At 39.2% G+C, this 127,039-nt stretch overlaps 1 protein-coding gene across 3 annotated transcripts; it reads left to right on the forward strand.

Annotated features, from left to right (window-relative positions):
• The first annotated feature begins 2,803 nt into the window (after positions 1-2,803).
• DNAJC15 (DnaJ heat shock protein family (Hsp40) member C15) lies at positions 2,804-88,046 on the forward strand. 3 transcript variants are annotated; one of them, XR_005056938.2, is made up of 7 exons: positions 2,804-2,983; positions 41,172-41,223; positions 43,827-43,900; positions 56,283-56,359; positions 62,213-62,283; positions 83,690-83,825; positions 86,344-88,046. XR_005056938.2 is itself a non-coding variant. In XM_037002102.2 (6 exons), exons 1-6 carry the CDS (start codon positions 2,873-2,875, stop codon positions 86,412-86,414), a joined length of 456 nt encoding a protein of 151 aa, XP_036857997.1. In that variant the 5' UTR covers positions 2,805-2,872; the 3' UTR covers positions 86,415-88,046. The 3 variants fall into 3 exon arrangements, 2 of the variants coding, with proteins under 2 accessions (XP_036857997.1, XP_036857998.1); XM_037002102.2 differs by lacking the exon at positions 83,690-83,825 and having other exon boundaries at positions 2,805-2,983; XM_037002103.2 differs by lacking the exons at positions 2,804-2,983; positions 83,690-83,825 and adding an exon at positions 3,284-3,432.
• Positions 88,047-127,039: the final 38,993 nt, after the last annotated feature.

The following is a 127,039-nucleotide window of genomic DNA, read 5'->3' on the forward strand; positions in this document are numbered from 1 at the left end:
TAGTATTTGCTTGATCTACTTTCTTTGCTATGGTTTTGTTTTCTCTGGTGACATCTACTTAGCCTTAGGAGCACTTCCATATACAGCAGTCCCTTGAAAATACACTGTAGAGATGGTTTGTGGGAGGTAAATTCCCTCAGCTTGTGTTTACTTGGGAATTGTTTAATCCTTCCTTCAAATTTGAATGATAATCTTGCTGGATACAGTGTTCTTCATTTGAGGCCCTTCTGTTTCATTGCATTGAATATATCAAGCCATTCTCTTCTGGCCTGTAAGGTTTGTGCTGAGATGTCTGCTGATAGCCTGATGTGTTTTCCTTTGTAGATGATTTTTTTTCTCTTTCTGTCTGCTTTTAATACTGTGTCCTTGTCTTTGATCTTTACTATTTTAATTATTATATATCTTGGTGTTGTCCTCTTTGGCTGCCTTGTGTTGGGAGATCTGTGGAGTTCCTTGGTCTGAGAGACTATTTCCTTCCCCAGATTGGGGACATTTTCAGCAATTATTTCTTCAAAGACACTTTCTATCACTTTTCCTCTCTTCTTCTTCTGGTACCCCTGTAATGAGAATATTGTTGTGTTTGGATTGGTCACACATTTGTCTTAATATTCCTTCATTCCTAGAGATCCTTTTATCTCTGCTTCAGCTTCTCAGTATTCCTGTTCTTTGATTTCTATTCCATTAATAGTCTCTTGCACCTCCTTCAGTCTGCTCTTAAATCCTTCCACTGTTTCGTTTCTGTTATTCCCCTCCAGAATTCATCCTTTAGCTCTTGCATATTTCTCTGTGGCTACATCAGCATGTTTATTACTTTTATTTTGAATTCTCTTTCAGGAAGTTTGGTCATTTCTGTCTCATAAGGCCCTTTCTCTGGTGTTTGAGGGATTTTGGAGTGAACAAGTTTCTTCTGCCTTTTCATGGTAATGAAAGTGTTTGCCCCCAAGTGGTTCATGCGTCAGCTTGGAGCAAAGTCCCTTCCTGTTTGCTGTTCGCCTTCCCCATCTCTGCTGCCTATGCCAGTCAATCACACTTAGGGAGCAGCATCTGGGTTACTCCCTTGAGCTGCCATGGGCAGGGCCACCCTTGGAATGGCTTTTGGCACTAGCAGGGGTCACAGGTGAGCATCATGTGTTCTCCCTGGAGAACAGTGCCGCTTTGGGCTTTCTGGACTCTACATTGGTCTCCGCTGCCTGTGCAGGGCAACCACACACAGGGAGCAGCCTCTGAGTTGATCCTGCCTCAAATTTTTTTGCTGTTTTCTGGAAGTTTTCCTCCAGTCCTTGAGTAGGGGCAGCAGCTGCCTTAAGAGAAGTTGTGGCTGATCTGGGTCTTTCTCCAATTGCTCATATGCTCCAGGCTGGCAGGCTATAACTGGGAGGGCTCGATTGCTAGGGGGACACCATAAATCTCCCATAGTCTGTAAACTCCAAGGAATCAGATATCTCATTTGTTTGCTTGACACTGTAGGTCCAATGCCCAGTAGAGTGCCTGATAACTAAAAATGCTCAACATTTATTAAATAAATGAATGGATGAGTGAATGAATGATCTGTGGGCCCCAATCCAGTCCACTTGCTTCATTTACCAGTGTTCTTGATAGTTGTGGATCGGTCTAATGAAAAAATTAATTTCTGTAATAAGGTCTTGCCTCTGAAGATCATGAAGATCAGCATTTTTTTTTATCCAGTTCTACATGCCACCCTTTTTTAATTTCTTTGAATTTGTTTTTAGGTGAAAACCCTTCTGTTCTTCCATCTAAAAAAGTCTTACCCACTCTTTACTGAGCATCTCAATGGCTAAGCTGACCAATTCTTGTTTAATGACCCCAGTTAAAAGTGGCCATTAGCACTGTGGTGGCAATTCTCTTTGTAAGTGTGTTGCACATATTGCTTCCACATCTTTTTCTTTTTCTCCTTACAATTACCTTGAGTCAGAATGTTGGGCAGTTGTTACTCCTCTTCCACAGAGGAGTGATTTGGAGAGGTTAATGGACATGTTCAGGGATACAAGTCTATAAAATGATAGAATATGTACTAGAACTTGGATCTCTTCTATCCTGGTCCTTTTCTCTTTATACTGCTGTACAATGTGTGGTCTCATGTTCTGGCATGTGTTATTATCACTCTGTGTCAGTGTTATATTCCCACTAGTTTGTAAATTCTTCTAGGCTCTAACCTCTTGGGCTTGCTAATATTAACTAAATCAATAAGTTAATAGACCCTCAAAACTTTTAATTCAGGAACAGAGAAAAACAAAATGGGTCTTTCTATATACAAGTCAGTACAAAACTATTCGTGGAGAGATAGGTTTATTTACTTTCTTACAGGTTTCTTCTTTGCTATTTTATGTTAAATATAGCCATCATATGAAGGGAAGAGGTGGAGTAATCATATTGCCACTTTTGTTGCCTTTATGGTTGGGAGAGTTGTAGCATTAAGCAGAGGTATGATCAGTAGTTGGGGGTGAGAAGAAAGGTGAGGTGTGGTGGGGGGCCGCAGGCACTACAGCTGGACTCTGTAGAGATCAACATCAAACCCAACATCTGAGCACAGAAATTAAACCCTGGTCCTCAGGAGGGCCAGGGACAGGGGCCAGGGCCCATCACTCAGTGCCCCAAGAGGCCCAGCATTGGCTTTGGGCCTGCGAATCTGAAAGAATATTCCACACCCTAGGGCCCTCCGCTCCTATTGGGACCCTTGGGTTTGATGGGCCTGGACTTAGTGAGAACCTGATCTCCCGAGGCCCCGCCCCCGAACAAGTCCACGGTGTGGCGTTGGCTAAACCCGCGAACGGGCCCGCCCGAACTAGTTTGTCCCTGCGGTCCTCTCGTAGGCGGCGCCGCGGAGCTCCGAGTCTTCCGGCGCCGCATTGCCATGGTGGCCGACGGCGGCGGCGGCTTAGCCCCAGCCGGCGAGGGACTGCGCTACGCCGAGTACTCGCCGCCCTCCACCAAACGGCCGGACGCGGACATCGACCGGGGCCTGGTGAGTTCTATCGCCGGCGCCCACCTCCTCCGGCTCCAAGCGCCCCGGGCTTGCCCTCTGCACCCCAGGAATCCCCTCCTTGCCGCTCCCTCACCCCAGTGTACCCCGTACCCCTCGAACCGTGGTGATGCCGGGGCTCATTTCCCGTGCCTTTTGTCCCGCCCCTCACTCGGTCTGCGGAGCCTCTTCTCGGTGCCAGGCATTGAGTAGTAGGCGTGTCCGCAGAGCCTCTGTTACCTCAAGGGGCTTCCAGTCTCGTCGCCGAGACAGAGCGGAGAGGCAGTTGCAGATACAGTAAGATAAGTGCTCGAGGGCCCTGCACTACCTCACCGCAGGAGCCCCAGTCTGCCTTGCGGGGGTCGGGGCTGAAGGCAGGGGAGGCTTCCTGGAGAAAGCGATGGTTAAAAACTAAGGTCTGAAGAATGAGGACCAGTTGGCCAAAGGAAGAGGTAAAAGTGTTTCCGGCACCAATAGTATCGACAAAGCCGTGGGCCAGAGAGGCAGGTCCCGGTCGGAAATAGCAAGCGGTTTATTCAGGCTTGGGAATAGGGAAGTACCCAAAGTTGGGAAAAGGAAGTGCCCAGCGTAAACACACTGCGAGCCACAGAGGTGTTCGTTAAGTTTAATGTAGCTATATTGAAAAAGTGAAAAAAACGGGATTTAACTTCTATAATAATTTTTTATTTAACCCAGTATATTCACAGTAATATTTTGACATGTAATCAGTAGAAAACTTATTAATGAGATTTTTTTTCTTAATAAATCTTTGAAATCCAGTGTGTATTTTACACCACAGCACATCTCAATTCAGAATAGCCACAGTTCAGGTGTTCAGTAGCCAGTGCAAAACCTTATTGATGGGTGCAGTTCTCAGAGACAAATGGGGCTAGAACATAGGAATCATCTGGTAACGATGTGAATGAGTTAGATATCTTGAGGTGGTGGTACAATTTTGATGAGTTTTAAGCAAAGTTGTGGTAGGCTGGGCTATTGTAAATTTGTCTCAGGCTTTGTGTACTATGAATAGATTAGTTGGAGAAGGTCTGGAAACGTGGCTGTTTTATTCTTTTCACACCACATTCCATGTTACTCCAACTCATAGTGATATATCCTGCCTTTGGATTAATAGCACTTATTGTCCATATCATTTACTGACAAGTTATACACTGTCTTGTGACCTCTTTTTTGTTGGCTGTCATTTTCCAGCGTTTTTCTAAGTTTCCTAAGAGCAGAGACTGGGTATTTATACTAATAATAAGCACTCGGCTTGTGAGCACTCAATACTACTTAACTGGTACATTTCTGGAACAGAGTCAGATGGCCTTGCCTGGGAAGTTTTCAGAAAGCAATGTATTTTCACCGATCTTAATTTTTGGAGCACTGCTAGGTGTCATATACCATCCTAGAGCCTTGGCATAAGTAAATGAACAAAGCAGATAAAAGTTTGAAACTCTTGAGCTCCTACTATGTCTCATTCATTTCTTAGCACAACCCTGTTAGGGAAGTCTTTTAATTCTCACTTAAGAGATGAGGAGATGGAGACTCAGAAAGTGGTAACTTACTTACCCAAGATCACCCTTTTAATAAGTGGCAGACTTAGAATTCCAAATTCTGTACTCTGAACTATGACTTGCTGACTCCTTAGACATAGGCTTTCTGAATGCAGTGTTCAATCTATAATACAGACTGGATAAGATACTAGGTTAGGTAGAAGGAAACTCATTGTTGTAAAAATCTCAGTACTGGACTGATTTGCAAGGCAGGTAGAAGCACTGTGGTATTTTGAATATAGAAGTAATAATGGTGATTTTTTACATCTGTAGGTACTTTTATTGGGAAGAGGGAATGTATGGAATCCAGGTTATCTGTGAGGAGACATCTTTAGTACTCTAGGCACATGAAGGCCGATGTGTATGCCAGTGATTCTAAACCTGTCCAGCCCAGTGTCCCCTTTTCATAACAAATATTCTGTAAAGTCTCCTGTAATATTCTAAAATAAGATTCATAGGCAGTAAAATCTACCCATAAACATAATTTTTAAAAAATCAATATAATGCTCTAATTGAAACATAAAGGTAAAAAAAAGTATTTTATTAGGAAGTAACATGACTACTGTTGAAATATGTAATGCTCAGGCCTGATTATATTAGAAGATGTAGTGAAGTTATGAGTTGCTGGCATAATGAACCAATTGTGAAGAGTCACCGTGAGTAGGACAGCTCTAAGTGCAGACTGATTTTACATATATTACATTCATTTCAAATACTGTAAGGACCATTGTCTTGGGCAAACTGATTTTTCCTATATTGTGAGCAGTTTTTGATAAAATTCTGAACCAAACAAGTGGAATCATCTCTCAATTTACATGGTAGTTGCACTTCTGGAAAATTCAGTCTTCACTGAAACAGTGCAGAAATAATATATCTTATGAAATAAAGCTCTAGACTAAGATGATCATAAACATTACTTTTTTCACTTACTTAATGCCTAGTAGAGTCATGCATTCTTAAGGGTTGCAGACATTTCTTTGTTGTATAGGGTTGTCTCATACATTTTAGGCCTTCTTGGATCACATCTACCAAATTCCCTCTCTCCTACTGAAATTATTGTGACAGCCAAAAAGATCGTCACAGATTTTCAAAACGTCCATAAGGGCTTGTTCTGCCTCTGTGGGATCATTGGTCCAGGCAGACCGTTCGTTGATGAGGTAGAAGTTAAGAGAGTCAAAAATAACTTTGGGGGAACTTGGGAATACTGAAAGTGATGGGAAGCTGACAAAGGGTGTTAGGAAAGAATAAATGTTCTAGGTGTAGGACATACTTAGTAATCTTCTTGACAATAGTAGAAAATAAAATGATTGTCAAGGAGTTGAAGAAGAAATGTTTCATACTGTTTTTTAAAAAGGTGCAGTGCATTTTAAAGTATATGTCTGTAGTTGTAGATGTTTAAGTCTCTGGTAAGCTTCCCTCTAGGGACAAGACTTAGTGTTCACTAGCCTGTTTAGGGGATTAAAGAGATAAAAATATGGGCAGAAAGCCCTGTGTAGTACCTTGAATAAAACAGTGTCTTATGTGGTCAAACTTTGCTTTGCAAAGCTGGTTCTCATGGAAAAGTAGAAAAGAAACTTGAAAGTTAAGAAGAGAATATCATTAACTTTTAAAACAGTTTGAACAAAACTCAATTTGACTGAAGTGGTAACCTTTTAGTTCCCAGTACTTTCCTAAAAAGTTTAACTCCTAGTGTTATTATGGTAGTGTAATTAATATGCAAGAAAATTAGCTGCATACATATTTCGGTATAAGCAAACCTGAAAATGAAAACTAAAACCTATCAGACATGGAAATTATCAAGTATTTATTCATTACCAAAAAAAAAAGACTACTTCCAGTATTTTTCTATTGCAGTTTTGATTTTAAATGTTTACCTTGAAGCTTCCCTTTGAAGATATGAATTATGATGTATTTAATTTCGATTCTTTCCTCACTGTTTTTTATATCATAAGAGGCGGCTAAGATGCCTGGACAAGGACTTGGTTTGCTGTCTGTGTATTTTCTGCATTTATAATTGTGCCTGAGAATCATTCCAAAAAGAAATGGTTGAGTGAATAGATGTTATTCTGGAATGGGAAGGAATGAGAACTGTTATCTCAGTGAATGGAGTTAATAAGAATTTCTAGTTGTCTACTACTAATCAGTCCTATAAACAGAAATACAAAATTTAGCTATCTAAAATGTAGCACATTACATCCTTCCCCCATATGTACTGATTCTCCTCTTCCCATGTCTTCAAAAATGCCATCATCAACCCGCTTTCTCCTTTACCCATCATTCAGTCCATGAGTCACTTGCCCTGATATCTGTAATTTCTTTTTCCTCTCCCTTGCTACTGCTACTCTGTTAGTGTTTATCATTTCTCCTCTGGCTTATTATATTGTAATAGCCTTTAAAAATAGGTGTCTTTGCTTCTGGTACTTAGCCCTTTTTAAACTTCACACTGCCGTTAGTTATTTTTCTACACAACAGACCTAATTACAGTACCATCCACTTTTATGCATTTACCATGGTCCAAGCTCTCCTCGGGGTGGTGCATAGGTCTCTTCATGAACTGACCGCCATCTTACCCAGCTCCATTTCCTGTCCCCTACCCAGTACTGTACCCTGCACTGTGGCTTGACTTATATAATTTTCTCCTCTGTCTGAAAGTCTTTGCCTGGCAAACTCCTAATCATTTTTTAAGACTCAGGTACTGATGTGAAGCGCCTGACTCAAGTTCCCCTTCCCTAGTAGAATAGTGTTCTTTCATCCTATGTACTTCCTTAGTCATACAGGTGTTTATTAATGTACTTCTGATAATGTATCAGAGTTATTTATATTTGTGTAAACACCTAGGTTGTGAAGTCTTCAGGGCAATAACTTTTATATGCTTTGTGATTTGCATAGTAATTGACACATAATAGTCCCTTAATCATTTATTAAATAGCTATTTACTTTTAATACCATTGAGTGACTTAATAAACATGGATGTTTGGTTCTAACATACTGATGCATGTATTTTTCTGTAGGGTTTCTCCTTTATGTTAGCCTCTAAGGAAGAATAAGAGTCTGTCTGTCTTGCTCACTACTCTTTCCCAGAGCTTAGCACTAAGGCCTCGTATAGGCTAAGTAAATGTTTGTATGTTTTTATGCTAAATGCTAAATAAATGTTTGTTGTGTGAGGGAATCATCTCCATCTTTCCTCTTCCCATCACAACAATTTTTTTGAAGCAGAATAGTTTTTTTTCCATCTTAATTTTCCCACTGGTACAACTGTTGTCTGTCTTGAAGTTAAATGTTTGCAGTTTCAGGATAGAAGTTTTAGCATTTTATAACACTTTCAGGCAATTTATAGTTCTCTGGATGGTTATTTACTGCTTATGCTGTTTTGGAAGAATAAAATGCCTTAGGGAATTTGTAAACAATTTTGAAGCTTTTTTCCCCCCTCACAGTGGCAGTTATGAGAGAGTGGGCTGTTTTTCCAGTTTTCAGAGATTCTTTGATTCATAGTAGTGGAACATTTAAAGTAATGTGTGTGTGTGTGTGTGTGTGTGTGTGTGTTGCTGGTAGATATTGCAAACTAGGTGATGGTAACAGATACCTGACTTGGTCCACTTGTTGATTTGCTGGCATTATTTAAATAGTACTTCTCCTTTTTGAAAAAAGTTTTAAATTGAAATTAGATAGTCTTTATTGGGAGCATGTTTTAAGGATCCTTATTCTCTCAGTTACCAACATGGTACCAGGTACATGTTATTGCTCCACCCATTTTTGTTGGATGATTAACAAGTGAATGAAACAACTAGATGGGAGAAAAACAGAGGATTAGAGAAATTTTTTCATAATTATGAACTGACAGTGTGAAGGAATTAAAAAGGAGTAAGATAAATGAGATTGTCTCTCTTCTGTGACTTTTTTAGTGGTAAAGGCCTCAAATATAACCATCTATAAATGTTATGTGCAGTCAGTATGTATAATACTCTGACTTCTGGCATGCTGTTCAAGTTTTGGTCATTTTGTTGCTTAATACCTCCAATAACATAGGTAGTCTTCAACCAACTCTGTTCCTGAAGTTTGTCAATTCAGTTCAGTTCAATAGATTTTTTTTTTGAACAGCAAATAGATGGAAGGCTCTATACTACGTGTGTGAGGGGAGGATATGGATGAATAAACCAGGATTGCCACCTTTAAGGGCAGGGGTCGGCAAATTTATTTTGTAAAGGGCTAAATAGTATTTTAAGCTTTGCAGGTGATAGGACCTTGCCACACTAGTACACTCTGCAGTTGTAAAGCTAAAGCAACTATATAGACAATGCATAAATGTGGCTGTGTTCCAGTAAAATTTTATTTACAAAAACAGTTGGAGGGCCAGATTAAGCTGTAGGCTGTAAGTTTGCCAACCCCTGCTCTAGAAGGCAGAGTGATCAAATTTAAATACCCAATTCAAGATTGGTTCTACTAAGTACTGCCACTTACTTGTTCATTCAACACTTACTATGGAGTCCAGCTTTATTAGGTGAGGTACTGGGGCTCAGTGCTGTAGTGAATACAAAGGTGAATCAAACACAGAGTTTGTCCACAACGGACTTGAAAAATATCTGATTTTTTAAGAGAAGCCAGGAAGAAAGAAAAATGGTTTTTTCTAAAATGTAGGTTATATCAAGGGAAAAAATAAGGACAGATAGGTTGGGATAAGATTGTGGACAGCCCTGGGTGGCATATTAAGGAGTGTGGACTGTATGTTTAGGCAGTTGAGGTTTTGTAGGAGCTGTGTGGGCAGTGGAGGGCTTCAGGAAGATTAAGCAATGTTTAAGTGAGGGCAGAGGATAGAGAAGCAGAAGAAGGCAAGACCAGTTAAGAATGTATCGCAGTGTGCAGTACTCTGGGAATCTAGAGATGATGGCAGCAATAATAGTGATGGTAACTAAATTGTTTTGTGCCAGGCATTAGGCTAATGCTTTAAGTGTGTGAACTCATTTAGTCCATACAGTAACCCTGGGAGGTATAGATACTATTATAATCACCCACTTACGTATGAATAAATAGGGGCTTACGGCAATGAAATAATTTGCCCAGGTTTACACAGTTGGTGTGTTGTTTGCCTCTGTACTTTTACTTAGAATATGTTCTCTCTGTATCCTCTTTCCCCTTCAACTGTTCTAACTGTCAACGTCTAATCAGGCAAACAGACATTTAAATTACATAAATAAAGGAAATGTGATGCAGAGATTTGGTAGAGGTGACGGAATTATTGAGAAGCCAAATAGTGGATTTTGAGGCAGATCAGAGGTTGAGAACAGCAGGAAACCACTAGCACTCCTAGGGCTGAAGGGCCAGAGGGGAGAGTTGATCTTTTCAAAACTACTCCTTGTTAAGTGGACCGTGGGGGTCTGTGCAGGGGACCTGGAGCCACAGAGACCCTGCTGCCGCAGAGAGGAAGCAGGAGAAGTATCCTGGTCTCTCTTCCATCCTCCTTTCTCCCATGACGGCATCCCACTGGTCCTACTCAACTGGGGCCAGCTGACACAGGAGCCAGCAGGACTTGATTCTCCTTTATACAGGGCAGAGCAGGGAAAAGCCAGGTTGGTGAGTACAGACAGGTCTGAGACCACACACTGTTTTCAGCTGTAAGGTAATTTGAATTCCACAGATGTTGAGAAATTTGAAAGCATATTCCACTACAAGTGGTGTGTTTTGTATACTCTTTTGTAAATGGTGAGTGAGTATTCCCTTAGCCCACAAAAGTCTTATTTATTGTGAGGGAAAGAGTATTTAATGAAATTCCATTTTCACTGTCTTAGGCTCTCTGAATATTATGTCAGTGCTCTTAGGGATTAAATAAGCATGTTAGCGCTCATGAAAATCTAATCACCATGTGTCACATTTTTTCCCCTTTAAAACAGGCTTTTTAAAAATAGTTTTAGATTTACAGAAGTCCCCATATACTGCACACTCAGTTTCCCCTGTTAACATTTGTGTTAGTGTGGTATGTTTTCATATTTCTTTTGGTTTCTCTTGGCTGTGACAGTTTCTCAGACTTGCCTTATTTTTGATGGCCCTAACAGATTTGAGGAATACCAGTCAGGTATTTTTTGGAGTGCCCCTCTATGGAATTTGTCATCTATTTTTCTCATGGTTAGATGGATGATGGATATTTTTGGGGAAGACCAAAGAAGAAGGTGCCAAATTTCATCACATCATGAAGGGTACATACTATAAATATGATTTATCACTATTTATGTTAACCTTGATCCACTCAGATGAAGTAGTATATGCCCAGTTTCTCCACTGTAAAGTTCTGTTTTTCCTCTTTCCATATTATACTTTTTAAAAGGAAGTCAGTCACTCTGTGAGGCCAGCATTTAAGGTGTGGGGAGTTACAGTTCCCTTCCCTGAGGGTGTAGTCTATGAAATTATTTGGAATTCTTCTGCATGGGAGGTTTGTCTCTTTCCCCCATTTATTTATTCACTCAGTCACTTACATCAGGCTGGATTCATGGACATTTATCTTACACTTTGGGTTATATTCCAGTATTACTATTTTGTTGCTCAAAATATTCCAGCTTTTGCCTTTGGTACCTCTTTCAGTTGTCTCCTCTGCCTCTTTGACATTCCCCCACTGGGTTTTTTTTTGAGCATCTCTTCACTTTTGGCCCTGCAAAGTGTGCTGAGCTCATTTTGTACATTTCTTGCCCCAGTCCTAGAATCAGCAATTTCTCTGAGAAGCCTTGTGTGTATAATATTTTATGTCATGGAAGACTGCATTCTGGTCACACCTGTGGATCCTAATAGTCTTAAATACTTTTACTCATCTCTCCCCCAGTTTCTTTATCTTCCCACTGTATAGCTGATGAGGTTGCCTTTGGAGTAAGTGGCTGCTGCTTTCAGTCCACCAAAAGTGAAACTTCATTCCAAAAAGTGGTTGGTTTGGGCTTTATATTTGTTTTTCCATATCTAGTGTTAGGGACTGCTAATGGGTGATGTCAGGAGATTTTAAAGTGGAGAGAGACTCATCAGTCTTTCTGTATTTATCATTATATTTCAGATTTGTTGTAGAATCTTAACATGAGTCAGTGAACAGAAGAGCCTGTCTCTAGGTATAAGGTGAAATATTACTGCATATTACTCTAAATGATTAAATATCTTCCAGGGAATAATTTTCTTTTCCACTTGGAATACCTAGAATTTCCAACCACTACCACCCCTGCAGCTAATAAGAGAGTCTTGGATAGCAGGTATGTAGAAATGAAGGAAGAGAAGTCAACAGTGAAAGCCAGTTGCAGAATGGTACTGCAAACAGCACATTTTCTCCCAAATACTGATTCTGCAATGATGTCAAAGTTTTACTCACCAAGAACTTTATTACCATATAGTACTTATAATATTTCTTGATTTATTATATGAATTTTTTAAAGAATTTTAAAAAGAGGTTTTAATAAATGCCATGAATTGATACCCGATTTGTATATTCCCTTTAACTGGCTTGGGGTAACCCATTTCAGCCTTTCCTTCTATTCTAGAAAACTTGTGATATTCTGCTATTTAGGAACTGCTGGAATATTACATAGTTTAGAATTGTTGACTCGTTCTCATTTTTAAGTGTCAGTGGGTCTATTTCTAACACTGAGGTTATTGTCTCTGTCAGTATGATAAGGTTTTTTTCACTGAAATTTTGTAGAGAATTGTTTAGGTCCTTGTAGTATGTAAGTTCACTTTTGGCCAGTACAAGGTTATTTATTTATTTATTTGTTTGCCCTAAAATAGTGCTTCCCAATGATTTCAAATATAAGGTCTTTTATAAGGGGAAAAATTTCATGCCTGACTCCTACCACCATAATATTAGTATTATTTTAAATTTTTTCCATGAAATACATAAAAATAAGGTAAAAATGAATGATCTGCATGAACGTAGTGAATTCATGATGTGCAAGCAAGTAGTTAAAGTAGGATGTAAACTATAATATTTACTGAATTATACCAGGCACTGTGATTATATTTTTCCATTTATTATAATAACCCTGTAAAGTTAGACGTTATATTTCATCATTTTACGTATAAGAAAACTGAAGATCAAAGAGGTTACTTTAGTTCCCATGGTTTTATAGTTAGTAAGTGGCAGGACTAGGATATGAAACCAATTCTGACTAAAACATCCTTGACCTTTTAATTTTTTTTATTTTTATTTTATTTTATTTTATTTTATTTTATTTTATTTTATTTTATTTTATTTTATTTTATTTTATTTTATTTTATTTTATTTTATTTTATTTTATTTTATTTTTTTATTGAAGGGTAGTTGACACACAGTATTACATTAGTTTCAGGTGTACAACATAGTGATTCAACATTTATATACATGGTAATTCTAGCTACCAGCTATCACCATACAAAGTTCTTACAATATTTTGACTGTATTTCTTATGCTATACATTACATCCCAGTTACTTATTTATTTTACAATTGGAAGTCTGTAATTTTTTTGTTTGTTTGTTTTTTGAGAGAGCATCTCTCATATTTATTGATCAAATGGTTGTTAACAACAATAAAATTCTGTATGGGGGGTTCAGTGCTCAATGCACAATCATTAATCCACCCCAAGCCTAATTTTCGTCAGTCTCCAATCTTCTGAAGCAAAACGAACAAGTTCTTACATGGAGAACAAATTCTTACATAGTGAATAAGTTACATGGTGAACAGTATAAGGGCAGTCATCACAGAAACTTTGGGTTTTGATCATGCATTATAAACTATGAACAATCAGTTCAAATATAAATATTCGTTTGATTTTTATACTTGATTTATATGTGGATACCCCATTTCTCTCTTTATTATTATTATTTTTAATAAAATGCTGAAGTGGTAGGTAGATGCAAGATAAAGGTAGAAAACATAGTTTAGTGTTGTAAGAGAGCAAATGTAGATGATCCGGTGTGTGCCTGTAGACTAAGTGTTAATCCAAGCTAGACAAGGGTAATGAAACATCCACAGATGCAGAAGATTTCTCTCAAAACAGGGGGGGTGAGGTTCTAAGCCTCACCTAGGTTGATCCCCAATTTCTCACCTGATGGCTCTGAAGGGCCCCCACCAGTAAGATGGCAAACTTCCGGCTTCTCTTCGGGGGTCCTCGGTTCCTGCCGGCGCCACCTGAAGCCCAATCACCTCTCGCCCCCCTCCCAATCCCAGCACCTAGCCAACAGCCACCAGCCCCGTAGAAGTGACACCTCAATCAATTCATGCCCCTTCCTATATAACCCAGCACCTTTCCCTAATAAAGCGGAACTCTCCGGTGAATTGCTGCTGTGTGTTCCTCCTTTCCTTTCATTGGTGCCGAAACCCGGGAGACGGGACACCCCAACTGGGCCCCGTCTTCCCCCCGACACCAGCAGCAGCTTGCCCTTGTCCTCTTTTTCCGGCGCTGGCTCATCACACTCACCACTCCTCTCTGGCCTTTAGTTAAGTTTTCCCCCTGGAGTGGGCCACTCTTCCCCGAGCTATCGCAGTGCCATTGACCGTGATCGTCCGGCAAGGCCCTGACGCTCGGGGATGAGGAGGGAACTCTCCCCGCCTCAGGCCTTCATGGCTGCGGTGGACCCTCAGGCCCCTCCTCCAACAGCCATAAATCCCCACCTCAAGCCTTTATGGCTGCGGCGGACGCTCAGGCCCCTCCTCCGACAGTCATAAACGTATTCACCGTCCCTTCCATCAGTGCTGAAACTTTTTAAGCAAAATTTCCCTGGGGTGGGCCACTTTTCTCCGAGCTATCGCAGTGCCATTGACCGTGATCATCCGGCAAGGCCCTGACGCTCGGGGATGAGGAGGGAACTCTCCCCGCCTCAGGCCTTCACGGCTGCGGCAGACCCTCAGGCCCCTCCCCTGACAGCCATAAATCCCCGCCTCAGGCCTTCACGGCTGCGGCAGACCCTCAGGCCCCTCCCTCCAACAGCCATAAATGAGGTGACTCCTTTGCGGATGAGAACGCTCCCTTTCCCTGCCCCCTCCTCCTTCTGTTCCATCTGCCGAAATCTGTTCTGTCTGCCGAAAACGCCTAGCGCTAGGTACCTCATGACTCTGGCACTCTGCCTTCTTAGGGAAGTCTGGGTGACGACCCACACTTCCTAAGAAATTCCGACTCGTATACGAGTTTCCGCAGACCACCAAGGATCATCGGGGACGCCCTTTGTCTCCTTGCGGTCTGTTTCCAGTCCAAGGATCTCCGTTCGTCTTCCCCTGTTTGTCTCCTTTTCTGTCCTTTAGCCATGGGAGCCTCCTCATCCCTCCCTGGAAGTTCACCTCTTGAATGCCTGCTTAAGCATCTGGCTACCCTCTCCCTGACGCCTGATATAAAACCAAAACTTCTCCGTAAATATTGCTCCCAAGATTGGCTGACATACCCCCTAGACAATAACAACCAATGGCCCGCAGGGGGAACTCTTGATCCTAACATCACTCGCGATCTTTTTAACTACTGCCAGCGCCTGAAAAAATGGAAGGAGAGATTCCCTATATCAAAGCTTCCCCGCCACCACCCCCGCAGAAGCCTCCCGTTCACTCCCTTCCCCTTCTTCTCCTACAACAGCCCTTCTCCCTTCCTTCCCCACCATCTCCTCCCCCATCTCACCTCCTCCGCCTTCGTCCCCGGCAGATTAAGCCTGAGCCTTTCAGCCCCCCCTTTAACTAGGTCCCAAGGGCCTCCTCCGTCTTTGCCCTCATCACCTGTTTCTCCCCTGTTAGGGACTGCCTTTGTCTTCTTACGTGTTTGTAGAGAGAATGGGAAAGCACCTTCCCCCATGTCTGAACGCAGCATGGGAAAGCACAAGCTAAAGAACAACCGGTGCAGTCCTTAGAAGTTATCTGTCCACAAAAACATGTGCAGTCCTTAGAAGTTATCTGTCCATAAAAACATATCTTGCCAAGACTCCTCACTCTGAAAATAGGGAGACCTTGAACATGTGTAGAAACACCGCCCCTGCTTCTAAATATGCCCTTCCCCCACTTGCGGATGTGGCAGGAATGGAGAACAAAGAACATTCTGTTTACGCATTCCATAAGCAATTAACTGGAGCCCTGCTGTAGCTCAATTAGTAGAGCATGGGACTCTTAACCTCAGAGTCATGAGTTCAAGCCCAACTAAAGCAGCAGAGGCAAGCAGCTGGGCTGCAGGCTGGCAACACGTGGGTCCGATTCTATCTTTCTTTATTTTCTTTGCCCCCCTTCCGCACTTCAGGACCTGCTCGACTAGGCACGGCTAGACCGCGTCACTCCCCCACAGACTGAGCCAGAACCCTTTAGTCCCCCTCAGACTCAGTCCTGAGAGCCTCCCAAAATTATCGCCCCCCTCCGGGAGGTAGCAGGATCCGAAGACATCGTGTGCGTTCACGTCCCTTTCTCCTTAGGAGATTTAGCCCAACTAGAGAAATGCCTAGGTTCCTTTTCCACTGATCCCACGACATACATCAGGGAGTTTCAATGGACCCTCCAGTCTTACAGCCTCATGCATCATGACATTTTCATGCTCCTGGCCAATACTCTCCTCCCTGAAGAGCGTAGACGAGTTTGGGACTTCGCCCAAATGCACGCTACCGAAACCCACAGGACTGACCCCACCTATCCCCCTGGCCCCACTGCTGTCCCCGAAAAGACCCACACTGAGATTATAACACCGCCATGAGTCTCCGCTCTCGAGATATTTTTGCCTCCTGCTTAATAGCAGGTCTGAAAAAGGCAGCTTGTAAAGTAGTCAATTTTCAAAAGCTCCAAGACATAATTCAAAAGAGAGACGAAATCCCCTCCGAGTTCTTAGACAGACTCACTCAAGCCCTATTACAGTATACCAGCCTGGACCCAGAAACACCTGAAGGAAGACATGTCCTTATGACATACTTCCTAGCTCAAGGCTACCCCGACATTAAAGCTAAACTCAAAAAGTTAGAACAGGGCCCCACTACCCCACAGACTGAGATCCTAACAGTGGCCTTTAAAGTCTTCCATAACCGGGAGGAGGAGAAAGAACGCCGTAAACAAAAGGCTGATCAGGCCAATTTCCAGATGTTAGCCCAGCTGATAAAACCACAACCTGGGCGCCCCTCTACAAACAACCCCCCCCCCCCAGGAGCTTGTTTCAAGTGCGGAAAAGAGGGACATTAGTCAAGGGCATGCCTCTCCCCCAGATCTCCTACCACCCCATGCCCCAGATGCCACAGAAAGGGCCACTGGGGGTCTGATTGCCCAACCACCCGAAGGCGAGGCTGGACGAACAACCCCCATCCTAAGCCCGCCGTAGTGGGGCTGGCAGAAGAAGATTTACGGGGCCTGGGGGCTTCTCGCCCGACCATTTCCATCACCAAACAGGAGCCCAGGGTTACTTTAACAGTAGACGGTCGCCCCATCTCCTTCCTCCTAGACACAGGAGCCACCTTCTCAGTCTTGTGAGAATACCGGGGCCCTACCATGCCTGCCATTACTCCTATAGTCAGGGTAAGAGGTAAACAGATTTTCCCATTAAACCCCCCCCCCTTTATGCACAATCTAAGACAATCCCATACCTTTCTCCCACTCCTTCCTGGTTATGCCCCAGTGTCCCATCCCTTTACTAAGATGGGACATCCTTTCCCTCCTCCATGTTTCCATAACTATATCCACTCCCATAGCCCCCAGTACTCCCTTTCTGATGGCCCTTATAGCCGACAAACCCCCTCTACCCAATGAAAGCTGCAGTTCCGCCCTCATACACCCTGTAAATCCCAAAGTTTGGGACATTACAAGCCCCTCCGTGGCCCTATGTCCCCCTGCCTTATCAAATTACGTGACCCCTCTCAGTATATCTGTCAGGCCCAATACCCCCTAACCACTTCAGCCCTCATAGGCCTCCAACCCATCATTCAAGATCTCTCTACAAAAATTACCTCAGACCCACTCACTCCCCATTTAATACCCCCATATTAGCTGTTAAAAAAACCAACAGATCTTTCCGCCTTGTCCAAGACCTTCGCCTCATCAACATAGCCGTTGTCCCTATCCATCCATTAGTTCCAAATCCATACAGCCTTTTATCAGAGATCCCTGCCTCGGCATCCCACTTCTCAGTCCCAGATCTCAAAGACCCATTTTTCTATCCCTCTAGACCCCTGCTCCCAAGATTTTTTCATCTTCACCTGGACGGACCCATACACAAGACATTCTGAACAACTCACTTAGACAGTTTTGCCACAAAGCTTCCGAGATAGTCCCCATATTTTTAGACAGGTCCTACCTCAGGACCTCAAACAGTTTCATCATGATCACTCCAAGTCCACCTTATAATACATAGACAATCTTCTACTCTGCAGTCTCTCGTGGGAACAGTCTCAACTTGACACTGCCTCCCTACTTAACCTTCTAGCTTCCAGAAGTTACCGGGTATCCCCCATCAAAGCTCAAATATCTTCCCCTTCTGTCACTTACCTCAGATTCCTTCTATCTCAACAAAGAAAGCCCATTACCTTAGACAGAAAATAGCTCCTCTCTGACCTGCCCATTCCCAAAACCAAGACAGAAATCCTTTCCTTTCTAAGCCTAGCTAGATATTTTAGAGCATAGATCCCTAACTTCTCCCTGCTCCCTGTTGGCAAGACCCCTATACGACCTCAGCAAGAGCCCCCCTAAAAAACCATTATCCTCCTCACCCCGACACTCCTTCATTAAGCTCTGTCAAGCCCTTGTAGAAGCCCCAGCTCTCCATCTTCCTGATTTGTTGAAGCCCTTCTCATTATACATTCATGAGAGGTCCAGTCAAGCTCTAAGAGTCCTAGGCCAATATTATGGCCCATCCTTTGCCCCAGTAGCTTATCTCTCCAAGCAATTAGACCCCACAGTTCAGGGATGGGCCCCCTGCCTACGAGCATCTAGACAGCCTCTAGACAGCTCTTGCAGATAGAAGCTCATAAACTGACATTCAGGGCGCCCCTTACCATTCTGTCCCCACATCACCTAAAAGATCTCTTAACCTACAAAGTTTACAGACTCTCCCTCCCTCCAGACTCCTCACCTTACTGTCCTCTTTCCTCCAAAATCCCATTCACCCCCTTTGCCATCCATACCCGAATCATGACTTTTTCCTCCTTTACTGCTCTCTCGCTTTTTTTCCTCATTCCTATTGTCTTCCCCACCACCCCAGCCTCCTTTGTATGGCGATTCAAAGTCAGACAGACTTACACACAGCATCAAACAAAAGTTACTGCCCTCATTGCCACACCAGACTGCCCTCTGAAAAGCTGCTCTGAGCCTTTATACCTCCACTTTCCTCCCTCCACTGAAGTGTTCACTAGCAGCTACCCTTATTCTCCCTACCTCTGCTTACTCTATGAGCAAAAACAAGCCTATTGCAGGCGATAGCCAGACACCTTCAAGAGATGTCCCTACTGGTCTTGCGCCATTCACTACATGAGTAACTTCCAGTACCCACAGTATTACTCCTCCAACCGTTTCATGAAATATCCCAACGGCTCATTCTCCTTATCAATCCCAGATCCCTGGGACTCTCGATGGGCTGCCAGAGTCACAGCCTCAGTTTACTACAGGGGGTCCTCAACCCCCCACGGTACCCTTCATATCTCTCAAAAGTATGTTCCCTCTCATTCCCAGATCTCTCAAGTTGCATCAGATAGCAGACATTCTGAAAAAGTCATTATCCAAACTCTTGACGGCGCCTCTTCATCTTCTTATCCCCATCCCTCTTCCCATTTCTCCTACTCTTGGTTACAGCTCATTCAAGACACCACCATCTTTTCAACCACACCCTTAACACAGCCAATTGTTTCTTGTGTGCATCACTACAGTGCCCACTGTTGGCCGCTGTGCCCCTTAATATTTCCAACTACTCCTTCCATGCAGAAAGACAACCCCTCTGCCCCCTGGCAGACATACCCCTATGGGAACCAGAATACGCAGATAATCTCACCATCCACCACTGTGTAGGCCCAATTCCACCCCCCTCCAGCACACTTCACTGCCTCTCTATCTACACCCCTACCTCCGACTCTAAGACTTTCACACAACTGGGACACTTCTTTTAGTGTAATGGCAGTCTTTTCAACTCACTGCCTCTCAACTCTGATACACCCTGCATTCTCGTCACCCTAATCCCACAGTTAACACTTTACAGCATGGCAGAATTTCTTCAGCTCCAACCTCCCTTGCCCTCACGCACAAAAAGAGCTGCTTTCCTTTCCATCATGGTCGGTATCTCTTTGATCACCTCAGCCACTGGGGCACAGTTTTCGGGAGAAGCCTTAGGTCTCTCTCTATGGGCAGTTAGAGATCTCAACACCAAACTTGAGGGAGCCCTGACATCCACTGCCAATTCCCTAGCCTCTCTCCAAGGATAGGTCACTTCGCTAGCTAAAGTCACCCTTCAAAACCGGTGGGCCCTAGATCTGCTTACAGCCGAGACGGGCGGCACCTGCGTCTTCTTCCGGGAAGAGTGCTGCTATTACATCAACGAATCCGGCATTGTAGAAACTGACATTATCAAACTCACTGACCTTGCCTCCAGTCTCCACTCTGCTTCCAATTCCAACCCATTCTCGTCAATACTAACAAACCCCCTCCTCACCTGGCTCTGGCCCATCGCAGGCCCCATAATAATCATTCTTCTCGCCTGTCTCTTCTTACCCTGTATAATAAAGTTCATCAAATGCCAAGTCGGAAAAATCTCTAATCAAGCTTTCAACCAGCTTTTACTCAGGAACTACCACTTCTGGCCACGAAGATCCCTCACCCTCACGTGACCTTCTCGCCACACACTGAGATGGACCCCTCTCTCCACTAGAAACTGTTCCTGGAAACAATGGCTGCAGACGCCTGGCTCCTGACACCCATATCCTCTTGGCACCATTGGAATCAACAGGTCCTCGACCTATGGTTACAGGGAACCTTCAGTGATTTCCAAACCTGAAGAAGTCCACATCTACTCATCCTTACTGTGGGGAGTCCTATCAACCCTTTCCTCCCAATTCTCAAGCCCTCACTCCCTTCTCCACCCCTGTTCAGCAGGAAGCAGGCAGAGAGAAAGCAATGTCCACAACCCCATAGAGGAGAAAGGGGGGAATGAAGGGCCCCCACCAGTAAGATGGCAAACTTTCGGCTTCTCTTCGGGGGTCCTCGGTTCCTGCTGGCACCACCTGAAGCCCAATCACCTCTCGCCCCCCTCCCAATCCCAGCACCTAGCCAACAGCCACCAATCCCATAGAAGTGACACCTCAATCAATTCATGCCCCTTCCTATATAACCCAGCACCTTTCCCTAATAAAGCAGAACTCTCTGGTGAATTGCTGCTGTGTGTCGCTCCTTTCCTTTCAGGCTCCCCTGTGACTGTGCCTGTCTTAGGTTGTTCCTCCCTTGAGGAATCTTACCCGTCTCTGGCTAACCAGTCATCTTCCGGGGCCATACAGGGAAATGTAAAGTTGGTAAGTGAGAGAGAAGCCTTATTGTTTGAAAAGGTTAGCTTTTTACTTCTTTGCATATTTATGCCCTGTGGCTTCTATGCCCAGCATTTGTCTTGAGGTATCTTTACCGCTTGGAAGAATTATGATACTTGGTAAATTCGATATGAGGCACGAATTCTATTGAAGGGTTGTAATTAGGAAGGAAGAAGAAAAGCTATAGAAGTAGTAGGCGGAAGAAAACATGGGAAGATTGATTATTTCTTTGACATATCTTCTTGTAGAGTAACTTAAGCATGTATAGGTTTTAAACTACTAATTAAATTGCGCACACACATTGACATAATAGGAGTACAGTTACATAACCAAAGCAGACCTATAATTACCAGCCATCTCCAGTGAAACCAAGAAAACCAGTTAGGCACCTTAGGCATTTGTGAAAACTTATCTATCGTATGGTGGGTATTGTCCAACTGAACTTGATCAGTCTGAGAGAAATCAGACAAATTAAAACAACCCATTCCTGGGGACTGTTCACATCCCATATGTTCTTTTAACAGTAGATAGTCTGTAGTTGTAAGATTTTGGAGCGCTACAACTTGCACTTCTCCTAATTCTTGGTTGAGTTCCCACAGTATAGATCCAGTCAAATTTGTTGTTTTACTGTATGCACAGGCCAGCTTAGATATCTCCTTCTTCATTCCCATGGCAAGTCCAGGAACTGGTGGGATGAGTGCATCTACAGCTATAGCAGTGTGTGGATCTTTGTTGGGGTTTTTTGATGATCATCTTCTGGTATGAGTCTGCTGATGTTGGAAGTTCTTTTTCATATTGTATCTTAGTTCATTTTCTGGGTAGCCAAATTAGGCTTTGATCCTCTGTATAAACACAAACAGACCCTTTGCCTACACTTTTGTATGCCCTTTATACTATGGTGTAGAACTCATTGGAGGTCATCACACAGGAACTGCTTTTTTTTTTAAGAGAAAGGAATATTATCAGAAAAATGTACCTCCATAGCCGATCATCTGACACCCTTTAAGTGGTCAAAATTAAGGATATTTAAAGCATGCATTAATCGTTGATTTACAGTTAGTTTTATCCTATCAGGGAGTAATCCCCCTTTTCTTTCTTTTTTTTTGTTTTTTTTTTGTTATCATTAATCTACACTTACATGACGAATATTATGTTTAGTAGGCTCTCCCCTATACCAGATCCCCCCTATAAACTCCTTCACAGTCACTGTCCTTCAGCATAGCAAAATGTTGTAGAATCACTACTTCTCTGTGTTGTACAGGACCTTTTTATTTTTATACAACATATTGCTGCTGTGTCATTTCGATATCAGAAACTGATGAAATTCAGCTCTAAGAAATGATACAGTCCTGGTTTTTGTGGTAATTTTCAGAGCCTTGAGATGCTTCAGGATATGCTTAAAAATTCTTGAACTTCAAAACAGAGTTAATTTTATTTCAGCTTAACTCAAAAAGGAAACAAAGAATACTGTGTAATGAGATTTAAGCTTACACGCATTACCACTGTAAGAAACTATTGCCTTAAAGTAAAATAGGGTATTGTGGGGGAGTAAAATTAGCTTTCAGAAAATGGGATGATTTCCCAAGTAAGAAGAATAAGCAGAGCTATAAAGTGTTGCAGGGTAAGGTGTACATCAAATGTATGCCAAGAGAGAGTTTAAAGAGTACTTCCAAGGACTTCAAAATCAGTATTTAAAAAAAAGCTCATAGGAGAACATGATAGAGAGGAGGCCACCTAGAGACATAGTGAGATTGTTTTACAATCAGGGTACAAAGATAAAAAGGAAGATATCAATGATCAGTGCCTTTGTTTTTACTGAAGAGTGCTAGGAAGAATTTGTTTTTAAAATTTTAAGTAGACAGATTGGGGGGTTTTCTGACTTAAGTTAAAAGTTATTAAACCTTTCTGAGATTTTCCTTTCTTAATAATCTTTATTTCTTCTTCTGACTTGAAAATAAAAAAAAGCTGTATAATAATAAGTAATATTATTGGTAATAGCTTATTAAAAGCTATTCATATTGATATTAATAGCTATATCAATAAATGGAAATAGGTACTATTTACTGAATGTTCACACATGTGAAATATTAAGTAATGTATATGATGTTCCAATTTATAAAAATTCAAACTGACCTCAGAAAGTAGGTACAATTATTATCCTCATTTTACGATGAGGAAACACTGGTATAGAGGTTAAGAAACTTAGCAAAAGGTCATGGAACTGACACATAGAGGCCAGAATTCAAATCCTATTTCTTTGCTTCCAAAGTCTGTGATCCTAGGACTTGAATTATAAAAGGTGGGTACTAAGACTATATAGCTGCTAACATTTTGATTTATGTCATTCAGGTTTTTTCCCCCTGTATGTGTACATGCTGTACATTCTGCTTTATAACTTTTATTCTCTTTTTAATATATCATTTGTAAATATTTTTCAATATATTGTCAATGCATATTTCAGTAGGCCCTAATTTAATTATTCTCCTATTGTAGAGTATTCAGTTTGTTTCCAGTATTATATATTATAAATAATGCATTGAGAATATTCTCATATGTAAGTTTTTATGCACCTCTCTGATTATTTTCTTAGGATGATTTTTAAAAAATTATAGTTATTGAGCCTAATGACTTGAATATACTAAAAGCTGTTGATTCCTATGATGAAATTACCCTTAAGACAGATTGTTGCAATTTGAATTCCCAGCATTAGCTCATGAGATTGTTTCTTGCATGGCCCCACACAGAAGAAAAGGTGAAGGAGGTATGAGTAATTCCACTTCCATACTTACCAGACTGGTTGATTTTATCCACTTCCACACTTAACAAAGAGATGATTTTATATTTAATGTAGGAGTGTTGAAAATACAACTTCTTGGAGCGGGTGGGAAGATAAAATTTTGTGGAAAAAATAGGGAATTATAATTAGTGAGGACAAGGGCCAGTTCTAGGATCCAGTTTGACATCAGATAATTAAATAACATTGTTCTTGAGGTAATTTTAAAAACTACTTAATGAGAGTGTAAGACTTTCTAAGGCTTTTTAAAATGGGTGTTAAAGTGAGATAAGGATGTTTCATTGAATATGAACTTGCATTGGAAAAGATGAATGATTTTTATAATCTATTACGAGAGTGTTGGAGTAATTTTAAATGGGTGCTTGAAGACATAGGCTCTGATCTGAAATTAGGATACCTGTGTTTTAATCCCATTGTTACAATTTGAACAAGGCATGTGACTTCTCAGACCTCAGTGTCTTCCTCCATAAAATGTGGATTTTGACTAGATGTTTTCTACCATTTCTTTGAGGTCTTTGATTCTGTGACATTGTCTTAATGTATTGCAGTCAGAAATGCCAACAAAACATTAGCTATCCTTTGGGAACTATTGAAAATAAGACAAACATATCTTTTTGTGTAAGAGTAGACTGTGATCCAGTTTGACATCAGATAATTAAATAACATTGTTCTTGAGGTAATTTTAAAAACTACTTAATGAGAGTGTAAGACTTTCTAAGGCTTTTTAAAATGGGTGTTAAAGTGAGATAAGGATGTTTCATTGAATATGAACTTGCATTGGAAAAGATGAATGATTTTTATAATCTATTACGAGAGTGTTGGAGTAATTTTAAATGGGTGCTTGAAGACATAGGCTCTGATCTGAAATTAGGATACCTGTGTTTTAATCCCATTGTTACAATTTGAACAAGGCATGTGACTTCTCAGACCTCATTGTCTTCCTCCATAAAATGTGGATTTTGACTAGATGTTTTCTACCATTTCTTTGAGGTCTTTGATTCTGTGACATTGTCTTAATGTATTGCAGTCAGAAATGCCAACAAAACATTAGCTATCCTTTGGGAACTATTGAAAATAAGACAAACATATCTTTTTGTGTAAGAGTAGACTGTCTCTGTACTTAAAATACTGTGTTACTTCTGCATGCATGACTTTACAAAACTATCAAATATGAATAGAAAATTTCCAGAAAAAGATAACAAATAAATATATTGATGGGAGAAGTCATTGAATGTGTGTGGGGGGCTCCATAAAATGTGGATTTTGACTAGATGTTTTCTACCATTTCTTTGAGGTCTTTGATTCTGTGACATTGTCTTAATGTATTGCAGTCAGAAATGCCAACAAAACATTAGCTATCCTTTGGGAACTATTGAAAATAAGACAAACATATCTTTTTGTGTAAGAGTAGACTGTCTCTGTACTTAAAATACTGTGTTACTTCTGCATGCATGACTTTACAAAACTATCAAATATGAATAGAAAATTTCCAGAAAAAGATAACAAATAAATATATTGATGGGAGAAGTCATTGAATGTGTGTGGGGGGCGGGGGTGAAAGGCATGCAGGAGAGAAGGTTCATTTGAAGATAGGTTTAACATTTTAGTATTTAATTCAGGGATAGTTTAGTACTCTTAATTTAGGAAGTCATTGGAAAATAATTTAATAAATTCAGTACAATAGTAAAATGGTAAAGGATGTCCATTGGGTAAATAGGTCCTGTCCTCCAAATTTTAGAACACAGAAGTAAGGATATCCCTTAAACTTGCAGGAGAAAATTTAGGGCCAGTGAATCAAATACCAGTGATAAAGAGGTTAAAGAAACTAACTCCTAGACCCTTATGAACCTTGAAGTGCCTAGAAGAGCCAGCTTTTAAGAGCAGATATACCTGAGCCTTTAGACCATAGGACAGATCTTAGAAATTACATCTATAGACTTGACATGTTTAGTATGAACAGCCACAATGCAAGGATGCAGAATCTAACATTCTTACTTCCTAACAAATATTTTCTAAATCCTGTAGTCATTTTTTAGTATCATTCTGACTTAAATTTTATAATTAGAGTTTGGCTTTGAAGATCACGTTCCCTTTTGGTCTGCCTGCTTAGTGTTATTATCCTGAGATGATTTCATATTGTTAAGTAGATGGAAGTTGACTTGTACTTTTTATAAATGTTGTAGTCTAATCTGTGTTTAAATATTCCCCAGGTAACTGGTCTAATCTGTAACATATCTGTAGATATTTCACATATTCTGTAGATGGCCCCTCCCCCCAATATATACCTATAGGCAATTACAGTGACCTAAGGTCACAGTGATTCCCTGTCCCTTCCCTTTTTCCTCTTTGGCTGTCGATGACCCTATCCTTCAGTTTTAAATGAACTCTTTTCAGAAGCTGTCTATGACCCAGAAACAGAGTACTCAGCCAGCTGGCCTTATCTAACCATCTATCCACATCCATCTAGTCAATTAACTATGAACTTTTATATAGCCCATACTATATTCTGGGAAAACAAAGGTGAATAAAGCCTACCTCTTGCTCTCTAGAGGTTCGTCTTTAGTAGGAGAGACAAGTTATGAGTTGTGGTCTGGGATCACAATAGAAAAATAAATAGAGAGAGGTGTGAATAGGGGAGAGGATACCTCTGGCATTGATTTCTTTCATATTTCTAAGTTTACTTGACCTCTGAAAGTAGTTTTGTTTTTCTTCTTTCCTATTCAGTAGCTGAGTTAGAGGTAGGGATCAATCAGTCATGTCATCTTTACCTGATGGGTGTGAAACAGATCTGAGGGTCATGGGTATATGGTGGGGACTTGATAATGGGGGGAATCCAGTAACAACAATGTTGCTCATGTAATTGTATATTAATGATACCAAAATAAATAAATAAATAAATTAATTAATTTTAAAAAAGAAAGAATATCTGAGGGTCATGGAGATGTGACTCAGACACCTCGGCTCCCTTACCCAGAGGCAGCAGCTTCAGAGGCGAGCTCATTTTGAGAAAAAGTGTTATGGCCCAGCTCTAGGGTAGAGACGAGCTTGAAGGGAAGATGTATAGGAGTAGTACAAGCTCCTTATTGGTGGCCTCTGATCAAATATCTGTTGAGATCGTCTTTCAGCCTCTCCCACTGCTGTCTACTAGGCCTGACTGACTAATAAGTCATAATGAAAATGTAAAACTAGAATCTTCACCTCTCAAGTTAAACCTAGTTAAAGTGAAAGCTTTTTTATAAAATTTTTTAAATTTCCTATTACTAAATCATAATAATTGTATACAATTAGAATAGACAGTTTTTATTAGTGCATCCTTGTTCCAAATTTGACTGACTGTGTTAACACTAAGTAGCGAAATCTGTGCACTTTATTATTCTCAGCACAGTGGTTATCTCAGTATAATTGTGTAAGGCAATGAGTGCACCTTAACTCTGATATCACTACGCATCGATGCAGTAACGAGGGATGGGGTTGAAAGGGCATCTTGTCGCAACCCTCGTTACCCAGAAGGACTCAGGAGACACGGGCCCACGCAGGAGACTTTATTATCTGAAAGAGAGAGTGGCTGCCCCAGAGGGTGGGGGGAAGAGAGGGAGAGAGGGAGAGAGAGCAGGGGGACAGAGAGACAGAGAGAGAGCAGCGTGGTGCAGAGCATTGTGCCTTTTATTGTGGTGGATCCGTGGGGCCTGTTGCCTTGGGGGAGGGTTGGGATGTTTAGGGATAAGGTGGGGCAAGCCCAGGCATAATTCTCACTGGCTTATGTGCTTGGGACCATGGGGCAAATGGAAGATGAATTACTATATTCTTACAGGGGTTACAACCATGTGCCTTTGCAAATAACCTAGAGAAAATTTTATCTATGGTCCATAATCTGATTTAAAATCTGGGCCTATGAATGGAAGTGTCATATGTGTCAACTTCTGAGAAACTTTGATGAATAGTATTACCCTGCCTTTATTATCCCAATAAATATTTCTGGCTAAAAGTCTAGTTAAAGTCTTAAAAGGAATTAGGTAAATTTATGGAGAAATAAAATAGTAAAAGCAAGCTAATTTTAAGGAGATATGTTTTTTATGAGATTGTGAATCATTTTGTAACCTTTGTGAGGTCATCCTGTTGATCTGTATCTCCACCCTAGTATAGTGCCTCGCACTACACTGTAGTGTGCTCTCTGCATAGACACCCAGATTAAATGTTTAAATATTGAATTGGTGCATAATGAATGAATCAAGGGAATATGCCAAAAAGCATTATTTCCTGGTCCTGAAACCCAGCAGAAATCTGGATCAGTCAGAGTTCTCCAGAGAAACAGAACCAAGTAGTGAGTGTGTATTATTTATCCATGTATTTATTTCAAGGAATTGGCTTACACAGTGCTGGCAAGTCTAAAATTTGTAGGGCAGGCATGTAGGCTGGAAACTTTCAGGCTGTAGCTGATTCTTAAGGTAGAATTTCTACTTTCTCAGGGAAACCTTTGTTTTTTTTCTTGAGGTCTTTCAACTAATAAGATGAGGCTCACCTACATTATTAAATATATATTCCTTTACTTAAAGTAAACTGATGGTAGATGTTAGCCACATGTACAAAATACCTGCACAGTATTAGTGTTTAATTGACTGACCTAGTCAAACTGACACATAAAATGGACCATCACTTCGGTTTAAGAACTTGAAACTAAGTCTGCGGCCTGGGTGGGGAGACCTCTGATGATCCCAGGGGCTCCTAGTTCTCTCGGGGGCATCCAGGGCTGCGCTGATGTTGGGGCAGGGCTTTTAGACCAGTCTTGTTTAATGTGTATAAGGAAAGCTGCTTATGTTATTAGAAGAAGTAGAGACAAGGTTTACTTCAGTCACTAGATAAATGCAAAACAGTACTTCAAAGATTATTCCTAGGATAATCTTTACATACAATAAGTATTAAATAGGGAAATTTTTGTTAATTATATTAGAGAGTTGGAGAAGTACACATTGGATATAAACCTGAGAGTCTTGTTTCTGTTATTATGTTTGGCTTTTGGTTTTTATTGTTTTGCTTCGGTTTTGTTTTGCCCTTTTATTTACTCTCTAGTCTTGCTGTAGAAATAATGCTTGCCTGAGGTTTAAAATAAATTAAATGGCTTTAAAATAGAGCAAACACAGATGTAGTTAGCTTTGCCTTTCCTTTTTACTTAATTAAAGATTTTCATGGGAATTGGTGTTTTGAGAGAAGTTCAAATTTGTTTTTGGCAATGAAACAATAATGGTGAGAGCCAGGTAGACTAACACAGATTGGTCCAATTTTGATATGGGAATCTGTGGAATTCATGCTCTCTTGAAGATTTTAGGGAAGGATAATTGTAAAAATTCTCTTCCTTATGTCATTTTATCATGTCTGACACTTATTCTTGAATATAAATTCCCTTCCCCTCTTTTGTTCTGAATGTGCAAATACCTTCTTTCCCAAGTTCTGTTGATTTGGCAGCAGTCTTCCTGTGTCCTTTCTTTTTTCTCCCTTCCACTTGCTGTTGTTTAAATTCAGAGCTTTCTTTGTAGAAACTGAACCAAGTGATAAAAGACAGCATAAAACACTGAGTTCAGCAGAAACTGATTTGCTTGTGATTAACCCTTGAGAATTGAGTCACAAAGAATGTTTTTTGAGACAATTTGCTCATTCTTCTATTCATTAACAGATGATGCCCATTTTTCCCCCCAGGTGTTGTGAATTCACATACTGCTCTGCTTGGGTTTTATTTATCATACTCATCATGGCATGGTTTTAGAAAAAGTGGTCCAAAAAAAGGAGCTTATGACATCCCTTCCCTCTGCCCCAGTACTCTTCACAAAAGGCAAGTTTGTTCTCCCAATTATTTAAGGCAATACCTTGACATCCTTTTTATCCCCCAAACTTTATTGAAGTATAGTTGACAAATAAAAAATTGTATATATTTAAGATGTAGGATGTGATGATTTGATATACATACACATTGTGAGATGATTCCTCCAATCAAGTTAACACATTTATCACCTCCATAGTTACCTTGTGTGTGTGTGTGTGTGTGTGTGTGTGTGTGTGTGTGTGTGTGTGTGTGTTGGGAGAACATTCAAGATCTCTTCTGTTTGCAAATTTCAAGTCTAAAACTTATTTCTCTGATAACTGAAAGTTTGACCAATGACAGCCATTTCTCCCACCCCCAGCTCCTGGCAGCCACTATTCTATTCTCTGCTTCTGTGAGTTCGGCTTTTTTAGATTCCACATATATGTGAGATCATACAATACTTGCCTTCCTGTGTCTGGCTTATTTCATTTTGCATAACATCTTCGAAGTTTGTCCACATTGTAAATGCTAGAATTTCCTTTTTTATAGGTTAATAATTGTGGGTAAAATAACAATAGTTCCAGAACCTCTCGCCTGGCTTTAGTGCATCTCCATACAATGGGTGTTTCCAGGGTGTGAAGAGAAGTAGTCCATCCCCATAGCAATAATTACACAGGCGCAAGAGAGGCTTATCTGGACCACAGAGCTTGGGTGGGGGCTTCTGCAGCCTGGTTGTGAGAGACACTGGGGAGCAGAAGTGGGTGACTGCTTGTAAGAAATAAACTTTATTTCTCCCTTTGACTGATTTTGGTTTCAGAGGTATTTGCCCAGAATTTTCTCTCCCTGAGTTAAAATAATATTCCATTAAATATACACACTACATTTTCTCTATCCATTCATCAATTGATGGATATTGATTCCTCTGTTTCTCTAATACCTCATCACATCCATTTTTCTCAACAAATCTTGTTGGCTTTATCTTCAAAATTGATCCTGAGTTTGACCACTTTTTCTCATCTCCATCACTAACCACTTTGATCCAAGCTACCATTATCTCTTTCTTGGATTATTTCAGTATATTTCTAACTCATTTCCATGTCTCTGACTTTGACATGTCTGTTGTCAGCATAGCAACCAGTGATCATTTTAGAATTCTAAAGATAATCTCAGGCCTCTGTTCAAAATAATCATGCCTCATACCACTCAAAGCTAAAGTACTTAGGTTGACTCCTACAGCCCGATATGATTAGCTGTCCCCTGTTGCCTCTGACCTGATGCCTATTTCTCCCCACCCCCTGCCCCAGCACACACACCTTCTGTTTTGTGCACAGTGCCCTCCTGGCTGTTCTCTAAGCACAACAGCCATACCCCTGTAGTGCCTTCACGCTTGTTTCCTTTGCCGGCAGTGATCTTTCCTTAGATACTGACATGGATTTGTCACTTTCTTCAGTTTTTTCCCCCTAAAGCTACCTTTTCAGTGAAGCTTTCCCTGCTCACTCTATCTAAATTTGCTGCGCTCAGCATACTAACACACACCTACTTCTTTACCTGTTTTATTTTCTCCATAGCACATACCACTTTCTGTTGTATATTTTCCCAATTTATTTCGTTTATTTTCTGTCTATCATGCTAAAATGTGGCTTCACAAGAGTGAGTTTTGTCTATATCCCCAGGACTTAGAATTTTGACTGGCACATAGTAGGCACTTACTGAGCATTTATGGAAACCAACCAGCCAATCAGAGGTGGGGAATATCCTCCAAATGGCTACTTGAAAAATTACCTCTTTAAATGGGCATTTCTTTACTTTTCTTTATGTTTGTTTAATAACTCAGGTATTCCTTCCACATTTTCCTACATGGACCTGTGGATTATCTTCATTTCATTTTTGTAATGAAATTTATCTGACACAAGATCCTTAACTTCATTTTCTTTGTCTTCCGTGAGACTCTTGGATGTATTTACCTGGTCCAGAATATTTTGAGACATGATTATATGTTAGTTTCTTCATTAAATTTGACTACCATTCCATTATATTTTCTTATTTCAAATATAATTCCATTCAGTAGCAGACATCAATACAGTATACAAATAATACAGGCTCCAAAAGGCATCTGGATGGTGAGGAAGTTTCTTAAGATCATTTTCATCTCATTATACAAACTTTTGAAAACCTACTTCGTACTAGGTACTTTGTTAGATTCTGGAAAATCCAGAGATGAACAGTATCTATGTCCAGAAGCTCACGTTTTAAAAGACATTTGAAATAGACCGGTAAACTATTACTAAATAATGCGTAAATATTATGATAGATCTGCTGAGTAGTATTTGGGCATTAAAGAGTTTTACATGGGTGAGGAGGTGACAGGGAAAGCTTCACTGGGAGATGACCTTGAAACTATTTGTTGTTGAATAAGTAGAAATTTTCCGGGAAGACTGAGCAGAAAGGAAGAGAAAGGAGTGAAAGATGTTGGCGTGAAGAAAGGACTGACATCTGCCACATTTAAACAGTGTGCTGATCATTTTTCGTAATCTTATCTCATAAATCATTTTGAGCATCTTGTGACATCGGTATTCACATTCCCATTTTGTAAATGAGGAAATGGGCCTAAAGAGATCAGCTTAGGGCCACAGAGCTGGTAAATGTTGAGATGGAATGGGAGCCTGGGCCTGATTAACTTTCAAGCCCGTGGATTATCCATACATCCAGGAATGGAAGATTGATGGAGTTAATGCTGCTGCATGGATGGAAAACACGAAGGATTGTGAAAAGAGTAAAAATTTAGAATAGTAAGAGCAAAGAGGAATGGGGAATGGTACGAATTAAGCATGAGGAAGATGATGATAGCAGATTTGAATATGCAGCACACATCAGAAACCATAATTTTGTAATGATGTTACTTAGTGTGTACATTACATTTTCTTCAGCTAGATTTAGCAGTCTAAGCAGGTGATTCTCTATGGTAACTCTCCAACCACTTGAAACCAATCAGTGATTTCATTGAGAATTAGGTATTTGTTGATTTCTGCACTGCTGTTGTGCATATGCTTGGACATTTTTAAGTCTAAAATATTCTTATGTTGTATATGGTCAAAGGGAATGCAGTGAAAACTGCTTTTGGCGTTTTTGACAAATATAATCTCAAGTTATCATGAATTTTTAAAAATTGAATTCCATTGGCTAGTATCACATAAACTTACTGTGTGTATACATATCATCTTTATTTTCCTTGATGACCATGATGAGATTGTTAAAATATTGAATTTCTTAATTTGGTGGAAATAGAATGTTTTCTTTGTCTTTTTTGTGGCTAGATAGGGGCCAACTTGTGCCTGCCATTTATACCATGCTCTTTCTCTGCAAGCCAGAGATGGGCTTTAACCTGGGCAGTGGCATGGTTGAATCTGCCCCAGGGAAGCTTGCCTCCGGCAGTGAGGTGACAGTGGCCCAGAGAAAGGCCAGTTTGTGCTCAGAGGTCTGTCAGGATGTTGTTCCTATAATCCAGGGGAAGAGTGACATGGCCTCAAGTCGGGCAGGAGCAGGGGAAATGGAGAGAGACTGTGGGCTTCAAGAGACATTTAAGAGGCCAAATCATCAGAACATGGTAATCAACTTGATGTAGGGGAGGAGACAGGCTAAGAAATCTAGACGGACTCTTGGGCGTCCGACTCTGATGGCTGGTGGCTGGCTAGTGGGCTGTTCCCCAAGCCAGACTCTTGTGCTTCACGTGCCTGTTTTGATCAGTTGGTACCCAGCGTGGATGTCTATTCTGCTGTCTGTCCCCTACCACACCTTCACACCCCCAGCGCTCTGAACTTCTCTAGAATGCTTTCTGTTTTCCTTACATAGACCACTATTCCCAAATACCAGTCTGGACATTTGTAAAAGAATTAGTGGGTGGAGCTTTAAACTGATTTTTAACTGATTTAGTTTTTAGGTATGTATGTGTGCATTTTTATAGAAAGATCAGCTTGTTTTAAGTATGTGCTAGCCTAATCTTGAACAGAAAAGAAAAATACATCCAAGAATTTATTTAGATCTTCTGTAGGCCTAGCTATTTTTCTAATCCATACATATCTGAATCTTCAAAGAATATGTTTCAAATTGTTTACCCAAGGCAGCCATGTGGATATTAAAAAAAAAATCATAAACAAAATAACGCCATGTATGGCACCCATGTTTACTATTTACTGTTTCCTATATGTATATGACACCTGTGGCAGTTTTAGCTTAGGCCAGAGTACAAGGTAAATATATATATCTTTTTAAATCACAGTACCTGATGTATTTTCAACACATATTCTAATTTTTCCTAAGTCAGAGAAATAGCGACATTTCTCTAGTTTCTGTAAAATCACAGGTGTACCATGATGTCGATCTAGTTGCATGAACAATTTCAGACATTTAACCTAGTGATTACCTAGTTGGTAGAAAATGACTGTGCCTGTGGTACTAACACTATTCCTGATTCACCATTTTGCTTTTAAGTGGTCTTTTCAATGTCATTTTTGTCATTCTGTTACTGGCAATTTAGTTTTAAAGCATCATTGTTTAAAAACATTCAAAATAAAAATTGAAGTACATCATGTCCCTGACACTGGATCAAATACGGTGTTGTATATAAAATAAATAAATAGATCCTGTTAGCCTGAGGATACAATGCTGAAATTTAAGTAAATGTGAAATAGCGTGGTGATAAAGCACATATGAAATTTTTCTCAACAGTGGTAAAATAAAGATGATGTTGATGGAATTCTCTGATATTCATACAGTTACGCCAAATGAACCGTAGACTATTTAAAATCCCCAGTAGGTTTTAGATGTTATTTTGCTTTTAAAAATTAAGGTCAAATACAGGTATGGTCAGGAGTTCTATGGGAACTTCTAGCTCAGATTTCAGATTGACTCTCCTGTACTTTGTATTTTCTATATTTGCAATTAGATAGTTTATTTTCCCCTTTGGGTCATTCATGTATGTGTAGAGCTGGGGAAATTTGTTATTTCAGAGATCTCTAAATTTGTCTGAAAAAAAAATAATTTTAGTGAATAAACAACTGGTAGTAGATTATATATTTTTCTGGGAAACCAATCATTATTTTTCTGGACCAGTTTTAAGGTTAGAGTTTTAGCTTACTTGCTTATATCTAAGACTCTTAGTATGTCCATAGAAAACTTTATGAAATACACTTCTATTGTTTTTTTTATTTATTAAGGTATCATTGATTTACACTCTTATGAAGGTTTCACATGAAAAACATTGTGATTACTATATTCACCCATATTATCAAGTCCTCCCCACACCCCATTGCAGTCATTGTCCATCAGTGTAGTAAGATGCCACAGAGTCACTACTTGTCTTCTCTGTGCTACACTGTCTTCCTCATGACCACCCTACATTATATGTGCCAATCATAATGCCCCTCAATCCCCTTCTTCCTCCTTCCCCATCCACCCTCCCTCATCTCTCCCCTTTGGTAACTGCCAGTTCTTTCTTGGACTCTGAGTCTGCTGCTGTTTTGTTCTTTCAGTTCTGCTTCGTTGTTATATTCCACAATTGAGGGAAATCATTTGGTCTTCTCTTTCTCCACCTGACTTATTTCACTGAGCATAATACCCTCTAGCTCCATCCATGTTGTTGCAAATGGTAGGATTTGTTTTCTTCTTATGGATGAATAATATTCCATTGTGTATATGTACCACATCTTCTTTATCCATTCATCTGATGGACACTTAGGTTGCTTCTATAATATCTTGGCTATTGTAAATAGTGCTGCGATAAACATAGGGGTGCATATGTCTTTTTGAATCTGGGATCTCATTTTCTTTGGGTAAATTCCTAGGAGTGGAATTCCTGGGTCAAATGGTATGTCTGTTTTTAGTTTTTTGAGGAACCTCCGTACTGCTTCCCACAATGGTTGAACTAATTTACATTCCCACCAGCAGTGCAGTAGGGTTCCCCTTTCTCCACATCCTCACCAACATTTGTTGTTCCTTGTCTTTTGGACGTTGGCCATCCTAACTTGTGTGAGGTGATATCTCATGTGGTTTTAACTTGCATTTCCCTGATGACTGGCGATGTGGAGCATCTTTTCATGTGCCTGTTGGCCATCTGAATTTCTTCTTTGGAGAACTGTCTGTTCAGCTCCTCTGCCCATTTTTTAATTGGGTTATTTGCTTTTTGGGTGTTGAGGCATGTGAGTTCTTTATTTATTTTGGATGTTAACCCCTTGTCAGATGTGTCGTTTATAAATACATTCTCCCATACTGTAGGATGCCTTTTTGTTCTACTGATGGTGTCCTTTGCTGTACAGAAGCTTCTTAGTTTGATGTAGTCCCATTTGTTCATTTTTGCTTTTGTTTCCCTTGCCCAAGGAGATGTGTTCAGGGAAAAGTTGCTCTTGTTTATATTCAATACATTTTTATATGTATTCTTCTAAGAGTTTTATGGTTTCATGACTTACATTCAGGTCTTTTGTCTATTTTGAATTTACTTTTGTGCATGGAGTTAGACAGTAATCCAGTTTTATTCTGTTACATGTAGTTGTCCAATTTTGCCAACCCCAGTTGTTAAAGAGGCTGTCATTTCCCCATTGTATATCCATGGCTCCTTTATCATATATTAATTGTCCATATATATGTGGGTTTATATCTGGGCTTTTAATTCTGTTCCATTGATCTGTGGGTCTTTTCTTGTGCCCAACCTTTATTGTTATTTTAGAGTATAGAAGCTGGTTGTCTAAGATACATTAATTTAAAAAAAAGTTTTTTTTTATTTCAAGTTGAGTTCAACTTCCAAATAATGTATTTTTGTTTTCAGTTGTTAATGCTCCAAAGTATAAACTGTTCTATTAAATTAATTAAAAATACAATTAAAGAGATAAATCAGATAAAACCTCCTTCCAATGAGGGGTTTTAATTACAATAAGGAAATGAGGTTTTGGTTAGCTGTGCTGTACTTCTTCCATTCAGTGTGGATAAATAAGATTTGTATGCACAGTTTTTGGTCATTTATTGAACATCCTTTATTTACTCAAATGATCTACCTAATTTGGGTTTGTTTTTGTTGTCTTTTTAAGGTTACACAATGTTATTCTTTAGAAATAGAGTATAATTTTGGAATCAAAATTCTTTTTCTTACTGTATTGTTGAATGAATGAAAAATGAAGTATATGTGGCAGGTCATCTGATGTTGTCTAGGAGCTCAAACGTAAATGAGACACTTTTCTTGACTTCAGTGAGCTTATTTATTTATTTGTTTTTTACAGAAGTTCTTATGTTGGGGTTTGTGTTCTGATAGGCTTCATGGAAACCCATAGATCCTCTTAAATTATATACAAAAATTTTGTGATGTATATATATATATATTTTATGTGTGTGGTTTTCTGGGGTGATAACCCATAGATTTCATCAGGTTTTTAGAAGGCTCCTGGTATATAGGAAAACGAAAGGAGACACATCTAACTGTAAATTAGTACAATAAATGTTGTAACAAGGATAAAAATTAAGATTTTTGGAAGATGAATGTAAACATTGTAGGCCCACCATGTTAAGGTCCAATGGACTCAAGATAGGCTTTGTCTTTGTACATAGTATAGGGACTTGTATATAGTGATGTTTGTATCAGTGAGTGTCCTAGTACTAATTTTTTTTTTTGAAAGACCATTTAATAAAGGAATTATTTGCAGAGGTGTGGACATGGTTTAAGGAAACAAAAAGGGATAGTGAATCACCCTGAGATTAACCTCAGTTGGAGGCTCTTACCTACCCAGGCAAAGGGGCAAGGGTTGGGAACTGTGTTCCAGAACCCAGTTAGAGTTGTCGACATGGAAGAGGAGCCCTTCAACAGGAGCTGTGGCCAGAGCGGACACATAGCAGGGAATATTTCCATATCCTTTCATTCTTTTCTTTTCTGCTGATGCTTCCTGTTGGGAAAGACAGTTTCAAGTGCACAGCCTTCAACTTTGCTTAGTCACATAAGAATGGGCCTTGAGTTTGGAACACTTTTTTACCAAGAGTAGAGGAGCCTATGCAGCCTGTGCTAGATTTACCACCTTTGTGGGATTATCTTTCTTTTTGAGGCTACATGAGTGTTTCTTTGTTATGCTTAAGCAAAGTTACTGGCCCCCAGGCATACCCCTAGTATTTTAGACTCCAGAGATAGTGTGGGATGGAAAAGGAGAGGGGCCCTGCTGCAGCACAAGAAGGGTGCTTGTAGGCCAAATTCCTTTCATCAGCTGACTGCTGGAGGCACCTGTTACCCATAAGGGACTGATGTATACAATTGGAGCTAAGCTTACTCTGTTTCTTCTTTGTGAGTAAAGCATTGTTCTATTCAGTGCTTGACAGTGTTGTGTTTTCCTTGGCAACTTTCATAGCAAGATGCAATAGGCAAATTGTTTGGCATCATCCCCTGGGATTGGTGACTCGAGCATGGGTTCTGTTTGGCACTTGCTTTCACTGGTAAAACCCAACCAAAAAACTAGAGGGCAAGTGAGGATTGGATAATGTAATGTAATGTTTAGAGATAAGGAGAGACAAGTATAGAGCCAGGGAGAGAAGGGTGGAGAGTGAATCAGGAGAGACAAATGGCTAATACTCAGCAGAGTGCTCCATACTTATTTGTTAAACTAAATTGAATTTTACTGTTAAACACAATTTAGCCTTACATATTCTTAGATTAAAGTGAAAAACAATCTAATGTGTAGTGGTTTAACGTTTCAGATATAAATACCTTGAAATAAAAATCTCTGTGGAATTTGTAGAGGCAACTATTTATATTTTGAGTAGTTAAAATAGTAAAAATGATGCAATAATAATCTGTAAAAATGAAATTAAAATTATTCAACTCTTCAACTTATTATTTTTCAAATATGCATTTTTCAATTGTAAAAATTTGGACTATTTAATTTGGGGGAGACCAGTTCATTTTGTATAGCTTAATCAAAAAACCACTTCTCAAATTTAAGGGTTTATAAAACATTTTCATACTTTTTATACCATTTATATTCAGTAGTAGCTAGTTATTTGTATTGATAATATAAAGTGATTCACATTTACTGACTGTTTACCATGTGCCAGGCCACTATGTTAACATCTACATGCAAATTAGTACCTTTTTTCTTTACAATAACCCTAGGAAGTGTAGATACTGTTTTTTGGTGCGTAGGTTGCATCAGAGGACAAAACAAATTCCACACAGGCCAGAGATCTTTACTGATATTAATATTTGTATACCATTTTGTTTTTGTTATTGTTAGTATTCCCTAGTTACTCTTTATTTAGGTACCTTTTCATATGTTTATTAGCCATTTAGTTTTTTTCCTGTGAAGTCTCTGACCTAATCTTCTGCCCATGTTTCTGTTGGATTGTCCATCTTGTATTAATGTGGAGGAATTCTATACAGTTGACCTTTGAACAATATGGGCATTAGGGGCACTGATCCCCTATGTAGTCAAAAATCCACCAATAGTTTTTTGACACCTTTAAAACTTAACTGCTAATAGCCTCCTCTTGACTGGAACCCTTTCCAATAACATAAACAATTGATTAACACATATTCTATGCTCTGTGTATTACATGGTGTATTCTTACAATAAAGTAAGCTAGTGAAAATAGAATGTTTTTTCAACTTATTGCAAATCTCCAAAGAATTTTTCAATGTGTTTATTGAAAAAAGTCTGTGTATAGGTGGACCTGTGTGGTTCAAACCTGCATTATTTAAGGGTCAACTATATATATCTATATATAGATATAGATACAGATATCTACCATTCTGTGGTAAATTCAAGCTGAAATACTAAGAATAAGTCAGATCCAGATAGAGAAATATAAATATTTGTAGTAGATGAAAGAATAAGCAAGGTTATAAGGAAGGGAAAAAAATGCACACATGAAACAGTTGAGTAGTTTAGTTGAATTGAAGGTCCTTAAAGTGAACCAGTGGAAAATAAAATTGCAAAACTCAAAATACATAGCTCTAGGGAAGTTCTAGAAAATGGCAGAAATATACCAAAAAGGAGTATCTTTAAATCAGTAGTCACCTCCCTTCTGTTCAGGAACAGTTAAGTCTAGACACTTGAAAGGAACCTTGAAGACCATTTTGCCTCTTGGGATAGCTGGCTCTAACGTTTCCCTCCTCCTCCAGGAAAAGAATCTTCTAGTCACTGCCTGGTGAAAAGGTGTATCTTAGAACTGGAACTGAGAAAGAGAAGCCTTCTTGTTATTATGAAGAGTTCTAGATTTCTGAGAGAGCTACTGGAACTGAAATTAGAGCACCTTCATGTCACTGTCCTTTGGGTCTGTGATTATAGAGTCTTTCCTTGAAGATTTGAGGCTTTGGTGTCCTAAGATCTGTATGCCTTATAGAATTTGAAAACTGATGGCTATAGAGCTTTTTGGTTTTACCAACCCTCCAGTCTCAGCCTCCATTGTACCACATCTACACCAATGTGAAGTGAATCCATTCTGTTCCCTAGTGAGAGTATTTTAGCTTTTTTACTCTTTTCTAATTTTATGGATTTACCTCTCTCACCACTAATCAATCAAAAACCCTTCTATAGTGTCTCTCTTTAATTTTGTATCCATCAAAATTGATTTGGCTGCATGTACCTGAAAACTGAAAATAATGATGGCTTAGGAAGATAGAATTTTATTTTTATTTCCTGCAAATAGAGGCAGTCCAAGGGTGCCATGGCAGCTCTGTGATCATCCAGGTACACAGTGTCCTTTAATTTCATTGTTCCTCCTTCTTTATCCAAGATGGCTGCTCCAGGTATAATGGCTATATTATACTTGGAAGGAGGAATGGAAAAGGACATCCCTCGGTCTCCTGAAGGCCTCATTGGAAGTTGCACACATACTCTGCTTAACATAGCCATACCTAAGTCTAAGGGAAGCTTGGAAATACATGCCTTACTAAAAATAGGAATTTCTGATCCTATACAAGAAAGGGAACATGTATATAGGGGGGCAACCATTGGTCTCTGCTACATAGCATAGAGAAAAGCATAGAATAATATGGAGTGTATAGCCAATTTAAAATAAATTTTTACCAGAAAGAGTTCATGACTTTAAATTCTGAATTCTTGGCTCTTATTTTCAAATTTTTACTTTGGTCTAGAAAGGTAGAAATAACCTAGCTTTTAAATTATTCATCATTTTTTACTAATTTTGGCAGTTTGACTTCTCCACTAAACATGAATCTAGTGTTCTGTCAGATTTTTAAATATAGCAGATGCTCTTGAGTATCATGAATGTAATGGAGGAAGAAATATGTACTATTTATTTTTATAGATTATAAATACATTAAACCCACTAATAAGAATAGTTTGTAGAAAGCATTTTAGTAGTGGGTAACATAAAAGCTAATGGTTAGAATGAATTCAAATATATGGAAATTAAATGAAATCTAGAATTAGTTTAGTTCACTGAAAATGAGTTGACATAGTGCACAACAGAAATAATCCCTTAGACACTGCATTTAAAAAAAAATTTATTCACAGCAGAGTTTGAGAAAAATGTGATGTTTAGCATTATTATTCACATTATTTAAAATTATTTTCTTAAAAAACTCAGTGTGTAACACTAGAAATGATTATCATTTTTTCCTCCATAGGCAAGAAGTTTGATTGCTGTCGGACTGGGTGTTGCAGCTCTTGCATTTGCAGGTAAGACAAATAAAGGATCTTTTTCATCGATAAATAAAGGATATTTTTCATTGATAAATGTTGCAGAAGAAATCTTTCCAAATGGCTTCTATAGTGATTTATGAGGGAACTCTTAACATTCTGAGGTATTTGGTTTTGAAACTTTATTGGTCCCCATTCTGTCCACCATTTATATAGTCACTGAACATTTGTCGGTATAGCAAAATTTAGATAAGCTTCGTGGAGAAGAAAATTAATAATACAGAAGCTAGGACAACTAGCCCCAATAATAACTGATCTTCCTGACCTTTTTTTAGTTTCAGCTATAGTGTACTAGTTTTTAAAAATCTCTACTATGAAGCAGTATAAGTGATATGGGGTTCCTTTATTGGACCATATTTTTTTTTTTGCTGATAAGATTACATATTTCCTGAGCTGCAGTTTCTCTGATGAGCATAGTTGTTTCCCATAGTGTATTTATTACTTCATTTTTAACATATTGGTGGTGTACTTCTTTGAGAAACCCAGAAGAATTTCTTTTACTGCCAAAATCACCTTTTTAGAAAGAATAGTTATAAAGATTTAAAGCAAAATTGCTCTCTTCCAGTCATTAACTTAACTTATAGTTTTAAATTGTGTAGCTGTTTTCTAATTGTTAATCTGAGAGCATTTTCTTGTTGATAAAGGTTTACATTTTTTGTTATAGCATTTGTGTCTCTAAGTTCCTTGGATTTGATCTTGTTAATTGCATCTTTTAAGGCAAAGCTACAGTCCATTGTGATAATCTGGAGTTCAGTAAGATCTAAAAGAGAAATAAGACATATATACAAGATTTTTGTTTTGTTTTGTATGGTATTTAATTTCACATAACTTTCATTTAAAGCACCTTAACAGTAACTTTAAAATCAAGAAAACAGTGGCTCAGATTCTTTGGTCTTTATGCCATCAAGGTCTTGTGTCTCATTATACAACTTCAGTGTACTATTCACTAATAATAGTGAACTAATTATAAATAATAATTAAAAATAGTCACCTTAATGACTGACATTCATGAGAAAAACCTCATGTCAAAAAAGGAATTCTGACAAACTTGCCCATAAACATAAAACATTTTCAGTATTATTATAACAGAATTGTCATTATTTCAAATTTAAGTGTAAGATTTTATTTGAAATTAGAGAAAGATGTACTTTGCCAGGGACTTCTTAGTAAAATAAGAACTGTATATATTCTGTATATACCACACTGTTGCCAAATTCATATTACTAACTAGAATATTAAATAACAGATGTCTCTCTCTCCCAGAGCTAAATACAAATGAATAGTGGAATTTAGGAGAAAGTACACTTAGAGTGTTGGAACTAGCTTTTCTGGTTTATGGTTAATGTAAACCTCCAAATGTTACTTCTTGACGTCTTTAACTGCTTTTTTCACTCAGGCTCTGATGGTGAGTAGTTTGGGAGGAATTTTCAGGTAATTTAAAAGCTATATTTTATTCTATTGCTGAATCAAATAGAAGTTGACATCTATATGGTAGGAGATTTGGATGAGTTAGGGTTTCAGCCTTACTTTGTTTCACTTTATTTAATATTCTCCTTTATCTTAAGAGCTTCTTATCTCCTACAGATGGGCTACTTCACATCTCCCCATTTCTAGCATCCTGTTTTTCACTTTACTATGTTGTTTGCACAGAACCGACTAGTATTTTTTGCCAGCTAACATCTTTTAAAAGGTCTATGTTGTTGAACTTTCCCAGTGGAAATACTGCTTCTCAAATACGGTTATTGTTAGAAATCCAATTAAGGACCAGAACGTCCTAACTTGTTTTCTAGCAGGACATTTTGAACTGGTCTTTGTAGATATGCATTCTGGTTAGGATGCAGAAGGTGAGTTAGCCAGATAATATTTTATTCTTGTCTATGCTCTCAAAACAATTTAGAGCCTTTTTTACTCTGGAGTCTTAGCTGTCAGGAGTCATGGGAGTTTTGATTATTAGGATGCCTATGGAAAGAAAACACTAAAAAAAGTTTTTAAGAGAGTAGTTACCCTCAATGAGAAATTGATAATAAACATCCTTGGTAAATATTTCCTATGTAAATGCTTTTTGACTTTAGAGGTAACTCCATTAAACTCACTGTGATATTGTATAGATCATAAACTGTATTTTCTATATATTTAAAAGTGATTATCACTGTGAAAAGCAATATACATAATCATTTTAGATTAATGAGTATCTTTATATATAAAAGGACTTTACAGTTTATTTGGAAAGAATACTAAGATTATTTTTCTGACCTTATACATATATAATACATATATTTTTTTATATATATTATATATACATATATCACATAAATGTAAGATATTACAAAGATGGAGATTTTATAATTTTATCATGAACTACAACTTGATATATTTAATAGCTATGATAATAATATTAAAATGAAATTCCTCCAATAAAGTAGAAATTTGAAAAAATTGGACTTTCTGGTACAATTTAAAAATATTATTGAAATAACATATACAAAAGAAGCTACCAATAAATACTGTGATAAGCGTCTTGTAAATATTGATTTTAACTATAGAAAATATATTTATTTGCTTTTATTCCTGTTACCATTTAGGTCGCTATGCATTTCAAATTTGGAAACCTCTAGAACAAGTAATTACAGAAACTGTGAAGAATATTTCATCTCCTGTAAGTTGAAGATTTTTTTTTTGTTTGAAAGCTTTAGTTTGAAAGCTCATTTTGATTTTTGTTTATACACCCTAGTTCATACTCAGAAAATGTCTTGGATTTTTCAACATTTGCAGATGTTTCTTTTCTTTGTTATGCTGTCAGGTAGTTTGTCTAATTTGTTGTTTTAGTTTCTTACAAGTTTCTTGGTCATGCTATCTTTATATCTAACCTTATTCCTGCTTTTGAAAGCAAATTATCATTTCCTTTTAATAGTATTACATCAACTTTGAGTTAACTTATTTCCTTAAGTTATATTCATTTATAATTTTAGTGATTGTCCACCATATACCAATCCCTGTACCAGGAGGTGGGTATAGCTGATGATCAAAAGAGACATGGCTGCTGTCCTGATGGAACTTACCCAAGAGTTTCATTCATCTTGAAATAGTCCCCTTATATCACCACATCTCAAATATACAATTATAAGATTCCAACTCGAAAATCCTATAGGGTTTATAAATTTATGTACTAGCATTATCACATCTGAGCTGAGTATAAGGAAAGAATGAATGATAGCGTATTTCTAGAAAGCTATAGTGTGATGAACTGTGGTTTGGAGACAATGCAAAGAAGACTTACAGAAGCAGTGCAACATAAACACTGACTTCTGGGAAGAGAAGCAGATCTGGGTAGGTCAGGTTGGCTTGCAGCAATTTGAGAATGAATGACTTGTTTTAGCAAAGGCTTTATAAGGTTTAGTTAGCCATGAACAATGACCAACTTCCAAAGGATGACACACTGACAAATAATTAAACTCAGGTTCAAAAGAACTACAAGTGATTTTGCAGACCTATAAATGCATGCTTATGTGATTTTTTTGCTGTTCTCCAGTTTATACTTTATTAGGCTAAAGTATTAATAGGTATTTACTATTCATTCAGTAAATACTCATTAAGCACCTACTACTATATGAGCAATAGCCATTCTATTATTCAAGTTCATCCACTAATTTTTTACAACAGTAATATTTTAATATCTGAAAATTTTTGTTTTGTTTTCATAGCAACTTATTCTTTTATTAACTTAAGACACTAGTTGGGATTTTGTCAAGGTCTCTTCTTCTGGGTTTATCTCTTTCTTCCAGAGCCAATTTTATTTGTTCATCTTGGTTCTGTTTTCTGACTAAGTTGATTAATGTAAGTGACCTCATTCAGCAGTTTGGTAGGCTTGCTTCCATAATTTAATTGAATAAGAGGGTTGACAGTGGGCTGTGAATACGTAGTGGGTTATTTCAGCAGGCATATCTTCCCAAGCAAGGAGCCCAGAGGCAGGCTTGGGACTCCAGAGTCCAGAAGAGGTTGACTGCTGTTTATCTTTTATTCTTTAATGTAACTGCCCCCTCCCTGGCCTTCTGGGTTCTGAAATGTGATCTGCTGGGACTTCCCTTTGCTTCTGTTGGGACCTGTCACCTACAATAAGATGCATCTCAGGCATATAGTTTTTTTCTTTGGGCAAAAGTGGCAGGTTGCAGGAGCCTGATGCTCTGTATTAGTTGAGTTTGGAATGGTCATCTCCGCTGTTTTGGTTTAATTAATTGCTGTGATGTAATTTTTTGTCTGTTTGTTGACTGTGAATTTAGTGTTTTTTCTTGATTTCCTCAAAAGGTTTTCTTCTGGTATTAAGGCTTACTGTGATTTTTTTCTGTATGTGCAATGTTACCTGTTTTCAGTCCCTTCAAGTCAAAGGATTTCTTTACATGTCCTGGTTTGCTACTTGTCCCATTTCTTGTTTTCTAGGACTTCCATGGAGTTTTCTTTTTTTAAATGTCTCTTTTCTCATTTCAAAGGCACTTCAGAAAGCAAAAGACCCATTTTTTACTGAATGTTTTTTGAAACAGTACCCTTTTGCTTTTTTAATCTATTAATGTATACTATTAACTCAGCTAATGTTTAATTACCTCTAATTTATTTCCTGGGGGGAAAATCCAAGTTACTCATCTACATTCAGGGCTTTAACTTTTCTGTTTGTGAATGTATTCTTTTATTTAAATGTAATTTTTAAAATTGGACGTCTGTGCCTTCATAGTTAAGTGAAATTTATAGAAATGACACTAAAATTATCTCTGTGGCTTTATTAGTAAAATAGATTATTGTAAACAATGAAAGTTTATAGTAAATGTGTGTGGATAAAATGAGAGTTCCTGTGGCCAGGATTCTCACCTGTCCCTGGTTGACTAGCTCACTGCACACCTGTGGGCAATACATGGCTGTTGACTCTATATAAAGAGCTCTGCCAGTGCTCTGGGCACAACATGGTGGCATGGCTGCAGGAGAGCAGAGCGGAGGCTGGAGTGGTGGCACTGAGGACAGAGGCCCAGAGGACGGCTGTGTGGGACAGCTGTGCAGGCAGAGAGGCCCAGAGGACCGGTGTGCATGTGCAGACAGAGGGGCCCAGAGGCAGAGACTGGCTTGCTGCATGCAGACTCACTCTGAGTGAATGGGATTTAGTGACTGACCTGCCACCTGGAAATAAAGTTGGGTATAACCCTTTCACTCCAAGAACATTTTGCTGTCAAATTTCTTTGGTCACATTGAATCCATAACGAACTTGCCCGGGGCTGAAACCCATTGGCAAGACAATGTGTAATTTTTCTTTTCTTTTTTTTTTTTATTTTGGTAACATTAATGTACAGTTACATAATCAACATTATGGTTACTAGACTCCCCCCATTATCAAGTCCCCACCACATACCCCATTACAGTCACTATCCATCAGCATATTTAGATGCTATAGAATCACTACTTGTCTTCTCTGTAATGTACTGCCTTCCCCTTGCCTGTCCCCTAAATTATGTGTGCTAATTGTAATGCCCCTTTTTTCTCCCTTAACCATCCCTTCCCACCCATCCTCCCCAGTCCCTTTCCCTTGGCTGTTGTAAATAGTGCTGTGATAAACATAGGGGTGCATATGTCTTTTTCAAACTGGGCTCCTGCATTCTTAGGGTAAATTCCTAGAGGTAGAATTCCTGGGTCAAATGATATTTCTATTTTGGTAGCTGTTAGTCCATTCTTGGGTTTTGTGAGTGTGCTGCTGTTTTGTTCCTTTAATTTCCTCTTTGTTCTTATACTCCACAGATTAGTGAAATCATTTGGTACTTGTCTTTCTCCGCCTGGCTTATTTCACTGAGCATAATACCCTCTAGCTCCATCCATGCTGTTGCAAATGGTAGGATTTGTTTTCTTGTGGCTGAATAATCCATTGTGTATATGTACCACATCTTCTTCATTCATTCATCTACTGATAGACACTTAGGTTGCTTCCATTTCTTGGCTGTTGTAAATAGTGCTGTGATAAACATAGGGGTGCATATGTCGTTTTGAAACTGGGCTGCTGCATTGTTAGGGTAAATTCCTAGAAGTAGAATTCCTGGGTCAAATGATATTTCTATTTTTAGTTTTTTGAGGAACCTCCATACTGCTTTCCACAGTGGTTGAACTAATTTACATTCCCACCAGCAGTGTAGGAGGGTTCTCCTTTCTCCACATCCTCTTTTGGATGGTAGCCATTCTAATGGGTGTGAGGTGATATCTCATTGTGGTTTTATTTTGCATTTCTCTGATGATTAGCACTGTGAAGCATCTTTTCATGTGCCTGTTGACCATCTGAATTTCTTCTTTGGAGAACTATCTGTTCAGCTCCCCTGCCCATTTTTTAATTGGATTATTTGCTTTTTGTTTGTTGAGGTGCATGAGCTCTTTATGTATTTTGGATGTCAACCCTTTATCTGATATGTCATTTATGAATATATTCTCCCATACTGTAGGATGCCTTTTTGATCTGCTGATGGTGTCCTTTGCTGTACAGAAGCTTTTCAGCTTGATATAGTCCCACTTGTTCATTTTTGCTTTTTGTTCCCTTGCCTGGGGAGATACGTTCATGAAGAAGTCACTCATGTTTATGTCCAAGAGATTTTTGCCTATTTTTTTTCTAAGAGTTTTATGGTTTCATGACTTAAATTTAGGTTTTTGATCCATTTTGAATTACTTTTGTGTATGGGGTTAGACAGTGATCCAGTTTCATTCTCCTACATGTAGCTGTCCAGTTTTGCCAACACCAACTGTTGGAGAGGCTGTCATTTCCTCATTGTATATCCATGGCTCCTTTATCATATATTAATTGACCATATATGCTTGGGTTAATAACTGGACTGGTTCTGTTCCACTATTCTGTTCCACTGGTCTATGATCTGTTGTGCCAGTACCAAATGTCTTGATTACTGTGCCTTTGTAGTAGAGCTTGAAGTTGGGAAGTGAGTTCCCCCCTGCTTTATTCTTCTTTCTCAGGATAGCTTTGGCTTTTAGAACTATGAATTTTAGAACTATTTGTTCCAGTTCGTTGAAGAATGTTGTTGGTATTTTGATAGGAATTGGATTGAATCTATAGATTGCTTTAGGTAGGATGGCCATTTTGACAATATTAAGTCTTCCTACCCAAGAGCATAGGATGAATTTTCATTTGTTAGTGTCCTCTTTAATTTCTCTTAAGAGTGTCTTGTAGTTCTCAAGGTATAGGTCTTTCACTTCCTTGGTTAGGTTTGTTTCTAGGTATTTTATTCTTTTTGAGGCAATTGTGAATGGAATTGTTTCCTGATTTCTCTTTCTGGTAATTCTTCATCAGTGTATAGGAAGGCAACAGATTTCTGTGTATTAATTTTATATCCTGCAACTTTGCTGAATTCAGATATTAGTTCTAGTAGTTTTAGAATGGATTCTTTAGTGGTTTTTTATGTACATTATCATGTCATCTGCAAATAGGGACAGTTTGACTTCTTATCAATCTGGATGCATTCTATTTCTTTGTGTTGTCTCATTGCTGTGGCTAGGACCTCCAGTACTAGGTTGAATAACAGTGGGGAGAATGGGCATCTCTGTCTTGTTCCCAACCTTAGGTGAAAAGCTTTCAGCTTCTTGCTGTTAAGTATGATGTTGGCTGTGGGTTTGTTACATATGGCCTTTATTATGTTGAGTAACTTGCCTTCTATACCCATTTTGTTGAGACTTTTTATGGTGAGTAGATGTTGAATTTTGTTGAATGCTTTTTCAGCATCTATGGAGATGATCATGTGATTTTTGTCCTTCTTTTTGTTTATGTGGTGGATGATGTTGATGGATTATCAAATGTTGTACCATCCTTGCATCCCTGGGATGAATGCCACTTTATCATGGTGTATTATCCTCTTGATATATTTTTGAATTCGATTAGCTAATATTTTGTTGAGTATTTTTGCGTCTATGTTCATCAGGGATATTGTGCTGTAATTTTATTTTTTTGTGGGGTCTTTGCTTGGTTTTGGTATTAGAGTGATACTGGCTTCATAAAATGACTTTGGAAGTATTCCCTCCTCTTCTATTTTTTGGATAACTTTAAGGAGAATGGGTATTATGTCTTCTCTAAATGTATGATAAAATTCAGTGGTGAATCCATCTGGACCAGGGGTTTTGTTCTTGGGTAGATTTTGATTACTGCTTCAATTTCTTTGCTGGTAATTGGTCTATTTAGATTTTGTTTCTTCCTTGGTCAGTCTTGGAAGGTTGTAATTTTCTAGAAAGTTGTCCGTTTTTTCTAGGTTATCCAGCTTGTTAACATAAAGATTTTCATAGTATTCTCCAATATCCTTTGTATTTCTGTGGTTTCTGTCATGATTTTTCCTTTCTCATTTCTGATTCTGTTTTTGTGTATGGAGTCTCTTTTTCTCTTAATAACTCTGGCTAGCGGTTTATTTTATTTTCTCAAAGAACCTCCTCTTAGTTTCATTGATTTTTTTCTATTGTTTTATTCTTCTCAATTTTATTATTTCTTCTCTGATCTTTATTATGCCCTTCCTTCTGCTGACTTTGGGCCTCATTTGTTCTTCTTTTTCCAGTTTCAATAATTGTGACGTTGGACTATTCATTTGGGATTGCTCTTCCTTCTTTAAGTAGGCCTGGATTGCTGTATACTCGCCTCATAGAATTGCATTCGCTGAGTCCCACAGAAGTTGAGGTGTTGTGTTATTGTTGTCATTTGTCTCCATATATTCCTTGATCTTTGTTTTAATTTGGTCCTTGATCTGTTGATTATTTAGGAGCATGTTGTTAAGCATCCATGTGTTTGTGAGCCTTTTTTTTCTTTGTATAATTTATTTCTAATTTTATACCTTTGTGGTCTGAGAAGTTGGTTGGTAGGATTTCAATCTTTTTGAATTTACTGAGGGTCTTTTTGTGGCCTAGTATGTGATGTATTCTGGAGAATGTTCCATGTGCACTTGAGAAGAATGTGTATCCTGCTGCTTTTGGGTGGAATGTCCTATAGATGTCTGTTAGGTCCATGTTTTGTAGTGTGTTGTTCAGTGCCTCTGTGTCCTTACTTATTTTCTGTTTGGTTGATCTGTCCTTTGGAGTGAGTGGTGTGTTGAAGTCTCCTAAAATGTGTGCATTGCATTCTATTTTCCCTTTTAATTCTATTAGTATTTGTTTCACATATGTTGGTGCTCCTGTATTGGGTGCATATATATTTATAATGGTTATATCGTCTTGTTGGACTGCCCCCTTTATCATTATGTAATATCCTTCTTTATCTCTTGTTATTTTCATTGTTTTGAAGTCTATTTTGTCTGATACAAGTCCTGCAACACCTGCTTTTTTTCTCCCTATTGATTACATAAAATATCTTTTTCTGTCCCTCACTTTTAGTCTATGTATGTCTTTAGGTTTGAGGTGAGTCTCTTGTAAGCAGAATCTAGATGGGTCTTGCTTTTTTATCCATTCTAATTCTCTGTGTCTTTTGATTGGTGCATTCAGTCTGTTTACATTTAGGGTGATTATCGATAGATATGTACATATTGCCATTGCAGGCTTTGGATTCATTGTTACCAAGCTTCAAGGGTAGCTTCTTTACTATCTGAGCATCTAACTTTAACTCTCTTATTATGCTTTATTTCTCTCCCTTCTTATTCTTCCTCCTCCACTGTTTATATGTTGGTTGTTTTATTCTGTACTCTTTTGTGTTTCCTTTGAGTGCTTCTGTGGTTAACTGATTTTATTTTTTTGCCTTTAGTTAGTATCTGGTTGGTCTGCTTTCTTGTCTGTGATTTTATTTTCTCTGGTGACATCTGTTTAGCCTCAGGAGTACTTCCATCTAGAGCATTCCCTTTAAAATACCCTGCAGACATGGTTTTTGGGAGGTAAATTCCCTCAACTTTTGCTTATCTGGTAATTGTCTAGGTTCAAGGCCCTTCTGTTTCATTGCATTAAATATATCATGCCATTCTCTTCTGGCCTGTAAGGTTTCTGTTGAGAAGTCTGATGATAGCCTGATGGGTTTTCCTTTGTAGGTGATTTTTTTTCTCTCTCTGGCTTCTTTTAATATTCTTCTTGTCTTTGATCTTTGCCATTTTAATTATTATATTTCTTGGTGTTGTCCTCCTTGGGTCTCTTTTGTTGGGAGATCAGTGGGGTTCCATAGTCTGAGAGACTATTGCCTTCCCCAGCTTGGGAAAGTTTTCAGCAATTATTTCTTCAGAGACACTTTCTATCCCTTTTTCTCTCTCATCTTCTTCTGGTACCCCTATTATGGGAATATTTGTTCCGTTTGGATTGGTCACACAGTTCTCTTAATATTCTTTCATTCCTAGGGATCCTTTTATCTCTCTCTGCCTCAGCTTCTCTTTATCCCTGTTCTCTGATTTCTATTCCATAAACAGTCTCTTCCATCTCATCCAGTCTGCTCTTTAGTCCTTCTATTGATTGTTTCCTTTCTGTTATCTCCCTCCGGACTTCATCCCTTAGCTCTTGTATGTTTTTCTGCAGCTCCATTAGTATGGTTATGACTTTTATTTTGGATTCTTTTTCAGGAAGATTGCTTATGTCTATCTCACCAGTCCCTGTCTCTTGTGTTGTTTGAGTTATTTTGGACTGGACCAGGTCCTTCTGTCTTTTCATGGTGATAGAAGTGATCGTGGGCAGGTGGTGTGTGTGTCAGCTGGGAGAACAAACTCCCTTCCTGCTTGCTGGTCGCCTTGCCCTTCTCTGCTGCCTGTGCTGGTTACCTGCACACTGGGAGCAGTCTCTGGTTTAATTCCCTGAGCTGCTGTGGGTCAGGCAGTCCTCCAGATGGCCTATGGCATGGTGGGGGGTCGCAGGCATGCGGCATGTGTTCTGCGAGAACAGCCCCTCTTCGTGCCTTCTGGTCTTTGTGCCAACTTCCTCTGTCAGTGCGGGACAGCAGCATGCTGGCAGCAGCCTTTGAATCTGGCCTGATGAGCTGCGTGGTGGGAGAAGACTCTTTGTGGTTGCTGTGGTCAGGGCTGCTCCCTGGTTGGTCTGCAGCAGTGGTGGGTCAGCTGGCTTGCTTGCAGTGCCGGTGGGGGAGAATGAACGGCAGGCTGTTTATCGCCGTGAGGGGCTTCAGAGCTGTGTTGCCACCCAGGGGGTTAGGGAACCTGAAGTTCCTTAAGATTCCCAGCCTGCTGGGCTTGGGGTGCCAGGAGGATTTTGTCCACCTGTTAAGCCCTTGTCTCTTTAAGACTTTAAAGTGTCCGCTTTTCTTTTGTCCCATGGGATCTGGCTGTGGGGACCTGCTCGCAGTCTCCATCTCGGATTTTACTTTTCCATTTCTCTGATATCCAGTACACCATGCAATGTGTGTCTATGCTCCCGGTGCAGATTACTAGGGCTTGTTATTTAACAGTCCTGTTCTTCTACTCCCTCCCTACTCTGATTCTTTTCCTTCCACCGATGAGCTGGGGTTAGAGTGCTTGAGTCCTGCCAGGTCACTGCTTTGTATCTTACCCTTTTCATGAGGTGCTGAGTTCTCGCAGATGTAGATGTAGCTTGGCTGTTGTATTATATCTTCTGGTCTCTCTTTTAGGAATAGTTGTATTTGCTGTATTTTCAAAATACATATGGTTTTGGGAGGAGATTCCTGCTGCCCTACTCACAGCGCCATCTTTAAAACTCCTTTCTCTTTTCTTAAGACTATGGAATGATATACTTCTTTGGTTGTCTGGAGGACTTTTGTATTCAAGCTGAGTGGATTAGCTAATGATGACTTGTTTAACTTGGTTCATTTCATATCTTCTTTAATAATATCTGACACTACAGTATTTAATGTTAAATTTAGAAGGAAAATGATTTTGATTTCTGTTCTTTATATATATATACTTTATGAAAGAGTAATATAAAATAATTTGTAAGGTTCAGGGTGTATTTCAAATAGACAACAACATAAAAGTAGTAGCATTCCACCATTTATGTTCTTTGCAATTCTGATAGCCATTTACTCCATCTGTTTTGATGATACAGTTGTTCCTTATATATATGTACAGATTGACGTATTCATAAGCAGGTCAGTGTTTTAAGTTATGAGACTCATCCAGATGGTGGATTTTAAGTAGCCTTTTCTGAGTCTCCTTTTCCACCTGGGCAAAACTGAAAGTAACAAAATTGCTCAGATAAAATACCTGCTTTTAGGGTTAATTAGAGTTTTGTGACTGTAGTGGGAATGACATGAAACATCAATTTATCATGTTTATTATGCTGAAAAATGGAAATTTTGCAGCTCCCTAAGGTAAATGAATACTCATGGATATATCAGGGAGTAAAGTATGCTTCTAGTAAAAATTTTGGTCTCCTGAGAGAAGCCTTAAAACCAGCTGTTATTTCTTTATTAAATATCCTATTCCTTTGTTTATATTTTTCTGTTTATTTCTGATTCCTTTATGTATTCCCCTTTATATGTGTGTGTGTATATATATGTATTTTTTCTTTCTATATAAAATTTGACCATATTAGTATGTGTACTTTGAATACCTTGCTTCCCTCACAATGTGGAGGGAGGGTATTGTTTTTTTGTTTTTTTCACTAGATTGTAGATTACTTGAAACTTGGAAGAGTACATCATATTCCTCACAGCACAGGCACACTGATGGATTTGCATCTGTGTAATGAAGGTCAGAACTTGATCTGTCTCATTTGAAAATTTCCTGGCACATAGTACATGTTAATGTGTTTGTTGAATTAATTAATTGCCAGGGAATTATTACCAAGTGAAAATTTATAACAAGCTGTTTAAAGAGAACAACTTACATAAATGATCAGATCTGGCTCCTGAGGACTTATTTTAACTTCTGATAATTTCCTTGGTTTCCTTTATTTAGTCCTTCTTTTTCTTAATTGTACAAGTAGCCTGTGTTCATTATTGACAATTTAGAAAGTTAAAATAAACATAAAGAAGTAAAGAATTATCTGTAATTCCACCAACCAGAAATAGCATTTTGATAGATATACATTCAGGTTTTGTTTTATGCAAGCATACACTTATTTGTTTTTCCTTAGAAAAATAGGGTTTCATGTTTTAGAAACATGTATACATGTGATATATGTGTTTTCCCTTCCAAAAGTCAAGTTCATGCATCCTGTTTCTCTATTAAGAGTTCCCGAAAAGTTGGCTGCGTTACTTGCTATCTCCCGTTCCTTTCCTCCTGTTCTCTCTCAAACCCACTCTAATCAGACTCCTACTCCCACTCCCATCAGCTCTTGTCAAAATCTTTGACCTCCTCTTTGAGAAATCTAGCAATCAATTCTCAGCTCACATCTTACTTGATCTATCACAAGTGTTTGAAACTATTTTTCACTTCCTCACTTTTGGCATCTGCTCTTCCTCCTACCTCATTGCTGGGCCTTCTTAGTCTCCTTTACTGATTGCTTTTCATTTCTATGCCACCAAAGCATTAGTCTCTAGGGCTTAGTCTTTGGACTTCTTATCTGTGCCTACTCACTAAGTGATCTCATTCAATCTTAGGACTTTTAACACTGTCTGTATACTCATGACTCCCAAATGCTATCTCCAGGTTAGATTTCTCCACTTACTTCACAGACATTTCAAACTTAATATATATCTAGAACCAATTTTCTGATATCTGTTACCCACAGACAACTGCTCCTTTTCTAAATGGCAGTTAGGCATTTAGGCCAGAAACCTTGAAGCCATTTACAGCTTAAGTTCTCTAGAAAGCATACTGAGACACAGATTAGCAAGCTGTTAGTTTATTAGAGAGTGCTCTTATCAACAGCTCCAGAAGGAAGAGAAGGAAGAAGATGGAGTGACAATTTTGGCAGCAGTGCAGTCTCAACAGAGGCTTCAACCATCCCTATGGGGACCTCTGAAACTCAGGTAGCTCATGAGCCAAGAGACTAAATGAAATCACCTGGGGAGTGAATGGAGCTAAGAAGTCTAAGGGCAGAGCCCTAGAGAACTACAATGTTTATCCCCCATGTCAATCAATCGGTAAGTAGAGACTGCTCAGGGAAGGGGGCATGAGCTTGACTTCGTTCAGCCAAAGCAGTTTCTGAAGAGCTTGACAGCTGAGTGTTCTCTACCAGCAGCTGCCACAGCATTTGAAGAATAAGTCCTTTACTTCTGAAGCGGGGGTACTGCACAATATTTAATAATGTTTACATTACCTTTACTTCCTTTCTTTTTCTCATATCCTATACTCAGTCCACCAAGCAAATGTTAGTTCTCCTTTCAGAACACATCTGGAATCTGAGCACTTGGTACCCCTCCTTCACTACCACATTGGGCCCTGTCACCAATATCTTTTGACTGAATTATTAAATCCTCTTAACTAGTCTGCTTCTACTCTTCCACCTTTCTTTCTGTTCTCCATAAAGCATTTAGAGTAATCCTTTCAAAACCCAGTCAAATTATGTTACTCCAGTGCTCTGGCTTCTCTTACCACTAAGAATAAAATCCTAAATTACTTGCATTGTTTACAAAGCCCCTAATAAACTGGCCCCAGGACTCTCTTTACTGTTGCTCCCCTTGCTCACGCCTCTCCAGTGACACTGACCTTTCAGTCCAGTTTTCAGGACTCTCTTGGCTTGCCTGTCAGCCATACTGCTCTTCTCCCATTTTGTCAGTTCTTCCTCTTCTTTCTCTGTCAGCCAGTCTAGTAAATCAAAAAGCTGTCATATCAACATTAAATGACTTGCTCAAGGTTATACAATCAGAAATTACTTCAGAGCTTAGAAAAGTTCAGGCTTTTTGCTTCTACTCATCTCTTTTATTCCTTCATTGTATCTCATTGTACAAAATTTGATATATTTGAATTGTGATGTGTATGTGAAATTTCAAATTCAAATAATGCGTTTGAAAGTGAAAAATATTGTTAATGTTTTTTGAGTTCATCTTGGTAATGATTTTGTTGTTTAGTGCTTTCCTCTCCCTCCCCCCGCCACATGCAATTTCAAGTTGACTTCTAATAAAATACATTACTCTTACTGCAGCCATGTGATGGGATTGCGGTCATGCCACTGCACACGTGGGACTAATTATTTCATGCTCTTTCTTTCCTGTACAGAGCCTTTCATCCTACTATAAAGGAGGATTCGAACAGAAAATGAGTAGGAGAGAAGCTAGTCTTATTTTGGGTGTAAGGTAGGTGTGCTGCTTAAGTAGTATTTTGTTTTGTGGCCAAGTTTGTCTTGAAAAAAGGAGAAAATGTTACTGTAAAGTTGTCCTTAAATTTTAAATTATAAATAGAGGAGAAAATGACAGTTCTAAATATTTTAAAACCTCAAATCTAACAGAATATCCAATTCCTCCTACAAAAAATAGGCAAAGTTGTGATGTGTCTTTATCCCTTAACAGGGAGCTCTTATAGTTGAATACTAAAGTTTCAAAACAATTATCAAAATATCCCTTATTGTGACACTGAATTCTTTCTGGGTTTAGTTTTATAATTTGGTATGTGTCATATATTCAGTTATGAAATGTTTCACAATTCCTTTCTATTTCCACAGTTTGACATCTAGCATATTTTATTATAATTATTTCACCTAAGTATCCATGTATTGTCTAACTTTGGATAGTATAGTCGAAAGTTAATGATACTGTGTGATTGCTGTGTGATATCATCACTTAAAGTTAAGAATACAACTCCTGCCATAGATTTATCAATAACTATCTTCATTTGTTTATCTTATGTTTCCTTAGTATTCACATGTTTGTGGAGGCTGGTTACAGTATGTGATCTACAACAAATCTTCCGATAATTTAATCAACACAATTAAGCAGAATAGATGTTAAGTTCTGTATTGACATAATTTTTTGACCTATTGTAGATTAGAAGATGTTTAAGGCCAAACATTTTATTATTTACAACTTAGCAAGAAAAATGAAGAGGTGGGGAGGGAACAACTCAGTTTGGCTTGGTTGCTGTATTTAAATATATAAAGAGATAAGATCTCTCACTGAAAATACGAAAAAGTAAGTAATTTTTAGCAGGAGAACCAAATTAGGAAGTTATCAATATAGCTAACTATTCTTGCTTTACTCTTATTCAGAATGGCATTGTTATTTTTCCTGAGGTTTTGTTGGGCCCCCAAACATCCCATTCCTAGGCTTGAAATGTAAATATGAAACATATAGATTTTTGAGAATATCATTTAATATCATCCACGGCACATCTGTTGTTAGGACAGATATGTAGGAGTTGGCTTAAGACACATATTATACATTTTTATCCCATTGAACTAGAAGCTGTACAATATTGCTCAAGGAAAATTCAGTGATTAAGAGCACAGATGCTGATTAGCAAGTGAATTTGGGAATGAATAAATTTTACCATCTACTAACTGCATGACCTCAGTTCCATCAGTTGTAAAGTAGAGGTAATATTAGTTTGTACTTCACTGAGTTGTTTTGCAATTAACATACGAGGTTCTTAACATTAACATGGTACTTAGCAACTACACACTAAATATAACCTGAGCAAAACAGATCTTTATCCTTATTTTCTTGCCAAGGCACTTGCTGTTTTGTATATTCTTGGTCAAGTTATTTTTAGTTTCTTAGCACTTGAGTTTCTTCATTTTTGAATTGGAGTTAATAACATGTAGTCTTGTTGGAAAAACAAAATGATATGATGATATCTTTTTATAAAAGTGCCCACCAAATAACAGTGCTGAATAAATGTTGGCTCCTCTTCTTCCCATCTGTTATCACCAATGCAGAAGCTAAATATTTGCCCTTAACACATTAAATAGAAAGGTAAAACTTATTTGCTTTCCTTTAGGACTTTTCTTTCAATCAGGCAGTGTTGATTTTGAGAAGTTTCTTCAGGATATAAACACATTTCTGTGGCTACATTTTCTGTGATCAATGCATCTAAACTATTTAGACTATGTAACAGTAGATAAAGGCAAAATAGATCTGACTCTGTTGATAACGTATTAAAGAAATACTCTGTGTGCTCCTAAGTGATTTTATGTATTCTTACAGATAGCATAAAGCCTAAAATATTTTACTGAGCTGTCCAGGAAAACTATATTATACATGGTATTTTCTGAAGTGACGCACATCTGTGATTTTCAAGTTTTCTAAAAATTTCTGTGCAACTCTGTTTAGACTAAAGTATTATTAAAAAGATCAATAGTAAAAAAGATGAAGCCCAAACTGCTCCATTTGCCACAGAGTCAGTGAATACCACTCAGTTCCCCTCTGCCTACCCTTCCCCACTCTTAGTCAAGTGCGTGTACAGAACAACTAGAAAACATAACTGATAAAGGAAAGAGGTGCTCCAGAGCACCAAGAAAAGGGAATGGTAGGTACAGATTAGCCACAGGAAACCAAATCACATCGCAATTTTTCTAAGGAATGTGTTTTTTGTTTTTTAGTACGCAATTAAACAAGAAAGTGTTCATAGCCCTGGTATAATGTTTAATGACTTCTTTTTCACAATTCAGTAGTCTTTGTAATCAGACAATGTCTGATTGTCTATCTGGGAGGTATCTATGAACCAAAATCTAAGTTTGAAATGGTCCTCCAAAGACTTTTGTAAACAACTCAAAGGAATATCCTAAAGTCTTTGTACTAAAAGACTTAATTCATTTATTTTTTATTTAAAAATTAAAAAAAAAATTTCTGCCAGATTTACTGAGTTATAATTGACATATAAAATTGTTTATTAGTTTAAGGTGTACAACATAATGAGTTGATATAAGCACATATTACAAAATGATAACTACAATAGCTTAACATCCTTCACCTCACATAGTTACATTTTTTTCTTATGATGAGAACTTTGATGACTACTTTGTTAGAAGATTTGTATCTCTTAGATCTGCTTTCCCCAGGACTTACTTATCTTATAACTGGCAGTTTGTACCTTTTGACTGCCTTCGTTCATTTCTGCCAACTTCCTTGGCCCTCCACCTCTGGCAGACACCAATCTGTTCTCTGTTTTTATGAGTTTATTTTTAGGTTCCACTACAGTGTTAGTGAGGTCATGCAGGATTTATCTTTCTCTGTCTTATTTCACGTAGCATAATGCTCTCAAGGTCTATCCAAGTTGTCACAAACAGCAGTATTTTCTTCTTTTTATGACCAAATAGTATTCTCTGCACGTCTGTGAGAGTGTGTGTGTGTGTGTGTGTGTGTGTGTGTGTGCATGTGTGTGCGTGTGCATCACATTTTTTTTTATCTGTTCATTTGCCTATGGATATACAGGTCACATGTCTTGTCTACTGCAAATAATGCTGCAGTCAACATGAGGTTACAGGTATTTCTTTGAAATAGTTATTTTGTTTCCTTTGGGTATACACCCAGAAGTGGAATTGCTGGATCACAGTGGTAATTCTATTTTTTAATTTTCTGAGGAACCTTCATACTGTTTTCCATAGTGGCTGCCTCAGTTAACATTCCTGCCAACAGTGCATGAGGGTGCTTTTCTCCACATCCTCACCAGCACTCATTATTTCCTGTCTTGTTGATATTAGCCACTCTGACTGGTGTGATTTCAGTGTGCATTTCTCTGATGATTAGTGATGTTGAGTATCCTCATGTGTCTGTTGGCCATCTGTATGTCTTGTATGGAAAGATGTCTCTTCAGATCTTCTGCCTATTTTAAGATCAGTTTGTTTATTTTCTTTGTTTATTTTTAAATATTTTTGCTATTGAATTGTGTGAGTTCTTTATGTATTTTGGATATTAAGGCCTTATCAGATAAATGATTTGTAGATACTCCCATTCCATAGGTTACCTTTTCATTTTGATGATTTTCTTTTCTGTACAGAAACTTAGTAGTTTGATGTAGTTTCACTAGTTTAATTTTGCTTTTGTTGCCTTTACTTTTGATGTCAAAGCCAAAAAATAAATGTCAAGACTGATGCCCGAGAGTTTATCCCTTAGTTTTCTTCTAGGAGCTTTATGGTTTTGTTTTGTAAGTTCAAGTCTTTAATCTATTTTGAGATAGGGGTATAAGTCAGGGGTCCAGTTTCATTCCTTTGTGTGTGGCTGTCCAGATTTCCCAATACTATATGCTGAAGAGACTATCCTTTCCCCACCTTATATTTTTGGCTCCTTTGTTATAAAGTCATTAATCATATGTACATGGGGTTTTTTCTAGGCTCTCTGTTCTGTTCCATTGGTTTATGTATTCATTTTTATGCCAATACTGTACTGTTTTAATTACTATAGCTTTGTAATATAGTTTAAATTCAGGAAGTGTGATGCCTCCACCTTTGTTGTTCTTTCTCAAGATTGCTTTGTCTATTTATGATCATTTGTGGTTCTATACAAATTTTAGGATTGTTTGACTAATTTCTGTGAAAAATGCCATTGGAATTTTGATAGGGATTGCATTGAATCTAAATGCTTTGGGTAATATGGACACTTAAAAAAATTAATTCTTCTAATCCATTAACATGAAATACCTTTCCATTTGTTTGTGTCTTCTTCAGTTTCTTGATCAATGTCTTAGAGTTTTAAGTGTGTAAGTTTTTCACCTCCTTTGTTAAATTTATTCCTAGGTATTTTACTCTTTTTGAAGCAGTTGTAAGTGGGACTGTTTCCTTAATTTCTCTTTCTGATAGCTTCTTATTAGTGCATAGCAAGGAAACAGATTTTGAACAGCGAGGCACCAGAAGACCTTGAATGGATTGCATTCTGTGACCCTTTAGAAGAAAAGCAAGCAAACCCCTACAAGCCTTAAGAGTTTTTTTTGCAACTTAATTAATACTCATAATGCTTTTGAGTCTTTCAAGAGATATTAAATTGGGCTTATACTCCATTTTGTAATATGGAAATAGGAAAGATTAATATTTTCATAAGCATCCTTTATAATTACTGGTCTTTGAACGCTAATCTTTTTACTTAAATTATCTAGTTTATCCTTAAAATAATCCTGGGAGGTAGTTTTATTATGTCCATTTTACATATGAGAAAGTTGCTCAGAGAGTTTAAGTAAACAAGACAATCTCATAGGTAATGAGTGGTGAAATCAGGATGTTGAAGTTATGTCTGAAAATCTCCAAAAGTTCCTGCTTTTAACCTCTAACCTGTGGTTCATCCGTACAAATTAAATTATCTTGATCTTCACAGCAACTACCATGTACTTTTGGTCAGTTGCTATTATCCTTATTTGAGACCCAGAAAAGTTAAGTAGGTTAGATAGGATAGGATAGGATAGCTATTAAGTAGCAGGAGTGGAATTATATTAACAACATGTTAAATTTTTTTCCTTGCCTGGAAAATGTATTGAGAAACATTTCCAATATTGGATAAATTAGGTTATACTGAAATGATTTTAGGTTTATTTAACTTTCTCCTTTAATTTTTGTTAAGAGCATATACTAACAGCCAAGCCATTCCCATAGGTTTCTCACAGGCTGAATAAGTTATGAGCTGTAAAGAGTTTTGAGATGCTCTGTTGAAATGTAATAATAAAAGATAACAATTATGAAGCACTTGCTACATGCCAGGCACTGTTTCAGCACTTTGTTGGCATTAACTACTTAAATTCTTGCAGCTGCTTCACGAGGAATATGTTTTACAATGAGGAAATTTAAGTACAGAGAGCTGAAAAACTTTGACCAAGGTTACCCTATCCTAAATGGCAGTGGGATTAAAATCCAGCAGTCTTCTAGTTCTGGAGTCCAAATACCTACCTATTGTATTATATATACTGCTTTCTCCCAAAATAATTTGAAGCCTAGATTTAACTTATAATATAGTCTGTAGACTATGACACCCCTATCCTAAATATTGTGTTTATTTTCAAAATTGATTGAGAATAAGGACTGGCATTACAAAGGACTGAACAATACATGCAGTATTGAATCAATAATTTATTTTACTGGTTGGTAGAATTAAGTGACAAGCTGTAATTTCATATTTATCCACAAGATGGTGAAATTCTCATTAGTTTTTAATTTCTTGAAATGCATATAAACTTAATTTATAATCTGCATTTGACACTATTTATTATAAGAACTTTTTTTCTTTTTACAGCCCATCTGCTGGCAAGGCCAAAATCAGAACAGCTCACAGGAAAATCATGATTTTGAATCACCCAGATAAAGGTGGGTAGAATTCCTATTTTTCATAATATGTGGATTGGAATGTGCTCTAAATTCTTTCAGCTTACTTAAACTCATTATAAATGATACATAGTTGGAATGGAAGTTTATGTGCCACATGTATTATGATTTTTCTTATAAATAAAGGAGCCTTTAGATTGGAGTTCAGTGACCCCATAGAGGTGGTTGATTTATAGCATCAGCTTTTAAGAACTTAGTTACTGATTTTTATATATGAGTACCTAACCCCTGTTTGAGGCTCCTGGCATTTTGATTGAGAAAGAGAAAACATGAGTTGTGGGCTGCTTGATTGTACAAACTGATTTCAGCATCTGAATTATGTTTGACCTTAATATCCTCTAAATCTCTGAATGTAGTATGTCATAGGTGATTCTGAATTTCCTAATTTTATTCTGGAAGACTCTGAGGCTGAGCCATTTGTTTTTAACTGGCCAGGTTTTTAATGTAAATTTATCTTACAGAAAGACAATTATTATAACTTTAACTACACTACAGCTGCTTCAGAGAGAAAGCCCATATGTTCATTACTGTTTCTTCTCTAAAATAACAGATGGTAGATAGTTGTACTGTATTTCAGAAGTCAAGGGTGGGTGTGGGGGAGAGTGAAGGATTTCTTGAATTCTTATTTACAAACTTTAAGTTTTCTAAATATTTTGAAAAAAAATTAAAAACAAATTTTGGATTCCTACCTATCCTAATATCAAAATAAGGCGTTCTTCTTCACTTTTCTCAATTACTTAACAATAAAAATTCTTTTCACTAAATATCTCATCTCCCTTGGATTTGTACTTACTGTTCTTTAGTGTTAATAAACAGGAGCATAAACTTTGAAAAGAGGTTTTGCTTCAGATTTCTAAACAGCTTCAACAGTTACTGAGATATCCAGTCAAGTAATTTACTTCCCACTGTGGGCTTTCAGAGTTATTGATGCAGAAGGAAATGTGTTTAGGTACCTACTTGAAGCCCTTTGTCTCCTGCACAACCTCTGTCCCTCCAGGTCAAGCAAATGCCTTCTTTGATTGATTGCAGTAGCATCAAGCACTCACATCTTTCAGATGATTGACAAGTTGTTGACTGTGCCTGTTGTTAAGGAATCAAGTCTGAAATATATCCAGGAGGATATGTATTTTTAGATATCTTTAGTAGAGAAAGAAAATGTTTGTGTATGTTATGAGCCATAGTATTTAAAGAATTATTCTGAGATTGTGTAATTATCAGAAGTGGGGTTGTTGACTGCTTTTAGTGTACTTACTAAATATTCTCCTGTCTGATTCTTTGTCAGTAGCTGGCTGTGAGAGAATGGGCCTGGAAGCAGGAAGCTAAAATTCTCTCTTGCTTTTGCCTTTTAGCTATTAGTGTGGCCTTGAAACCTCCCTTAATCTCTCCAAATGTCAATTTTATCATCTACAAAATGAAAGGAATCATTTCTGAAGCCCTTTTTATGATGTGATGTAATATCTTTACATGCCTATTCAATTAGTAAAGAACCTATACCCTGTATTTCTATTCAGATCACATTTTTAACTTAAGAAAAATGCTTTTAATCATCTTGGATTATTCTACCCTCTAAGAATGTGTTGACATCTGTGGACATTTTGTCCATGTAATTTCTCACTCACTCCAAGTTCTAAAACATTTGGACTTTCAGAGAGTTCATAGACTTCCTAAAACTCATCCATATACTCACAGTTAAGAACTCTTGCTCTACTAAAAGTTTGGTGAATTAAGGAATATTGGAACTACTGGAGGGAAAGGATTGTGTGTGATGGAGTTGGGAGATGATAGCTTATAAGTCTGGAAATTGTGTCTTGTGAAGGAAGTTTGTTTTGTTTTAAATGGGAAGTCACAGATTTTATTTGGGGAAGTATGAAAATGGGCAACTCTTAATTTCCTTCTCTTTCTATAATTCCTTACCATACTTGTTTTGGTCATGTCACCACTTATAGGTGGTGACAAAAACTTAAATCTCTACCCTGTGCTTCTGAAATCCATGAATGTTCCTACCACAGCCCCAAGGCACTTTTCTGTTGGTTTTGCTACCAGCTGGTAAAATAAAGTTAGATCTTCAAATGTGTGATCAACTATAATTTGTTGCACATTTCCTTATTAGTTGTGCAAAGAAGGTGACACTAGAAAATTAGGCATGGGAAATGCTGAAAACAGATTTTTTTGTAACCAGTTTTAAATGAGTATCCAAGTGTGCTTTTGCAAAAAGTTAGTTGTGAAATTTCACCATAGTGAGATAAAAGGTTAATGCAGTAAAAAAATCTCAGGTTTTAGCCTAATGCTTTCAATCTAGTATCTTTTAGATTGTTTTTTTAATGGCTGAAGAAAGAGGTTAGTTGTTACAAAATCAATAGTTTGGTGATATGCCCAGTGAATATTTTAGAAAGGAGGACAAACTAGATAAATTTGAAAAACTGTAGAGCCCAGAGATCTCTTGCAGGTTATCTAACCCAGGGCTACTCAAAGTGTAGTTTGTCTGTTACGGCAGCCAGTTTGTTACGTGTGTGCAACAAGTTAAAAACAGGAATCAAAAGTAAGCATTTGGAAACCTTTGTAGCAATTTGATGTTGCAGTGACATCCAAATGTCTGATACTTTCATATTTTGTACAATTATTGGTCTACCACAGACTAGAACTTTTAAAAATGCTTCACCATAGTTTGAGATACACTGATCTAATCAATGTTGCTTCCTAAATCAGGGCTGTTTCTGCTTCTCCCAGAGAAGAATGGTCTGTTAGTTTTCCTTAAAGATTTTTAGTGATGGAGAACTTCCTGCTTTGCAAAGCAGACTGCTGGTAGACAGCTCTGAGTACCAGAAAGTCCTTCCTTACATTTCGTTGAAATCTACCTGCCTACAACAGAGAGATTCTCAGTCTTTCCAATTATGCCCCCTTTCAAAATATACAGTACTCTCACTGTTCTTTACTAGTATTTAAATCAAAATTAAATATTGGGGTTAAATACAAATACAAGTAATTATACTGTTGAATGGATTTTCCCTAATTACTCTCATTATAGAAGCAGCTAAATTTGACATGAAGCGCTGATAATATATTATAATTTATCACAATATATTACACTTAAAAGGTGTAAACATTTGGAAAAAGAAGGATATGATCACCAAGAGTCAACATGGACTCAACTAAGAAAAAGTGATACCTAATTAGCTTGATAGATGTACTACATTAGACTTTTGTTTGTTTTAGAGGGCTCATCTTTTCTTCCCCTTCATTTCAACATTTTAATTAGATTTAAGGTTTTGTATCTGAGTTATTAATTTTTTTTTGTAAAGATATGATTTTGTTTTATCACACATTGATTTTCCTTGATAAATGGTGAGATCTTTAAAAGTAAAGAACATGACTTATTCATCTTTATAATCTGTATAGCTGACAATAAACTCTCAGCTTTTTCTTTTCATGAGTGAATGAATAAGTAGATAAAAAGTCATACAACAAAATTTAAAGGTAAGATAGAATTGGGAGTGATAACTAATACATAATGATCATATCAAGAATTTAAAAGGCTCATTAGATTGCTGTGAAACAATATGAAACTATTCTTTCATTCATTCAAAAATGATTTATTCAACTTCTATAATGTGCCAGATAACTGTGTGCTAAATCTTAGAACTTAAGCTGTAAAACAGGGCAACTAAATCTGTCTTCATGGAGTGTACATTCTAATATGGGGAGAGATGAAAGACAGGTGTGCCATCTTCACATTGTACTCAGTGCAATAAAGGGCTGAGACAGAGAATATGGGAAAGAGGCAGCTTTATGTAATGCAACTGGGTAGGGCTTCACAGGAGATCTGAAAGATGAAAAGCTGGCTGTGTGGAGTGGTTGGAAAGTAAAGGAATTAGCATGTGAAAAGACTCAGAGGGAAGAAAGTGCTTGAAGACTTTAAAGAAAACTAGTGTGGTAGGGGTATAGTAGTAGACAAGGGGAGAGGTAGCATTAAATGAAGTAGTGTCCAGATTTTGAAAATTATAGGTATGATTTATGATAATAAAATGCTGTATGTTCTGTTTAATACTCGAACTTTATTCTAAATACAGTGAGAAGTTACTGTCAGCTTTTTAGCAGTAGAGTAAATTCAGTTTACTTTTTAAGAAATCACTTTTCTCCTCAATCTCTATTTTTAAGTGTACTTTATATTAAAGTACAATAGACAGGCAGAGAAGTGCATAAATCATAACTATTGAAGTACAGTTCTATAAACACATTCACCTATATAACCAGCCCTTAGATTGAGAACTAGAACATCACCGCAACTCTGAAACCCCCTCATGAGCCCTCCTAGTCTACCTCACCCTCAACAGGAACCACTATCTTGATTTATAGTACATAGATTAGTTTTGCCTCTTTTGACTGTGTGTAGTCACATGCATCTGGCAGGTTTCAGTTAGTATTATCCTTGTAAGATTCATCCATACTAAATTGTGAGTTTGTTCATTCTTACTGGTAAATAGCAGCCTTAGCAAAATATACTCTGTGGACCACCAGGGATTCCTGAGACCCTTTCTAGAAACTATGTGGGGTGAAAGCTATTTTCCTTTTACCGTGTTGACATTTACACTAATGGTGCAAAAGCTTCAGTAGGTAAAATTGCTGGCATCCTTAGCACTAGTAGAGGCAATGGCACCAATGTGTCCCTATATTACAAATGGGAAAAATGAATCTTGACCCTAGCTCACACCATGTGGAAAGTTAATTTGTAATGGATTTTAACCTAAATGTGAAAGATAAAACAATAATGTTGCTATGTATTAAACAAACACACAAAACAGAATAGGCAAAGATTTCCTAAGCAGGGCATAAAAAGTGGTTACTATTTATTTAAAGGAAAAAAATGTACCTCTGTTTACAAGAAAAATTAGCCTGTCAATATTAGTTGATAGATTTTGTAAGCAAGGTTACTCTAGCCTCTTAGAAGGAATTATGTACTTAAAAAGGAATTAGTGTTTTCCTTTATTTTCTGAGTAAGTTTGTGTAGGATGTGTGATTCCATTTTTTAATATTTGTAAGAATACCAATAAATTCTATTTTTTAATATCTGTAAGAATACCATGTAGATATGGAACTTCTTTGCAGGAAGGTTTAAAATTACAGATTCAATTTATTTAGAAGATAAACATCTTTTCAGATTTTCTGTTTCTTGTTATTTTAGTTTTGGCTAGTTCTTTCCTAGGAATTTGTACAGTTCATCTGAAATTTCATATTAATTGGCATAAAGGTACATAATATCCTCTTACTACCTTTTTAATGTCTGTAGTAGTTGAAGTGTTTACTACTTTTCATTCCTAATATTGGTAATTTATTAATACATATCATTCCTCTTTGCAGCAAGTCTTGGTAGAGGTCATTATATTTTTATTAGTCTTTTCAAAGAATTGTCCTCTTCTTTTGTTACTCTTTATTAACAAATTAATTCTCTCCACTATTTTTATTATGTCTTCTACCTTTGGGTTTAATTTACTATTCTTTTTCTAATTAGATTGGATTCAGATCATTGGTTGCAGCTCTCATTAGTTCAAAAAGCCATAATTTCCATTATGATTTTTTCCTTGACTCGTGTTACTTGACATGTATTGCCTAATTTCCTGGCAATTGAAGATTTTGTAGTTATCTCTATATTATTGGTTTCTAGCTTAATTCCATTTGAGAAGAGTAAACGCTCTGATTTTAGTTGTTTGAAATTTGTTGAACCTTACTTTATGATCTAGTATATGGTTGATTTTGGTCAATCTGTGAACAGAATATATATTCTGTAATTATTAGATGCAGTGTACAAGTTCTGGGTTTTTTTCTTATTACGATGCTATATGATTTTGGGGCAGACAATTTAGAACTGTTTTATTTTCCTTGTAGATTGACTGCTCATTTTGAACTATCCCTCTTTATATCTAGCAATGCTTCCTGCCATGAGTCTGCTTTACCTGAAATTAGCTTTGCCAGCTTTCTTTTAGTTAGTGTATACATAATATATCTTTTTCCATATTTTTCTTTCAACCTTTCTGTACCTTTATTTTGGAAGTTTGAAGTCTGTTTCTTCTAAGTATGTAGTTAGTTTCTTTCTTTTTAATGAGTCTGACAATTTTAGACTTTTAACACTGTATGGAGTAGCTTACAAGCTATGCTAAGAACTCAGGCTTTTATTTTTAAGTGTGATGGGAAAGATATTACCTAATTTACATTATTAGAAAGACTACTTTGGCAGCTATGGAGAAAACAAGAAATCAAAGTGGAAACAAGTTAGTAAAGAAAATTGTAACCCAAAAAAGAGTGATATTGGTTTAGATAAGGGTTTTTTATAATAAAGGACATAAAGAATAGTCCAATTCGGAATATATTTTGAAGGTAAAACCTGTAAAACTGATGGACTGGGGATAAGAAAAAGCAATAAAGCAATAAAGCGAAAGCATTATAATAAAGAACAAGAAACCTTGCTATAGTGAGAAACGTAGAGAGCTTCTGTACAGTATCTAATACGTAAAATGTTGCATATATGTATCAAGTCCCTCTTCTGTGCCTTTGTGGGCGCAGAATTATGTTCACTGAGGAGAAACTATGAGCAGTAAAAAGTCTTTCATTTTTAAGGAATACTGTTCTTAGATTTGGAGCTATCTTTTTTTATATATATAATTTTTTTATTAAGGTATTATTGATATTCTTATGAAGGTTTCACATGAAAAATAATGTGGTTACTATAATCACCCATATTATCAAGCACTGACCCCCATACTCCATTGCAATGTCTGTCCATCAGTGTAGTAATATGTCACAGAGTCACTACTTGTCTTTTCTGTGCTACACTGTCTTCCTCATGAACCCCCGCCCCACACCGTGTGTACTAATCATAATAGATTTGGGGCTATCTTTATTTCCCCTTTACAAGGTATCAGTCAGCTAGTACTTATTGAGTACTTACTGGGAGCTAGGCCCTGTTCTAGGCACTGGAGCTACAACAGTGGAAAAAGTAATGTTTAGGCAGAGTAGTGAAGGTAATTTGAGATTGAAAACTCCTGGAGGACAGTTTGTTGGAGATATCATAAGAGAGAATCATTTATTGAGTAAAGGTAGAGTTAAGACCCTTCCAACTTTTAAGATTCTGTGATTCTCAAATGATCTGATAAACTGGATCTAAGTATTCTTCAGATCTTCCTGTCTATATGATTTTTTAAGAACAGCTATATTGAGATATAATTTATGTACCATGTGATTACCGTTAAAGTGTACAATTTAGTAATTTTTGGTATATTTACAGGTATGTGCGGCCATCACCACAGTCAATTTTACTACATTTTTATCACCTCAGAAGAAAGCCCATACCCTTTTTCTATATCCTTCCTGCACTCTCTCCTCTCATCTCCTAACCCTCAATTTTATTTAATTGTTCTATATGTTTGTCTTTTTGTCAATAGCAGTGTTTTGATGATCTTTGCTTTGTAATAAGTTTTAATTTTGGAAACTGAGTTCTTTTACTTTGTTCTTCTTTAAGTAGGATGGTTTTGGCTCTTCTCGGTCTCTTGCAGTTCCATATGAATTTTAGAATCAGCTTATTCATTTTTACAAAGAAGTCAGCTAGAATTCTGATAAAGAGTGGGTTGAATCTTAAGTCAGTTTTGGGAGTATTGCCATCTTAGCAATATTAAAGTCATATCCAAAAACTTGGGATTTTTTCCATTTATTTAGATCTGCTTTAATTTCCTTCAGCAATGATTTGTAGTTCTAAGAGCGTATGTTTTGCAGTTCTTAAATTTATTTCTAAGTATTTTAATCTTTTTGATGTTGTTGTGAGTAGAACTATTTTCTGAATTTCACTTTTGGATCATTCATTACAAATATATAGGAATATCATTTACTTATATATATTGGTCTAATAAACCTTGCTGAGCTCATTTATTAGTTCCAACAGTTTTAGTGGGTTCATTAAGATTTTCTATATATAAAATCATGTCATCTGTGAAGAGATAGTTTTACTACTTCCTTTCCAACCTGCATTCCAATTATTTCTTTTTAATGACTAGAACCTTCAGTACCATTTTGAAAAGAAATTAGAAGAACAGACATCCTTGTCTTGTTTCTGATCACAGGGAAAAGCATCATCCAACCCTTCCCCATCAAGTATGGTATTAGCTGTGGGTTTTTTCATAAATGCCCTTTATTAGGTTAAGAAGTTCCCTCTATTTTTAGTCCTTGAGTGTTTTTATCAGGAAAAGGTATTGGGTTTTGTCAAATCTTGTTCTACATCTACTCAGATCACTATATGATTTTGTTTTTATCCTGATAAGGTAGGGGATTATATTAGTTGATTGTAAGCTGTTAAACCAGCATTACATTCATAGAATAATTCCCACTCGGTCTTTATATATAAAAATCCTTATTCTTCTATGAAGTATCTAGGTCTGGGCTTTTCCTTGTGCATAGTATTTTGCTTACTGATACAGTGTCTTCACTTATAGGTCTATTCAAATCGTCTATTTCTCCTTGAGTCAGTTTCAGTAATTTGTGTCTTTGGAGGAATTATCCATTTTACATAAATTGTTGAAATACAGTTGTTCAGAGTATGCCTTTATAATCCTTTTTATTTCTATAAGGTTGATAATAATGTCCTCTCTTTGATTTCTGATTCAAATAATTTGAGTTTGTTTTCTTTTATTCTTGGTCAAAAAAACTAAAGATTTGTTTTGCTTATCAAAAAGCTGAAAGCTTCTTTTCAAAGAGCCAGCTTTTAGGTTAATTGATTTTCTCTATTGTTTTTCTGTTCTCTATTAATTCTGTGTTAATATTTACAATTTCCATCCTGCTTGCTTTAGGTTTACTTCTTTTCCTGGTGTCTCAAGGTTGAAGTTTAGGTTATTGATTTGAGATCTTTCTTCTTTTGTAATACAGGCATTTACCATTGCAATTGCCCTCTAACACTGCTTTAGCTGTTCTCCATAAGTTTTGGTATGTTGTGTCTTCATTTTCATTTATCTCAAAGTATTTTCTAATTTTTCTTCTGACTTTTTCTTTGATTCATTGATTATTCAAGATTATTCATTGTTGTTTAATTTTCCCAAACTTGTCCTTGTCCTTGATATCTAATTTCCTTCCATCATGATAGGAGAATATAGTATATTATTCTATACTTTTAATTTATTGAGGTTTGTTTTATGGCCTAGTGTACTGTCTCTCTTGAACTTTTCATATGTGCTTGAGAAGAATGTATATTCTATTTCTGTATATTCAGTGTTCTGTAGATGTTATTTTTATACATATTACATCAACTAACATTATAAACTCAAGCACATTGTTAGACTTAACTGCTTTACTGTCTGCTGTTCTTCCATTAGTATATAAACAGCTTTACTTCCACCCACCTCCATTATACTGTTACTGTCAAATATATTATGCATATATTATATTTCTATATGTTTGGCCCAAGGTACATTATATATTTTTTTATTTTGGTATCATTAATATACAGTTACATGAACAACACTGTGATTACTAGATTCCCCACATTATTAAGTCCCCACCATATACCCCATTACATTCACTGTCCATCAGCATGTTAAGATGCTGTAGAGTCACTACTTGTCCTCTCTGAGCTTTACTGCCTTCCCCATGTCCCCACCTACATTATGTGTACTAATCATAATAACCCTTACTCCCCTTACCTCTCCCTTCACACCCAACCTCCCCAGTCCCTTTCCTTTTGGTAACTGTTAGTCCATTCTTGGGTTCTGTGAGTATGCTTCTGTTTTGTTCCTTCAGGTTTTTCTTTGTTTTTATACTCCAATGATGAGTGAAATCATTTGGTACTTGTCTTTCTCCGCCTGGCATATTTCACTGAGCATAATATCCTCAAGCTCCATCCATGTTGTTGCAAATAGTAGGATTAGTTTTCTTATTATGGCTGAATAATATTCCATTGTGTATATGTACCACATCTTCTTTATCCATTCATCTACTTATGGACACTTAGGTTGCTTCATTTCTTGGCTATTGTAAAAAGTGCTGTGATAAACATAGGGGTGCATATGTCTTTTTCAAACTGGGCTGCTGCATTCTTAGGGTAAATTCCTAGGAGTGGAATTCCTGGGTCAAATGGTATTTCTATTTTGAGCTTTTTGAGGAACCTCCGTACTGCTTTCCACAATGGTTGAACTAATTTACATTCCCACCAGCAGTGCAGGAGGGTTCCCCCTTTCTCTACATCCTCACCAACATTTGTTGTTGTTTGTCATTTGGATATTGGCCATCCTCACTGGTGTGAGGTGATAATGCATTGTGGTTTTAATTTGCTTTTCTCTGATGATTAGCAATGTGGAGCATCTTTTCATGTGCCTGTTGGCCATCTGAATTTCTTCTTCAGAGAAGTGTCTGTTCAGCACCTCTGCATTTTTTAATTGGGTTACTTGCTTTTTTTTGTTGAGGTGCATGAGTTCTTATATATTTTGGATGTCAACCCCTTATCGGATATGTCATTTATGAATATATTCTCCCATACTGCAGGATGCCTTTTTGTTCTGCTGATGGTATCCTTTGCTGTACAGAAGCTTTTCAGCTTGATATAGTCCCACTTGTTCATTTTTGCTTTTGTTCCCTTGCCCGGGAAGATATGTTAATGAAGAAGTTGCTCATGTTTATATTTAAGAGATTTTTGCCTGTGTTTTCTTCTAAGAGTTTTATGGTTTCATGACTTACATTTAGGTCTTTGATCCATTTCAAGTTTACTTTTGTGTATGGAGTTAGGCAGTAATCCAGTTTCATTCTCTTACATGTAGCTGTCAAGTTTTGCCAAGACCAGCTGTTGAAGAGGCTATCATTTCCCCATTATATATCCATGGCTCCTTTATCATATATTAATTGACCATATATGCTTGGATTAATATCTGGACACTCCATTCTGTTCCACTGGTCTATGGATCTGTTCTTGTGCCAGTACCAAATTGTCTTGATCACTGTGGCTTTGTAGTAGAGCTTGAAGTTGGGAAGCAAGATCCCCCCTGCTTTATTCTTCCTTCTCAGGATTGCTTTGGCTAATTGGGGTCTTCTGTGGTTCCATATGAATTTTAGAACTATTTGTTCCAGTTTGTTGAAGAATGCTGTTGGTATTTTGAGAGGGATTGCATTGAATCTGTAGATTGTTTTAGGCAGGATGGCCATTTTGACAATATTAATTCTTCCTACCCAAGAGGATGGGATGTGTTTCCATTTATTAGTGTCCTCTTTAAATTCTCTTAAGAGTGTCTTGTAGTTTTCAGAGTATGGGTCTTTCATTTCCTTTGTTAGGTTTGTTCCTAGATATTTTATTCTTTTTGAAGCAGTTGTGAATGGAATTGTTTTCCTGATTTCTCTCTCTGCTAGTTCATTGTTAGTGTATAGGAATGCAACAGATTTCTGTGTATTAATTTTGTATGCTGCAACTTTGCTGAATTCAGATATTAGTTTTAGTAGTTTTGGAGTTGAGTCTTTAGGGTTTTTTATGTACAATATCATGTCATCTACAAACAGTGACAGTTTCACTGTTCCTTACCAATCTGGATGCCTTTTATTTCTTTGTGTTGTCTGATTGCTGTGGCTAGGACCTCCAGTACTATGTTGAATAAAAGCAGGGAGAGTGGGCATCCTTGTATTGTTCCTGATCTTAGGTGAAAAGCTTTCAGCTTCTTGCTGTTAAGTATAATGTTGGCTCTGGGTTTGTCATATATGGCCTTTATTATGTTGCGGGACTTGCTTTCTATACCCATTTTTTTTTTGCGAGTTTTTATCATGAATGGATGTTGAATTTTGTCAGATGCTTTTTCAGCATCTGTCTAGATGATCATGTGTTTTGTTAGAGTATTTTTGCATCTATGTTCATCATGTATATTGGTCTGTAGTTTTCTTTTTTTGTGGTGTCTTTGCATGGTTTTTGTATTAGAGAGGAGCTGGATTCATAGAATTAGTTTGGAAGTATTTCCTCCTCTTCTATTTTTTGGAAAACTTTAAGGAGAATGGGTATTATGTCTTCTCTAAATGTCTGATAAAATTCAGCAGTGAATCCATCTGGACCAGTAGTTTTGTTCTTGGTCATTTTTTGATTACCGATTCAATTTCATTGCTAGTGATTGGTCTGTTTAGACTTTCTGTTTCTTCCTGGGTCAGTCTTGGAATGTTGTATTTTTCTAGAAAGTTGTCAATTTCTTCTAGGTTATCCAGTTTGTTAGCATATAGTTTTTTATAGTATTCTCTAATAATTCTTTGTATTTATGTGGTGTCTGTTGTGATTTTTTCTTTCTCATTTCTGCTTCTGTTTATGTGTGTAGATTCTTTTTCTCATAATAAGTCTGGCTGCGGGGTTATCTATTTTGTTTATTTTCTCAAAGAACCATCTCTTAGTTTCGTTGATTTTTTTTCTATTGTTTTATTCTTCTCAATTTTATTTATTTATTCTCTGATCTTTATTATGTCCCTCCTTCTGCTGACTTTGGGCCTCATTTGTTCTTCTTTTTCCAGTTTCAATAATTGTGACGTTGGACTATTCATTTGGGATTGCTCTTCCTTCTTTAAGTAGGCCTGGATTGCTGTATACTCGCCTCATAGAATTGCATTCGCTGAGTCCCACAGAAGTTGAGGTGTTGTGTTATTGTTGTCATTTGTCTCCATATATTCCTTGATCTCTGTTTTAATTTGGTCCTTGATCTGTTGATTATTTAGGAGCATGTTGTTAAGCATCCATGTGTTTGTGAGCCTTTTTTTTCTTTGTATAATTTATTTCTAATTTTATACCTTTGTGGTCTGAGAAGTTGGTTGGTAGGATTTCAATCTTTTTGAATTTACTGAGGGTCTTTTTGTGGCCTAGTATGTGATGTATTCTGGAGAATGTTCCATGTGCACTTGAGAAGAATGTGTATCCTGCTGCTTTTGGTGGAATGTTCTGTAGATGTCTGTTAGGTCCATGTTTTGTAGTGTGTTGTTCAGTGCCTCTGTGTCCTTACTTATTTTCTGTTTGGTTGATCTGTCCTTTGGAGTGAGTGGTGTGTTGAAGTCTCCTAAAATGAGTGAATTGCATTCTGTTCCCTTTTAATTCTGTTAGTATTTGTTTCATGTATGTATGTGCTCCTGTGTTGGGTGCATAGATATTTATATTGGTTACATCCTCTTGTTAGACTGACACACCTTTATCATTGTGTAATGTCCTTCTTTATCTCTTGTTACTTTCTTTGTTTTGAAGTCTCTTTTGTCTGATACAAGTACTGCAACACCTGCTTTTTTATCTCTATTGTTGGCATGAAATATCTTTTTCCATTTCTTCACTTCTAGTCTGTGCATGTCTTTGGGTTTGAAGTGAGTCTCTTGTAGGCAGCATATAGATGGGTCTTGCTTTTTTATCCATTCTATTACTCTGTGTCTTTTGATTGGTGCATTCAGTCCATCTACATGTAGGGTTATTTTTTTATAGATATGTGTTTATTGACATTTCAGTCTTTGGATTCATGGTTACCAGAGGTTCAAGGGCAGTTTCTTTCCTATATAACCGTCTAACTTAACTCACTTATTATGCTATTATAAACACAGTCTGATTATTCTTTATTGCTTTCCCTTCTGTATCTTCCTCCTCCACTCTATATGTTAGGTGTTTTATTCTGTACTCTTTGTGTTTCCCTTGACTGCGTTTGTGGATATCTGATTTTACTTTGCATTTAATTAGTACTTAGTTGGTCTACTTCCTTTGCTGTGGTTTTATTTTTTTGGTGACAGCTGTTTTAGCCTTCGGCATACTTCCATCTAGAGCAGTCCCTTTAAATACATTGTGGTGATGGTTTGTGGGAGGTAAATTCCCTCAACTTTTGCTTATCTGGAAGTTGTTTTATCCCTTGTTCAAATTTAAGTGATAATCTTGCTGGACACAGTATTCTTGGTTCAAGGCTCTTCTGTTTCATTGCTTTGAATATATCATGCCATTCCTTTCTAGACTGTAAGGTTTCTGCTGAGAAGTGTGATGATAGCCTTATTGTGATGTTTTTTCTCTCTTGCCTGCTCATAATACTCTGTCCTTGTCTTTGATCTTTTCCATTTTAATTATTATATGTCTTGGTGTTGGGTCCCTTGTGTTGGGAGATCTGTGGGCTTCCATGGTCTGAGAGACTATTTCCTTTCCCCAGCTTGGGGAAATTTTAAGCAATTATTTCTTCAAATACACTTTCTATCTCTTTTTCTCTCTCTTCTTCTGGTACCCCTATAATGGAAGTACTGTTCCATTTGGATTGATCACACCGTTCTCTTAATATTCTTTCATTCCTGGAGATCCTTTTATCTCTCTCTGCCTCAGCTTCTCTGTATTCCTGTTCTCTAATTTCTATTCCAGTGAGTCTCTTCCACCTCACCAGTTTGCTCTTAAATCCTTCCATTATTTGTTTCACTTCTGTTTTCTCCCTCCTGACTTCATCCCTTAGCTCTCCAATATTTGTCTGTAGCTCCATCATCATGCTTATGAGTTTTATTTTGAATTCTTTTTCAGGAAGATTGGTGATTCAGTCTCACCAAGCTCTCTCTCTGGTGTTTGAGAGATTTTGGATTGAACAAGATTCTTCTACCTTTTCATGGCAATAGGAGTGGTTGCCAGTGAGTGGCGCATGTGTGACCTGGGAAAACAAAGTCCCTTCCTGTTTGCCAGTTGCCTTGCCTGCCTCCACTGTGTGTGCTGGTTAACCACACACAGGGAGTATCCTCTGAGTTAATCCCCTAGGCTGCCATGGGCTGGGTGGCCCTTGGCACGGCCAGTGGTGCTGGCGGGGGTTGCCAGCAAGTGGTGTTGTGTTCTGCCACGAGAACAGATCCCCTTTGTGCCTCCCAGACTCTGCGCCTGTCTCCTGTCTGTGCCGGTCTACTGCATGCAGGGAGCAGCTTCTCTGTCTGGGCCAGTAGCCGCATGCACAGAGAGCCTCTGTTTTAAGCTGTGTGGTTGCTGTAGGCAGGGCTGCTCTCCAGCTGGTCTGTTGCAGTAGTGGGGATAGCCGGTTTTCTCACTTGTGCAGGCTTGGATGGAGGAGCAGCAGGCTCCTTATCGCTGTGAGGTGTCTCAGAGCTGTGTTGCCAACCAGGGGTTAGGGTGCCTGAAATTCCTTAAAATTCCTAGCCTGCTGGGCTGTGTGTGCCAGGACAATTTTGTCTACCTGTTAAACCCTTGTCCCTTTAAAACTTTTAAAGTGCCTGCTTTTCTTTTGTCCCAGGGCAGCAGGCTGTGGGAACCTGTTCTCAGTCTTGGTCTCAGATTTTGCTTTTCTGCTCCTCTAATATCCAGAGCACCATGCAATGTATGTGTGTGCTCTCAGGGCAGAATACTAGGGCTGGTTATTTAGCAGTCCTGTGCTTCCACTCCCTCCCCACTCTGATTCTTTTCCTCCAGCTGGTGAGCTGGGGTGGGGGAAGTACTCAGGTCTCACCGGTTCATGGCTTTGTATATTACCATTTTCCATGATATGTTGGATTCTCACAGATGTAGCCTGGCTGATGTACTGTATCTTCTGGTCACTCTTTTAGGAATAGTTGTATTTGCTGTATTTTCAAAATATAAATGGTTTTGGGAGGAGATTTCTGCCACCCTACTCATGCTGCCATATTTTCTTCCCTCCCTGGCCCCAACAGTACTTTCTATATATTATTTAATACAATTATTTCCTGGTTCTCCCTTGTGACCTAACCTACAGTCTAAGCTGTATCTTCACTAGATTCATGAATCTCCTCCCAGTTGCCTTTCACCAGAACCTCCACTATCCTTGAACTGCCCTTGAGACTACCCTGTTTCAAATAAAGTCAGTTCCTTTGGGAAGAGTTTAGGAGCTCTCTTGTTTTATGGTCTGTTTATTCTGTAGGGAAATCTGCCAGGGCTTGAGCTGGGGATGGTAACTATGGCAAGCTTTTCTCTGAATGAAACCCCTACTCTAGGAGCTAAGCTTGTGATAGAGGAGGCAGTGCCCTGAGGTCTTCTTGGCTTGCCTCTCCTGGTGTGGCCTACCATCCCATATGGATTGGGAGGGCTATTGAGGTCTCAGTATTCCAAGGGAACCATGCCTAAAGGAGAGCATTTGCTCGACCTGCCTGGGACTTTACTAGGTAGGTAGGGGCAGGAAGACAAATACAGAGGTCCTGCTTCTCCCAGAAAGAAAGCCCTTTGTCTAGGAGAGAGCAAAAGAGGGGGCCAGTGTTCTTGACTCTAGCAGTGCAGTGTGGAATCTCTCCCTGCTGAGATGGGAGGGGAGACAGAGGACCTGTTTTGTTTCAAATACCACAGATTCTCCCTTTTACACTGAATTTTCATTGATTTTTCTTGAATAAGTGTTCTTTTTTATTTTTGCTTTTGAGGCCATTTCCAGAGGTCTGAAATGGCTGGGTTTTTTAAATACAATTTTCACCAGTTCTATTGGGGGCCAGATCAGTGGAACTCTTCATACCGTAAATCAATCTATTTGCCTCCATGTGATTTTAACATCTTTCTTTTAAGAAAGTGGGGGAATTTGTGAACCCTTCAAATGAGCAGATGGTAGTACTTCTGTCCTATAGTTTTGGGATGTAGACGTCACAAGTGTTAATGAAGTTAAGGAATATAGAAAAATTTGTGTAAGATGTGAATATGAAAGACCCCAGGATATAAAGGAACATTTATCTTCTTACTCCTCAGATTGGCATGCTAATCATGAAACTAATAATAATCATATGTAACTTTGAAACAATTGTCAGTTGTAGAATATTTGCTTCTTTTATGTTATGATGGTTAGGGTTTTTTACCCAGGTGTTTTGCAGACATATATTTTCAAAGCACCTACTTCTAATGCACTTGTTTACCTGTTTTCTGTATTATTGGAGTGGTTTTACTTTTATGAAGCTGGTATTTGGTACAAAACAATAATGGAACAGTGATACCATTTTTTTTTTATCCTCAAAGATACATGTCTTATGTCCCCTCTGGGTACTCAGAGCTGTACTGATAATACAGAGAGACCTGAGGCATAACTGCTCTTCAAGATATTTGTTGTCTAATGGGTAGATATAGACTTTAAAAAGTAAATCATAGGATGATTTCAATCTTCTCAAGAAGGAAGTGGACCTGGGATGGGATTGTGGGCTTGAAGAATGTAGAAAAGGTTCACAACATCTACTTAGAAACCAATTTACCAATTTCCTAATATGATAGGAAATTAATAAGCAAGAAATCTTACAAACAAAATGAGAGACAGTGTGGTGTGGTGATTAAGAAGAGTGCAGGCTCAGGAGTCAGGTTTCCAGGGAGTCCTGGCTCCACTCCTATTAGCTCTGTAGTTTGTGTTGGGTAAGAGCTGAGCAACTACAAAGGATGGTTGGAAGCACCAATGAAATAATATATTAGAATAATGCCTAGTTACTATCTATCTTCATTATCATAACCTTGATCAGGTTTGTTGAACCCCAGTGATTTTTTTGGACATTGTGAATTTGTAGTGTTATCAAACTGCATGGAGGACAGTATATCTCCAGTATTAGTTTTTCAGTAAAAATATTGAAATATACGTTCATAAAAGTACACAGATTGTATGTATACAACTCTATGAATTGTCACAAAATGAACCCATTTTTGTAGCCAGTACTGAGATTAAGAAATAAAACCAGATAAAAACTCTCTTACATACTTTTCTAGTCACTCTCCACTTCCTGAAAGGTGACCACTATCCTTTTATTGCTATAGATTAGTGTTGCTTGTTTTTGAACTTTATGTAAGTAGAATCATATAATATGTAGTTTTCTGTATTTGTCTTCTCTCAATTACTAGCTTTGTGAGATTCATTCATGTAGTAGCAAATGCTGTAGTAAAATCCTTTGTAGAAAGAAATCGTTAATTTTTGTCACTATACAAATATGCAATGGTATGACTATCCTGCCATTTATCCATCTTTTTTCTGTAGGGTATTTCTTTTTCTTAATGACTTTGGTAACATCTTACATTCTTGTGTTCTAATATGAGTCCTTTGTATTGCAGGTATCTTCTCTTTATAGCTTGCTTTTGCCTACTCTTAATGGAGTCTATTCATGAACAGAAATTATTAATTGAATGTAGTCCAGTTTATCAAACTTTTCTATTACAGTTAGTGCTTTTTTAAAGAAATTTTTGCCTGTCTCAAGGTCATGAAGATAATCTCTGGACCTTTTAGTATCTTACATAATTATATACTTAACAAAGTAGAATCAATTTTTGTATATGGTGTGGGATAGGGTGAAGTTTAAATGATTTTTATAAAGATATCCAAATGGCCCATATTCTTTACCCAGGTGATCTACAGCATTAACCTTGTTATAAATAAAGTAACCAGATATATGTGAAAATCTTTCTGTATTTTCTCTTTTTTTCTGTTAGTTAATTTTTTATTCTTGTGCCAATAACACTGTATTAATTTGTGTAGGTTAATAAATTATTTCTGGTAGTGCAAATTCTTCATTTTTTGTTATGGAAGTTTTTTTGCTACATTTAGACCTTTGCATTTTACTATAAATTAGGAATTACCTTATTGGTTTGCATGTACATGTGCACAAGCATATATATGCATATTCACAAACAAACCTCCTGAGGTTATGACTGGGATTGCTATGAATCTATAGATCTGTTTGGGGAGAATAGATGTCTTTTACAGTATTGAATTTCCAATCCTTGAACAAGACATACCCTTCCATTTATTTAAATCATCTTTTTTTCAATAGGATTTTGCAGTTTTCTGGTTATAGCCATAAACATAATTTTTAAAATGTATTCCTAGGTATTGATTTTTTAAGTGGTAATATAAATTGTGTTGCTTTAAAAATTATATTGTATACTTATTTATTTCTAAGTCATAAAAAATGGATTTTTTCATATATTGCTATTATATCTATCAGTGTGTTAAATTCATTTATTAATCCTATGATTTTGTTAGTATGTTAGTATTTCTTTTTGTCTAGGTATTTGTCTAAATGGGTTACTGGGAGAAATATATTAACTTTCCCACTGATTGAGGATTTGTGTATTTTTCCCTGTCCATACTTCCATATCTTGAGGCTATATTATTAAGTATATTCAAATTTACAATTGCTTTATCTTAGAGGTTCACCCTTTGAACACAGTGAAATTTCCTACTTTATACCTAGTATTGTATTTTGCTTTAAAATGTACTTCGTCTGATTATTAGTACTTGAACAATGTGAAGGTTAAGGGTGCTAACCCCCCCACACACACATGCAGTCAAAAACTGTGTGTAACTTTTGATTCCCCTAAAACTTAGGTACTGGTATTGTTGACTTTTGAGCAGACAGGTTTGAACTTCATGGATCCACTTAATACATGGATTTTTTTCAATAAATATTTTGGAAAAATTTTGGAGATTTGCAGCAATTTGTTTATATTCTCTTTACTGTGAATGGTGCTATGTACAGTCTGTGTGTTCCTAAGTGTTCATAAATTGTGACTTTTCATAGTAGATTTATATTTTATGGTAGTAAACGATAAAATAGACTAGTATCTGCATGTATTTTATGCATTCATGACACATTTCTCTTAATTTTTAAAATATTTCTAGGCTATGCAGTTTGTCTACATGTTTTTTTCAAATTATTGGAGATCTCCAAAAAATTTTCCAATATACTGATTGAAAAAAATCTGAATATAACCTGTTGTGGGAGTCCAGCTCCAGCCTAGGGGTGGGATACCCGAAGGTGCAGGATGGAGTCGGCGTATGGAGAGACAGGACACAGAATCAGTTGGAGGAGGTCTCTCGACAAAGTGCCAATGACAGCTGTATTTATACCATTTTGCACAAGGATATGATTGTTTTTTATTTGTTCTTTTGATTAACAAGCATAGGCAAGCTTTTTTCTTTCTGTTTCTTTCTAATCTATACATGGTTAGCCAAGTGTTAGACAGGTGATCTTTTTTCTGTTCCTTGACCTAAACTTTTCCTAGCAACATGTACTCTATTGTGTCTCTCGTTTCTATGCAAAGTGGTTTCTGAGTAATGCATGTGACCACAGAAACGTGCAGTATGTAGCAGTGACTATGGAGTCTATCAGCTCAGGGTGAAGTACAGGTCACTCACTGCTACAGTTAGCTAGGCAGGTATTATCATCTATATTTCTAATGCAATGGGTACATTTTATCCCCTTATAATACTTATTCTGTCATAGGTAGAGGCAAGATAAAGATAGAAAGCATGATTTAGAACTGTAAGAAGGCAAGTGTAGATGATCAGGTTTGTGCCTATAGACTAGGTATTAATCCAAGTTAGACAAGGGCAACAAAACATCCACAGGTGTAGAAAATTTCTCTCAACACTGGGGGGTGAGGTTCTAAGCCTCACCTCTGTTGGTCCCCATTTTCTCACCTGATGGCCCCCCTGCAACTGTGCCTGTCTTAGGTTGTTCCTCCCGTGAGGAATCTTACCTGTCTCTGGCTAACCAGCCATCTTCCAGGGCCATACAGGAAGATGTAAAGCTGGTAAGTGAGAGAGAAGCAATATTTTTTGAAAATGTCAGCTTTTTACTTCTTTGAGGATTTATGCCCTGTGGCTTCCACGCCCAGCACTTGTCTTGAGGTATCTTTTCTTTTTGAAAAATTATGGTATTTGGTAATTTCACATATAAGGCACAAATTCTAGTAAAGGGCTATAATTAGGAAGGAAGGAGAAAAACTATAGAAGTAGCAGAGGGAAGAAAACATGAGAAGATTGATTGTCAGACAGGGTTATTCCATTCAATAATCTCTCATAATTCTATTTCTCTAATTTTCCTATATAACTCTTCATCACTAATTTCACTAGCATTGCAAACAAGGGGGGCATTCCCACTCAGGTGGAGATGGGGTAGTCAGTGTTTGACTAGCTACCTGCAGGTTTTGATATTCTATGCCAAGATCGCCATCTGGCCCCTGCATGTTCTATTCTTTAGGAGCACTGTCCTGAAGAGCTTCTGGGAAGTTTATGTTCTCCTCCTTTCTGTGCTGCTTAGCAAAGGTTAGCTTAGTCTTTGGCAAAAATACAAGCAAAAGCAAAGCCAATAGTATAATGGAGAATAACAAAATCAAGGTGGGTAATCGGGGGAGCCAGCTGCAAAGGCCCTTGATTTGTGGGGGTCTTCCTCCAGCCTGAGCTTTGCTACACAGCTTGAGTAGCATGGCTCCCAGCAACCTGTGCAGTTCAAACCCATGTTGTTCAAGGGTCAACTGTTTTGTTTTATTGTTAGTATATGGCTTTTTATATTCTTTTAAATAGTCTCTTGTAACCAACGTAGAGTTTGCTAGTTTATTTATTAATCAACTATGTTGAGATACAGTGTACATACAATAAAGTGTATCTATTTAATGCACAGTTTGATGCCTTTTGACAAATGTACATAACCATCTAACTTCTAGCATAATCAAGACAGAATATTTCAAAACTCAGAAGGTTCCTTGGTGCCTCTTCCCATTGCCAATCCGTACTCCAACTGGCAACCACCACTCCACATTCTGCCAGCATAGATTACGTTTGTCTTTTCTAGCATTTCATGTAAGTAGAATTGTATATTACATACTATTTTGTGTCTAGTTTCTTTGAAGGAAGAAGCAGTGCAGAATGTTGGGCTTATCTGTAGGATCTTGGCCATCAAGACCTGGCTGTCTTGGTTGACCTCCAGTGCTTTCATACTGATGTGTTTGAATTTTATTCAGCTCTTCTAGTAGGTATCAATGGGAGGGTCAGTGTAAAACATGGTATTCATGATAGTTAAATGTAGCAGAACTCCAGCAGCATTTAGTGGAACCACAAAGTACAGAAGGCAAGTGTGAGGGTGAGTGTTCTAATTAAATGGAATCTAGATGATTCCCCTAAGACATTTGAGCAGGATTAAAAGATTCAAAAGTAAGTTGTTTCCATTAATTTTTAGATCTGTATCTATATTGTTATTATCAGTTAAGATTCAGTGCCAGACACTATAGATGTTTTAAACAAGAGAGCATTTAGTATAGGGAATTAGTGGTTACAGATTATTGGAAAGTCTGAAGAAGGAAATTCTAGACTTGGCCTATAAGAATGACTCCCCAGTTAGTTAACTGCTGTATCAGGGAGGCAACTACATCATAGACTGCCATTAGACCTGTACAGAAAGCGCAGTTGCTGCCACCACTACAACATAATCTCACTTGCAGGCAGCAGTAATAAAGAGGCCCAGCAAGAAAGCCTTTCTCTCACTTAGCCTTCTAAATTTCACAAGATTGCCATTGCTTGATACTTATTTGAGTCATAATGGCCTATAGGAATTACAGTTTTTGGTTATGAACTTTTCCAAGTTTTAGGAAGATAGAATGAGGATAGAAGGAGAACCAAACCAAAGTTTCTACCATGTACTTAAATTAAAAGCCCAGTGTCCCTCTAACTTAAAGAGGAGTGTAATTCAACATTATTACGAATAAGGTGTCTGGTTTTTTTTCTCTAATACTGCCATCAATAAATATAATGTATAATAAGACTTTTGATCTTCTGTGCCTTTGATTTTTTTCTGTCTGCTAAATAAGCATATTTATGGCCTATGACTTAAATATCCAGAGTGCATACTAATCAATTAAAAGTATGTTTGAGTTCTGTAAGATACCTGGCATTACTTTGGTAACTGTAAACATTTAAATAGCTTACAAGATTGATGTAACCTAATTCTAGGATCGTTTTCAAAGATGATCATGAAATCAATTTAGTTCATAACCAAATGCATATGGAAACTTTCATAACTCCATTTGTAGTTCGTGCTGTATATCTCATATATCCTCATTGTATATCGTACAGGACATTCTATGATATGTTCCATAAGTGTTTATAGTGATTCAGATGGTGATATGAAAATGTCAGTAGTATCCTCTAGGGCAGAAGCTAAATAAAACTTCCTCCAGCATTACCCTTTCTACTACAATACCATGTTTGTTGATCTGTTTTTCCCTGCTTTCTTTTTCCTTTATAAAATGGGTAGCGTGATACCAATAAAAGTCCTGGATAAAATCAGGACAATTTACAAACCAATACTATCTCAAATGTTTTTGGTTTGTTGTAAGCTATGGAGGTCTTACAATGTTTTCAACAGCTATAGACAGTTTGTATTCAGTGGGGGAGTAAAAACCAAAAACAAACACAAAGAAACTGGTGAACTGTATGCAGTATGATTGTTAGCTCGAGCATGAAGAATGAAAGTATTCAGGACTAGAAGCTAGAAGGCGTATGATGATGCTTAAATAGCTTTAATGTGACAGTTTGGGGCTGGTATTTCTGTATGTCAAATAAGTTCTGTTTGTGATTTATAATGATTCTGAATTTGAAATTAAGCTTAATTTGCCTCTTGCTGTTTGCATTAGAAAAATTTCATTGCAAAGTTCTAAAAAAGAACTGACTTGTTTTATTTTAGGGCATAACCTAAGACTGTACCCCATATGTATTCTAGGAAGAGCATTTCAGAGAACAGAGATCATTTCCTTTAGTATTATTTTTATTATCATTTATTAGCTCATGCATATTAGTATTAGTAAATAATTTTTAGAACTTGGTAGTACATAGTTGCCTCTTCTAACGTGTTTTATTTTTGTGAAAATGTAAGGTTTGGTAACTCTGAACTATCCCTTTACCTCTTCCCGAAAGGTATCTTCCTTTATAGAAGAGTAATCTTCCCTTTAGAAAAATGAAGTCTTAGAGAAAGACCATTATTTACCTAACCACTTAATTTCAGAAATTCTCTGATCAAATATTTTAATGATAATGTCTGACTAATAAAATATATGAGTGTTTTTCAAATTATTCCTGGTCGTAACTTTTCTTTCATTTTCTTTTTTAGAGGTTCTCTTTTATTGTCGGGTATCTGTAGTGCTTCACTAAACAAGCTTAATTTATGCTGTTGTGATTTCTAGTCAGCTTATAAAATAATCTGTCAGAGGATGAATGTGTGGGAAAATACCAGAGAACTTTAATTAAAGTTTTCCTTTATTTGAGACTTTTTAAATTGTCAATATGAGGTGTGTCTTAATCCATTTATTTTTCTTTATCCTCTCAGGTGGATCTCCTTACTTAGCAACCAAAATAAATGAAGCAAAGGACTTGCTAGAAGAAACCACCAAACACTGATTGATGCTCAAGGACCATTTTGAAGGAAAAGAAGGGGGAACTTTAAAAAAAGTCCTGCAAATTAATCTAAACCATGGCCTTCAAAATGTTCATACATGTACTTACCACAACATTTATTCCAGGATTAAGGTATATAATAAAAAAGACTAATAGTCTACTTTTGTATTTTAAAGGAACAGCTTAAAATTCCATAACTGATACTTTTTTCTTATTTTCTTCCTTTCTCTGTGATAGTCATATGTTTGAAGAATTTTGTTCTGTTAGTACTAAGTTCCCCCCATTCCTCTTTCCTACACAATGTAATTGAGACTTATGAGTAATGAGTAGAAATTTTCTTACTGCTTATATTTATACTCACATTGTCCCTTGTTTCCTCAGAGGGTTTAGTACTTTGCCTATATATGGTGCTTTAAATGTTTTGAGACCAAACACTGACTGCCTCCCCATGGGAAAATGGTCGGAAACAATGGAGTTTACTAAATGGTGTTTTGTACAGTAGTAGTTGGGACTTGTTAAAGAACTCTGCTCTCTCTGAGACCCTATAACTGAAGCATGAGAACTTGGAGAGCTACTAAAATGATTAAAGATTTACAGAATGAGCCCTTTGACATAAGGCTGAAAAGAGCTGGAAGACGTCTGAGCAATTTATATTTAATTATAGTCTTCTGGTACTGTATATTACTCAATTATTCATTTATTGACCACCTATAATGTGTAAGTGCTATAGTGGATCCTCTAAGAATTACATATGTGAACCAGGTGTAGATCCTGACCTAAAGGAACTTACATTTAGAGGAAAGATAAATCATATGAATATTATTTGAGAGGTACAGATGATAAGCTAAAGAAAATCAAAAGAAGAAAAGAATATTTTAAAGTGAGAACATAAGAGGAACTTTTTAGAATATGTGTCATGAAGTTGGGTTTTAAATACAATAAGAGATCTACCATATGATTGGTGAGTCAGTGTTGTTTTCCCTGATAGCAGTCAGAATTAGCAAAAATAGGATATACTGAATAATGTAATGTGAGAGTAGGTTTCTGAAAAGCAAGGATGGACACATGGTCTTGAAGGGCCAGCCCTGTAATTTACACTGTATTAAATTATTTTCTCAAAACAGCACCCAATCATCATCACTTTACTATTCCAGAGGTAAGAAAACAGATTCAGACATGGGGTACTGGCATTATTTTCCAGGATCCTTTTACACATCCTGGGTTTGTAAACCCAGGTATATTGAACTACTGTATTTAATCTATCTTAAAATACTTCTTTAATACTCTAGATGCTTCTTTAAATTTATGACATCCCATGTTCTGGAGTTCCCAGTGTTGGCAGTGCTGACGTACTGAGCTGAATGGTTCTCCTGGGGAGCTCTCCTGTGCATAGCAGGGTGATTACCAGCCACCCTGTCTGTACCTACTAAGGCCCAGTAGCAACCTGTCAGTTGTGATGACTGAAAACATTTGCAGATATTGCCAAATGTTCCTTGGAGGGCAAAATTGTCCCTGGTTGAGAGCCAGTGCTATAAGCAATAAGTATTTTTTTCTTTTGTTACATAAAATAATGGCCTGGCTTAAAATTTATTGAATTCTCAGAATTAATAAATATGGTTCTTGCTTTGAAGTCCTCATGCATGTCCTGTCCTAATTTTCTTGCGCATCAGTGTTTTTCATTTTCCTGCTATTATCCCTGTATCTCGACTGCCCTCCTAATTCCCAGATCTTCACATGCCCAAAGCTTAGGGATAGTTCAAGTCCAAGCTGAAATGTATCCCTCCTTTTCTGGTGCTACCAGCAAAAGTAATACCGTGAATTATTGGCTGAGAGCAGGTACTGTATCTGTCTTGTTCTGCTACATTGGCACCCAACAAATATTTGTTGAGTGAATGAATAAATTCCCATAATATTTTATTCCTCACTTTATGGTACTTACAGCTTGATACCTTGTGAAACAGCGCTTTGTGTAACTTGTTTTATGTCTTGTACTAAAGTATAAGAACGTTTAGAGCAAGAATATATTCGTCTTTGTAATCTCTCCTTAATATGAAGCATTTGCACATAGTAGACACTGTACAGTTGTGTTAAGAAAATGTTGTTTTCAACATATTATGCTTCAAAAAATGTTACTGCTAAATTTGAAAGTTATGTTAAGAAATATTGGAGCACCGTCAGGATGTAACTTTTATTTAACATCATATTTTCCAATCCATACCGTATATGAGGCCCCAGCCTTAGCTTAAAATGTGCCTGAGAGTCAGACAGATCTAATTTTGAATACTATCCTCCCATTACAAGAGCTTGGACCATTAATCTGCAAATCCATAATTTCCTCATCAGTAAAATAGAGAATAACAATCCTCTCTCATAAAGTACTTATAGGGAATAAGGGTGTGTAAAGTATTTAGTCACATAGCAAATGCTAAAAAATTATAATTGTTGCTTCTTTCACTGCTCCACTTAATTAATTTAAATCTTTTAAAATACCTCGAATTAAGGTTTGAGGTGTGTTCCAGTAATCATTTATTTTATTCTTGAACCTGCAGTTTGGGTCATATATGGTGGGAACAGTTCATCCCTCTATTCCATACAGCATCAGCTGGGGCTGAAGGAACCACTTCATGTGGCCGGCAAGTTGGTACCGGCATTGGCTGGGAGGTTAACCAGGGATGTGGGTCAGGAACCTCACTTGCACTCTAGGTAGGCTTCTCTGTGGGGTCCTAAAGCATCATCACACCATGGCAGCTGTGTTACAAGAGAAAGTGGTCTAAGAGAGAGGAGATGGAAGCTGCAAAGTCAACCTGGGTCTGAAAACTGGCAGGTAGGTGTTCTAACAGTCATAGAGCCTGCCTAGATTCAAAGGGAGAGGGCACAGAGGATTGTGAAAGGATTAGTGGCCATCTTCATTATGCGGCAGAGCAGGGTTTGGAGTTTTCTTTCCCTCTTAATTAAATCAGTTAAGGCATTGCTTTAAAAGTTTTTTGGGGGCAATGTAGTATTTAAGTACAACTAACTAGAGTAGCTTCAGATGATACAACTACTTTTCTAGGTAGATATTAATTCAGTGGTCATTCTCTACATGGCAGAGTACTTATAAAATTGGATTTTAAACAACTACCTACCTTCAACTTCTTATCTGTAAAATGGTCAGTAAAGGTTGCTTTTACATTTTTGCTGTCATTGCATATTCTTCTTAAACAAGTTCTTCATTGTTACTGCAGTTTCTGTTTGTTCTTACAGCTTAGATGCAGTCTGAGGGAGCAGGAAAGACCTTTACAAAATCAAACAATTATTTCTTAGATTCCAGAGCAAGTATAAGTCAAATGGACAGTTAATTACAGACGACCATATAATGCCAGTTAGACTGTAGCTGATGGTGCCAGTCTCCAGCATAGAGTCAAAAGGGGAGAGAAGTTTAGTAAGGAAAAAAGTATGTTGATTGTGGAAGACATTGTTTCACTTAGTCTTTAAACCATTTCCTTTATTTGGGTTGAAATTCATTTTAGTCATTCAGCAAATATTGAACACTTACTTTGTCAGGCAGTAAATGTACAAAATAAGTTAATTCTTAAGATACATAGTATGCTCAACCTAAATAAGAAAAAAAGGGATAATTCAACATAAAAACTTTTTTCTGCCTGATGCTTTTGAATTAAGAGATTATAAGAGTTACATTACTGGGCATGCTTAATGATTATCCAGCAAGGTCATTAGAAATAATGTATTTTATCCAAGTACAGAAATCCTTTGGTTGTAATGGGGAACCTTTAACACAGAAAAGAACTTTCAGTGACTTATCTTCAACATATTTGCAATTTGCTTAAGGTAGTTTAATGACATATATGGGGAGATGAATCAGCCAAGCCAATGTGAAAAATATTGACGTTTCTCTGACTCAACTCAGTTAGGACGAGCTAGAGAGGCTACCATGGGAAGTTAACTATGGAAGCAGGCCAGTCTGTTTCGCATACTGGGAACCACACCATCCCCCGCCACTCTGCACCTCACCCCGTCACCCCTTGGATAAAGACCTCTGGCCACCAGGGTTTTACGGCAGTGAGTGAATGTGCCAGCAGCGTGCCTCCCTCTTGAGGGAAAGGCAACCCAAAAAGCGTATCCTATTAATTTAATGCTAGATCGGTATCGTCTCCTTGTCAGAAACAACCCATGAATTGTGAGCCAAAATTTTACTTACGGTGAAGTTGTACACATTAGGAAATTAAAATTTTTGTTAGTACAAAATTTATTAGCTGGAAAAGTTGAGGAGTTTCTCTGGACTCATTTTTTAGGTGGAATCTAATCGATCTGGATCATTGCCCACCAGTGAAATTGCTGGGCATGGTAGACAAAGAAAATGTTCGTTCTAATGATTTTTATGAGCTGAGTAGCTATTGTTCCCAGCTGAGTGCTCCTTTTCATTTTTTATTGTTGCTGAGCAAAAGAATTTATAAAAAGCTTTTTTTTAAATTAAAAACCCTGCTCAATTGAAATGCAAGTTCATTAAGTACCGTTCATTTCTCTTCCTGCCATAATAACCCTATCCCCCCTGTGCTTTATTTTCAACAGTGCCTAGCAGCACTGGTCAACATTTCAAGTCCGAACAGAATATTATATAAATATAGATAAGTAGTCTCTAACATCAAGAGGGAATTCAGTTTCATGGGTAGAATATGATCACTCAGGTTAGATGTTGGCCATGAATTTCAAATTAGTACCTCAACTTAAAGGGGAAAATGCCCCCTGGAAAATTAAATCAACAGTGGGAAATTTAATTCGATTTTAATAAGCTAAAAATTGTGTTGAGATACAGGTTCAATATTGACAACCCAAGCTGTAGTGCTGAAGACCAAGAAATCAGAATCAGCTCATTTGCATAAATACAAAATATTTTAGTAACAGTAACTAATGCTTGTTTGGCACTTTGTACCAAGGATCCTATTTATATTATCTCTCTTAATAACACCCCTAAGAGATATGCATGCACTATTATTTTTCCCATTTTACAGATGAAGAAAGAAAGGCTCGGAGTTTAGGAACTTCGCCAAGATTACTTAGCTAGTAAGTGGTGAAACTCGGATCCAAATCCAGTTGGTCTTGACTGTGAAGTACATGTTCCTTACCTCACCTTTCCATTATATTGCACTGATTCTAGACATGTAGGAATCGTAATAGAATGAAGGGGTTTGCTTGGCTCTTGGCTCATTCTTTGATGGTTGACTTTGGGTTATAGATTGCAAAAATGGGTTTATGGAGGGATCCAGTGTCATTTGGCATTATGAGCAAAGAGTGCCAGTGTCTTTAATTCTTCCTCAACCATGTGATATCCTTCCAGGTGCACATAGTAAAAGTTCAGTTGTAGTTTAGCAATGTGGGTTTCTCTGACTGATAGTGGGGAATGGAGGAAACTTTGATGAGATTTTATGTGAAACTTTGATGAGATTTTATGGGCAAGAGCTTTCAAGGAATGCTTCTAGAGCAAACTTCAGAAGACAGCTCATGAAAGTGGAACAGCAGACCTTGGGAAAGAAATGAAGAAATTGTTCAATATAATAAAGACGAGAATAAGGAAGATGAATTTATTGGAAGAAGAGAGGCAGCGAAAAGAAGTAAGGTTAAAAAGTGAGATAGTGAAGAGGTAAGGGAATTGAAATTGCTCAGTAAAGTGTTAAAAATTGTTTTCTAATATCTGGGTTATTTGTTGATGCCACACTTTTATGCCAATTCCAAAATTATATTTTGCACACTTACAGGGTTGTCTGGTAGAACCCATGGAACTCTAGTCACCAATCTAAAAATACATCTTTGAGATTATCACTTAACTTTCTGTACTTTCAGCTGCTCTAATCAAATGGTGAAAAGGTTTTGAACTGTAATATTCATAACAGATCTGTGAGTTGCTCAAACGTTCGATATACCTACATTGAAAAACAAGTGCATTCCAAAGCCATCTCAGTGATTTTTCCATTTATCTAATCTTGGATTATCAGTGTCTGTGCTCTTTCCTTCCATGAATGTGGGTAATCAAGAGTTGACTTTAGACGTGTTTTCATTTTGAATTCCATGCCTCTGGAGTAGGCTGTAATTATTTAATAATGCTTGTCCTCCGGTGGTGAGATATCAGACTACATTTGCATAGTCTGCATCTCTCAGGCTTTGTGGAATGCTTGTAAAATGCAATATTGCAGAAAAAGCGGCATGTACATACAGAAATGCTGCCTTCGGTAATTAATCCCACTCGGATCTGATTTATGCTTTGTTCCTCAGCTTTTTGGTACTTAGGTAATCAATTTGCATTCTATTTTATTCCATTTTATACTCACTTGTATACTATATACTTTTTTGTGCTTTTTGGCCCTTGTAAACAGCTTTATTTTAATTTCATATGTGAAAATATGGACATACATATTTTTTTAAATTTCGTATGTGAAAATATGGACCTACATACTTTTGTTTTGCCTTAGAATTGTAAAGGATAAATGTTAAAATACTTTTATCTATCTAGTTTTCCCAATATAGTTAAAATTAAATATGACTTGCCAAAATTGAATTGACACTCATATTTTTGGCTGTATAACCTACAGCTTAAGCTCTCATGCAGGCACTGCTTTTATTTCCTGAAAATGTCCATACTTCATGAGATGCTTGGCTTGGCCCCCTTGTCCCTCAGGACACAGTATTGATTGGTTTGCATTTGAAGGCAGCTGTTAGAAACCAAAATCATGATCATGTGGATATCTCAGAAGCCATAATGAAACATTAGCTTTTAACCCTCCCATGCCAGAATAAACAAGAGAAAAATACATAAATCAGCCCAAAAATAAAATTAATTTTTGTATTTATCTTGTAATGCTAATGCCAAAGAAAGTGCCTGATTCCTTGGATTTTTTACTTATTTCTTGCCTCAGATATCTTCACAGCAATTTTTGGCCTGCAGCATTTTTGACTCCATAAAGAACTCTAGAACACAGGCATTGATAGTAGAAATGCTGATGCAACTGAACTGCCACCCTAGAATATATTACTGAGTATGCCTGCACGAATGCCTGAGTCCTGTACTTAGTGTAAGTGAAGAATAAGGGCACCATTCAGTTTTCAGTTCTTAACAGGAGGGGAGTACAAATAGACGTGTCCCATTTCTCTGGTCACCCATATCATCTCCCCACTACATATCCTCCATGTCCCATGAAATGGTCACATCTTAATTATTTTATCTGCCAAGGCCAGATAGACATTCAGTGGGTCTAGTGCATGTTGCAGTCATTTAACTGGTGGGGGAGGGTCTCACGCTGTCAAGAGGCACCATTCTGTGATCTGTTTTCAGATCAGCAGAGGAAGGAGGACTGACAGTGTTGAGCTAACGTAACACAGAAGGTCTGTCTACCATAACATGCAAGCTCGAATTTTATTTTGTCGGAAGGGAATATATTTTTCACAGCAGTCTGTTGAATTAAGAACAATATGCAGAATCATATGGTAAACACGTAATATTTGACTCTATTGATGGGATTTATGTATGGAAATTTTCTGTACAGACATAATTGAGTACATATTATCATGATAGGAAAACAAGAATACATACAGTGTGTGAGATGTTAAATTTTAAGGAATGTTGTAATGACAGGGAAAATCAGAGAAAACCTGAAAATGTAACTGATAAAAGTATTAATAAGAATTTTTTGCTCACAATATAGGTGAAACAGCTATTCCCTACATAGAATCTATGTAGAGATACAAAGAGCAATAACACCTCAAGAGCAGTTGTAGGGCCTGGTGTGTAGTTCTTAGGGTCAGTAATGCCGTTTGTTGGGGCTTCTTCCCTTAGGGCTCTGAGTGAGGTGTCTGAGGGTCAGCAGGTCTGAAGGCCTCTTATATCTCTTAATATCAGTGGAATAGGGTGTTCTTCCTCAAAGCCTGACTGGCAGTAACTCCTGGGGAAAGAAGAACAGTCTGACTGACAAATATGTCACCCATTCCAGACTGACTGGAAACATCTGGAGCCACCAGCACCTAGTTAATGGAGGGCAGCCAGAGGTCTGACAGTCTTGTTCAGAGCTGCATCCACTGGCGGCAGTGGCATTATTGTAGTACAGATTGGTTTTAGGGGATAAATTATCAACCAAAAGAATTTTAAAGATTTTTAATGTTTGGGTTACAGCAAGGGTTCCAACTTCCTGGATTTAGTGAGGAAGTGCATGACAGTTGACTCTTTTCAACTTCAGATCATGCGTCCCCTGCCAACCCTCAACAGCAACCATTTCTTGTTTATAAGGATGCTTAGCCTGTGACAGAGCTTCTGGTCTCTGTTGCGTGGAAGTTCCGTAATCGCAGGGAAAGGTTTTCTTTCTCCTAGTAAGCGCATCTGCCGTTGACCTCTCCTCTCTTGGCCTCTCTTCTACTTTTGTTCCAGTTACATCTGCATCAGCCTGTGTGACTCTCACAGCGTTGGGGCATGGGTGTGATTCCTGCTGGGCCATTAGTAAGCTCTGGGTCCACAGCCCAGCTCCCCAACCTGAGTTGCCTTGTTTTCTCCTCCTGGAATACCACCCACCTACCAGTCCACAGAGTAAGACGGAGAGATTAATGACAAAGGAATGAGAAATAATGAGCAGAAATGCGTTGAATGTTCTGGACTCTGTGAAGAGAGGTGTTTGTTCAAGGCATTATTAATATTTTTGTGAGGAACAGCAACATTGATTTTTCATCTGAGAACTGTGCTGCATTTGCAGAGTCACTCGAGTGTTAAACCTTCCTCTTTTGTAAGTGGGTGATGTGCCTCACCCGTGGCCTAAAATAGCACAGACTTTGAAGTTGGTATTTTTTATTTCCAGCTCCAGGCATGAATCTTTGCTCCCTTTTACAGGTGGCTGTGAGATCTTCTCTTCATTTAACTCTCTCAGGTAATACTGAATTATTTACAGTTTTCTGTCTGGGGCTCAATGTATGAGTTACCCAACATTGAGCACATGCTCATTGTGCATAGGCTGCTCTTTATAGACTGATGCCTTTCAAATTTTCCTTTACAATCCAGCCAATCAGGTGTCAACTGTATCTTGAAGCCAGTTACCGTTTGTCACAGAGCCAGGTGCAAAGCTACCAGATAACATCTGCAAGTGCCTTGTGCTGCTCTAGTGGAAGCTGCGTATGTTTGGCTCTATATAAAGGTTTGTTGATTTGACATGGAGTTATCTGTGTTCTTGTTCTCCACACACTCCATTAAGCAGATATACTTACACACATTACCAACTTGATCTGCCTTCAGAGGAGGATAGTGCCTCGTGTTTTGCTGGCTGGTGCTAGTATTTATGCTCATACCTCTTGGGAAATAGAATCAAATCATCCCAACTACAACAAATTTTTCTGTTATTATCAAGGGATCTGCTGGTAATATTGCATGTCTAACCTGAATTAGCCAAAAAGATTTACTTAAGGATTTTGTGTTTTATTTTTTAAAATATGTTTAAAGATGGCAGTTTTTCTCAAAGAAAGAACACACTTGAGTTCCTGTAACTTTGAGGACTGAAGACTTAGGTTCTAGTTTCCTAGCTCTGTGGCTGACTAGCTATGTGACTCTGGGCAGGACACAGGCTTTTCTGAGCCACCTGGGTTAGCTGCTGTGTAAGGCGCATGCAGTCTGTACAAGAAGCACATGTTCTCAAGTCACACAAACCTAAGTTTAAGTCCCTGGCCCACCTGCTCTTAGCAGAGTAATCTTGTGGAAGTTTTGTAGCCTCTGTTTTGGTTTCCTGATGCATAAAATGGGTACAATAATATATATCTTAGAGGGTTATTTGGTTTAATAATTTAATAAATATTGATATGCCTTAGTGCCTATACATAGTAGCTTTTCCAAAAACAATATTCATTTTTACTGCCTGTCTCTTTGCCTCCTGTTTTCTTATTTCAAATACTAGGCAAATATTATAAAAACAATAAATGGATTTTTGAAAGAGTGAAAAAGAAATTACCAATAATTCCAACATCCTAATGTCAACTATTTTTGTTTTTCTTGAGCTCCTTCCAGTACATCTTAATATAGAGCTTTAGGAATTTGTCTTACTGGAAATGCCTGTGAACAAATATGTAGAGCTCTAGATTAGAAATCACACTGTAGTATTTTACAATGACACTGTAATAAAATTAAAATATTTTTACTAAAATAACTCATTCTCAATACTTGTGACTAAGTAAGAATACTCATTTATTGTTTAATAGAGGGAAAAATTGATCTGAGAGAATTCAGAGAAAACCAGTCCTTTGGCCAGGTTTATGGCAAAGCAAGGTATGATATTAACAGCTGTCAGTTCTGGACTGCTGTTTTTATGCTAACCTTTATATGCATTGTCTCTTTCATCCTTGTAACAGTCCAGTTAGCTAGGTAGTTTTATCTGTGAAGAGGGGGGCTAAGAGCTTTAGTACCTTCCTCAAAGTCACAGTTAGGAAGGAGTGGAGTGGGATTGGCTGCTGGGTCATCTGACCTGAAGTGCCTCCTGGGGAGCATTTCCAGCAAGTACAAAACTTGCCTTTAAGATTTTTAGCCTGTTTCTGAAAACTTCCCTTCTGACTTCGAGTGGATTCCACTGGGAATCTTATGTCTCCTTGCGGTAGTCATTCATTCCAACATGATCACAGTCCAAGGAGCTCCCTGCCTCTCAGGACATTTGTCACTTGCCGTGTTGCATTTAGGACACCAGAGAAGGCATCCAGCAAAATGAATGGGAGGCACTTTTGTGACAAATACAAAAAGCTGGAGCTGAAACTGGAAAAGACCTTGTACATCTCCAGACATCCTTTAGGTGTGGTCTGATGGATTTCCAGATCCATGGCATTTTTTAAGCAGTTGATCACAGCAAGAACATAAACACTGAGTTAAAATGGACAGTATTAAGTCTGGGGGTAAGAGAATATTACTACTTGCATGTACACTCTATTGGGATAGAGCAGGAGTTTAAGAACCGAGGCTTTGGAGAAAGACTAATATGAATTTAAACTGTGGCTCATAGACTTACTTGCTGTGTGGTTTTGGACAAGTTACTTCACCTCTCTGATCAGTTTCCTTATCTGTAAAATGGGGCTCATATCATCACTTCATACTATTGCTGTGAGGATGAAATAAATGGTGCATGTAAAATATTGACCATGGTATCTGGTACATAGCTGGCTCTCCATAACTGTGTACAAAATTGGTTTCCTATCACTAAACCAGTGCTTCTCTACTTTGGCTATTTCTTGGAATCACCTGTGCAGCTTTTACAACTCTTTCTGTTAAGGTGGTGCTGCAGACCACTGGACTTCCTGCAGTGGGAGCCAGGGAACAGTAGTTTTAAAGCCCCTCTGGTATTATGTCCAACCAAGGTTCAGCCTCCATGAACTAGATGCAGGCTGAGTGACCAGCCACATACAGAGCTGGGCCTGTCTGCACGGGCTCTATGAGAGCACCCCTCAGGAAGATGGCAAGAACTGAAGTCCACAGGGCAGTGTGGGAGGGACTCCGCTCTCTCTGGGAACTGTGGGCAGGCCTGTCCCCAGAGCCTGACAGGTTAAGTGCCCTAGGTCCTCTCCTTCTCCAGCAGCATTTTTATCCGAGTGACACAGGTTTAAAATTGAATTCTGTTGCAGCCTACAGAAGAATTACATCCCAAGCAGGCAACTTATGGAGAGATGGTAAGCAAAGGGGGAAGAGAGGCAGCTAAAGGAGCTGGGTGGGGAGCCTATGCCTGTAGGTCCTGACCACAAAGGTACTATGACTTCTAGAACAGGAGGCCCAGAGTGTCATCTTTTTCTCCCTTCTGGGCTGATAGACTTGTTACTTTGAATGGGATTTCTCCAAATCATTATTGGGAAGAGCAGTGTTATCCGTCCCAGGACCAGCCCTAGTATCGTTGGGGAGCTAGTCAAAAATGCAGAATCTCAGACCTGTACCCTAAAACCTCCTGAATCAGAATCTGTAGAGGTAGGACCTAGACTATATGCATTTTAACAAAATTCCCAAGTGATCAGCATGCTCATTAAAGATTGAGAAGTAATGCTATCATGAAAATAGAACAAGTTTTAGAGGCAAACAGTGCTTCCGAGTTTGAACCCCAGCTCTTTGATTTGGTGTGTGATCTTTGGAAAGTTACTTATTTTGAACTCCTGTTTCTTCATCTGTAAATTGGGGCTAAAAACATTTACCTTAATAATGGACTGCCAAGGGAATTATGGGTGGAACACAGAGGGTCTGTGGACTTGGACAGGGAAAAAAAATCATTTTTATTTTCACTTACCTCTAACAAATTGAGCACACTCTTTATTATTATAATTATTATAGTCATATAACTCATTCACTATAAATGTAGGCAACAAATCACAGTAGTGTTAGCAACCTGAAACTTTTTCATTAGTAATATATTTTTGTGTCATTGTACAGTTGTTGCAGATATCTCTACTCATCATCTCTATTCTACTTCAAAATTACAGTTTTTACACTTGCTGCTAGATCTCAGTAACATATTAATAGTGAAGTACATTCATTATCATAAATGCTATTTTAGTTTTATGAAAATATATTTTAAACTAATTGGTTTCCTTTGTACTTTTACATATTTATTATAATATGTATTTGAAAACTATTCTGAAGAAAGGTCCAGAGACACCTGGCACAAGAAAGTTTAAGAAAGCCCTCTTTTGCCTTGCAAGTTGCGATGACTAATGACAGAATCAAATGTGTCTAACACTTAGCAGAGATGTGAATCACAGCACCCTGACTGCCCTTGGCAATGTCATCATACTTTCTCCTAACCCTGGAACAAAGAACCCTGCAGCCTTTTCCGGGTGCATGTTAGAATGCACACTGTGCCTAGTCAGCTGTCCCTACAGACATTTTTCTGGTTATTTCTGGTTTTATTAAATGAGAGTTATTGTTTATTGAGTGCCTGCTCTATGCTAGAGAGGTGAAATAAGCCATCTTGAATCTCATAGGTAGTAGTGGGAAAGCTGGCATTCAGCCTCCGCACTGCCATGCATACTGCCAACAGCAAGATGTAGGGGTTTGATGAAGAGCATCTGCATCCTCCTGGCTCGAGAAGGCAACAGAGGAGGATATCATTTAGCTCACTAATCACCTACAATCTCTTAATTCTTATATGCTTAACAAAAATTTATTGAGCACTTACGTGCCTGGCTCTGTGCTAGTCTAGTCATGGGGTAAGTCGTGAGTCCTGCCACTAATAAGACACTCTGTGGTATGGAAACACAGAAAGAAAATCCCTACCCCACCTGGAGCAAAAGGTAGAAACAGAAATGTGGGTCCCATGAGCACTTGGGCACAGTGTGAAGTCTATCATGGCTAGCTTCACAGCAGAAACTCTATAGACCAGGACATAGTGGGGGAGGATATATTCAAAGTGCTGGGAGAAAAAAAATTGCCGACCAATAACACTTTGACAAAGTTGCCCTTCAGAAATGAAGGAGAAATAAAAATATCCCCAGACAAAAAGAAAGCTGAAAGAGTTCATCACTTCTACATCCACCTTATAAGAAATGCTCAAAGAAGTGCTTCAAACTGAAATGATGTTAAGTAGTAATATGAAAGCATGGTAACATGACTATATAATCAAAATCAGTATACTCTAATACTGTAATACAGTAGTGTTAACCACTTTAGTAAAAAGGTTAAAGGACAAAATTTTTAAATTACTAGCTAAAATTATTTCTTAATGAATACACAATTGTAACATTAAAAACAAAAGGGCTGAATAAAAAGGTAGAGTTTTTGTATGAGATCAAAGTTAAGTTGTTATGCACATAAAATGCATTGTTGTATCTGCAAGATTGTGGTACAAGACTGGGATTTTTTGGGGGATGGGCTGGTGATCATAAAGCAAATAGATAAAAATCAAGAGGAAAGAATCAAAACATACCACCACAGAAAATCACCAATTCACAAAAGCCAAGAGCCAGAGAAGAAGTAAGGAATAAGGAAACTGCAATAAAGCCAGTGAACAATTAAAAAGATGGCATTAATAAGTTCTCGCCTATTGATAATTACTCAGAATGGATATGGATTAAATTATCCAGTCAAAAAGCAATGAGCACTTGAATGGATAAGAAAAAATACGAAGACCCAACTATATACTGCCTAAAAGAGACTGAATTCAACATTAAGGGCACACATGCTCGAAGAGGCAGAAAAAGATATTCCACACAACTGGAAACCAAAAGTGAGCAAGGATAGTTATGTCAAACAAAGTAGACTTGAACTCGGAAGCTGTGAGGTCATTATATGATAAAGGGGTCAATTCATCAAGAGAATGTAAAAATATGGCACCCAACAATGAAGCATCTGCATATTTTAAGCAGATATTAACAGATCTGAAAGGAGAAATAGACAACAATACAGTAATAGGAGACTTCAGTACCCCAATTTAAAAATTAATAGATCACCCAGACAAAAACCCTTGCATACATGGTCAACTAACATGTGACAAAGTAGCCAAGAATATCCAATGGGAAAAGAATAATCTCATCAATAAATGGTGCTGGGAAAATGATAATCACAGACAGAAGAATGAAATTGGATTCTTACACCACTCACAAAAATTAACTTGAAATGGACTAAAAACTTAAACATAAGACCTAAAACTGCAAAACCCCTAGAAGAAAGCATAGAAAGCTCTTTGACATTTGTGTTGGCAATGTATTTTTTTGGATTTGACATCAAGAACAGACAACAAAAGAAAAAGTCAACAAGTCGGGACTATATCAAACCAAAAGCTGCAGTAACGAAAATCAACAAAATGAAAAGGCAACCTACCAAATGGGGTATTTGCTAATCATGTATGTGGTAAGTGGATAATATCAAATATAACTCAATAGCAAAAAATCAAATAATCTGATCAAAAAAATGGGCAGAGGATCTGAATGGGCATTTTTTTCCAAAGAAGACATACAGATGGCCAGTGGTTTCATCACAGAAATACACATCAAAACCATAATGAGCCATTATCTCACACCCAGTTAGAATAGCTCTCTAAAAATAAGAGAATGTGTTGGCAAGGATGTGTAGAAAAGGAAATCCTTGTGTGCTATTGGTGGGAACATAAATTAATGCAGCAGCTAAGGAGAACAATATTGAGATTCCTCAAAAAAATTAAAAGAACTATCATATCATCTAACAATCCCATTTCTGGGTTTATATCCAAAGGAAATGAAAGTAAGATATTGAAGAGATGTCTACATTCTTTTTAAACCTGCACTCCTGTTCATTGCAGCATCATTCACAGGAACCAAGATACAGAAACAAAGTTAAGTGTCCATCTACATATGAATGGATAAAGAAGTGCACACACACAAACACACATGCACAATTTAATATTATTCAGCCATGAGAAAGAAGGAAATCCTTCCATTTGCAACAGCATGGATAGAACTTGAGGGCATTATGCAAAGTGGAATAAGTCAAATAGAGGAAGACAAATATTGTATGATCTTACTTATACATGAAATCTAAACTCATAGAAATAGAGTAGGTGGTTGCCAGGGGCTAGAACATGAGATAAATGAGATGTTGGTCAAAGAGTACTAACTTTAAGTAATAGTATGATTAAGTTCTGGGGATCTAATGTACAGCATGGTGTTCATAGTTAGCAGAACTGTATTATATATGTGTAAGTTGCTAAGAGAGTAGATCCTAAATGTTCTCACCACAATAATAAAATATGGTGATTATATGAAGTGATGGAAGTGTTAACTAATCCTATTATAATTATTTTGCAATGATATATGTGTATCAAATTGTCAAGTTGTATTACCAACTTCAACAATGTTATATGTCAATTATATCTCAGTAAGTCAGGAACAAAAAAACAAACACAGCCACTGACTCTATCCATTTTTGACTATGTTTCTGTGTGCTTTAATTTTTGCTTGATTATGTCTCATATTATACAGCTTCTAGCCTGGGGTTCTGGGCTCCTGAGAGATTTTCATTTCATTACAGACCCTTTGTGACAGTGATGCATCTAGGCTAACTGATGTAAGCAGAACTGGTTCCCTGAGCACAGACTGTTTGGGGAGCACTGGGAAGCCAGGCGGTAGGAGGGGAAGGAAATAACATTTATTGAGTGCCTACTGAGTGCAAGGCACTGTGCATTTTACATTTATTTTGACTTCTAGTTATTAGTATACAAAAAGGTAAACAGAATTATGTCCATTTCACAGACAAGGAAATTAAAATGTGGAGAGGGTAAGTGACTCTCCTATGATCATCCAGCTAGCAAGAAGGATCAGACTTGGCATCTAAACCTGAGTCTGTCTGCCTGACCCCCAAGACAACCAAGGCCAGCCTCTTTAAAACATGGGATGCCGCCTCCCACAGAAGGCGCTGGGCCCAGGAAGAAGAGCCCTAGCTCTGCAGAGCCATTGCTTGCTGACCCAGGGGAGCTTCCTGCCACGAATGGGCCCCATGGCCACGCCAGCCACTCCTGTGAGATTCCTCTGTGCCCTGCCTGAAGCCCGTGAGGAAGATCATCACCAAATCATATAAAGGAGCCCTGCAGTCTCAGTAGTCTTTGAAACATCTCACTTTGGTCTTGGCTCAGAGTTTGGGTTTCACCCAAGACTCTCTGGGCCTCAGGCATGTTGGTCATCAAGTGCCACTTGGTCCCCCTCCGTATTGTGCCCCCTACGTTCCTGCCATTTTGCTCTGCTGATGAGAATATCACATGGGTCAGAGTTGAAAGCTCTTCTGCAGCCCCAAGAAGATTGCATCTATTGCTTGTTTCCTTATCTGTGTGCTCTTTCATTCTATCAGACAAGGAAATTAAATTGGTCTGGCACCATTTGCTCTCCTGAAAGCTACCCTGGCTGGAAAAATCTATCAAAGGGGGTGGATATATTTGGGTGTTTCTTTTTGAAGTGACTGAACAAGCCTTTTCAGAGCCACCCACAATTAGCTGTCATGCTGGGCCCACCTGTCAAGAGGATGGCAGCCAAATGGGGCAGATGGGATCCAAGCAGGGACAGCAGAGAGCCTCTTAATTTAGCCTTGGAGTCCTTCCCCGGTCTGCTCCAGCCCCTCCCTCCACCCCGGAAACAGGAAAACCATGGAAGGCAAGGACATGAGTCAGAGAAAACCATCCAGGAACGTGTATGTTAAAACTCACCTCCAGACTACAGTAGAGATTGTTTAGGAAAAAAGAGCTGAAAACTAAAAGTAGATACTGGTTTTGCTTATTCTCCCCAAAAACTCTCCCTTGCCTTGTCCTCTTTATAAATGTCTGCTTCTCCATCCTTCAAAGGTTGCCCTCAGAAGCTTTCCCCAGCTCCACCTCCTCCTGCCCACCTCCTCAACTAGAGCCCACTGGCTCTTTGTACATCCTTAGCATGTTGAAATGACCTCTTTGCATAATTGTGGGCTCACAGTATTACATATTTTTATTTTGACATGCTCCAAAAGAGAGGTAATGTAGATTGCAATTATATAGTTAAAATGTAAGATAAACTGAAGTAGGTGACAAAATCAGGGCAAAGGAAAATAAGAAAGGTAAGAAAAAACAAAAAATTAGGTTTATGCATTAAATACATATTCTGGGGTCTTCTACATATCCCAGGCTTCAGAGAGGCCATTGCTTTGGCCCTAAACTTCCTGGCAGCCAACACAATTCTGTGAGGGGTCAAGAACAATGTTCTCAACAATATCCTTAGAATGGACATAATACATTTCATGAGGCTGAATCATACAACAGTCAACACTGCCTACCTGTGGCATCAGACTTAAGTGCCCTCCAGGGAAGGCAGTTTTGCAGAGCACCCCAATACAATGGATTTGGACTGCACCATATTCTGCTGGCCTGGCTAGATTTGTTAACAGACTTTACTAAACCAGACCAACTGCAGATCCTGGTGGCCTCAATAGAGATTTGGGTAAGTGTGTGTATGGTGGTCATGAGGGAATATTCATTGTTTTCATTACTGAACATCTGAGCCCCCTTTCTAGCTTTGTGGAATTCCCTGAGCTAATGTAGATTCTGCCTCCCATTGTAGAAGCTGAAAGTTGCAGCTACTTGCTTTGCCAGCCTACTTTGTAGCTAGAAATTGGACAAATGATTGAGGCACTACCAACCTCCCCCAGACTTATAATAATAAAGGTGCTTCAGTGGCTGCAGAAGGATGACTTTTTGAGGCAGCATTTGGCCACCTTACTAGTGGCCAAATCACAACAAGCAGTGACTGATGTTAGCAGTATTAGTTATGTACACAGCGACCATCCATTCAACCCAAGCCACTGTCCTGGCTATAGGATCCTGAGCCTATTTCTTGTGCCTTCCTGGTGATTCTGTGCATTGCTCAAAAGCCTTGTAATGAGTTTTTTTTCTGCTTAAGTCAGCCTGAGTTCATTCAGTTGCTTGCAAAAAAGAACCTGTATGATGCACGCTGCACCTCTACTCTGCCTCCTGCCACCTACACAGAAAGCAAAGGGAAGTCAAACCGCTGTGAAACAGGGCTGTGTAAGGACAAGGACACAATCCTGGTCTGCTCACAGAGAGTCCTGAAGAGGCATAGAGAGAAAAATTGAACAAAGGAAGACTGTTCTAGTGCTGGCCACCTGGAATCCCAAAGCCTAGGATGGCACTGCCCAACAGTAACCAGCAGCCACATGTGACTGTTTAAATAATAATTTAAATTAGTCAAAATTAAATATTATTAAAAATTTATGTTCTCAGTTGCACTAGCTACAAAATCAAGTGTTGGCTGGCTGTATGCACCTAGTGGTTACCAATTTGTACAGCAAAGATACAGAACATTTCCATCATTACAGAAAGTTCGATTGGACCATGCTGGCCTAGAACCTTGAAATCCCAGGCTCAGTGGCAGGGTTATTACCTAGTTCGGTCACATCCGCTGTTGCTGGTGGCTGATAAGGCTAAGAGTATAAAGGGAGTGAGGCAGCCGTTCTCCATCCTGTGGACCTCAAATCCACACCAGCTGGCAAGACCAGCAAACACTGGGTGTGCCTTGTGATAATGGAGGCATGGGGAGCCTTGTTTACATCCCCTCCTGCATCCAACTTGTTTGTGTCCCTTCTGCTGCTTTTTGCTGGCTGCCTCAGGGGGAAATGAACATAAAGTTAACCTTGAGTCTCGTCCTCACATCCTTCTCATCACTGCAGAATGTGGGCTGTGCTCTGCAGCCCGGGCTAGGCAGAGGCTGCCTCAGGGATGCAGGGGCATCTGTGAGTGCTGGGGATTATGTGCTCACTCAGGACCTAGCACAGTGCTTGGCATTTTGGAAGTATTCACTGGACTGGCACAGATCTAATGCAGAGCCTGGGAGACCTGATGTAGGACAGTCAGATAATTTTAATGCCAAATATCTTTCATTCAACCAATGAGGGAGACACTATAATAACAGTGGTATGTGCATATATGGAAAAAGTAAGAGTGTAGAGGATACAATTATTAAAACTGGAATTATGCAAAAAATCAGTTGCATGTGTGAAGATGCTTGGAGCTATAGGAAGTCCTTAAATATTGTTGTATATATATCAGAGTGGATCAGACAGATGTGATCCCTTCTGTGAAATGGGAGCAGTAATAGTACTACTCATTTGGTTGTAAGAGGAATAAATGAGACAATGCATGAAAAACATCTAGGACAGTCCCTGGCACATAAGAAAGGCTAATTATGGGGTGGCAATTACTGTGAGTTTTGCACTAGAAATCTGTAGGGTTGTTTTTGTTTGTTTGTTTGTTTCACTAGAAAAGATCATGGACCCTTGGCATTCCTGTTATGTTGTGGCTTTGGTCCCCTGTCCTGTGAGGCAGAGATGGAAGGCTCTGGACCTGGGAGTGGTTTCTGGATCCTGAAAGTGGTTGGAGGGACTTTTAAAGAAATTCCAGGTCTGTCATCTTTGAAATGGTTTTGCCCTTTGCAGTAACTCCATTCAAAACAAAGACAGTCTCCAGTTTACTTTCTCTTGCTCTCCCCTTTCTGTTTATGCCCTGCAGCTAATAAGGACATCAGTCAGCTCCCTGGGAGGACCTAAAGAGCTGACTTTCTCTCTCTCCCTCAATCTCTCTGTCACTCTTTAAATAGATACATAGATGATTGACTGAGAGACAGATAGATAGAGATAGATGATAGATAGATAGATAATCAGATATCCGTACATATCTGTCTTGTCTGTGTATCTGTTTCTGCCCCTTTTTTTTCTCTTGCCGATCACTCTTTGGCTCTTCTTGTTCCTTAATCTCCTAAGGAACACAGCCTAAGGGCTGTGGTCTGGAAAGCAGGAACTCCTGCTAAAGATACTTACCCCCTCAACCCCCACCACACTCTGAATAGACATGTGTTGGTGGAACAGAGAGGGGACTGCACATCAGAAAGTGCATTCTTCTTCCATAGCCCAAAGATAAAAATGGATCTCTCTTCTTGCAGCCCTTTTTCCTACAGATAAAATACTGTATATGGCATCCTGCCTGGAAAAACTGTTGGTTGAAGAATCAGGTTATAATGCTTGCAAAACAAACTCAAATATCACATGTATCGAAACAAAATTTTTGTAGCTGTTTAATTGATTTAGTCTACTTGCAAACCTACAGAATAAGCTAGGAAATTTATAATTGAAGCATTGCACTTTATCTTAACCCTTTCATGATCTATTTTTTTAAAACATATGATCTCACTCTTTTTGTTTCTTAGGATAGCCTTTTTAGAATAGGAGAGGTTGTCTTATTATTATCTTCATTTTTTAAAGTGGGGACTGAGGCTCAGACAGATGCAATGATTTGCGCACTGCTGCAGAGCCAGTCTCATTGCCCCAGGGCACAGAATCCTCATCTGCTGGAGACCCTGAGCCCCCTTGCTCCCTTCCATGCCCTGTCAGCTCTGAGACTTTGATTACCACCAGAAATTGCAAACAAGTTAGACCAAACTTGCCCAAGAGAGTCTGTGTGGCTTTGATGCACATGGTGTCCTCTATAAATCGTGGTCCGCTGTCCCCATGCTCAGCTGGGCCCCGGGCTGAACTCCACGCTCAGAGACCTAATCACGTTCTCAGCCTTAGTCCACCACAGTGAATCTTACAACGGAGCAGCAAGTGCTGAAGCAGAAACCCTGGTGACAGAAGCAGCTCTCTGAGGATTCAGTGGAATAAATTACTCAAACACTTGGATTTCTCTAAAAGCAGTGAAACTTAATTCCTGGTATGATACTGGGATAAACAAAATGTAATCTACAGCATTGTCCTAGCTCTTCCAAATCGAGTCTTCTTTTTCCAGGCAAGTAATTGAAAAAAAATTGCAGAGACCTTCTGGAGCATTATCTTATTTGGATCTGATTTTAATCAGAATGCCAAATATTCCATTCTAAAGGCAAGCGCATAGTTGCTGTAAATGCAGGCGAACTTCAAGGTGAAGTAGCTCCCCTGTACAATCGCAAATGCAAATGTTTAAAGCTACTCAACAATTTTCCACTTGCAGCTGCCCATTTTATCTCTTGCAAAACTAGTAATGATACAAGCAGTTGATTATGGTTTACAATAGCAATAAACCTCTCACAATTGGTTGTTTCCAAAATAAATAGCCACTCTGTTAAATGTTAAATAACAAGTCATAAACTGCTGAAAACAACCAATTTCTTGCGGATTATTGCCTGAATAAATTTCAGCAGGAATGGCAGATCATTAAGCTGTGAACACCACAGATCAGAAACATTAAATTTTTTTAAAAAAATCAATCACCTATTCCACCCAGAAGAACTTCTGTTTCACAAACCAATCACACCTCATACTGTAATACATTGTTTGGATCTTTTCCTTTGTTGGTCATGGTTAGCTCTATTCTTGCCCAAATCCTTCCATACTTTGTCAGAGATTAAAGAATACTTAGCCTGGTGGTTAAATCCGTCCATTCTGAAAACATCTGGTTTCACTCACCTGCATTCTGTAGGTACCATATTTAAAGTCTATAATATTCTGACTGATAAAACACAGGCCTGTCCACTACGTTAAACATTTAAGTCAAAGCTCAGTGGAAAATATATTCAAACTGCAGCTCTAATAGAGGCTGTTCTCCCAAGAGGAGCCAACTTCATCAGGGTGATTGACAGAAGATTCCTTGCCATAGCAACCAGGGTTATCTCTCTGGAATAACAACATTAACCTCCTGCATAACCAGTTTTTCATCCTCAAGTATAAAGGGTAGTTGCATGCATCTCATATGATCCTTTATTTTTATTTTTGAATAAACAGTTAGCACCTAGATAAAAATAGGACAGGTTGTAGGGAAACCAAATTAATTTCAAATTCATCCTGAAAAAATCATTACAGTGGGTCTTGTAGGCAGAACAGTTACAGGGCAGGAAAGGTCCTTGTCTCTTCTGAGCACAGGGTGATGGCAGAGAAATCTCTGTTCATCTGCTGACTCTGAAATAGCCCACTGCATTAATTTGCTTTGTACTGTCATGGGCCTGGGATGAATAAATTTTGCAGATTTTATTCCTGCCTCATTCTTTGACTTCATAATCCCTAATACATGTACACACACACACACACACACACATAAACACCTTGTGTTAGAGTGGAAGGTAATGAATGGTCTGTAGAAAATGGCAGAAAATGCATATTCTATCTAGAAAGCATGCATATTGTATCACCATTTTGAAAGAAATTACTAAATGGATCTTAAATCATCTCCTCTGTCTTACATCTGTTCTGTGGAAGCCATGGACATCTCATCTTACAATGCCACTGATGTAGCTCACCAGCCCCTCACAGAGATGTTGTACTCATGCTCTGAACTTGATTTCTAATGCCAGCTTCTGCAAATGGGAAGTGTGGCACTCACGCCTTATGGAACACAGAGGCTGTGACGAGGAAGACAGACTGTAAGCCTGGAGGGGCTGCCACGGAGTTATGTTCTTCCCATCTTTTATCTCATCGTAGATCCACTTCCCACCAGAGCCAAGTTAATTGCAAGTGCTGCTTTGACAGATGAGCAATCTTCATTGAGGCTTGTGTATCACTCAAAATCACAGTCCTAAAACCTAAAGCCTTAACTGTGATCTTTGGGAACATCAGTCCTCTACTGAGGAAGGAGGCTAGATAGGAAAGAAGAAAGGTGGTACTTTGGCCAAAGCAAGAAGCATCTGGGGATATGGTATTTAAACATTGCAAAATAATGTGGGCCCAACAGGGGGAAGATAGCTGTCCAGCAGAACTGTTCCAGGTGAATCTCTGACCTGATTTGGATTTAAGCAAATTGGCCAAAGGGCATGACAATGGATTTCAAAAGATGTTTTCTGTGAAGCAATGTTGTACTTAGTTTGGAGTACAGGAACTCTTTGAGATCTTCATTGTAACAGACACAAATATTGAAGGCCTCCTAAGAGTCCCTTCATGACCATTTATTTCTGAAAATATGGCCCACCCTCAAAGCCCCCACCAATGGCTTTGGTGCCTTTGTCAAGCTCTGGAACTGGCTGGACTCCAAGCTGAGATCCTGAGCCTCACATACAGCTTCACTGCTAAGCACACTCATTCCAAGTTGCCCTCCTCTCTAGAATTTGGACATGATGTCATAGCCATGGGCATAGGACCTGGTTTCCTGAGTGGCTGCCTGTGGGAAAAATGCAAGTTCCTGTGATCAGGATCCTCACCTGACCCTAAGCTACTTGATGATGTAACTGGCCTACTGCTGGGCTACTTCTCCCACATCTGCCGGCAATGAGGTATTACTGACTGAGTCACTAAATAAAGAGCTCCCTCCAGTGCTCTGCACAGAGGCAGAGACGGAGGTGGATCACAGACCTGCAGACTGCTGGATGCAGGTGCGATTCTAGTACCTGATCTACCACTGTGGGGATAAAGCTGTGTATAAACCCTTTTACCCCAAGAACGTTCTGTTGTTATTTCTCAGTATCACTGAGTCCATAGTGAACTTGCCAGGCACTGGAACTCTCAGGGGAGACAGTGCCCAAGAACCAGATGACACCCAGAAGGGCAGGGAGTTGCCTCCCTGGGAGTGAATCTGGGCTCAGATAACTGGAGATGGAGAATCCTTTCTGTCCCTGCTCTGAGATGTGGTTTCTCCTGGCAAAACTTCTGCAGAAGTCCCTTGGGCCGGAGGACTCCGGCCACTCCCCAAGAAGGGTGCCCAGGGAAGCACCATGGCATCACATTGCTGCTTGCTTCCTGCCTTTCCTCCCCTTCCTCCCTCACCCTCACCTGCCCAGGCTTTGCTTTCCAAATAGAGTAGCTCTGCTGAATCCTTGCTCCAGTCTCTGCATGGAGGATCAGAGCTGAGAAAACCACCAGGTGAGTCATGCTCAGGGCTGGGCCTGTGCTCTCCAAACAGCTTTCTGAGCAAAGGAGTGGGTGGAGGAAAGCTCGGCTGCATGAGTCCAAAGACTCTCCCTTCATTTGCTAGAGGACCCCTGACTTTACAGCCACCGCTGGAAGCTGCAAGCTTCCTGAAGGCTGAAATTGAGGAAGAATTGGTTAATTGATTTTAGGAAATAGTATAATGGGCCTTTCTTACTCATCAACAAAGGGTTGAACTGGGAGAAAACCAAGCCTCATTGCATCCAAGGTGTTTGCAATTAGTTTCTCTTAAAACAGAGAAGAAAATTCTTTTAATAGTCAAAACAACAGTGACAGCGGCCAAACCCTGACTCACCCATCACCAGTGTAAGACTGCAGGGACCCTACACCTGCCTCCCTGAGGCACACACAGGGGGCACTGCCTTCCCAGCTAAGAGGAGGGAAAGCACTTGCTCTCGCTTTCCTACTCAATGCCCTCCTCACCAAATCACGTTAGACCCTGTGGCTCCTCTGAGTGTTTCATTATTTACGGTATGTTGGTTTATTCATGTGCCCGGCCCAGCCATCCTGTGATCTCTCTGTGTTGTGGAGTCTGTGTGTGACTGGTTGTCTGTAGCTGGTGCTAATGAGGCCAAAGTCTGGGTTCAGTCCCCACAGGGGCCAGTTAACTTCACTCTGCTCTGTGGCCAGCGGCTGCACCCAACCACTCAGCTGGAGCTTGTGTGTGCGCTGCTTGGCTGAGGGCACCTGGGGAGTCAGGCAGTCCCCCACCTCCCATAGTGCCTTCACCCTCTGCAAATGTCAGCACTTGTTATCTCCACAATTACCTATTTGATCCTCTCTCTATGGTGTTTGTGCATGTGTTCTTAAAATTTCTCCTTTTCATTCAATCACCAAGTATTTGCCAACCTCCAGTTCTGAATGAAGGACTGTGACACCCTTGTTTTGCCTTGATTCCTGGCACATTCCTTCTTTCCCTAGAGCACACAGTCTCAGAGGGTGGACTGGAGCAATCTCTGGACATCAGAAAACAAACTAGGTGGAGTTACAGATGTTTGTATGATTTGTGAAAATACACCAGAAAAAATAATTCATTTATTCACTCAAATATTTATTGACTAATATGTCTTGTGCACTAGGGCCACAGCAGTGAACCAAGATAGATTTTAAATGTCCTGTTCTTGTGAAGTTTATGTTACAGTGTGGGGTATGATAGGCAGTAAATAAGAAAAGCTAGTAAAAAATATCTAAGTTACTTGATGAGTAGTGTTAAGGAGACAAATAAAGCAGGAGCAGGGATGGAAGTACCTAGGAAGATACTGCAATTATAAATACAGTGGCCAGCGTGGACTTGGCTGAATGGTTACACCACAACAAAGACCTGAAAGAGGAGAGAAAGTGAGCTGAGCAGATACCAGGGAGGAGAACATTCCAGGCACAGGGAACAGCAAAGGTAGGCGCCATGAGGAGGGAGTGTGTGTGGCATGTTGAAGGAACAGCGGGGAGGCTGGTGTGGCTGGGATGCAGTGTGAAGAGGGGAAGCGGAGAGAGCTGCAGCCACAGGGAAGGGAGGAAGGATATCAGCAAGGGTCTTTGCAAGGGCTTCAACTTCTTTCTGAAGGAGTCAGAAAAGGTTTCATCAAGGACATTACTCTGGAGCTGGATCTTGAAAGGCTGAGCAGTGTTAATATGTTTGTTTTTTATCCCATGGAAGGAGGTATTGCAGACCTGTTTTGTAATTTCAGAGATGACAGGTGCATGTACCAGGGTGCTTTTCAGAGCACCCACCCTGTCCCCAAACACTTACATGCTGCCAGCCTGGGAGTTATGTATGGTGCCATGGTGGGAGCCCCCCTGAGGCCTGGGATTGGGATTGCTTACACACCAGCCAGGCAGGTGGAGGCCTGGAACAGATGCTGAAGAATATAGGAATGAGTGCGTTCCTTGCCCTGTAGAGCTAGAGTCAGCAGCTCGTGCCTGCCAAAGAAACATGAAAATGCAAGCAAGGCAACCCACGGCCAAACGTGTGAGGGAGAAAGCAGGCATTGCCTGAGTTCCCAGAAGAAAGATGTTATCTTGGGGCTACGGGAGGTGTTGGGAAAGGGTAATTACAGGGTACTTAGAGGCAGGATGAGATCTGAGTGGTCTCGGAGCCTGAGTAAGGTGCGTAGCCATGAGCAGGAGCAGTGACAGCATTACAAGTCTATGTCCCTGTGTGAGGATGGCAGGATACTTTGGACATGTTCAGGGGTCAGGAAGAGGGCTGTCCAGGCTCGAGTGGAGTGACTGTGTTGGGGAAAGAATAGGAAAAGGGCCAACAAAGAGTGGGGCAAATTGTGTAAGTCCTGACATGGCAGTTGGAACAGCTGAGACTTTTCCTGAGGCCTGTTCTCTGCTCTGGATGGCGGGGTTGTAGCAGACAGAGCCCTGTTTCCTTTATGTATATACGTGTCTATGTGGTAGCCTTGCCAGGATACAGGAGACCCAGTTAAATTTAGATTTCTGGTAAATAATGGATAATTTTTCAGTGTTAAGTATGTAATATGTCCCATGAAATATTCAAGACATAAATACAGGACACAGGAAAATTTGAATTTCAGATAAACAATGGATGCTTTTTTATTGTAAGTATGTCCCATAGAATTCTTGGGACGTACTTATGCTGAAAAAGAAATCCATTATTTATATGAAACTCAAATTGAACTGGACACTGGGTATTTTTATTTGCTTTGTCCAGCAACCCAAATATGCCGTGCGGAGTCAGTGCTGCTTTCGCATGCTGCGAACCCCAGGCAGGACCCCGCCTGTGGCACTAACTGGCCTGGGCAGCTCTGTCCCCAGGGAGCTCACTTCTTCCCTGGGTGGTGGCCCAGCTCTCTGATGGCTCCAGTCTATGAGTAACATATGGGAATGCCAGGCTCTGTCTACCTCCCAAGGGTCAGCCGTAGCTCCCCAGACCTGGCTTCCAGGAGCGTGGACTAGCAATCCTGACTTAGGGCACAGAGCAGGAGCAGCGCTGCGAATCTGCAGGCAGTCCCCTTGCGCGGGGCAGGCCAGAGTGCAACCTGCTACCCCGGGCCAGTGTTGATGGTGCGAGCGAGCTCCCTGTAAACCAAGCAGGTGTGCTTGAAATACGGAGCTGCCACCGCAGCGCCTTTTGGGAGGGTGACTCTTTAGATATCCCTTCAAGTCTGATAGGATCAAGGTAGGGCCAGCAAGCTCTTTCCTTTTACTAATGGACTACCTCAGGGAGCTGCACTATATATTCTTCCTCCATCTTCTTTTTAAATGCAAAGTTGAGGGGAAAAACTCACAATAAATCTTTCTTTTGTGACTCACTCTCAAATGTGACCCATTATTCAGCTTAAGAACCAAAGCACAAAATGGAAAAACTAGTAGAAGTTGCAATGAAAACCTAGAATGTGCTGAGCGCCATAGTAAGCATTTTGCATGTGTTCAGTTATTTTGCCCTCATGGGAATTCTATGAGCTAGGTATTACTCTTCCCATTTTACAGATTCAGAAACAGAGACTCACTGAGGCTAAGAGATTTGCACAGGGCCACTCATCCTGCTAGTGGGTCGGTCTGACTTCTAACATTGCAGTCTGCTCAAGGAGCCTGATATACTGTACTCATTTGTGGATTGTCAGGCTAACTGGTCCTTTAAAATTCTCAAGAAACTATCCCTATTTGCTCTTAAAATGAGCAGGTATCTCTTCCTGCTTGTGGATGATTTTCCTTCTCACCTGTATTGTAGTGCTGCCCGCACCACATTGTAAAAACGGTCACCTTTCTGAATGCCCATTTATTTTTGAGTTCCTCAAGGTCAGTGTCAGTCTTTTTCAATCGAGTGTGTCCCTCTCTGCCTGTAGGGCCTAGAATATTGCTTGGTACACAGTAGACTCTCAATAAATACCTGCTATTAAGTACAATTATTTCTAATTATCTTTCCCATTGTTTAGGGAGCACCAAGATGCTGTCATGTTAGTGTGTTTCCCTGTAACTGCTGGCCTTCTGTATTCTTACTCTGTTTTTTTACACTGAATTTCCTATTTGCCTGTCCTCACTGAGGCCTCATCTGACTGGTTAGTACCAGTACTTAGAGAAAGTTCTTCCATGGTTGAATGATGGGACAAGCATGGTTGCCAGGGTGGCTGTATTTGCAGAAGTCCAAGTTGCTCTTCTCAGCTGTTGTTCTCTGTGATTTGGTGGAAGGGTTTGGGGGAAAGCAAGCCCAGTGGGCGGTTGAACTTCCTAGACTTAGGGTCTTAAGGCCAGTGTATTTTCAGTCACAGACATACAGGGATGGAGTATCAAGAAAAGATAGAAGACACCAAGGAGAGAGGATGACCGATTGGTTCTGATCCTACCTCTTCACAAAAGCTTCTCAGGAAAAATATAACCCTAATTTTTTTTAAAGAGCACATGTTCCGACAAAATTTTCTGGGGAGTAGTTTCCCCATGATTCTGCTCCCAGAAGGAAATGTGGGTATGAAGGGCAATGGGTGATCCCATGTGTACTCTGGCCCTGCAGGGTGAACAGGCTGTGCAGCTGACAAGTTGGTGCATGTGAACAGACATCGGCCGAGAGGACTGCATAGATTTCAAGCCTAGTCACCCGAAGCCCAAGCACTGAGGAAGTCTATAAATGGAGATTACAGCATTTAAACACTTTCGATCTGTGTGTTTTTCCGCAGGTCTGAGGGCCTCCAGGGGGTTTTATGACTAACATGATTGCCCTGTCACATTAATTTAACTCACATTGGCTTTTTTAATAGGTCATATCTTGGGTGACAAAGACTAGAACAGAGATTTGGGCTTTTTCTTGCTCACAGAATTAAATTTGGCCTGCATTTCTACTGCACAAGAAGAAAGCCTGAACTGCACTGAATAACTGTCTTAAGGGCACTTCCAGAGCTGTTTGTCTCTTTCATTTTCATCCTCTTACTGTTTTTGTTACTTCACATATTTCAATGATGTCAGGAATTTTTAAGGTTCCACCTTGGGAAAAGCTCAAGAAATGGTCTGTGTTAGCATTGGTGAGATAAGACAGTTGTATGCACATGAACCTGGCTGTTTATTGATCCCTGGAATAAGAAACCATTTGGAATATCCTGGCTGTGAGAAATACAACCTTGACCAGCCGGAGCCATTCATCTGGCCCTCCCTGTTATGAGAAGGGAGGATATTCCTCACCTGGGAGGAACTTCTTGGAAAGAATATTTCATGCAAACGAATATACTTCTTAGACTTGAACTGCAATTTGGATTAGAAAAAATGAGCTCATTATGTCTGGAAATTCATTTTGCTCGAGGCCATCTTGAGAATGAGAGCATGGTTTATTCAACAGATTCCTGTGTACAATCTATCTTGAGGTAGATTTTGGATGTAGTTTGCTCCAAGTCCTGTGTGAGGGGTCTAAAGCTTGGCCTGCTGATACTGTCGATTATCTGCTGTATCTTGCTAGGAAAGAGGCCGCAACAAAGTTTGGAATTTTAAAATAAAGTATTAAAATATGCAGGGGAGAAGTGGAGAACAGTTCTCAATTCTCATCTTGAGAGCTTTATGGATAGTTAACTGGAAAAAGAACTCTAAAAATTAAAGTCAGAGGTTTATATTTTGTACATATTTTGAATTTGGGAGAATGTTATATTTTCCTCCAGAGGTTTTGTTTTGTTTTTTAAACTAGCCAGGTTCTGTGAAATGCATTTTCTAAAGAATGTTGCAGAAAAACTTCCAATCCAGATTTTCAGTTTCTACTGCTTTGGAAGCAGCCCTGTGTCCAAACTTCCTTTCTCACAACCTGCCACTTCCAAAGGCAGGAACTTGGAAGGCAGCTGACCAAGGGGTATTTGAGCACCTTGCTAGAGAACGGAGTTCTGCAGCCCACTCTGTGCAATGTGAGCTGCGGGCCCGGTGAGGGGTCTTGGTTATGCATCTGCGGCTACCATGACCTTTGCCAAAGATGGACGAATGAGGGCACATGACACAGAAACCTTAGAAACTAAAAAAAATTATATATGTGCATATATATGATATATGTATAATATCAAAATCATCATCATCACATAGATTTTGAGAAGTTGCTATTCAGTGAATGACTTAGATGTTTTGAATGGATGGCACGTGGGGTTTAGGAAGTGGTGTCTGGCCTGGTGCTCCTTTCCTAATGTCATGGACATCATCCCTGGCTCTGTACTAAAACCAGAGTTCAGCACCTTTTTGACTTTTGCTTTTCAAATGCTAATATGCAAATGAATTCCCACAGGATCTTACTAAAATGCCAAATTTGGCTCTGTGGTTTTAGGTGAGACCCTGGAGTCTTCCTTCTCAGCAAGCTCCCAGGTGGTACTTGAGTTGCAGGTCCAGGATCCACCTTGTCCCTCACGGTGAGGCGGGGAAACCCAGCCTTTTCTGTGCCAACAGGACTAAGCCGAGCATCTCCTAAAGGATCTGGATGGACTGTCGTTACCCAAGTTTGCAACATAAGGGAAGAAACCAAGGGGTGGAAATGCCCTTGGGGAGGGATGGAGTTTTCTAAGGTGGAATGTGGGTGGGGTGGAGATTGGGGAGCTTGAGAGGGGGAGCTGAGTGGTAGTCAGGGACAGCAAGGAGCAGGGGGTGGACGGGGTATCTCCATGGGAAGCCCCTTTACCACCTCTGCCTTTCACAAGCTCAAGTCTGTAAGTCTTCCCTTCCAGGAAAGCATTCAGTGGTCAGAAGAAATCCACTTAGAACTGCTCTTTCTCACTCATGTAGTGCTGCTTGAGCTACACCTAACCCGTCAATAAAGAACTTTTTATCACCTCCATCATGATCCTTGTTATCATTCACATTTCAGCTGGACACAATGGGGTGCCAATAGAATGTCACTTTATTTTTTATTACTGTTGCCTTTCAATCCCATTCTTTCCTTCCCTGAGACAATATTTAGAGCAGAGTGCACAGCTTTTCTGGTTACTTCCAGATGATAATGTACGTTCTTATTATCAGACATTAAACTCTTCCAGTCTGCTATCAAGACTGTTACCTTTCATCCTATCTAAACTTTTCCCCTCCTCATAGCTCAGGCCAGACTTAGCTTCAGAAAGCTGCAGGGAAGGAAGACGTAAACAATTCCATCCCTTCCACACCTGCTCTGGTTGCTTTAGGTTCAGACTGGCCTGGGTGTGGGGAGAGAGGCTACAAAGTGAGGTAAAGGCCTTTCCTACCTGGGCAGGTGGACTCCGCCCCCAGGGCCCTCCGCAGGGCCTGACTCCTGGCCTCGCTCTCTGTGGGCTCCCTGAGAGTAATTTCAACAGAAGCATTTGCTCAGTACAATGATGGCACTGTCCTAGATGCTATAGGAAATGAATGGCGTCAAAATATAATCAGGTCAGTAGGGCAGGCCCCTAATCCAATATTACAGATGTCCTTACAAGAAGAAGGTTATGCGTACACAGACACGCACAGGGAGAATACCAGGTGACAGCCAAGGCAGGGGGTGGAGTGATGCACCTACAAGCTAAGGAGTGCCAGGGATTGCTGACAGCATTGTAGAGAGACAACAAGCAGAAAGAGGATCCCCCTCTGGAGTCTGCAGGGAAAGCAGGCTCCCTACTGACACCTTGATTTCAGACTTCGAGCCTCCAGAAATATGAGAGAGTAAATTGCTATTGTTAATTATAAGCCCCCAAATTAGTTTGTTAATTTTGTAACAAACTTTGTTGTTACAGCTCTAGCAAACTGATACACTCTTCTGGCCCTTATAGCACGGTGGTGATTACATTTACTTGTGAGCATACCTGATCTCACTCAGTAAACTGAAATCTCCTAAGGTTCCCTAGAGCCTGCTGCCTAACACAGAATATGCTAGTATATATTGGTTAAATGAACGAATTTTAGGAGTTTAGATCTGAATGGCTTATTAAATACAAACAAAATATAAGAATTAGCAAGGGAGCAATGCTTGCCTAGATTGGTATGTTATTTTATTAATAACTACATTATACAACTCATTCATGATTTGCAGAAATGAATTATTGTGCTGTAATTTGAAACTCAAATCAGCTTCTGTATGCAGCATGAATGACACAACAGTCATCATCTCCTCTCTGAGTGTTAAAGATGATTGTTGTGGTAGTCAAATGACAGACCTGGTCTTTGCCACCACTTAACTGTTCAGCATCTTTTTCAGTTTCTCAGTGGAGTTGGAATGGCTGCTAAGGGACTCTTCCTGCCTGTGAGATTTACACTAGTGGAGATTTAAAGCAAACACTATTTCAAAACTAGCAGTAACTTCAATAATTGACTGAAGTTAATGCCCCAGGGCGGTATCTCCAATCATCAATTTAACTTACCTGGTTCTTAATCTCTGGGAAACAGCTGGCATCTGAATGACTGTGTTGCACCTACGAGGCCACAGAAGGAGGGACCAGTGCCTTGGAAGAGATTTGTGATGTTAGTCTCTTTGGGTCTTTATTTCTTCATGATTCCTTCTGAGTAACAACTTAGCAAATGCTCCGGGGAGGGGAACAGCCGCAGGGATGTGTGTGCATGGGTGTTCATGCATGGGCCAGAAGCAGCAGAGATAAAGGACTGGGGGGGACCTGCTCTACGGGCAACAAGAGAAAGAAAACCTGAAATAATTAGAGAAGTTCCCAACTCCCTTCATAATTTTGTCTCTCTTTTCACAAGCCTTTGTATTTAAAGATTCTTGTTCCATTTGGTGGGTCATTCACTTTTTATTCAAATGAGATGGGCAGCAACATTTTGGAGGCTTCTTCTTTTTTTTTTTTTGTCCTGGCAGAGCCCATGCCCTTCAACCTCATCTTTAAATCCATCATCTGCAGGCACATCTTATGTAATCTAGCTTTAATTCAGTGCAATAAATATGAGGGGTTTCCTATCTTATTCCAGGCTCAATGCTTGACAGTGGAATACAAAGATAAGTAAAACATAGTTTCAGATAATGAGGTTATAATCTCGAGGGGGATTGGATGCATTGCATGCGGGAGAGTCTCTTCATTTCCTATCCCTAAGGGTGTCTTTGCCAATCTTTGGAGGGCAATCAAGTGGTTAAGTCATATTGCCTCCTGAATCTGGGGTCTTCTCTAGCATCTCCTGTCATGAGTCTCTTTTCTGAAGGTGATTCTGCAGCTGATCTCAGGAGCAACCCACCCGAAGGGCTGGACCAGATCCATCTCTCCTCAGGCCATGCTATACTTTAGCCTCTGCCAAATGCAGTAGTTCAGACTGTAATGCAGATACATGGAAGTCTTTACTGAATGGTTATTGGTTTAGAGGTCTGTTCTGGGTTCTGATCAATCCAGAGATGGTACAAGTTGCCTCTCTGGGAAATAAAATGTGGGATCCACTTTATTGTGGGCCCAGCAAGTACTCAATGACAGAGGGTACAGAGCTTCTGGATAACTCTCCAACTACAACATGGGGCCCAAATGTCCTTTCTTACTCCTCCGCCAGAATTGAAATTGGAGGCCCCCAGTGAGGGCCAGCTGACTTCCCCACTGAGTCACAGATGGAGAAGGAACTAAGAGGGCAGACACCTGGTGGGGCCTCCCAGTTACAGGCTTGTCTTATTTGTGATCCCCACCCCACAGGCTGAGTGCAGACAGCCAATGAGAGCAGGCGAGGGGCTGAGCCTGTTCCACATGTTTAAGGCCAAGTGCCCTCCTCTACTGGTGTAAAGGATGCAATCCCAGGAATTTCTTCATCTCTTACCTCATCAATCAAGCCAATTCCTCCTCCTTTGGGAAGAGTGAAGAGAGGGTGGGAAAGGAAAAGGGACCAAAATATGCATCCCAACCCTTTTTCCTGAACTTGGAGTGGAAATCCCCTGTCCTCAATGAAAATGCGTGTGGGCACTGGGTGGAAGAGGCAGCTGGGACCGCTCCTGGCAATGAGACAAGGCAGACAGACTGCCAGGCAAAGATCTCTGAAGAGTATTTGCAACTATGCAGGGAGGATTAGAGGTGAATTCCAAGCGGCTCTTTCCTTCTCCCACACCCTCCTGGCTCAGGTCTACACAGGAGGATGTCTCCTCCTCACGTAACCCCTGGCTCTCCTCATGTACCCCACAGACACCACCCCAGATCAGTGCAAGGGCCCCACACAAGGCAGAAACGCTGTGCCTTCCTAAAGGGTTCCTTCAGGAATCCTGCCGCCTGGAGCTTTGCCTACACGTGCAGTGAAGTCTCCTGTTCAATCCTCACAGCTGCCGGATGGGCTGAGGACTCCTGCCTGCGGCCCAGGGAAAGCTGGGGCCTGGCCGGCCGCCTTCCTAGGGCATGTGTGAAGCTGCACCGAGCAGGACAAGTTCAACATCACAAGCCTCATCCCAGAATCCTGCACGGAGGAATGGGCGTGTGTCCAGTCTGCCCGCTGTTGTTCTTGCCCCTTAGGAACAGCGGGTGCCTTGCTGCCCCGCCCCGCCCCACTGCCCCTGCGAGGCCTTCACGAGGGGCCGCTGTTGAAGAGGGAGTGGTAGTGCCAGGCCTGCTGCACTGCCTCCGATTAAATTGTTTTGATCCAGGTCTTCTGATAAGAGTAGGCAGGAAGCTGGGTCTCTAGTTCACCCCAAAATAGACACATAGATAAATGAGCTTATTCAGTGGGGAGAGGGTGACGGCACCATGGAAAGTGCCGAGAAACTTCTGACGGTTTCAAAAGACTGAAAAGCTTACGTGTAGGCAGGCACAGAAGGTGGGCCCTGGGGGCCGCTTTGGGGGAGGGGAGGGCCGGCAGGGAAACGCAGGAGCAGAGGCCCAGCGGGGGAAGCCAAAGCCGCTGTGTGTTCACGACAGTGGTCCCCACTGGGCTGCTGTGTTGGACACCAGCAGGGAGGCGGGGAGCCTGGGCAGGCGCAGGGGCTGAGGGCCGAGCTTCGTACTTCACGTGAGAGGCAGCCTGCAGTTACTGAAGGTATCGAAGGACAGCGGTCTGATCAGGGCAGCACGCAGGGAGGATGAAACCCACAGGGGTGTGCAGGAGGGGCTGGAGGAGAGAAGAATGGGGAGAAGGGGGACTGGGGGGCGGAGGAGGACGGTGGTGGTGGTGCTGAGGATGATACTGGCAGGTAAGATTTATAATGACGTCCACTGTTTTAAGCATTTGGCCTCTGTTATCTCATGTAATCCCCACAACGCTATTATGAGGACAGACTACTGTTTTCAGCATTTTACAGATAATGAATCAATGGAACAGAGAAGTCAAGTAATTTGTCTGGGGTGACTCAGCTTATAAGTGGAAGAACTGGGGTACAGCTTGGTGCTCTAATCTATTCATTCAGACAAATACACAATGAGGGCCTGAGCAGAAATGGGGCAGTGGCCCTGGAAAGGCAGGGGCAGGTTGTGATGTCATGGCATCAGAGGCCACCTGGTCATACGTGAGGGTGAGAGGAGCAGGGGCCAGGGGGGAAGGAAGCTGAAAAGGATCGCCAACTTACTGTCACAGGCCTCAGGATGGAGCAGCAGTATCACTGGAATAGGGGCTGCCCGGGGGGCAGGGAGCTGGACTCAGTAGGGGCTGAGCCCTGGTTGTAGGCACCAGCATCTCTGCTCTGAGCTGCTGTGAGCCTGCAGTAGCCTGTTATTACTTTCCCCCATCTCACCTGCCCCTCACAATCCATTCTTTACACAGCAATCTCTACATGATGTAAAGCGGATCACATAGTTCCCTGCCCAAATCCTGCAGCGTCTTCACATTTACAGATCTAAATCCGGTTCCTCCTCTGGCTGACAAGCCCCACACAAAGAAGCTGTAGCCCATCTCTCTGATACCATCTCGTAGCTCTTTTCCCTGGTGGCCTCATTTTACCCTTCTTGGCTTTCCATTTGTTCCCACACCCACGGAGCCTTGCCTACCTGCAAGCTGCCAAGTGCCAGCCCTTCTCTCTGTGCGTTGCTCCAGGCTCACAGGCCCTTGCTGAAATGCTCACTTGCAGAGCGGCCGACCAGCCTGTGCCCTCTGAAGTGGCCCCTCCAGTCACCATTTATCACATCCCCCAGTTCTATCAATCACCACTCATGTACTCATGCTTGTGTATGCATGTGTGTATTAGTTTCCTATTGCTGCAGAAACAAATTCCTACACACTGGGTGACTTGAAACAACATAAATTTATTCTCTCACAGTTATGCAGGCCAGAAATCTGAAATCAGCCTCACTGGGCTGAAGTCAAGGTTTTGGCAAGCCAAGCCGTACTACCCCCAGAGGCTCTACAGGGGAATCTGTCCTTGGCCCTCCCACCCTCTGGAGGCCATGGGCATTTCTGGGCTTGTGGCTGCATCTTCCAGTCATCAAGACCAACATCTTCTTGCTGCCCATGTTCACATCACCTTCTCTGTGTGTCTGTTGAAATCTCCCTCTGCTTCTCTCTTAGAAGTGGACATCTGATCACATTTGGGGCCCACACTGATGATCCATGATAATCTCCCTATGCCAAGGCTGCTAACGTAACCACATCTACAAAGACCATTATCCAGCTTCCTACAAGTTAGATCTCCCTCTACTTCCACATGGAGGAAATCACCACCACCTAGGGTACCCAGAACTGTGCCTGGAACATAGCAGATACTCAGTTCTTATTTATTAAATGAGTAAATAAATTAATGTAGCCAGTGTACATGATTCTAAAAAGTATTTTTCATTATATATTTGTAATTTAATACCAACATGCCATACTATTCTAACTTCTATATTAAAGAACAGCTTTGATATGACAGTCATCTTACATAAACAAAACCATGATTTAATGAAATGGCATTTATGAGCTTCAGGCAAAGCAAGTGTTTGAATTATCTTGTTTAAATTAAATGGCTCTTCTGTGTTCAACAGTAAGCATCACTAAGTGTGTCTATCTTGCTAATACAGCAGCATCATTATACTCTAAATTATACAGTTTAATTACATGTAACTTGAAATTTAAACAAAATATTGTTGAGGTACAAGCATGACCTTTACATCCACTCAGTACTGTTTTCTCAAATGAAGTGACAGTCAGAAAATTTTAACAAAATCTTATGATTTCAATTGGCTAAATAAACCCTAAGAAATGCATAAAGGAAACCTGGTTCTAACCCTTGCTTTGCCATTTATTGACTGTGTAGCCCTGGGCAAGATATTTGAGTGCTCTAAGATTCAGTCCCCACTCTATAAAATGGAGTTCTCCAGCAGAGTGAGTTGTGCTAAGATAAGCACTGAAATGTGCCTCTTGGCTGTCAGCCAGCATTAGCTTGCACTTTATCCTTCCTTTCCCACAAACATGCCACGAAAAATACACCCGTTTTAGATCTGACAACTCCTCAAATCCATACAGACGATACATAAATATACTGGCCTAAAGTATGTACATGCAACATGGCATAAAGCTCGAACCCCTCTTAGGCGAGCTGGGCTGGCCTTCTTTTCCATTGCGTTGTGCACTGAGAAACTGCCCCTGGCTGCCGCCTGGAACCTGGAAGCTCAGCTGGAAGGACTAGGGAGAGAGGGTGGCGAAGCAGTGAGGTCCAGCCCCTCTCAGCTCTCTCCTTCGGGCGCAGGGGGCTAGCAGAAGCTTCCACTGCAATTCAGGCTGTGTGCGCTGGCTGAGGGAGGGGAAGGGTCGCCATCAGAACCAGCTAAGGGACAGAAAGAGAGAACCAGGCTGAGGTATGGTGATGACCAGGTTTTCCTCAAGGGGAAATGGAATATATAAGGGATGAGTTTTGTGGAACATGGGAAATGGGCCAATTTACCAGTCTGGGACTCAGCAAACAGAGGTACCTGAAGTCGCAGCATATATGTCAAGGCAGAATGGAGAGTTCCCTTGTTTTTCCCCCTGTACTTTCTTTTAGTATGAGCTCACTATTTATTTCATAGAATTTGAGATGCAGAGGAGTCCTTAGAGATAATTTCGCTCAACCTCCTTCCCCACACAGAAATCTCCTTTACTACTTTCACAACAGATGGCCATCCTTTGTGGTGTTGTTTTGTTATAATTTATAATTTATTTTCTTTAGTAATCTTTTTTTTATAGAACACCATTAAGTTAAAGAGTCTATTTTTCAAGTCCCCATTGAAATTGCTCTCTCCTGTCTCTGTGTATGTACCCCATATCAGATTAGGTCCTGGGGCTTTCCACTCCCTCGTGGCTCCAACTATTAGTAGGGGCAGAAAAGGGGAAAGGGCTTCCTGACTTCTTGGGAGAGACTGACTTCTGGGTGGGATTTAATGCTGGGGAATGGGGAGGGAAGTGCAGGAATCTTAGAAAGAAATCTTCTAGCTTGAGAAAGTCTGACCTTTAATGTTGTTCTTCCAAATAAGGCCAACTGAGATTTTTCTCTTCATTCAAATAACTCAGATTTAAAGAAAAAATTTGAAAATACAAAAAAAAAAGCTTACAAAATGATAGACGTTTGAGGGCTCTGTATATTGTCTCTTTGGTTTTCATATCCATCTCTTTTCACATTGTATTGTGGACATTTTCTGTGTTGCTGTATGTTCTTCTGCAGTCTAAGTCCTGTTATGCATCATGTCCTATTGCACTGCTGTGGAGTTACTCACTTCACCAGCCCCCTCTACTTGCCCTCACTTCTAACCTTCTCCTGCTGGTCAGAGAAGCTGCCTCTGGCTAAGTGCTTCTTAATCTGCCCTGACTTTCATCCAGACTCATAAGTGCTTGTCCCAGTGCATTTGGATGGGATGCTACAATTAGAGTGTGTTTCCTGGGAGTAGTCCCGGTGCTGCTGCAGAGTCTGTCTTTGGGCTTTATGTAGATGTTGTGTTAATTACACTCTGTCAAACCACAGACTTCTGCGTGCAAAACTCTCTCTCGGTGAGCACAATCATTCGTGTTTCATGCCGCAAGTGAGAAAAAATCTAAATGGTCCCTTTAAATCAGTCTTGGCTGCTAACTCTGGCTTCATTGACTTGCCATAGTCAAGGCGCAGGTGATGGCAAGGCCAGGAGTCGCGACCTGTTTTGGACCAGAATGGGCTGCAGTTCACATTCTGTGACCAGAGTCCCAGGCCAAAGGGTAGCACCAGGGCTCCCACTCCAGGAGCCAGCTGTGCCATGCACACACGTCCCTCCACTTCTATCCTGTCTGGCTCTCTGCTGTCCCTAATCCAAACAGGGCACGGTGGGGCATTGTTGTTTCTGATGAGAAGTAGCAACATGGCCTGGAGCAGAAGGCAAACACTCACAGTGGGATTCCCGGGAAACCGCCATGCTGATGCTTTGAGAAAGCCAAAGAGTCGGGAGCCTAAGTTACACGAACTTGAAGCCATCTCAAGCCACCCAGCTTATTCACTTGGGTTATTCAGCCCTGTGGGGACAAACTTACACACATCTCACTCCTTTAAAAGAAATCCAGGACCTACAAGACTCTACCTCCTACTTAGACCTCTGAGTTTCTAAATCTCTATCTCATTTGGTCCCACTGGACAGCTGTCCATAAGGCTGGCCTTGGCACAAGGTCCTCGACCTCCTTGATTCTAGTAACGTTCACCTCTTCTTCATGTATGTCCACAGTCTGGGTATGGCCACCACCTCACCCCGTCCCGCATCCTGTGCTGGACGGAACTCCTGATGTCAGTGGGGTCCTAGGGCAGCACACTTGTAAGTTTTCACACATAAGAATGCCTTCTTCTCTTCTTGGTGAAGCACTTTACCATTTGGGCTCTGGATCTCATAATAGAACTTACAGCAGTGAGGCTTTACCTTCTGGGTATGGAGGCAGTAGACCTGGCTATACAGGAAAGGATGACAAAAGAAGACACGTGTGTAATCGCCTGTGGTAGCTATTGATTTTGGCTGCTACTCTCTTTCTCCCAGTTACCAACATTGTTATTCCCAGTAACAGACTTCCTAGCTGAAGAAATGGGTGCATGATCCAGGCCTAACTAATCATAGTGCCCCCTTTCCCTGGACACAGTGATCGGCCCAGGCATGGGCATGAGATCCACTAACCCTGAGAGTTAATTGGAGTCTGTCCCTAGGATCAATTCATGTAGCCATGTTCTGTGCCATGTGGATGAGGAGAGGAAATGAAGCCAGTACATAAAGAAGGGCAGAGAAGTGAGAGACCAGAGCAAAGAGCAGTGATGTGAAGGGACTGACACTGGTTCCGGTCCTCAAGGGCCTGTCCCCTCCACTACTACTTCAATTACATTAAAGTCCTTAGCGTTCTTCTTAACAATGGAGCCTATTACTTCTTGTCTTGCATAAGCTAGTTTGTTGTGGCCTCTGACACATATGGCCAAAATGACCCTAACTAATGCAGGTTCTGATGCCTGCAAGTGCCAGTGTGATATGTGAATACAAATGAGACATCCGTCTAGGGATGT

Source organism: Manis javanica, chromosome 9 (assembly GCF_040802235.1).
Source record: "Manis javanica isolate MJ-LG chromosome 9, MJ_LKY, whole genome shotgun sequence".
NCBI classification, from domain to species: domain Eukaryota; kingdom Metazoa; phylum Chordata; class Mammalia; order Pholidota; family Manidae; genus Manis; species Manis javanica.

Excerpts from the sequence above, each read along its gene's own strand:
- DNAJC15 (XM_037002102.2), top strand. The coding sequence starts at position 2,873 with ATGGTGGCCGACGGCGGCGGCGGCTTAGCCCCAGCCGGCGAGGGACTG. Across the intron at positions 2,984-41,171 it reads CGGACATCGACCGGGGCCTG|GCAAGAAGTTTGATTGCTGT; the intron begins GTGAGTTCTATC and ends TTTCCTCCATAG. Across the intron at positions 41,224-43,826 it reads TGCAGCTCTTGCATTTGCAG|GTCGCTATGCATTTCAAATT; the intron begins GTAAGACAAATA and ends GTTACCATTTAG.